Source organism: Haliotis cracherodii, unplaced genomic scaffold (assembly GCF_022045235.1).
Source record: "Haliotis cracherodii isolate W230 unplaced genomic scaffold, xgHalCrac1.p SCAF_9, whole genome shotgun sequence".
Lineage (NCBI taxonomy): Eukaryota > Metazoa > Mollusca > Gastropoda > Lepetellida > Haliotidae > Haliotis > Haliotis cracherodii.
Window position 1 is genome coordinate 3,498,020 of NW_027266343.1, and position 144,179 is coordinate 3,642,198.

Genomic DNA, 144,179 nt, shown 5'->3' on the forward strand with positions numbered 1-144,179 from the left:
AATTTAACGCAAAGAAATGTTAAATGTTAAATTTAAGTTTTGAAAAATATAAATACTATATAGTTTGTAACTACTTAAAGAAGGTGGTTCAAAACATATAATTAGATCATAAATGAATCATATCATGAACATATTGGGATTTAAAATAAATTCTTCCAGAAAACCTGGAAAACCCTATTTTGTCCTCAGACTGTTCTGGACATGCTGTATTTATTGAAGAAAAAATGTGTTGTGTTAAAAAAAATCGTCTCTTCCTCACACCGAATAGAATTACGTGTTTTGAAGCAGTGACGGAAAAAATAGTCCTGTCTCATGCACCCATGATTCCCCCTCTCTCACAATATTAAATGGTGATGGGTCCCCAATTACCAAAAACGTAATTGGAATAAGGCGATTAAGAAGTTTACCAAGCATCCATTCTGTCTATAATGCCTAAAGGTGTAATTACTACCCTATATATTTTCCAAGATATTGTATGCGTCAAAAACTATATCAACACCCATGTCTTACCATTGCACATGCCAGGATTACACATATACGCTAAGTCCGTAAATGCCTTATTTAGTGTTTCACTGATTGACACATCAATTTGCACTGCCAACGGTTGTCGACGTGTATACCGTATAATTACCATCTATCCTTGCGAGCATTTCATTTATCCAGTGTCAACTCGCCAGTATTTACCAGCCGCGAGACCCATGAATAAACCTGTTAGATCGGCAGTGGGAATTGCATAAGTAAAATTAACCACAGCTAATTTTCAATTTTCTCTGCCTCGCGAGGCATTGATGAGTTAACCATACGCATTGTTCACTACCTGCCACAACTATTGTACTCAGTGATTGGATCTCCGCCCCAACAAAAGATTACGGGATTTGGTCAGTTTCTTGCCCTGCGAAATTCTCTCCTGAATACTAATCGCCGGATATACGGTAGGCATCTTCTAGCCTCGAGATAGGAAAAATGATGAAGAGCTTGAATCGAGCAAATAAGGACCTCATTTGAATGTCATTTCCTGAGTGCGAACCTGACTGGCTTTATGAATCAATTGATTGAACAATGGAGCCAGGTAGTGCCACACCCACATTGGTTATCTCTTTACGTGTCATGTCAGCTGTGGTCAATTATGTTGGTCAGTGAGCTTTTAATTGCAGGTTCTTCGGACAATTACACAACTACCATAGCATGTTTAAAGTATGCTACCGTATTGGCAATTAAAGGTGCATTATAATTTTCAGGTTGTGCACACTTGATATGAAAAGGATAGGGGAAATTGGATCTCCCCGCAGTACCCCTAATGGCTCCTAATGAAAACTCCCATGTGTAACGGTAACCTAATTGTGCTTAGGAGCAGACCACATGGAACAAAGGCTCCTGGTAATTCTATTCCAGAAGATTTTTTTAATTAATATATTTTTTTACAGACGACTGATTAAGCATCACTGCTATGTGTTCATATGTCCCAACGTCCATTTATCGTTTGGAGTCATTTCAAGTAAAGTCATTTTACCACCGAGGTTGCATTTATTTTTTTCCTAACTTAAAACAACATTTAAATGTTAAGTCTTTGAAAGGCCTTTAGAAGTGATACACATAAGGAAGAGAATGTATGGATGTCAACTTCTTTATTGTGATGAACACAGCATTTCGGAGTATATACTTACTCCTTTATCATTTCACCTGATGAGGGAGTAAGCATATACTCCGAAACATTGTGTTCCCCATAATACAGAAGTTGACATCCATAAATTCTCTTCCTTATTTAAATGAGATTATGAAAAAAGAAATAGAACCATTTTCATATTAATAAGAAATCTCTGCTAAAAGCAGAGTCGATTGTACGATTCCGACTTGACATGTACAGGTGTTTATGAATCCCAATAAAATAGTGGTGATACCTGGGGTTCGCGGAAAGGTGTCCCATAGGCGGCACTCGTCACCACATGCAAAAGCAAGTCAATTGTTTACCTGAAGAAAACTGGGAAACATGTTAGAAGTCAAAATAAGGCATTGCATTGGACATAAAGTTTGTCACAGATGCGTTAAATTTGAAATTGTCCTCCAAATGTCAATCCTTAAACTTTTTGAAAGCTTTAAGCTCTTGAGTCCTTGAATCTTGTGACCGTGATCAAACAACTTTTGATTTTGAATAAGTTTATTCGTTTAGTTTGTCGTGTTTGATAGTAGTGGAAATATCAAATGTTTTGATAGAATTCTTTTGCAAAAATTCAGATAAATCCATTCAGCTTTTGAGAATCCACCTGGTATTTAATCCACTTGTCTCCAATACTTTCTGTGACTATTAAAGTACTTCATTGATTGTATTAAGGATTAGGGTTAATCTTTGACATAGGGAAAGTACAGTATTTTTCACACAAAACATAAGTTCTTGATATGTATTGTTTCTCTGTCACATGCAGCAAACCTCTCTATGAGTCATCGTGATTTTTTCGTTAAAAATAACACCGAGCCTCAATCAAACATGAAACATTGCAAAAAATATATATCCTGTCGGGCCTGAAATTTAAAATCAAAAGATCGATTGGCAGTTGATTTAGAACAGAAGCTTAATCTCACTTTTGATCCCTCGGATCCATTACTTGGGAAATGAATACACACGCGTTTATACTTGAGTTACTGATATCGACCTCTGTTGGTGAAGCGAAAGGTAGTTATTTCTGGCCATCTTGGTGTTGAAGACGTGAGGGACAGTTTCTCTAATTGAATCCCTGATAATGTCAGCGATTGTCAATTACACGGTGATATCATTATACGTCCCCGCTAATCGAGAAACAGAAGGCAGACTCATAAGATAGGAATTCCGCTTTAGATCGAAATGCGCCTTTTAGCGTAAGGTTTCCGGGAGACAGCCGAATGAAAACATTCGTCTCATTTCCCGCTTCCGAGAGGCCCCGGTGCATCCCGTTTGACCACGATTGACATTGCATTGTGAGGTTAATTAGAGTTATCGACATTATTAGGCTATCAATCAGGAAGTATTAGACGAAATATTGCTCGAATTAAAGTCCACGTGGCTCGCCATGCGTTCTCTTGGTCGCCTCAGTGCCCCTTTAGGTACAAGGGGATTTATCACGGGGCTGTGTGTTAGCTGGGGCAAAGGCGAACGAAATCGCTGGAATAGTAATCCCGGGAAGTCTCGTATAGTCTCATGACCTCATCGCCATGTTAGCGAATGTCTCGCGACGAGGCATTATGAGATTCGTTAATGAAGAGGCAATATAAAGCCAGTTGATGAATTTCCTTTGCTTCCATAACATGGTCAAAATGTTAATGGGCAGTGTCACCATTGCAGTTCGTGGACGTTCTAATATTATATTATAAGGTTCTTTAATGAAGGACGTGATTTAGGGTCAGTGGACGACATCTTAGTGTTTGTTGATCGTGGTTTAAATGTCAATATTTATTCGTTCTCTTTTGCGTAATTTGAAATCTGAGAAAAACAAATGTAGAATGTTTCGTATTAAACACTATAGTAGCTTAATACAATGTGCAGACTGCTGTTTTGATCAAACACTATTATAGCTTGATAAGAAGTATAGACTGATATCTGATCAAGAACTTGCGTAGGTGATGAATATAAGTGTGACAAAAAAATTCCTATTCATAAGAAATCTCAGCTGTGAGCAGAGGCCATTTTACGCCTCCGACTATACGAGGGCTGGACAAAAGGTTCTAAGCTTACAAACACAACCAACAAATGTAAAGGGTTTTTATATTTTATTTTTCAACATAATCTCGCTGCTTTTCAATACACTTCTCATATCGATAGTGAAGCTTTTCAAATCCAGTCAGGAAGAGATTTCTGAAGCCACCCTGAATAACCCATTCACGCAGCTTTGAGGTCATCGTTGTCGTCATAGCGCTTTTCAAGAAGATGTCCTTTCAGTTTATGAAACAAATAGAAATCACTCGGTGCCAGCTCTGGTGAGTATGGAGAGCGAGGGAGATCTTCGAACCCACATTGTCTCACAGAAGCCTTTGTAAGTCGAGAGGTGTGAGAAGAGGCATTGTCATGAAGTTGTAACTCCAGAAGTCAGCACCTCGGCGCTTTTCTTTGAAAGAATCTCTCAGGCGATGAAGCAAATCAACACATAAGGCACCGGTAATCGTCTTTTGACTTTCTAAGTAATCAACAAGGATCACACCCTTTGCATCCCAGAATACAGTGGCCATAATTTTCTTCACTGATCACGAAGACTTGAATTTCTTTGGTGCTGGATAATTGGAATGGCACCATTCCATGGATTGATTCGGGATCATAGTGGTAGACCCAAGTTTCATCACCCGTTACTAATCTCTTTTTGAATGTAACTAAAACCTCCCCAATTAGCTCTAAATCGTCTCTGGTAATACCAGTTATTTTTTTCCTTAAGATCAGAATTTAGAAACTTTGGCACCCAACGACCAGATATCTTATTCATCTTAAATATTTCAGTTGATCCATGGCTTAGACCTGTGTCTTCCTCAAGTTCAGCAATGTAATACGTCTATCTGACAGTATAAGTTGTTCTATCTCCTTGATTGAATCATCCTTGATGGAAGTTGAGGGACGTCCAGGCCTAGGGTCATCATCAAGGCTTGTTCTCCCAGCCTTAAACATAGCTGCCCAACGTGTAACAGTGGAGTAGCGAGGGCATTTATCCCCATACACTTGTGACATGCGGTCATGAATTTCTTGGGGAGTACTTTTCTCTAAAGCCATTTCTGTGTCCATTTTGGCCCCCATCACGTTCAACTGTCTGTCACTAATATACAAACGGCCTCAACAAACCAAATACACTTGCACTGAACTACACAAACAATGTACTACATTAACTAGATCACTTTGTTGTAAGGCCCATAATTGAAAGTTAGTCAGGCTTAGAACGTTTTAACCAGCCCTCGTATCATAAGCATGTGTTTTTGAATCACCGTCAAATGGTGATGACACAAGGTGTTCGCGAAAAGGTCACAAACACATGCACATGCAAGTCAATGCAAGGCGACAACGATACACTTTGCTGCGATTCGATATATGAACAAACCAAGGGATGGAGACAATGCGTCGGGTTATCCGTTGTTCCATCGAAGCTCAGCGTCTTTTCGAATACCAAAAAGCGACAAAACCCTTTGCATAATGGTATTATAGAAATACTGTACGATTCCGACTATGTCATAAGCATAATTGTTTATGAATCACATAAAAAAAGCGGTGGCACCCGTCACGCAGAGGTGAGTCATTTATTCACATGAAGACACGAGGACATATGGTACAAGTCAAAATAGGGAATAACATCGGACATAATTTTTGTTACTGATGCATCAAATTTCGAAAATGTCCTCATAATGTCTATCATAACTCGTTTTTAAAGCTTTTCTAAGGCATGAATGTTGTAACCTTGATCAACTTTTCATCAAAGTTGTATGAAGAAAGAGCATGCTCGATTGTACCTCAAAAGTTGTGAAATGTAGATGTAAAGGCTGGGGCTAGTGGACTATCGCTCCACATAAAGGGGAAATGTGTCATCACTGGTGGGGACAAACATGTACATTTTCAGCTTGAGTGGTCCAGTGGTTTCTGGGGGAAGATGTTTACAATGGATGGCTCACGGTTATTGTATTTTTGTATATCCAATATGGCCCCTGACTGCCATATTTGATTTCCGATCAAGATGCCTTGAACAAATGTGGTTCTACATAAGGTGACCGTCTAGCTCGCCAAGCCTCAGGACTCTAGCCCTTTAAAGTTTTGAGGTGTATATTTAAAAAATAATGATTTAAATCAGAAATTGCTACCGTGCAGCCATATTGACATTCCAATTTTCCTTGAACAAACTTGAACCCCTTTACAATACAATTGTGGCCACACAGAATGTCACGCCCCAAACTTTATTTCATTTCAAACTGTTGTACATCTCTGATCGGGCATTAAACTAGATATTCCGCCACAGAGTGTTAAAGTTCAGATAATAACATAACATGTATCAAGATGACTTTGTGCATTTAGGTTTAGAATTCAAAGTGGCAGATAAAAAAAATACATATTTCATAGAGGCTTTAGCTCGTTAAGTTAAGTTGTTGGAAATAGACTTTTTAATGAAAATACATTTGATCAAGTTAAAAATCTGCTAGGTATATTTGATTATTAAAAGCTTGACATCGAAATATATAATGGAATTCACCAGCTATTGACGGAGAGTTACACGGTGTACATGAACGTTGTTCTCTGGGTAGATTATTCCAATTGACTGTATCGACTGGTAAATTGTGGTTGTTGGTACGAAATGTTAAGAGCGAATAATAAACAGATTTAGGTAGATAGAGATAGCTTTCAAATAATGGTATTTCTTTAAGATAGTTACAATAGAAACCCTTTGAAATCGACAATATTGAACTTCTCCAGGACTGTAGAAAATGATCGGTCAGTATTCTTTCTACAGACGAGACTAGCCACTTCGTGTTGGCATACTATATACTTGGGTCAGGCCACGCGAATTTATCAAACATTCTAAATTATATTACCATGGGTGAGTATTGGAATTACGTTAGCATCCATATTAATGAATTGATATATAAGAGTCGAAAATTAATTGGAGGATATTGTATAATATGTCTATGCCAAAAGCCTATAATTCTCTTAGCTACTATGATATTAAGTGTGAGTGGGTGGGGGTCATGCCTAATTCTCCATAGACCATGAAGGAAGGTGTAGATAATTTTAAACCGGCAGCTTATTTAAGGATTTTAAATGAACTCTTTCAACCATATTCAAACATTCACATTCCCACACTTCGGTGCCATACAGTAGGATTGGTAACACCATAACGTCAAATGCTATATTGTACAATCCAGTGGGCGATTGATATTTCGGGATTTCTTCAGGAGACAATACATGCATTTTGTTAAGGTTATAATGGCAAGTCCAAATTTCCAAATTTTATTAAATTTTATAATAATCATAAAAGTCTACCGTTTCTAATTCTTTCTATTGTCGAAAATGAAAGGGGCGGGTTTCTCTTTGTAGTACGAATGCCGAAAACAACAAGTTTAGTTTTTAAATTATGTTAACCGTTAGTTTGCATTTTCGACAGTATAATAAGAGAGAGTTCAAAGACGTTCGTACAGAACCAGGATCGGTACCAATAGAACTATATCATCAGCGTACAGCAGTAACAGGAACTGTACACTGAGTGTAAATGTTCCATCGTTAGATTAACACTTTGACAACAGTTTTCTATCAACCAGGGCTCGAGGTCCTTAAGAAACATTAAAAAAGTAAATGAGCAAACTATCTCCTTGGCGAACTCCAGAGTAACTTTAAAAGAAACTAAAAGTGTATTTGTCTATTTGAGCACATGACTTAATGTCACTGTACATGTTTTGAACTAGTGTTAAAATCATACATGTATACCCTAAATTTCAAAATTTAACAATTTTGACCAGAGACCCACCCTCTAAACATTATCAAAAGTTTTTGAAAATTCAATGTATTCACAATATGATATATCTTTACTATTTTCTAGTAGTTTATTAGCACGTTCAAAACAAAAATGTTAGCAATTGTTGAAAATCCCATACGAAATCCAGTTTCGGCTGGTGATTGTATGTTATTCTCATTTAAGAACACTCGAAAACAAAGTCTTCTCAAGGTAGAATCTCAATTTGTTGAATTAATTTTGATTAAATTAATTATAAAAAAATAATGTTTTGAAAGATGGCCTTGACACGGGTACAGTCATGTATATATATACATTAAATTACTAACAGTAACGACCGCTTAAAGGACGAAGTAGCATAAGGGCCTGTTTATTCCCCTGGAAATGTCAAAATTGTCCGTTTTGGAAAACTTTGAAATACTGTTATGAATTTTTTTCACCTGGTTGCCAACCAACTATGTTTCTTTCTAATATGTGAAAGTTTGGGATTCTGGAATAATGAAATACATAATAACATCCAAAACAAATGCAAACAGTCTAGACCCGTGGAGATCCGGGTTGGAATAGGTCTTCAGCAACCCATGCTTGTCGTAAAAGGCGACTATGTTTGTCGTAAGAAGCGACTAAAGGGATCAGGCTCGCTGACTTGGTTGATGCATGTCGTCGTATACCAGTTGCGTGGATCGATGCTCGTGATGTCAATAACTGGATTGTCTGGTCCAGACTTGATTATTTAAAGACCGCCGTCATATAGCTGGAATATTGCTGAGTGCAGCGCTAAACGACCAACAAACAAACGGAGTAAACAGTCTAAGTATGAGTCATGTTTGTGATATTTTAAGACAATCCCCCTGACTTGAAAACTTGCTCATGTTCATATGTTGGAATAAAAAATCTTGAAAATCTCATCGTCCCATGTGTAATTCTCATTATGAATAGATGGGATATTTTATCATAATCTTACCATACCTTGTTCTTTTACAGGGAAGAGAGTAAACATTTTATTATTAGCTGAATATCGCATTCATAACCTACAACATAGAACCAGCTGTGATTCCATGATGAACATAATTGGATAAATATGTTCAAAACAAAACGGTCGTGAATTCGCTGTTGCAAGCCACAAACGCGAATTTGCAACAAATAACACAACACAAAGACGCTACATTGAATCAATAACACTCCAGCTCGTGTCACACATGCCATACATGTGACATACACCGTCCACAGGCCATATAGTACCCAAACAACTCGCCTTGCTATCATCGATTAAAATGAAAAGTAAACATTCAATGTTTGGCCTTGTGTGTGGCAAATTAATGGATTGGAAACGGTTCAATAAGGGAGATAACTGGGACACTCGAAGCCGGATTGTGTTATTTAAGCCGAGAAAAGGGATGAAATCATTCCGCGTTGTTGGACATACTGAACACCAATCATGTTGATAGTAAACGCCATGTTCAAGATAACGCTAAGATTTGTCGGTTGGGAGCGGCGAGAATAAACGTTGTATACGTTTTGTGTTATGTAATATAGTGTAAAGTTAAAGTGGGATAATGTAGGTATTAGTTCCATAATTGAGATCGTTTGCGGCTCCCTTAAACAAGCCATTCATCAAATGTTTATCTAGATAATTGTCCGTGCATCTCGATACACATGTAAATTACGCTGCCAACTTGGTTTAAATTGATTTTGTGATAACTGTAATTTTATATACTAGTATCTTGTTACGCTCAACACTCCGCCGCCGTGGGGAGTCGGGTTGGTTACGTACCCAGTGACCTGTGCTTGTCGTAAGAGGTGGCTCGTGGCTCGGTGATGTGGTTGCCTCGTGTCGCCGCAACCCGTAGGCCTTGGACGTTGCTCATAATATCAATCACAGGTTTTGTTCGGACTCGATTATTTTACAGATGTTATTCTCATTTAAGAACACTCGGAAACAAAGTCTTCTCAAGGTAGAATCTCAATTTGTTGAATTAATTTTGATTAAATTAATTTTTTTTAAATAATGTTTTGAAAGATGGCCTAACGTCAATTAAACACCGATAAAGGTGTTTTTAAAAGATGATTTGTGATTCTGATGAAAATTCACAATATTGTTGAGTGCGGCGACGAAGATAAGCTCAGGGTAGAATCGTTTGTCCTTCTGGTTAATATCTCACTCCATTATATATTTGTCGAATACAGAAGAACAAGATGTTGTTTGTATTTCTCTACATAATTATCTATGGCATATTGGATTCAATAACAAACTTTTCTCATATGACTCTCTATTCATAAAATCTATTTAGTTTTTCATTCATTCATTCGTTCATCCTTCCGTCCGTTGGCCGAAAATTGTTTTTGGTCTTCGCGTCTTGTTCGAATGACAATTTGGTTTGGAGATATCTTCTCTTGGCAAATGCAACACAAATGAAAATAAAATGAAACGTATTTTAAATTTTAGTTTGTTTTCTGTAGAGCTTTAGCAGAGGGTTATGGTGGTTCGAAATGAAATTTGGATACTCGTGTTCTGGCAAGATACATAAACAAGAATACTGTCGGACGGGCAAAAGAAAGAATACACTTGAAAATTGGATTTGACCAAATACTTACAAACGGTATCAAAACGTTACTAGTCTGAAAACAGACGCCGAAACTCTGCAAGCTTGAGGTCCAACCAATGAGTGTCAACCTCTTTTAGCACAATGCTGTGATATGGATCCTGGTTTTAATACTCTTAGCGAAGTTGAAAAAGTGTCTTTTGTTTTATCAAATATTGTTATGCGTAATCTAAGTGCCAAAACCTGCCAGGCAATTTTACAAAATCGTAAATCGGTCATTTATAACAAAGTGTGATATTTCTTTACTATTTTTATACATGTTTGCTGTACATAACTTTAACCGTTTTAGTCTCTCATAACTCTGTATTGAGTGGCATAAGTAATACTTTTATGTTGTTTTATATATGTTTGTAAATTTTATACTGTATGACTGGGTGAGACTTAAATAAACAATTGTCTGTCTGTCCAAAACACAACCATGATACCCGTATCAAAAACATCACCATTTCTCGTTTGTTTCATTATTATCAAACATGGGCGTATACTTTCTTTTGCCAGGCAGTTTATTGTAAATAGCATTCATGTTCATGATTTGAATTTTGTACCATAAAACATGGCAAAAGGGGTGTTGAGATACCGAAAAACAAACAAATTTGTTTATTGTTGCCTGCTGTATACTTGCTTGTTTGTTTGTTTGTTTTTCGAAGTCTCGCGTGTACCATTTTTATGTAAAAGCTGATTATGTTTCCCCTAAAGTACACGAATGACCAATAATATTATATCAAATTACAATGATGTATTATTTGTTCACAACAAAAAGAATTCTTTGACATCGTCGTCTGAGGGTATTGTTATTGATAGTTCGTAATCAGTACATGATACATTGACTTAATCGAGGAGACAACAAACAGTGGTCAGTGCCGCCTTGTTTTCTAATCAGTATCAGAGAGTCCCGCCGCCCGTCATGCTTTTATCACCCAATCTGTCCTACAAACATCCCAGTGTCCGAGGTGTGTCCGTGTGTCCGATCTGCTAATATTGGTCCACAGACGCCAGACTGTCTGGAGAGGTGGCGGACAGTCTACAGACACAGTCACGCCAAACGCGGGAAGTTTGAAGTCTAACAACGCCTGATTGCACTTGTGGAAGTTTAAGGGATGAACTGAACAGGATTACAGAAAGATGCAACTGGTGTCTTTAATACGGATTGATATAAGGTCAGTGTTGCTAGAGGATTAGTGAGGTGCATGGGTTTGGAGTGGGGAGGGTTCGCTAGAGATTAGCATATACATAGGATTAACTGGGCTCCGTCTAGTTAAAAATAAGGCACACATGTTAGCGTGACGCTTAGGTGTCTGATGGCAGCTGATTGCAGTTACAGGGTAAAACGTGTTGCTGTGGGATTATAGGAAGATGTACGGGTTTTCATACATGCAATCACCGCTGCAGATTATCGAAGTCTGGACGCTGATGATTGCACTTACAGATCAAAGATGGGAAATGGATTAAGATTGAGGACATGCACGTGTACAGGATTAGGCTTCTTCGGCTACAGATTATCTTGTAGAAACGTCGGATAATACGAGCAGGACAGTAGCACGCCAGAAGCGACATCTAAGTAATTAATCAAGGTGGCTACGTTTAGTAGATTCAGTACGTGCTGGCTTATACCGCGGATGGGTATCTATTTATGGTAATTTAACAAACGTGTCTTGAAACTTCATTTTCAAGTTTCAAAACAAAATTAATTTAAGATATAGACAAAAACCCATAAAAGTTAACTGTATGCTGAATACTTCATTTACATATGAAACTTACATTTTAAAATGTGCAGATTTTGTCTGTATTGAACAAATATTGTTTAATATAGTTCTTTTTTAGACAGCGGAACTCGGTGCCGTTTGAGCCAAATTGTGAACGTTTTAGTCGTTTTTACGCCTCATTTCTTCATTATATGTAACAACTGTTACCTAACTGAACGCAATATATGTTTTACTAATATGAGGAGTTAAACATTATTGTCTAATAAATCAAAATAAATATACTGTTCAGATATCACAAGACACGCCAGTTAAATTGGTTCCATTTTTTAATATTTTTTCATATTTTAAAAATGGTCCCGAAAGGGTATGATTGAATGGGAAAATGCTGCAATTGTTTTTTATTTCTACCCAGAAAACATGTTCGCTCCGAAAGTCCTGAGGGAGTGTAGTTTTACTCAATATTGCAGCAATATCACGGCGAGGGACACTAAATATAGGCTCCACACATTGTATCCATGTCGGGATTCGAACCCAGGATTTCGATGTGACGAGAAAACTTTACAACTCAAACGTTACCGTATGAGTTTTCACACGCATCGCATGCTGCAAATAAACGGACTGTTTTTACGGTTTAATTCTTATGAGATTTTAAGTATTAACGGTTTGATAGAGTATTATGTTGAACACTATCTTCAGAGAAATTTATGAGAACATGCATCTTTTTCAAAGGGCTTAACAATACCTTTAATATTTATTGCATAACGCCAGCGTTTTCTGCCTGAGATGCAATCAGTGTTAACAAGCTTAACTCTGCATCCCTCTACGGTCTTTGTGTCTCCCAATCTGTCCTACAAACGTCCCAGGGTCCGAGGTGTGTCCGTGTGTCCGATCTGCTAATATTGGTCCACAGACGCCAGACTGTCTGGAAAGGTGGCGGAAAGTCTACAGACACAGTCACGCCAAACGCGGGAAGTTTGAAGTCTAACAACGCCTGATTGCACTTGTGGAAGTTTAAGGGTTGAACTGAACAGGATTATGTCTAAAATATAGGTTTGATCCACGCAATTGGGATCGAGGACATGCATCAACCAAGTCAGCGAGCCTGACCACCCGATCCCGTTAGTTGCCTCTTACGACAAGCAAAGTCGCCTTTTACGGCAAGCATGGGTTGCTGAAGACCTATTCTACCTCGGATCTTCACGGGTCCTCAAGGATGATAAATAACACTGAAAGAGGTATCTTTCTTTTGTCACAAACCTACATAAACAAACTGTTGACGATGTAAATTATATTCTCATATTCCAAACTTGATGTAACCATGCATGTAGGTTCACTCAGTCGATTTGTCAGGAATCGCCCAACTCTACATAAAGTATATAAAGAGCATCTAAAGGCTAGTCCCCCAGAGGACTGGTGTAAACCCTATTTCACGCGTACCTAGAGTCAGCTGGCCCTGCTTGGACACGACAAACATGCTTACTATGTTTACAGTGAGTGAGTTGGGTTTTACGCCGGTTTTAACAGTATTCCAGTTATATCACGGCGTGTCAGCTTAATGTGGGAGGAAAACCCGAAGTGATGCAGGTCTCAGACGTTTACCACTTCGGTGAAACCCAGGAGCACGGGTATGGTGCTGACAAACCTAGAAACATAATCGGGGCGAACAGGGATTCGAACCCACAATCATAGGTTTCTGGCGTGCCCAAGGGACGCAACTATGCACAGCGAATCTTGGCGCCTTAGACTGGGCCACCCGTGCCCTCAGTCAACTACAACTGAAGCATTGAGAACTGGTTCAAATGTTACCAGTCAATGAGCATTAACATCATTGGAATTTAAGCTATTCTCAGCTCGAATTTCGAAGTCTGATATACAAGGTGAGTGAATGTTGTTTTAAGACAGTGAGCAAGATTCAAGTTGCATCACAATCTGTTGTTAATCAAGTCTGGAACAGGTCAACCAGTGATTGAGTAACGATCCACTCCGTCGTCAATGTATCCAACATGATAGTGTCAGGGTATATCCTACAGGACAATGCAGGTATATCCCCTGTGATAGTGACAGGGTATATCTCCCACGTGATAGGTCAGGGTATATCCTACAGGGACAATGCAGGTATATCCCACGTGATAGTGACAGGGTATATATCCCGCGTGATAGTGTCAGGGTATATCCTAAAGGGACAATGCAGGTATATCCCACGTGATAGTGACAGGGTATATATCCCGCGTGATAGTGTGAGGATATATCCTACAGGACAATGCAGGTATATCCCCTGTGATAGTGACAGGGTATATATCCCACGTGATAGGTCAGGGTATATCCTACAGGGACAATGCAGGTATATCCCACGTGATAGTGACAGGGTATATATCCCGCGTGATAGTGTCAGGGTATATCCTAAAGGGACAATGCAGGTATATCCCACGTGATAGTGACAGGGTATATATCCCGCGTGATAGTGTGAGGATATATCCTACAGGACAATGCAGGTATATCCCCTGTGATAGTGACAGGGTATATATCCCACGTGATAGGTCAGGGTATATCCTACAGGGACAATGCAGGTATATCCCCTGTGATAGTGACAGGGTATATATCCCGCGTGATAGTGTCAGGGTATATCCTAAAGGGACAATGCAGGTATATCCCACGTGATAGTGACAGGGTATATATCCCGCGTGATAGTGTGAGGATATATCCTACAGGACAATGCAGGTATATCCCCTGTGATAGTGACAGGGTATATATCCCACGTGATAGGTCAGGGTATATCCTACAGGGACAATGCAGGTATATCCCACGTGATAGTGACAGGGTATATATTCCACGTGATAGTGTCAGGGTATATCCTACACGGACAATGCAGGTATATCCCCTGTGATAGTGACAGGGTATATATCCCGCATGATAGTGTCAGGGTATATCCTACTGTGAATATGAAGGTATATCCCCTGTGATAGTGACAGGGTATATATCCCGCGTGATAGTGTCAGGGCATATCCTACTGTGAATATGAAGGTATATCCCACGTGATAGTTACAGGGTATATCCTATAGTGACAATGCAGGTATATCCCCTGTGATAGTTACAGGGTATACATCCCTCGTGATAGGTCAGGGTATATCCTACTGTGACAAGGTGTATCCCACATGACCCGTACAGCTCGGATATAGAAGGAAATTAGAAGAAATTAGAATAAAATAAGCAACGAAATATTTGGGCTTGATTTAGTCGTGTTAATTTCTACATAAATATACCCAAAGAGAATAGAGATAGTTTATAATGTTGATGTATGTGTATATTTCATATACCCGAGCACCATAAGAAAATAGACATGTATAAATGTTTAGTATGTTTTGTTCGTGCTACATCAGCATGGTCTTCTGGCCGCGTGATACAGACGCAGAGCATGCCTGCCCACCTCCTCCCAACGAACCGTGGAATCATCACACGTGTTTTGGAAGAGGAAAATCTTCAAGGTCAACAAGCGATCTTGTGAGAAGTTATCAGTCTGATTCTAAGACAATATTATTTTTGAGTCGCCAGACCGATTGGATCTGATAATATCCCAAGGACAAAGCCTTAAGGGTCGGAGAACACGCCTAAGATATATAAGCTTACATTTATATACTCGCCACACCCACTCACATGCATTGTTTAATGGGCAGGTCAGTCGGGTATTTAGGTATATAACGAAACATAGTTAGGTACAATGTACTACACAACTTTTGATAGGGATAATCACATAATGTAATTCTGTTTCAAAAAACACTTGACATATGTGAATCAGTTTTGCTTAGCATGGAGAGAAAAACAACATTCCCATATCCAAAGTGGGGTAGTATGTAATTCTACAGAGGAATTGTTGAAAGTTTGCGATACTAGTATTCTTACATGCTGTTTGTTTGTTTGTTGTTTAACGCCGCACTCAGCAATATTACAGCTAAATGACGGCGGTCTGTAAAATAATCGAGTCTGGACCAGACAATCCAGTGATCGACATCCACGCAATTAGGATCGATGACATGCATCAACCAAGTCAGCGAGCCTGACCACCCGATCCCGTTAGTCGCCTTTTACGACGAGCATAGTCGCCTTTTACGGCAAGCATGATATGCTACATTGTAAAGGTTATAGAGTGTCGGAATGTGAAAACATGTTACACAGTTTGTGGAATAAAGGGGTTCCAAACCGCTTACATTTTCCAAATCGGTATATTTTGTATATTTACCGTTTACATTTTCTAAATGTTGTTTTACGAACACTTCCAGTTCTATTGCTGTTGTATACACACACAATCAGACTGTTCTGAGGGTACCAATAACTCCGTTTAACCTAGTTACGTCGATAGAATATTATTATTCTCACGCAGCAAAACGTCGAGGATCATATACATTGAAGATGTTTGACATTGGGCATTCAGGAAAATAGGCATTATCCAAGCAAACACTGAATTTGGACCCGCAGTCATACCTTTGGCTTGTTATGCCAAATAGGCCCTGTTTACTTGATGGTCTGAGTAAGGCGTATAAAGTGTTTTGTTTTCCTGGCACAAGGCATGGTGCTAGTGTGGATGCCGTTCTGATATGAGGGTGGCCCTGTCGTCGGAGACGCCTCAGTACGCTGCTCAGAGTTGCGTCCCTTAGGAGAGCCCGACCTCTATTACAGCGGCTTTGTGAGTGAATATGGTAAGTTACGTCTATTGTAGCAATATCACGGCGGTTGACACAAGAAATGGGCTTCACACATTGGAACCATTAGGGTATTAGAACCCGGGTCCACGGCGTGACGAGCGAATGCTTTGTTTTAACCACAAGGCTAACATAAAATTTACGCCAAATAGGTCTGTTTATGGAGAACTACTTGAGAGTTCAGTATGTAAAGTATCGGCTCTCCTGGCACAAGACTCGACACTTGTGTGGGTGCCTCGCCTTCTTGTTTAGACGATTACACGAATGAAATTAATAGTTTTTTATAAGAAAGATTGTTTTTTAAAACTTGCAATCTCTGAGAGACGATACCCTGCACCGTTTGAACGTGGGTCAGAGGTACTGCTTTAGGTCGCTCTCTTCAACTACGTACGGTGATGCATCAAGCGTAATAGAGCCTTTACACAGGATGGCAACCTTTGTGCCTCTCGTGTGCGACCATAAAATTTGCCAGGTCGTTGTTGGAGGCTCTAACGGAGGCAGAAAGGCTGCCTAGGTAGTTCCAAGGTGGTACACAGGAGGTTCAGACATCGCCATGGACGCCATGGTCGCCGTTTATTTTTGAACATGTTCAAAACAGTCGCACAAAGGTGAAGGTGAACATGTCGCCGAGGAGGTTGGTTGCTCAAAGGAGGCAGAAGCATTGTCGTTGTTGCAGAATGCACAGTGGTCGCCCAATGGTCGCCAGGTAATAAATGCGTTCTGCTGAAATATTTTCCTGTCGATCTGGGCGATGCTTCTGCCTCCCTTGTGCGACCAACAGCGTGCATTGAACGATGACCGTGGCGACCGCCGTGCCTCCATTCAGCGACCACGGCTGAACAACTCGAGCAGTTACTGCTGAAAAACTGCTGGAGCAGTTACATAGAAACCCATTTCTGGATTTAGGCGACCATTGAGCATCCTGGCCAGTTTGATCGCACAAAGGTGGCACAAAGGTCGCAGGTCCTGTGTAAAGGCGCCTTAAGAGTTTAAATGCTAGTTCAGATCCAAGAGAAGCAATTTGGCACTGACAAACAAGGCATGTCTGAGATAGAGATATTTGAAATAACATAGTTTAATGTTAATTGTAAGTACAACGTGAAGACCTAGTTGGACTAGGTTCCGAGCAAGTTGTTCCTTGTAAGAGGCGACTAAATTGGATCGAGTTGTCAGGCTCGGAAACCAGACCAGATTGTACACAGGCCGCAACAACGTCTTATTACCGGTTCTCCTACATGCGAAACATCGTAAAAGTAAACATAAGAGAAAAATAGAGATTGGTTGAAAGGTGGTCGTCATCATGTATATTTGCATGTTAGTCTGAAGACAAACGTAAACAGCCCATTCGTACGAGTAGGTATAAATCGGAGATTTTACGAAAACTTCACAGACTCGGCATCCGTTGTTAATACGATTCTTTTTCAATTACTTCATTCATAATCCAACAATGATCTTTCCCTCAACGCCATGCGAAATACATATATAATTATGAAAATATTTATTAATACATTTCTAACTGTAAACCCTTTCACTTTGTTGGTCGGGCACAATGATCAAAGAGTGTCAAACTCTACGATACATATGTTTTTCCAAGAAGCCATGTACAATGGTATGTGTACATACGAAATGTACAAATTATTTATTTTGAATCATTCATAACTGTAAATTATTACACTAAACATGTTTGTGTAAGTCGGGCTCTATGACCAACGGGAGGCAAGCTTTGTCATTGGCGCAGGCGGTAAACGTTGACCCAGTTTCTATTTAGAGAGGTATGAGCACTTTTGTACAGCGTGAATCATTGACGTGCCAGGCTACAAGAGTAAACATACAGCACGCGAAGCATCTGGGAGGTAACTCTCATCGAGAAGTATGATTCATGGTAATAGAAAAACTACACACACAACGTTGTGGGTTTCAGTTGTAACAACTGATCTAGTTAAGTATAAAATAATATTACAACAACGTAACTATTACTTTGTAAAGATTAATTATGAAAAAATATTAATAACTTTTACACTGTAGATATACAGCAGATTTTTATGCCATTCCGTCGAGCCATAATTGTTCGTTCAATTCTAGACAATGCAACACGTTGCTAACATATGATGTGCCAACATCAGTTTTTATGCCATTCCATTCAGTTAAAATTTTAAACATTTATCATTTGCTACTATGAATATGTGAACTTAATACCTCTTGTTCCTTAATAACAATAAGAAACGTTTCAGAAGTCATTGTCCTGAAAACATATCACTATTTTTGATTTCATGATAAGTTTGTTTTCTATTTATATATTACGTAATTATTTAAACTCGAATGTGTCAATTGTTAGCATTCTTGATACAGAAGGTACCACATGCAAATTAAAATTTGTTTCTAGGTTACATATGTGCGATTTATGACAGTATAGATCTAGGTACTTGCAATGGGTATGTATGTTACAAAATTCTTCGGGCCCTGATGATCCTTTGGATCAAAGTTATCTGGTATGTCTACAGTAACACGTACATAAATCTCTTTGTACTCTCTGCAGTCAAAGACATCCTGCACCATCATGACAGACATTTGATCATGTTTGTTTTTTAAAAAGAATATTTTTATATAATACAGCGATAGAAACTTAACAGTTTCAGTCCGTTGGTCCTCATGATGATAACATATAGCAACCCCTTAAAAAGGACAAATTTCTACTAGTCCTGAGGATACCTTAACTATTGGGCAGTTTTGTAAGGACTATAGGACGAGTGACAATTTCTAAGGCTGAAAACTCTATGAAACCAGTTGGGCAAATCTAAATTAAAACATAACATTTTATTTCTTCTGATCGTGCATATTTTCCCTGTCGATCCAATCCCAATACAGAAACACTAAAAAGCTTTTGAAGCCTAATCAGCAAGCGAAAGGTGATTGTGAACTATATGCAGATAAATGCTTATCACTAAGATACATGATCAGGTCCTGGTCATATATTCGTCCTAATCATCAAGATTCGGAACTATGCTTATAACCTTGTCACCTAGATACTATGGGTCCTTGTCATTTGTTAGATAAAATGATGAAAACAAAACACAACCAAATACTGAAAACACAAACTTATATAACAACACAAAGATAACTGCCAAAATGGGGGTAAAATAAGACATTTTTATGTATTTCCCAAACATTTTCACAAGTGCCTCAAGAGTCCGAAAATGATTTATAAATGTTTTTGTGTAGACGTATAATTTCAGAGATCCTTCTTCTTTAACACACTCTTGATTCTTCTGAAGAAGTTGGCCACCCTGGACAGCAAGGCCTTCAGGAAGGAGTGGGGTGGCTGGGCAGGTTCCTCATCAGCAAGATCTACTTCAACAAAGTCAATGTCGTCCACGGTGAACTGACCGGCGATGATGAGGGACACAGAAGGGACAGTGCTGTAAGTCTTTACATAGTATGTTTTCTGCATAATTGAGAGTCTTCACTCAGCCAATCAAAACACTTCTTACAAATACAGTCTGTGTCTCCTAGGGTTGGAGTCACTGAGTGCAGAGAGCTCAAATCCAAGATGGCTGCCCTTCATATGGCAACATGAACAGACTGATGACAACTGACTCTGAAGGTATTCTTGAAGGGGGCAGGGATGGCCAGGGACTCTGAAGTGGGCCTCTATAGATAGGAGGAAGTTGAAAGGAAAGATCGTGAGGAAAGAAGAATGTCATGTTGGATCAATCACTTTATTAGATGTGTTTTTTAATGTTAGTGTTGCATAGAAAATAGCCTGGAGGTATACCAAGGTGAAGGTGATATGAAGTGAGAGGTACATGGGAGATTAAGATGCATGGAGTTGAGCATGTGTTAGGAACAAGAGAAAAAGAGAACTTGGCAAAAGACAGGATTTCTGAATGCTTCACTTTTAGGACATTTACTGACTGTTATAGAAGTTTTTGGTCATGAAACAGAAGAAAGTTCTATCAAAATTCGATAAAATCATGAAAATGGCCTAATGACATTTGTCTCTAACAAAATCACTGTTATTTTGAAAAGTATTATATTCTCATTTGAGAAAGAGAGATAATGACAAGGGAATTGTACAATAACAGAAGACAATAACAGAATTTCTTAGAAATACCAAGGATACAACATTGAAATGTCAGTCTAGAAAACTAGTTGGCACACAGTGGGTAGAATTAGCCCTTGAACGAATGCAGCGTCAACATTTGGATTAAGACCAGAAAAAAATTTAGGATTTGTGATATTTTAGTTTGGAAATATATCTTTATGGTTAACCGGATGATACATAATCAATCATTTAATCAATCAGTGAAAACTCATTGTGGAACCAATACAATTGCTACACCTACAGGACAAGGGGCAGGAAAAGTCAGGGGGGACACAGGCAGGGGGAACCAGATCATCCGATCAACTGTGGGAGGGAATGAAAGGATATGACACGAGTACATCAGGCAATGCATGAACAAATACCAAACACTTTTACTTTAATCCTTAAAGGTACTTGTCGATAGATATTTGTAATATTGGCGTGGTGACTGACTCTATGAAAAACACAGCGCCCGTCTGGATGTTGAATTGTGAACCGTTGTTGGTGTTTACTAATTTACCGCTTCTCCGTTGCCAGGTGCATGCTTCCTTTGAGCACATTAGCAAGCCTAGCTTATATGCGTTCATAGGACCTTTAAATAAAGGTAACTATAGGTGTATAGGCCTACCCCGGTATACCCCTGATAAATTTTACCCATCAATTCTTGCGATACATGAGCAAAAAGACCTTTGTGGTTCGTTTAGAAAGTTTCTACACGTGTGATGATATATAAATGTACAAATCTACTGCAGCGGATATCTATTACGTGAATATTTATGTATAAAGTCAATGATTTTTGTTGAACATTAGTACTCGGCAGTTGAGGTATTTGTATCAGTTCAAATGGACCTACAAGAAGCACAATAGGCTAGATTGGGCGGGATCAAGTACCAACTTATCATTATATATATCGTGAAGAAAAGAATTGAAAACTTAATCAGAATTGTACCTTGAACATAACTGCTTGCATTCATTGTGGCAGGATCAAGAAATACAAGAAGGATAGATAGATGAAGCTTTCAGAACAGCAAATTGCAGATGTAACAACAATGGCGTCGATGTTCACATCAAAGTGGCAACGGTCGTCAAGGACAACCCAAGTCTCGTAAAATAACAGTCACGCGATATTTAATACAAATATTAAAAAAACAATATCAAAACTGGTTCCCGAATTCCCTTGCGCTTGCAAACTTCGGGTTTTGTGTGAATGTATCTTTGTGACTTTATGCAATTTTATACAGTTTAATATTTAGAACCGGGGTCTTCTTGTTGGTTTCATGACATGTTTTATATGGATGGTATATTGCTAAAAGTGACGCCAAACTCACATATGAGCTATTTAGTCGTTCAGTCTTTATTATAATTAGGCTACGAATTTTACTTTTTGGTCCTAGGCAAGTCCATGTTGTTTCGTTTATTAATCTAAAAAACTTGATCTTCATGACGTTTCAGTGTGATCAACCTTTCAACCAACTCACTTGTTAGCAATAAGTCTTTTGTTACACAACCTACATCGGGAGCCTTCAAGTGGGATATATTTTACCTGTCGGCGTTACTTGTGGCAGCCATTTTTGTTTACTCTCTCGAAGGGACATCACTCTGTCTACCCAGTGAACAAGATATTCCACAGTCGTTCATTGCAAGTGGTATGAAGTTCGATTCCCGGTCGGTAGTTCTTTTCTTTGACACAACGATTTTTATTCAAACCAACAAAATAATGAATATGACGAGACTTTAGATCCATTTCACCATGACACGCTTGATATCAGAACTGACGATGTAAGAATGTCCACAGAGCATACTAAATGGTTCAGTAAATATGATTTAACTTCTGTAAAAATGTCCCTCTTATATTTCAATGCTTCAAAATATTAGGACTTGAATAGTCTATTTTTTAAAGTCGAAATATACGTCTACATTGTCACAATATCGTTATTATATATAATATTTCACTTGCCATCATTAACTACAAGGATACTTGGAATACTTCTTACATAAGATATTTCTATTCTCATTCCTGATAGATCACAGATCGATCATCTATTGTTTAAAATGAGTGATAAGTTTTGAAATTTTATATCAACCCCATCCATTTACATATTTTTTTTTCTTTAAACATTTATTCAACGTTATTTTCGCGGATGAAAAATCAATTATAAAACATGATATTGATATACATGTAACAAGGACAGCTGACAGCTTCCATCACTTGGAAATATGAGGGGCAGATGATGGCGTCCACGATCCGCTTCACCGGAATATTGCTAAAAGTGGCATAAACGATACTCTCATAAATAGCAAACTATGCCCTGGCTTACACCCAAGAGGTCAATAAAACCGATGTTATTTTTATGTATTATAAAACAGAAATAGTGATGTCATAAAATCAGAAAATAAAACAGCGAAAAGGCGCCATATATTTTCTCCTCACCACTTGTGTGATTAAACGTGACACACATAAAAAAATATGCAAGTGTCTAAAAGAACAAAAGCTAATGGTTGACTAATTGAACACGTCAGACAATTTTAATACCATTATTACAAAGTTTACCAATAGTTTGAAATTTGACATTTCCAGTTGACCTGAAAGGGCCCTAATCCTAACTACTTGTACAAACTGCAGACTGACAGGTAACTAGGATAAGTAGTAGCTGGTAACTCCAAGAATCATAAGACTCAACGCTAACTTACTTGGGGAAATTAGTACAAATCAGAATATAGCTCATAATTAATGTCATTCCAGTCTCATGATTTATAGGTTGGCGCAACTAAACTTTTAAAACTTTCAAAGTAGCCGAGCCCCGTCTCTTCAACCTAGATGTCAGGCGCAAAGAAAGCAGGTAACCAGTTGAAGTTGTAAAGTGGTCCCGGGCTCTTTATGCGCGTCGTCGACTTTTGCTATATGAAGAGACCAGGCCCAGTTACTGAACGTTTTTTTGTGTGTGAATATTATTTTACGAGACTTGGTGTCGTCCTTGACAACCGTTGCCACTTTGAACACCGACGCCATTTTGTCGTGTTTGTGGTTACTTCATATGCACTACGCTGTTTTGAAAGCTTTACAGCCATAGTTACCTATCTTTTCCTAATTTCTTGAACCTGCCAACATGAATGCGAGCAGTTACGTTCGAGGTAAATTCGCCTTAATTATTCCGTTGCTGTGTGATGCTATGAATATTAAACAGTATGGGCGATGTAGATATGACTATTGATTTGATCCCAAACCACTCAGGGACTTTATTGTGCTAACTTGTTCATGTAACTTCACATTTATCAATTTACTCTAGAGGAGGCTGGAACGTTTTTGTGCACAAAAAAAAAGAAGAAACGTTGCGAATACAGATCATATAGATCTACGGTATTATTCTCGCCACCCTATAGTATGATAAAAGCTAGATATATCTCAAGGAAATACTTTAGTAACGCTTAGCCATGGGATCCTGGAATGAAAACATATTCTATTGTGGCTCCTCTTGAAGCACCAAATTCTATATCTAACATAAATCCCAGTCTTCTACAGCAGTTATATCTGTCTGTGCCACGCAACATTACTTATATCAGCTATCACTAGCCTGGCCAGTAATCTACACCTTACGACAGTTGTAACTCTTTTACTTCAACATGTACTTAGTTTCACTTCATGGAACCAGGCACACAACTTGTATTTTAGCAAGTGGAAATTTGTACTGTGTAATGTACCTTGGTACATATTTCTACATAATGACAACTCAGTGAGCCACACTGATCTCTTCAGCAACCCCTACTTGTTGTAAGACGCGATTAACAGGATTTGTAGGTCAGGCTTGCTGACTTGGTTGATGCTTGTCATCGTATCCCAATTGTGTGGATCGATGCTCATGATATCAATCACTGGATTGTCTGGTCCAGACTCAATTATTTACGGACTGCCGTCCTATAACTGGAATATTGCTTAGTGTTGCTTTAAACAACAAACAAACATGTAATCATCATATAGCAATACAGACCAAATAATATATCATCTTTTGAACATTTAGAATACAGCAATGTCTTGTCCACAACAATTTTTTATCCTTCGATTCCCTCCCACAGTTGATCGGATGATCTGGTTCCCTCTGCCTGTGTCCCCACTGACTTTTCCTGCCCCTTGTCCTGTAGGTGTAGCAGGAGCCTGTCATTAATGTTTAGAAATGTCTTCTTAGTTTTTACTGGCTCCCATTTAACATAATCTTCCTGAGGCAAGGCCGTTAACTGACTATTAGGTCCAGTTTCAACAGACTGTTATTGTCAGTTTTAAAATCCCTCAACCTAAAGCCTAGCTGCAATACTTTCCGTAAGCCAACAAAAGGTATATTAAACTAAATTAATACAGTCCCAATTGGAATATTGAGACATAACTTTGGTTCAAGGGATAATTCTTTCAATTGGGACCAGCATGCTAGATTTGATAGTCTCAATGGTATTTCCAAGAACATCCATTATGTCATCTTCATATTATATTATTTACATTATCTATGTCTACTTTCCTCTAATGCATGTATATACTTCAATGTCTTCCGTTCTATTTTCTCTAGTTTCTAACACGTTATGCTCTGTATCTTAATCTCCAAGATCTTTCACTTCATACCAGCTTCCTCTTCTGTCTCTACTACCAAAATCTTTTCTATGCTTCAATAAAATTGAATATCAATAATAATGAACTGATTTCACCTACATATTCTTTCTTGACTTTCTTATCTTTCAACTTCCTCCTATCTATAGAAGCCCACTTCAGAGTCCTTGGCCATCCCTGCCCCCTTGTCTGACCTGCCCGTCCCCCAGACCCTTCGCCCCAGCACTGTCCCTTCTGTGTCCCTCACCATCGCGGGTCAGTTCACCGTGGACGACATTGACTTTGTTGAAGTAGATCTTGCTGATGAGGAACCTGCCCAGCCACCCCACTCCTTCCTGAAGGCCTTGCTGTCCAGGGTGGCCAACTTCTTCAGAAGAATCAAGAGTGTGTTAAAGAAGAAGGATCTCTGAAATTATACGTCTTCACAAAAACATTTATAAATCATTTTCGGACTCTTGAGACACTTGTGAAAATGTTTAGGAAATACATAAAAATGTCTTATTTTACCTCTATTTTGGGATGTTTTTTTTATGTTGTTAAATATGTCATGTGTTTTCAGTATTTTGTTGTTTTGTTTTCATCATTTTATCTAATATATGACAGGAACTTACCATTGTATCTAGGTGATAAGCATAGTTCCTGAATACAGTTCAAAAACACCTGAAGCTTGCTGATAAGGCATCAACAGCCCCGGAAAAACAACTTGTCGACATGCCTTAATGTTTCTGTATATGGGTTCGTCCAACAGGAAACAAAGGCACTATCAGAGGAAATATAATGTTTTGTGAATATATTTTTGATGGATTAGAAAAATAAAAAGATGCAACTATACAATTATTGTATGAAGTTTTTGTGTCATGGCATTGTGGCGAAGTGTTCCTGAAGCTCCAACTATCATGCACACACTAAACCAGGAACATTTGGGTACAGCAGCAATACGCTACATTTTGTGAGGACAAACTACATGTCAAACAGACCCGTGAAGATCCGGGGTAGAATAGGTCTTCAGCAACTCATACTTGCTGTAAAAGGTGACTTTGGTTGTTGTAACTGGCAACTAACAGGATTGGGTGGTCAGGCTCGCTGACTTGGTTGATGCATGTCATCGATCCCATATTGCTCGGATCGATGCTCATGATATTAATCACTGGATTGTCTGGTCCAGACTCGATTATTTACAGACCGCTGTCAAATAGCTGGAATATTGTTGAGTGTGGCATTACACAACAAACAAACAACAATTTCCAAATACATTTCTGCTGTGATATTGCTGATATAATACTAAAAGCAGTGTTAAACCAACTCACTCCAAATACATCTGGGAGGGCAAAGTTGGTCTGGTATGATGGTTATGCATCAGATGACTCTCACGGTGGTGTCGACTAAAAACAAGTCTTCTGTCATTGCCATCTTTATCCTAACATGCTTGGTGTAGAAAAATGAGTTTAAAAAGCCAGTTAAAAGAATTCTTTGTTCAAAAACAACAAGGGCTGGATTATTTTATTTATTTATTTATAGTTTTCAGTATGTGAGGTTAAAAAAAATGCCCGCATCATCTTTAAGTTCGCTGCATGTTTCGTTTTTATTTCCATTTTAAAAAACAAACACAAAAATCATTCATAATTCAAAGTCCAATGGTTGTCAAATACTGTATTCCAGTATTTTACTCATCAAGGAATATATTTATGTAGGGAGGCCCTTTCCCAGGTTGATTGTATACAACTGTTTATATGGTTACACAACTGTTTGTTTGGTTACTTATTAGTTTGAACAACCCCTTCCCCCCCAAAAAAACAACACAAAAACATTGCCCAAGAACCAATTCTTATATTTTTTTTAGCCTTAGCCTCTTATTGGAATTAATCATAGCATGAAATGAGTGCTTGACAATTTCATTTAACCCAGACTTGAACAACAAACAATCAGTAATAATTCTATAATCTTGTTTATTATTAAATCACTATGCTATCACACATATTAATACTCTCAACTGTCACAGACATGCATCTCACCCATTGTCTTTCTCCATACACTCAAAACAACAAATAGAAACCACTATATAGTTGGTGGTTTTTACTATCCTCAATCTGCATCTTTAATCCACTCCACCATATATAGGTATTCCTCAAGAAACAAAAAAGAAGGTGCCTGTTTATACTGAACCCAATTCAGTTCTGTAATAAGCAACCCTAATGTTCACGTGAATATGGAACTGAGAATGTAATGAGCAGATCTGAAACTATTTTCCTGTTTCCTAATATGAGTTGTTGCTGTTGTTTAATGCCACAGTCAGCAATTTTCCGACTAAACGATGGCGGCCTGTAAATAAACAAGCCTGGATCAGACAATCCAGGGATTGATATTATGAGCATTGATCCACAACATGGGGTACAAGGACACGCAATCAACCAAGTCACCAAACCATGTGGTCGCCTCTTACGACCAGCATCGATTCCCAATAAGAAAGTTCAGCCATAACATGTAACCCGATAAAACACGACAAGAGTGAATATATATATAAAAGTGAGACATTTTTTATGAGTCATCCATTGAAAAATGTTCATACTTAAAAATCATGTTTAAACATGTCAAAAGCAACAGTTGTTTGCTACAAATGATCTAACTGTCAGTGAGATTCATAAATGTACTTTCTTACAGATTGATTGAAAATGATGCACCAATGTTAATGGTTCTTTGAAGGAGAAGTTGAAAATGTCCACAAAACATGCAAATCTTTGGTGTTTGAACAGTCAAATCACAGCATTTGAGCTTATGTTGGGAAAAGCCAACATGACCACCCGAGTTGACATTTACCACTTGTGGGGTCACAGTACAGGCAGGAAACGAAGAAACACATCACTGTTTGTACAATATGCAAATTTTGATAAATTAATATTTACCATTATCATCTAGATAGATTCACCCAAAATGTAATAGACCATGTCTGTGCCAAAAGCCTGAGTCTACGAGCATCATTTTCAGAGGACTTGAGTGTTATAATATGGACTATTATTAGCTGACCTTTCATGACCAAACAATTTTACAAGACACAGGCTTTGGACTGGTGGAATAAGTCACAGACTGTACACCCATTGTACATAACACATATTATCATATTCCATGTCAGCATGGGGAACAGGCAGTTCAAAAGTTCAATGTTGGTTACAAATCCTAATTCCTCAATTTTGTGACATATCCCCACCTTCAAAAAGCATAGCTGCAGAGTTCGAAATTAAAGACCCCTTGACTTTCATGCTTTATTTTCAAACACCCTAATCATAAAATTGTGATCGCTACAGATGTTACTTGAACTGTATATCCCACGAAAAGTTCATTTTTTTTCGGTTGGAATTCTTGTAGACCTGTTAACGCCACCCCCCAACCCCAGGAAATAGGCTTTTATCAACTTTTTTTTTTAGAAAGGTCAAGATGGAAATGTTTGTATGAAAGGATGATGATCAAGTAGAACTGGTCACTGGCAGACATTAACGTAATACTAATCCTGACAACCAACTCGCAAACACAATGAGGTGAGACTGATGATCACATGAATAATTCTTACTGGCCTTAACCATGTTAACAGCTGCTTCTAATCACTGGTTTATCCATCTCAAATATTACTTTGTCCCCAATCACTGGTTAATCCACCTCAAATATTACCATTGATTACTTTGTCCCCCAAATGAAGTAAGAACTCTTTGAGGATTCACTGTGTATTTTTTTCGGATGTGCAAACTGTATGAATCCGTGTAGCTGATTCTTACAAACGCTTTCACATCGGCTTTTCGATTCATACCTCAAAAACCGAAAAAAATACACAGTCAATGCTTATAATTAAATTTGACAATGTAAAACATGTTTCATCTACAATAGTTTAACCAAAAACAGTTGTATGTATATGCTGTTTTTTCATGCTATCAACATTGGCAACATATAATAGTTAGGCACATAGTGTGAGTGAGTGAGGGATACATCTTCTGTTTGATGCCTAAATTTCCCAGTTGGTATTATAACGTTTCCCATTTCACATCAATAGTTCCAATAGCACTGGCGTCCATCTGGTTGAATCCTTTGAAAGACGTTCTGTTCTTGTTACAGAGACATGTTGGTTGTGAGAGGCTGAATAATGGATTGGGAGGTCAGACTTGGTGACTTCATTGCTGCATGTCATCGTACTCCAAGGGCGTGGATCATTGCTCACAATATCAATCACTGGCTTGTCTGGTCCAGAATTGATTATTTACAGATCACCATCTTATAGCTGGAATATTGCTAAGTGCATTGCTAAAGAACAAACAAACACAAAAGACACCTCACCATTCAATCAGACACTTGAACATAATTGTTAAAAACAAAATCCAACAACTTTGTCCTCTTTTCCCCGAAATCATTTTTTCTTCTTCCTAAAGTTCCTTTTCTTTGGGTATTTCTTATTGCCGTTAACATTTTCCTGAAATGCCTTGACTAGCTTGTGAGTCAACACTCCTTGCTTTGCCAGGTTGTACAACACTGCAGCATCCCCTTCCGTGACCACACTCGTGTCTTTGGATTTAATAATCCGTTTGAGATCCCCACTGAGGGGCGTGTCCCACTTGTGTGTGTATTCACTGGACAGTTTCGTACTAATGTCAAAGTCACTTCTCTCAGGATCGGTTTCCCGTCTCTCTGATGTCTGGATCTTTCTTTCAATTTCAAAATCGTCCGTGAAGTCCGACGTAACGGTGGACATGCTCTTGCTGACTTTAAGAAGTTGGGTGATGTGGGCCACGCCTTCGTGGATGAGGACGTCCAGTTCCTTCTGCATATCCCTCACAGGCTCCGTGTCAGGGAACATGTCAGGGAAACGGTAGCTGGGAGGGAGAAAATATGTGAGAGTAGAGCTTCAAGTTCATGTTTAAATTTCACCCACTAAAGATGTACATGGTTACATCCTAGGTTCTATGTATTTGACTCCATATACTCCAAAGGCCAAAATGCGAAATAAGAAGAGCAATACATGTTTGTTACATGAACAAATTTTACCTTCACCTAATGGAGCCAGACCACCCAAAGACATGACCCTGACCCTCAAAACCATAACAGCTGCATGAAAGATGTGGTCTTAATAAGATTGGGGGCACGGGTGGCCCAGTCGTCTAAGGCGCCGCGATTCGCTGTGCAGAGTTGCGTCCATTGGGCATGCCAGAAACCTATGATTGTGGGTTCGAATCTCAGTTCGCCCCGATTATGTCTCTAGGTTTGTCAGCACCATACCCGTGCTCGTGGGTTTTACCAAAGCAGTAAACGTCTGAGACCTGCATCACTTCGGGCTTTCCTCCCACATTAAGCTGACATGCAGTGATATAACTGGATTACTGTTAAAACCAGTGTAAAACCCAACTAACACACTCACTCTTAATGAGATTATCTTTCAGGCATTACTACAGTGCTCCAGTTAACCACCTGGCTTGACTTTGACTTGGTGATTGTGGTCTTTTCAGATGGTAACAGATATGACATCCTCATGTCTTCAAATGATTTGAGACAACACCATTACAATTATCATGCAGAGTTTAAAGCATTCTTTTTTCACGCCAAAGGCTTGGGTTCGATTCTCCTCATGGTTACAATGTGTGAAGCCCGTATCTGGTTCATGTTACCTGAGCCACAAGTAGAGGTCAAGGACATCGAACACTCCCTCCAGGTGGATCAGGTCATTGATGGTGGCTGGTTGGGCAAAAGGCCAGTTGATCTGGGTGCGCAGCTTTAACAACGTGAGAGGCTCACTCCGGCTGAACTGACGGGCAAACTGTAACACAATGTTAGCATTGATGGTTGAAACCTGTTGAAATTGTGACCTTACAACCATCTTCCGAGGCAGGCGTGTCCACTAGCCTATATTAAAGTCTAATTCCCACCTTTGACATTTCAAGCCTACTTTCTGTGCTGAAATATGAGTGGACTATCGCATATATCCATAGTCCAATCAGAGTATACTTCACCAAATCACCTTCCGTGTTCCGAAAACATGGTTGCTGTATGGCAACAGCCATATCTACGGTCATATATGGTAAGTCACCTTGTATGATTGCTGGGGCCCTATTTTAACTCATAATCACCATCATGCCCATGAGGGCACACCTACCTTGAGAAACATGGTACAGACACATGGACACACCTGCCTTAAGAAACATGGTACAGACACATGGACACACCTGCCTTGAGAAACATGGTACAGACAAATGGACACACCTGCCTTGAGAAACATGGTACAGACAAATGGACACACCTGCCTTGAGAAACATGGTACAGACACATGGACACACCTGCCTTGAGAAACATGGTACAGACAAATGGACACACCTGCCTTGAGAAACATGGTACAGACACATGGACACACCTACCTTGAGAAACATGGTACAGACAAATGGACACACCTGCCTTGAGAAACATGGTACAGACAAATGGACACACCTACCTTAAGAAACATGGCACAGACAAATGGACACACCTACCTTGAGAAACATGGTACAGACACATGGACACACCTGCCTTGAGAAACATGGTACAGACACATGGACACACCTGCCTTGAGAAACATGGTACAGACACATGGACACACCTACCTTGAGAAACATGGTACAGACACATGGACACACCTACCTTGATAAACATGGTACAGACACATGGACACACCTACTTTGAGAAACATGGTACAGACACATGGACACACCTACCTTGATAAACATGGTACAGACACATGGACACACCTACCTTGAGAAACATGGTACAGACACATGGACACACCTACCTTGAGAAACATGGTACAGACAAACTGGCTCACCTACCTTGAGAAACATGATACAGACACGGTGACACACCTACCTTGAGAAACATGGTACAGACAAACTGACACACCTACCTTGAGAAACATGGTACAGACAAACTGACACACCTACCTTGAGAAACATGGTACAGACAAATGGTTGTTTGGTGGGAATGGGAGAACAGCAGAAGACATATTTGGCTCGGAGTGGAAGGGGCACATGTTCGATCAGGTCGGCCAGAAACTTGAAGTCCTTCACATTACACAGGAAGTACTTGTCCCTGTCCAGCACAGACAGAGAGACGAAGATGTCCTGCAACATGGAAACACAGATGTGAGTGTGGTAAACTGAGCCACAATGCCACCTGGTTGATGGGTGAATGGAAATCTGAACACATATAATGTTGCCCCCTTGTTATATCACTATTGCCACAGTATGACTGCTTCCTTGTATTGTCTAATTACTGATGAGAGGGTTGCCCAAAGTGCAGTTTGAACTGTGCAAAGTTGGGTCACTTGGGCTTGCCAGAAACCTTTCATGTGGGTTCCAGTTCCCGTTCGCCCCAATTATGTTTCTGGGTTTGTCAGCACTATACCTGTGCTCGTAGGTTTCACTGCATCACTTTGAGCTTTCCTTCCACATTAATCTGACACACCATGATACAACTGGAATGCCGTTTAAAGCAGTTTTACACCAAATTCACTCGCTAATTACTAGGGCTGTTATGTTTCACTCGTGTATTCGCCATCATGATTCAGTATTTTGTTCCTTTTGAAACCCGAATCATGAACATCACAATGGCATTACTTAGGAAAGACAGTCACTACAGCGTGATCCCCTATTTGTAATGACAGCTTTGATAGTTCTATAACTTTCCTAAGTGAGGTGAGGTGAGGTGAGGTGAGGTGAGGTGGGGTGAAATGGGGTTTAACGTTGCTTCCAAGATTATTGCACTTACACAGCGACGTGTGTAAGTGGCTGCTTGTACTAGTCCGGACTGATGCCAATTTATAGTGCTAGCCCACTGAGATACCATGCTGCAGTTTAACATGAAATACCCCACTCAGACACAGTACACTGACTCCGATCCAACCAGTCCTTGTTTTAGCCCCTTAATGCCGGGCGCCAGACAGGGTAACAACAAGTACCATCTTTTAACGTCTTTTGGTATGACACGGCTGGGGATCGAACCCCCGACCTTCCGCTCTCCGGGCGGACGCTTTACCACTAGACCACGGAGGCAGTCCACTTTCCTAGGTCTACATGGAAGTAAAACAGATGCAGTGATCACTTTTTGCATTGTACTCACTTAGTGACTACCTAGTGGAAGCATCATCTAATCTGGCCACTGATGCTTTATGTTAAGATATTAGTTGAGAAGAAGGCAGTGCCGTAGCCAGTCGGGGGGAAAAGAAAACAGTTTTATTTGAATAAAGTTGGGGACAAGTGATACTTGTACAAATATTTGCCCCCTCTGTCAAAAAAAGTTAAATACGGCCTTGGTAGGACATGTTTTGTTCCTTTGTTTAACGCTGCACTCAGCAATATTCCAGCTATATGACGGCAGTCTAATAATAGAGTCTGAGCCAATTAATCCAGTGATTGACATCATGAGCATCCATCCACGCAATTGGAATATGATGACATGCATCAACCAAGCCTGACTACCCGATCCCATTAGCCGTCTCTTACGACAAGCATGGGTTACTGAAGACCAATCGTAATCCTGATCTTCACAGGGGACAAGCATGGGTTACTGAAGACCAATCGTAATCCTGATCTTCACAGGGGACAAGCATGTGTTGCTGAAGACCAGTTCTATCAGATGTGTCTTACTCGCAAGTGTACAAAATCACTTTTTTGTTGTTTAACGCCACACGCAGCAATATTCCAGCAATATGACGACAGTCTGTAAATAATCAAATCTGGACCAGACAATCCAGTGATTGACATCATGAGCATCAATCCATGCAATTGGGATACCACCCGGTCCTGTTAGTCGCCTTTTACGACAAGCAGGGGTTGCTGAAGACCTATTCTACCCCGGTTCTTCACGGGGATACGGATACATATTGACTCTACTTACAATCAGGTTGGAGAGTGTGGCTTTAGGCAGGTGGTAGGCAAACAATTCAATCTGTTCTGCTGTCGGGTGTAAACCAGCTTGCTGTAACACAGACACATCACAATCATGTTGCTTTGTCCACAACCTCCCTCAAACAGTTCACCAATGTAAAGTCAATCCGTAACACATACGCACTCCACTACACACATAACTTAACACACACGTAATGCTTCCACCCAAAGAAATCAACCTAAACATAATAGCTCCACACAAAGAAATCAACCTAACCGTAATGGCTCCACCCAAAGAAATCAACCTAAACGTAATGGCTCCACCCAAAGAAATCAACCTAAACGTAACAGCTACACAAAGAAATCAACCTATACATAATAACTCCATACAAAGAAATCAACCTAAACGTAATGGCTCCTCACGAAGAAATCAACCTAAACGTAGCAGCTCCACACAAAGAAATCAACCTACACCTAACAGCTCCACAAAGAAATCAACCTAAACATAAAGGCTCCACACAAAGAAATCAACTTAACTGTAACGGCTCCACACAAAGAAATCAACCTAAACGTAACGGCTCCACACAAAGAAATCAACCTAAACGTAATAGCTCCACACAAAAGAGCCAACCAAAATGAAATGGCTCCACACAAAGAAATCAACCTACAAGTAATGACTCCACAAAACAAATTAACCTACACGAAACAGCACAAGAAATCAACACACAAGAAATCAACCTTAGCACCATGGTAAAGGCTCCACACAACAAATCACCCTACTTGTAACGGCTCCACACAACAAATCAACCTACTTGTAACGGCTCCACACAACAAATCAACCTACTTGTAACGGCTTCACACAACAAATCAACCTACTTGTAACGGCTCCACACAACAAATCAACCTACTTGTAACAGCTCCACACAAAAAATCAACCTACTTGTAACGGCTCCACACAACAAATCAACCTACTTGTAACGGCTTCACACAACAAATCAACCTACTTGTAAGGGCTTCACACAACAAATCAACCTACTTGTAACGGCTCCACACAACAAATCAACCTACTTGTAACAGCTTCACACAACAAATCAACCTACTTGTAATGGCTCCACACAACAAATCAACCTACTTGTAACGGCTTCACACAACAAATACAGCTCCACACAACAAATCAACCTACTTGTAATGGCTTCACACAACAAATCAACCTAAACGTAACGGCTTCACACAACAAATCAACCTACTTGTAATGGCTCCACACAACAAATCAACCTACTTGTAACAGCTCCACACAACAAATCAACCTACTTGTAACAGCTTCACACAACAAATCAACCTACTTGTAACAGCTTCACACAACAAATCAACCTACTTGTAATGGCTTCACACAACAAATCAACCTACTTGTAACGGCTTCACACAACACATCAACCTACTTGTAACAGCTTCACACAACAAATCAACCTACTTGTAACAGCTTCACACAACAAATCAACCTACTTGTAAAGGCTCCACACAACAAATCAACCTACTTGTAACAGCTTCACACAACACATCAACCTACTTGTAACAGCTTCACACAACAAATCAACCTACTTGTAACAGCTTCACACAACAAATCAACCTACTTGTAAGGGCTTCACACAACAAATCAACCTACTTGTAAAGGCTCCACACAACAAATCAACCTACTTGTAACGGCTCCACACAACAAATCAACCTACTTGTAACGGCTCCACACAACAAATCAACCTACTTGTAACGGCTCCACATTCTTGCTGACTGAATCACCTAGGAGCTGCAGGTCGCCTTTCTTGAAGGTGGTTACCTCCCCTTCTTCATACGCCGTGTTGAACCTGCCCGCGCGCCCCGCTATCTGCAGCGTCTGGGAAGTGCTTATCACCTTCATCTCCATCTCGCCCTCCTCGTTCATGTGCGGCTTTATCATGGTGTAGAAGATGATGCGCTTGATGGCGCTGAAGGAAAAACAGATGATGATGGATACAATACTGTAAATCGTGAAATTAATGCGTCTCCAAAAGAATGCGACCGCTGGCCCCTAGTCAATAATGCGACTCAATATGAATGCAACACCCCCCTCCTCTCAAGCATCAGTGGATTTATATCTAAAGAAAATTTCCTCGCCCTCATCCAACCTTACATTAATCCAATCACACACCAAGTAGCACTGCTCATTAACACTGATTAGAATACTTCCGCTAAAACAATACATGTGCGCTGGCTCGTGTCCGCCTTTGACGCAGTCGCAAAGAACAAAGACACCGTATTGCGTGGGTGGACTTGCAGGTGTGATCAGTGATGACCTAAGTGTGTAGAACTCTTGTGTTGACCCCAGCAGTGACAATTCACAGGGTGTAATTAGTGTTTGAATGGCATTGTATATATACTTGTTACACGTGCTGTTCAATAAACAGTGATGTGGAATACATAGTTGTTTGTTTTCAGTGTATGTCTGAGTTGGTATTTCTGCTATCCAAAATGTCTTATTGTTGATATAAATGCGTTGTTTAATAATGCGAGCAAAGACCCCTCGCATTTTTCGCATTTAATTCACGCTCGCATTAATTTCAAGATTTACAGTAGTACATAGACAAAACCCACAAAGGTCCGGGATAGAATACATCTTCAGCAACCCATGTTTTCCGTAAAAGGTGACTATATGCTTGTCGTAGGAGGCGACTAACGGGATCGGGTGGTCAGGCTCGCTGACTTGATTGATGCATGTCATCGTATCCCAATTGCATATATCAATACTCATGATGCCAATCACTGGATTGTGTAGACTCGATTTTTTACAGGATGCTGTCATATAGCTGGAATATTACTGAGTGTGGTGTTAAACAACAAACAAACAACACAGACACACAGATGATAGATACATTGGTCCATACAGAGTGACGCAACCTTCAACTTCCATATGGAAACATATTCATCACAAAAATAGATAATAATACTTGTAAATACAAAATTACTGACACTTCATCTTATCTCTGCAACTATTATAAACAAAACAACGAGAATAAAAACACCAGATTTGTTTTTTGTCTTACATGTTGACAGATTTCAAATACTAGCTTACACCTACTACACTCGTTGATTAAAAGCCTCGAAATTTTTCCACTTTTATCAACTCGTGTTGATATATTTGATATCAAAAGACACTCGGGTGAGATTCTCTATCTATTATCCAAAACTGGTCTCCACAGGAGATCTCGCTTGTGTGAGATCAAATGATCTCGCTTCAATGATATTGCATCCCAATGCTTTGCAGACCACTGTGACGGCATTGGTTACCATGAATGTTGGTCTATCAGAGCTCCAGATAAGCTTTTGGTGTTGTGGGTATTTTACCCATACATTTTAAAATCATTGGGTATCAGTAATTCTACCTGCGTATTCAAATTTCTGTTACCCACTAGTTTTTACACATGTGGGTATTTAAGTTAAATATTTAAAAACACTATTCATCTAGTCCCTGCAAACTGGTGTCGTGTGGGTTCGAGAGCTTTATAGGACTCAAAAATACCACGATACTTCCACAAGAAAGTGTGATGGCAAACGATCATGATGTAACTGTCATTGAGTTTGGCAAGGTTGACGGAATGCCCCTTTATAATTTCAAATTAAGTTGCTGATTTGCTAATCGAATACGCAGGGTTACTTCACAATATTTTCATGATACGCACAAGTTTTATTTTTGTAGCGTATCTGTAATGTTCGTTGCGTATTTGATACGCTTGGATTATATTTTACTGTGTATTTCTGCATTTCTGATGCGTATTTCACGCAGATACGCAGCTTATCTGGAGCTCTGGTCTATGCATAGACTCATTTGTTCAGCCAAAATATAACTCCATAATTCCATCCTGGCAGTTTACAAACCGGATGTTGATTTTGTTATGCGATTTGAATTGGACTATGCATCGAATTGTTAGTCCAGCCAAAATAGAACTCCATAATTCCATCCTGGCAGTTTACGAACCGGATGTTGATTTTGTTATGCGATTTGATTTGGACTATGCATCGAATTGTTAGTCCAGCCAAAATATAACTCCATAATTCCATCCTGGCAGTTTACGAACCGGATGTTGATTTTGTTATGCGATTTGATTTGGACTATGCATCGAATTGTTAGTCCAGCCAAAATAGAACTCCATAATTCCATCCTGGCAGTTTACGAACCGGATGTTGATTTTGTTATGCGATTTGATTTGGACTATGGCTGGAAACAAGCCAGTTGTTGACAGTAGTGGTCTGACCGCTAGCACTATCTCACCTGGAGGAAGAGCTCTATAAATCACAGCACATTCCTTATTTCGCATTTCCATGATGACACAATCAAATGACATCACTAATCTCTGCTACTGAAGCTGGTTCGCAGTACTTTTTACACTTAATACACTGCTTGTTGATGTCTACAAACTGAAACAGTTTGAGGAGTGTTGTTGGATGACAAGAGTAACGTCCCTTTACCAAATTCCCAGAATGCAACTCACAGATTGAGGCCCATCCCTATGGCATCGGTGGCAACCATTATGTTACAGGGGTCATCAGGGTCATTGAACTTCTTGGACTGCGCCAGTTTGGTTCCTGATGGTATAAAACGGTCCACAGAGTCAGCTTGAGGTTATATTTTTATACACATCAGTTTACGGAAACGGAAAGTAGACAAAAATAAAATGACTTGTCAATATTTTTATAGCCAATTTGGTTTCACAATTACAGGGGTAGTGTTGTCCAAGGAATGTGTTAGCAATAAATTTTAGAGATTTTTTGGAAGATGAGACCAATTGGATGCCTGGACCAGACAAGCCCTGCTTCACAAGGCAAATAAAAATCTAGTTTCCACCCTTGCCGAACCAGGCCGGAATTTCTGGGTTCGATCAAAGTGCCACCAGTGGCTATTACGAATTATGCATTTGCTTCGAACAAAAAGGTGGCGCCCAGTGAAGACGATCTGATCTATAATCAGGATCTATATTGCAATGAAATGGGTCTAACTTCGCGAAGAGCATCAAGTTATGTGAGCACCTTGATTAAAAACATGAAAAAAGTTTGAAAATATATCTGTTGACGCTAAGTTGACGATACACATGCTTTGCAAAACCTGCAATCATCCAAAATCTGCATGACAGTTTATGAACCGGATGTGCGATTTGATTTGGACTATGCGTTGACTCATTAGTCTGGCCAAAATATAACTCCATAATTCCAGCCTAGTTTGGCAATGGTGGAAACAAGCCAGTCGTTGACAGTAGTGGTCTGACCGCTAGCACTATCTCACCTGGAGGGAGTCCTCCATAAATCACGGCACATTCCTTATTTCGCATCTCCAGCTGTCGACTGACGTGATAGATGTCGTTCTTCTTGAAACACACTATACAATCTCCTGGTAGGACATTGTCAAAAGATTCTGAAAAAAAGAATAAATGGGATGACACATGATATTACAAACCATGTATATGAGCCTATATTTGGGCTACAAGATGCACAATGTGAGTGAGTGAGTGAGTGAGTGAGTGAGTGAGTGAGTGAGTGAGTGAGTGAGTGTGAGTGAGTGAGTGAGTGAGTGAGTGAGTGAGTGAGTGAGAGTGAGTGAGTGAGTGAGTGACAGTGAGTGAGTGAGAGTGAGGAAAGCTGAAATGATGCAAATCACTCTGGGCTGCTAACCTATAATCACAGGATTCTGGCATCATGTGATGAAGCAGTAAGCAAATGATGAAGGAGTAAGTGCATATTCTGAAACGTTGTGTTCCTCATATTAAAGAAGTTGACATCCATAAACTTTCTTCCTTATGTGCATCACTCTAAAATGCCTTTCAAAGACTTGAATGATCACTAAGTCCTGAATCTAAATCAATATATCACACATTTACAAACAACATTAGCTTAGACTTAATTTGTTTACAGATTCTGCTGATCTTAAAATGAAAATTGGAACAAAATTCATAAGTATAACCTGAAAAGCACTACTAGTATTTAATGTTTTATTTGGCTGAATTAATACCACAATTGTTCATCCATGAGGTTAAACAGGGCCGACTAAACAAGCGTAACGAACACAGCTCACGTGGCAAAGATAACAAAATCTGAAATATCTGTAATAACATATTATGTTCACCTGGTACAGAGTAATATTTGCACAAAAAATTCCAGAATCAAGAAATAGAGTCTTGCCTTAACTTGACTGCATCGGCAGAATTCTGTCATAAAGATTTAAATATAACCTGAAAATGTTTTATTTTGCTGAATAAATACCACAAAAAGAATTGTGCATCCAAGAGGTTAAACAAGGCTGACTAGCCAAACTTAACTAACACTGCTCATGTGGTGAAGGAAAAGTCTGATAGGTCTTCAATAAACTATTTCTTTCTCCAGATACGTAACAGAGTTTGCACAAAAAGTTCAGAATCAAGAAATAAAAAACTGTCAGCCTAAATTGTAAACATACCAACAGGTTTATTGGTGTAGGTGAGGGTGGTCAACCTTTTGTACTGCTTCACCTGCAAACACAAAGACACTTCAGGTAAGGTGAGACGTGGTTTGGGGGAGGGAGAATGACAAAATGACTATTTTTTTTAAATAAAAAGGTTATGAATTTGAATGTTATTTTGGGGCTGGTAATTCATTATAGGGAGGGGGGGGGGGGGGGGGGGGGGAGGGGTGGTCCTGACAAAAATGTTACATGTATTTGGGAGCAGGGGGCATGAAATTTGTTTTAAATAAAATTGTGGTCGGTCACCCAAATGGGATACAGTCCTAAGACTAATCTCAACCCCCTATAATAAATTACCAGTCCCTTCATTGTGTTATTCAATGCAGCTCCTGGACAGGGGAGAAACAGATAAGCCAGCTTGGGTAGATGATCAAGAACTTTCTGATCAGAGACAAATGTGATTTTCTCCTTAGCTGTCCTGCAAACAAAGACAGTCAATGTTAGCACTCACCACTCTCATGCCTTGCTTCTACAGTCCCAAATCCAAGTGATTTTCCTGCAGTTAGCAAAAGCAAAGAAAGCTGCTTTGTGCAAGCAAGATTCAAAACACAATAATCTGAGTTTTATCAACAGAACTTTGTAATTGGTTGGAAATATTTCTGCTTGAAACCAAAGATATATATATATATCTATATATGTCTTTGTTGAAACATATCAACCAATCAGAAGCCTTCATCTCTGACCAGCCCGAGTCTTACATCTGACTTAGGTCAGTATTGGTGAGTCTTGACCAATCAGAAGACTTCATCTATCACCAGTCTGAGTTACATTTGACACAGGTCAGTGTTGGAAAGTCATCTTCACAACAATGTCCATCTTAACTGACAGTGCCTCAAGTGTGTTCCCTGCTGAAGTGGTGAGAAACATTAACAGACTGTCCGACTTCAACCTGATCTCCTGGACTATCGAGGAAGGCACTCAAGAGGCAACTATCTCCCTGACTTTCAACAAAGACTTGTCCAGCAGTACAACTCCAACCAATGTCTGGCATGAAGCTCCTGTAGATGTGGATGCACCTCCAACACACAGAGCAGCAGTGGACCTCAGCCCTGGCAAACCACTGAGGTTGACAGTCATGCAAATAAATGATCAACCAACTGGCCAGCCAGGAAAGCCTGTGAGTGACAGAGTGACGACTGTTGAAAGTAGAAAAGAATGTACATCTTCACTGAAAGAAAATATGGATGAAGGTCAGACTGAAAAGAAGCCTACCTCCGATCCTACTCCACAACTAATCCAGTCCAATTCGGAGCAGTCACAGGTGATTATAATCAAGGATGACCCTGTCACCCCAAGGTCTCTGAAAGTTGAAATCAATGAACCTGTTTCCGCTTCAACCTGTGAAACTAAAGCACTAAGCTGTACATCAGCTAATGTGCCATCAAACAGTTTTCATCCACCAGACTCTGTCTCAAAGAAGAGTAAAAGGTTGCAAGAGGTCAAGAACAAAATGGGAGATAACTCTAAAGACAACAAAGAAAATGTTGATCCAAATTGTCAGAGAGATAAAATGACCACTCCAGTCAACAGTTCAAAGAAAACTGTATGTAATACAGCACAAAAAGACAAACTGTCGAGAGCAGACGCCAACCAAATGGGTTTGCAGAAGCAACATGAAAAAAAGAACAGTAAATCAAAGAGAAGAGACAAGACACAATCAAAGAAGCAGGCTGATGAACACAATGGACACCCTGGCAAATCATCCACATCGGATCCCAGCACAAGTGAACCAAAACAGAAAAGGCCCAAATCCCCCAACGATGGATGGATGATGGGGACCAGAAGAGATTCATCCTCCGCAGGAACAGTCAGATACTATTTGGACATGGCATACTGGAACATTGACTCTGAACCAAAGAGGATTCTTAAATATGACTGCACGTATAGTATCAAAGATGACAAATATGATGCCAGCTTCTTCACTATCAGATATTCCTGGCCAGGAGTGGCAAGGGTGAGAGAGACACTTGGAGAGCTTGTTGATCTAGATTGGCTTCAGAGGAATGCTGCCTACATGCCACGTTATACATGTCGACAGGTCACATACAGGTTCATAAAGAGAACATTTTCATGCTGCAACAGGAACGAGGTAATTCCTGAAGAAATTGGAAGAAGCCTTGCTGAACTCCTTGCATGATCTCTTGAGAATATTGTGGCCTGATGTAATAAGACTTTCTAATGTATGTTCATACTGTCAATTAATAATAGACCTTTTTTGTTAGAAACATTTTATTCAATATCTTTTTATAGAATTTCATGGTCAAAATGAAAACAAGGGGCAAATTTAACATGAAGGTTAACATTAAAAGCATTTTGTTCAAGAATTATTTTTTTTTATGAGAAAACATTTTTTTTATAATTTTGGGATTGCTTGTTCAGGGTGCAAACACATCTTTTTTTTAATCATCATGTTAGCATACAAAAGTTTATGCATGTCATCGATCCCAACAGCTTGGATCAATGCCCATGATATCAATCACTAGATTGCCTGGTCCAGACTTGATTATATACAGACTGCTGCAATATTGCTGAGTGTGTCTTTAAACAATACACAAAACAAAACACCATACATATTGTACCATGACTACGTTAAGTCCAATGTAGTGCTAATAAACATGACTACAGCATTGTCTGCTTTTGTTCTTATTACGACTGAATTGGGTTTAGTATTTATGGCATCACAGCATGCAAGGATGCAGGCCTCGATTTAAAGTGCTTGACTTCAACTGGCCCCATGTGCATTAAAACCTAGTTGCAGCAGACAAAACCAGGTTGCACCCTGGTCCCATTCATCACCACTCACCCCCCTCCGTCACCTGCAAGAAGACTTGTCCCCCTATCGATGAATGTTATGTGTGAAAATACAGCAAACCAATCAGAATGCATGTATGATTTCAAAGTCTTCAGTCAAAGAATCTCCCAGAAACAATTTTCGATTTCTCATATGTCTTGCATTCTAAAATATACCCAAGACACAGTTAAATGTATTCAATCATACTGTATAATTCCACAAGTCCCGATGTGCTTTAAATTGCATCTGAAACATATATAATAATGGGGAAATATATGTGAACCATTACATAACGAGTTGACAATTGTTTTAGGTATGCCCTTTTGCGCGAGAACGGAACCCGGTCGCAAAAACGGCCATGAGAGGGGCACGAGTCGCTATTCGGCTTGTCCCGGAATAACACGAGTTGGTCACAAATGACCCTGGTCCCATAAATTTATTAAAGTTGAAATATATATGCATAAACTACAATCTCAGATCTGTGATGACTGTTTCATGATACAACATGTAATAGGAACGTGCACAGAAGTTTGTAGTACCCACATATTGATGATGTCAAGCCCAAGAAAGCATGACAAAGTACACATAACACAGTGATTACTGATGTAGTCATTCGTCACCACTCCCCCCTCCGTAACCTGCAAGAAGACTCGTCCCCCTATGGATGAATGTTATGTGCACAAATCCGACAAACCAATCAGAATGTGCGTCTGACTTCAGGAACTTTGGTCAAAGAATCCCTCAGGAATAATGTTTTGTTTATACATATGTCTTGCATTTAAATATATGCCCTAGATACGGTTAAATGTGTTTTCAATGGCATCTGGAATATATACCATATATGGGGGAATTAATGTAAATTATTAAGCAACGGTATGACAATTCCTTTAGCTATGCCTGTTTGTGCTTAGACATAACCCAGTGGCAAAAATGGCCACGGGAGGAGCACGAGCCGCTATTAGGCATCCCGGAATAACACGAGTTGGTCATGAATCTGATGTAGTATGGTTCAAAGAGCTTACAGTTATTGAGTGGACAAGAAACATTTAGTAAGACATTTGATGTTTTGACATGCACTTGGTGCATGATTACTAGGTTGCATTTTTCATGTTACACTGGTGCCTGTTTTTATAGCTGAATCAAGCCCTGCTTTGGTGAGGTGAGGTGAAATGGGGTTTAACATCGCATCCAAGATTATTGCACTAATATAGCGACGTTCATGCACGTGTGTGTGTGGCTGCTTGTGATGCCCACTGAGATACCATGCCGCAGTTTAACATGAATACCCCACTCAGACACAGTATACTGACTCCGAGCCAACAAGTCCTTGTTTTAGCCCCATAATGCCGAGCACCAGACAGGGTAACAACAAATACCACCTTTTAACGTCTTTGGTATGACACGGTCAGGGATCGAACCCTGGACCTTCTGCTCTCTGGGCGGACGCTCTACCACTGGACCACAGAGGCGGTCCAGCCCTGCTTTGGTGAAACCCACAAGCATGGGTTGTCATTGTAAAACCTTGAAACATCAGGGTGAGGTCAGATAATCTGGGACTTGAATCTACAATCATAAGTAGTATAGACAATGGGTGCACTGGCTCACCCCACCCTGGACCAGGTCTAGCCCCTGAAACCTGAAATGTCTCAATACAAGAGATTAAAATTTATAAAAGAAACAAAAATGAGTTTGTTTTTAAATTTTAAGGGGGAAATGGTTATGTTTTTTCAGCAAACTTTTGTCAATTTTACTGCAGAATTTTTATAATTTCAACACAGAAATGGCCAGTAAATGTTATCATGGCTATGTTTCCATTAAGTGTATCATTGTGAAATTCAATTCTGTTAAAACCAACTATGCTGAAAAAAACCATTCAAAAACTACAACCTGCTCTTGCAGCTAGAAAGCCTTAACAAAGCCTACACACAAATAGAGAGAGAGCTGTCAATCAACCTGTCAATCACATCAGCTGATGGGACAAGCTTGGACAAGTGGCAACGGCCTGGACCTTGCATAAGTCAAACAAAGGCAATACTTGACCACCTTCCAAGCTGACTGACTGTCAGTGCTACTGTCAAGATATCCTATACTGTGTCAAAATTCAGTTATAACACAAATAATTTCACAGGCCACCTTTTTAACAACCTATTTATCAAATATAAAAAGAATTCAACAGTTAGAAAATTCTTGAGTAATAACATGATATAAGATGCAACTTACACATGAAAGATGTTAGCCAATGCAAACTCTGCAATTTTATCCAATCATTTGCTATGTGAAAAATATCAGCCAATCAGAAACCTTCATTTCCAACACCAAGCCTTGAGTTTGACAAGTCAGCCAGATTTGTTTTGACATCACCACAGCAATGTCTATCCTTGTTGACAAGTCCTACAATGTTCTGCCCGATGACATTGTGTGGAATATCACCAGACTGTCAAAGTTTAACCTGGTTTCCTGGAAAATTAATGAGGGAGCCAAAGAGGCCAGCATCTTGATGTCTTTTGACAAAACTGTGCTAAATGCAAAATATTCTCAAACACTGAAGAGTAGATATAAAAGTTTCAAGTCTTCAATTACTGAAACAAGTTGTTTGAAGAAATTGGAGGAGGCACCGCTGCAATTTGACCCTTACAGTCCCCTAAAGTCCCCTGTTGTGCAAATGGAAGTCAAGGACAGAAGCAAGCAGAAAGATTCCATGTATGAAGAAGTGAAAAAGGAAGGCCCACATCTCCATGCAGATATGATAAACAAGATGGCCGACAGTCAGTCTCCAGCGTCTGATACTGACCCTAATGCTGGATCCGAGTCAATGACAAAGCAAACCTCAGGCACTGAAGAAATATCAAGTGAAGAGATTACTCTCAAGCAAGAGCCTGCATCGCCATCATCTCTCAAGATTCATATCAAGAAGGAATATGACCCCAAATCATTGGACTGTATGTTAGAAGGTCTCAAGGCTGAACCTTCCCCTTCACTGGAGCAGACGCATGATCAGAAGGATTATTGTTGTGATTCTGATAAAGAAAACAATAATGAAAAGTGGCCAAGAGAAAAGGTGTCTTTCCAATTCAAGCCCAACACGGCATGCACACTGGTGAAAGGCAAGACAAATAAAACAGATCCTGTAAGTAGCAAGGGGTCTACTAAGCTGTCTTATAAACAATCACAAATCAACATCCCAAAAGACATGGATAGTCAGAAAGATGAAGTGGAATCAGCCATTCCAAGTGTTACAAAGACCACAGAAGAGACCCTGATCAAACAGATGCCCTCGTCCACTGACAACTTGACCACATCCCTGGCCAAACTGACCATGAATCCCGCTGACCACTTGACCAAAAGGGTTGTAAAAGATACAAGAGATTCAGATAAAGACATGGTTTCTAAAAAGTCGGACTCGAAACGAGACAAGGCAGCAAGGCACAAAGAAACAGTGAAATACTTTCTTGACAAAATCGAGAGGAACATCGACTACCAGCCAAAGAGAATGGAGAAGTATGACATTACATACAGCATCAAGGACAGCGACGATCACACCACCTTCTACATCAAGTACACCAAGGAAAGGAAGAACAGGGAACCAACAATAATTGAACCGGTTTCATTAAACTGGCTGTACACCAATGCTAAAATAATACCCCTTTATACATGTAGACAAGCAACATACAGAGTTCTCAAGAGAGACTTTGCTGGCTGCGATCCCAGTGACATTGTCTCCCGAGAAAAGAGAAAAGTCATCAAAGAGCTACTTGACTGACAACTTGTCTTGCTGTATATAAATTATTTATAACATGTTTCGGCGAGTATCAGTTATCATGTGATATTTGTGTAACTGAGTAAAATTATGTTGGTCAAATTCAAATACATGTATTATTGATGATAGACACAGTTACCTTTGTTGCAGTGTGCCTTTTCTCTTTGTGAGAAACAAAAATATTTTGTTTTTAAACAAAACATCGCATTTGGTAATAAATTTTGCAATGATTCATTTGTTGTTTTTTTCAGGAGAGTGTGTGAGTGAGTTGGGTTTAACGCCGCTTTGACAGCATTCCATTTATATCACGGTGTGTGAGCTTAATGTGGGAGGAAAGCCTGAAGTGATGCAGGTCTCAGACGTTTACCACTTTGGTGAAACCGACGAGTACAGGCATCGTGGTGACTAACCTAGAAACATCATTGGAGGAACCAGGATTTGAATCCACGACCATGGGTGTCTAGCGTTCCCAAAGGATGCATCTCTGCACAGTAAATTGTGTAATTTGTGTCACCAGTGCGATCTTTTTCAGAAGTATCCAAATATCGAGTAACATTTAAAAAAAGTAAGTATTATGACCTTTAAAATTTGGTGTAAATCTGTCAGTGCACATATTAAATGTTGCCAGTCCACCATAGGGTACACGTACCTCCATCTCGTCTCCCGTGGCTAACGTCATCTCCCTCACCAGGTCGATGGCCGTCCCCTCACCGCACAGGTGGATCTCGTCTGCGTTCAGTCCCAGCAGGGCCCGCGTCCACGCCCAGCCTCGGACGGGGTCCCCCATCATCTGTATCTCATCAATAACTGCCACTTCGTCTGTAAGGAGATTAGGGATGTCATCGTATACGGCGATATCGAGCGAGTGAGTTTGGTTTAACGCCGCTTTTAACAGTATTTCAGTTTTATCACGGCGTGTCAGCTTAATGTGGGAGGAAAGCCCGAAGTGATGCAGGTCTCAGATGTTTACCACTTTGGTGAAACCCACGAGCACGGGTATGGTGCTGACAAACCTAGAAACTTAATCGGGGCGAACCTGGATTCAAACCCACAATCATAGGTTTCTGGCGTGCCTAAGGGACGCAACTCTGCACAGTGAATTGCGGCGCCTTAGACGACTGGGCCACCCGTGCCCCCTTTTATATTTATAAGATAACAATGATTTACATGGACAATGAAAACCCGCTAATTCAATCTTAAACATTTACAGGGTCAGCCTAGCGCATATGTAGCACTGTGTTATAATTCCAGATCTATATCGCTCCGTTTTTACCGATACACATACAGAATAATTAATTTTATTATTAATCAATATATTATGTCATTTTTTAGTCGAAATAACAGTACTTAAATATCCAATGAATAACCCTAAAGGAGATATGTCCTTACTGTCAGATATGTCATGTAGAGCAGGCGACCCTGAACGAATCAAACAGTCTAAATGTGTGTGGGAAAACAGTGAAGTGAGACAGTAGGATCAGAGTCAATGAGTGTGTTGATTGTATGTCATTATATCTGGTGGCTTGAGAAGATTCCAGGCAGGAAAAGGTCTTCTGCAACCCATGCTTGTAGAAAGAGGCGACTAATGGGATCGGGCTGTCAGGCTCGCTGACTTCGTTGATGGATTTAATCGTATCCTATCTGTGTAGCTTGATGCTCATGATGTCCATCACTGGATCGTCTGGATTTATAGACTGCCATCTTATAGTTGATATATTGCTGAGTGCGGAGTTAAACAGCAAATAAAACTCTGTTTTTATTCAATGCAAAGCACAGCATCTCTCATCCTTTGGCACCCACTCTTGAAGTCAGTATTTTCTTTTTCATCCAAAAAGACTTCAAACCATCTAGAAAGGTTACACTCGAGCTTGATGCTCATGATGTCCATCACTGGATTGTCTGGATTTATAGACTGCCATCTTATAGTTGATATATTGCTGAGTGCGGAGTTAAACAGCAAATAAAACTCTGTTTTTATTCAATGCAAAGCACAGCATCTCTCATCCATTGGCACCCACTCTTGAAGTCAGTATTTTCTTTTTCATCCAAAAAGACTTCAAACCATCTAGAAAGGTTACACTCGAGCTTGATGCTCAGGATGTCAATCACTGGATCATCTGGTCCGGACTTGATTATTTACAGGCCGCCATCGTATAGCTGGAATATTGCTGAGTGCAGCATCAAAACCACAAGCAAACAAACGCAGACAGTGTGGCTCATAATATCCACCATTGGTTTGTCTGGTCCGGATTACTTACAGACCATGAATAGTATTCGGAGTATTGGTGACTGCGGTGTAAAATAACAAACAAACACAAGTGTAGCAAGCCAATCATTCCCAACATGAATTTTTTTTCCCTGTTACCATGGTAATGTTTTGCCCATCAACGTTTAATACACAGCCACTATTGTAACCATCCAATCATCATTTCATATTCCTTGCTCCCATTATTTAATTGACAGATTATTTCATCAAGTACTATAGATTCTGTCTGAATGCCTGCATGACATCAAAAGCTTGTCTACATACAGGGTGTGGCTAGAAAGGCCATCTCCACGGTGCACGCCACATGATTGGCAGGGGTGTCCTCGCTGATGGCGTATCTCTTCTCCTCCCCTGTCACCATGTCACACGGCGTACCCTGAAACACAAAGTGACACAGGTGCATCACACGTACATCACACGTGCATCACACGTGCATCACACGTACATCACACGTACATCACACGTACATCACACGTGCATCACACGTACATCACGGTAGAGTCACACGTGCATCACACGTACATCACGCGTACATCACACGTACATCACACGTGCATCACTCGTACATCACTCGTACATCACACGTACATCATGGTAGAGTCACACGTATATCACACGTATATCACACGTACATCACACGTACATCACACGTACATCACTCGTACATCACACGTGCATCACACGTACATCACACGTACATCATGGTAGAGTCACACATACATCACACGTACATCACACGTACATCACTCGTACATCACACGTACATCACACGTGCATCACACGTACATCACACGTGCATCACACGTACATCACACGTACATCACACGTACATCACACCTACATCACACCTACATCACACGTACATCACACGTACATCACACGTACATCACACGTGCACCACACGTACATCATGGTAGATTCACACGTACATCACACGTGCATCACACGTACATCACACGTACTTCACGGTAGAGTCACACTAAACAGAAGTTTTAATCAAATTAATATTGTACTGTCAACGAGTTGTGGTGAATAATTGTTGAGGTGAGTGAAGACTTGGAGGAGGTGTTCGATGTCAGGCTTGGGGTCTGTTGTCATCTCATAACCTACTCGCGTTAATCTCTCTGACCTATGCAATTGTAGCTACTGTTAATCCTCCACCTACTATATATATTCTGTACCATGTTCATTATTCAGCCTTGCTTGACAACGGTATAAGGATCTATACTGAAATGTCACCTTTACAGTTAAAAACGAAGTTGTTACCCATAAATTATCTCTACTTTGACTCCTTGACAGGACTGATAAACTTCATCGCAACATTAAACCCAAATCACTCACTCACTCACTCACTCACTCTATTCATGTTATTTCAAGACAACATCAAAACATGATGACTATGACTCACAGCTTCATTGCTCTTGTGGAACACCTCGGACACCAGCAGTTTGAGAGGTCCGCAGTAAATGCCGGACTTGGCCGTCAGGTACCTCTGCAGGGCGTGGTAGGTCTTCCCGCTGTTGGTTGGACCCTCGTGGTAGATGATCTTACGTTGTTTTGTCCGGGCTTCGGGGTACCTGGCAGTGTTAGAGATCAAACAACAGACTATCATGTGACCTCTTTAATGTGAGACGAGTGAATATATGTCAAGTCACTAATGGTGTAACGGTGTAACAATACGATGGGTGCAATACGATTTATATCCTGAGACAGTACTATTATTTCATTAGCTGATATTCTTTCTTCGAAGGTGAATCACTACCCTGAATCATTTGTTTTTAAATTTCAGAGATCTAAGATGGAAATTGTACGGCAGAAACATCTAGGCTAGAGGGCACTCTAGTCGAACAGGAAATACTAGAGAATCTGTTGAACAGTTTCTGTTATTATTTACTTATTTTTTTATACCAATATAACTTGTATGTATCACAATACAGGAGTTGCAAATTGATGTATTGCATTGTTGGCCACATATCACAATAAAATACTGTCTCCCCATCAACTCATCAGGTCCTCAGTCTGACCTGACAAATTGGCTCACCAGTTTGCCGGTTGGCGCAGGTCGCTGATTTTCTTCAGATCCTCCATGCAGTCAAGGTGGGGGAAGACGATCCGCGCGTGATCCAAGAAATACGGAAATAAATCATCAACATGGCCTGAAAATAAACCCGATCTGTCAAAAGTCTGCCCACAAGGTATAGATCTTGACAAAACCAGAAAAAGTTGATACTAATATAAAATTATCATGTCATTTCAAATCTAAAATAAAAACAACTTTAGTTTATTTGATTTTCAAAACACCGTTAACTTGTGAATAATATATCATATGCATTGAAAACACCATACAACATGTACAAAGAGAACAAAACATTCCTCTAAACTCGTTTATCCAGTGTATAGTATTCCATTCCATTTTCATAAACACCACAGCTTCATTAGTCTGGTTCATCACGATGCTAACATCAGATGGCCAATCAAATTACCACGGTTCTGTCATGATGGAAACAAACGGCCATGTCAAAATTAGATTTGTGCCAAACTCTCAGAAGAGTCAATGTGATTGGTTGTTGATTTCAAGTTCATGTGCAAGAGAAATCCCATGACAAAGTCAGTTACAAGATAGTTGGAGTTTTGTGGAGTCTAATCCGAAATGCAGCTTTGGTGGTGAAATTGTTCGAATGAGTATTTATCATAATTGATTGGGAACATAACACACTGCATAAATGAGGATGAACTTTCTAAACAGCCAATCAGTATCAAGGCTTCTAAATTTGTAAAGCATTCATACAAGTGTATCTGATTTCTGTTTCATGAAAACGAACAATCAGGGCAGTTCTGAATGCAAAGTAATAAATGCGCTATAAAATAGTTATGGAAATATTTTATGTATCCTGCCGTTTCAAAGCACTTTAGTGTATAAAACAAAAAACAAATGAAAAATATATTGAGCTACATAAATTCATATTTATTTCCTCATACCCTCATATACACAGTTTGCAGAAAAATCTGTAAACATACAATAAAGTGACAGAGTGTCAATCCATGCATTCAGCACACATTCATAACGAGCAGCCATTGTGACCACACAATCTCCATTTTAGTTGCCACTTACCATGCTTACATCAAGCAAGGGGTACATGAGATCTATTCTGCCCTCTAAAGTCATAGGGTCAGGATTAGGTGAAAATATGTCTATGTAAAAAACACAGTGTGCTCTCACTACTGTGAGAAATGAACGTGTTTGTGATTTATCCTACCAGCATCCTGTGAAATATCACTGAAGACGATGTGCAGATCGACGGGCAGTGTCTCCGACTCCACGCAGAAGCTTCGGAAACTGACGTAGGATGTGTGAAACAACCGGTCTGCAAGAAAGAACAGAGAGCGGTTTCAGAGTTCGCTAAACACAGGGTCGGAAAACAATTTGTGTATTCATGCATTTGAACCTTTTTTTTCATTTGTAACTAGATGACCAGAAAAAGAGAACAGTAATTCCATACATGTAAAACAAAAGGCCATTTCTTAAACAAAAATAAATAAGAAAGCAAAATGTCAATCACTGAATCAGTTTATAGAACAAGTTATATGTAGATGGTAGAGGGAATAAGTATTAATAGAAAAACAATTCTATCGTGCCTTGAAGCCGTGAGAATGGCAGTATGTTGTTTGATCATTTACAGATGAATATGGTCAAGTATGAATCAACTTGAATACTCTTCCCTAAACTAGTGACAACTGAATGCTGTTCGGACATATTAGGAGAATGGTCCTTACTGTCAAGCCCGTTTTCTTGAGCAAGTTTGCGGATTTCTTGCCGACGGTAAAAATCACTTAATGCCTTCAGAATATCCTCTGAAACAAAACAAATATTTCAATGATTACAAACATAAGACAATAAAATCATTCCCAGAATCCCCTTCTGCAGATTGAAGAAGTACATTTTAGACTAATCTTAATTACGGCGAATCTTGGATTTGACCCCATGACCCCATGACCCCATGATCAACAATTCCTAAACAGCTTAGGGTGAACCTAAGCTTCTATGGTGGACATAAAATTAGATCACAAAAACAAAAGGAAACTTGAGAGACTCCATTGTCGGATCATCAATGCAAATTCTGTTATATCAAATTCTTAAAGATTGCCATATTTGGTGATGTCAAGCAATAAACAGTCACGAGTGTGTGACAGTGGGCAGTCATCAGGCCACAGAGTGTGCCAAAAGGTTTCGAACTTGACTATAAGCATAATTTTCTCTAGATTTTGATGTTATTAGATTATTACTCATTGAGCTTACTAGACCCAACACAATTTTACTAGACTTGGGCTTCTGACAAGAGCTAAAGTAGCCATCTTCCCAAGCAAGAGAGTTGACTGACTATAAAAGTCCAGTTTCCACCCTTGCCGAACTAGACTGGGATTATGGAGTTACATTTTGGCTGGGCTAACGAGTCTATGGATAGTCCAATCAAACTCGCCCACCGAAATTGAAATCAGGTTCGTAAACTGTCATGCAGAGTTCGGTCGATTGCAAGATTTGCAAAGCATGTGCATCGCCAACTCATTGTCAACAGATATTTTCCAAATCTTTTCATGTTTCATGTGATTTGATGTACTTCGTGAAGTAATAATCGTTTTATCACAAAATAGATCTTGATGGTCAATCAGATCGTCTTGACTGGGCGCCACCATTTTGTTTGAAGCAAATGCATGTGATACGAGAGGTGGAATCTGATTGGTCCATATGGGAGAGGCATAGTATGGACATAACTCGTAATAGCCAGTGGTGGCGCTACAATCGAGCCCAGGAATTCCAGCCTAGTTCGGCAAGGGTGGAAACTGGACTTGTAAAGTCAGTTAACGCTCTTGCCTCGGGAAGATGAAAGTAGCAGACTGAGGCCATCACAATAATTCAGCTTTTCCTCATCCATTTGCGGTGAAAATAACTTTTAATGACAGATTGTAGTATTAAACTACCAAAACAAGTAATAACAGACAGATGCATTCGGTATCAATTTCTCCAAATAAATCCTCTACCTCCAAACAATCTTAAATCCATTGGATCAAAAGCAGCTAAACATGCTAAACACATACACGACAATGTATTACTTAATTTCTTTTTTTTTTCACCATGTGCTGGAAGCTAATTGACAATGGTAGGGGGATCAGAGGCGGCCATGGTCTCACATACAACAATTGTAATCTATATCCCTTCGCATGCCAGGATCCTCTGACCCTTTTTATGGCCCTTGGTTTGTCAGGCCCCAAAATATTCTTAGTTTAAGCCATTAATACTTAGGTATTATCCACTACTGCAGCTGTATTATTTTCCTCCACTTTGAACCATTGTTTACCTCCAGATGATTATTGCCTATGAACATGATGAATGAGCAATGATGGGCGTGTAACATCATTAACAAACAAAAAACAGTTATTCTTATATTTCAAACTGCATGGACTAGTGATAGTGAACCTTTTATCGTAAACAGCTGTGAAAATAAGCATAAATGAAAATATAATGAAAGGCAACAATGCAGTTTACCGGGCACAGCCCGAGCTCTACCATCTAGTCAATTACCGCGCTATAGTGCTACCGCTGTCTCGCTATACCGTTACCATGCCTCATGCTCCGGTGACTCTCGCCACCCGTTTTCGGTCTTAGGGAAACTTACACATCTTTACGATCCAACACCCCTTTTCGGTCTGAGGGAAACTTACACGTCTTTACGATCCAACACCCCTTTTCGGTCTGAGGGAAACTTACACGTCTTTACGATCCAACACCCCTTTTCGGTCTGAGGGAAACTTACACGTCTTTACGATCCAACACCCCTTTTCGGTCTGAGGGAAACTTACACGTCTTTACGATCCAACACCCCTTTTTCGGTCTTAGGGAAACTTACACGTCTTTACGATCCAACACCCCTTTTCGGTCTGAGGGAAACTTACACGTCTTTACGATCCAACACTCCTTTTGTCGGTCTTAGGGAAACTTACACGTCTTTACGATCCAACACCCCTTAGTTTGCTTTTGGCAAGGGTTAGCCATAATTTATTACCTTTACTAGCGTTAATCCAGTAAATCCGATTGGTGGATCATGTTGACATAAACAATAGTGGGTGTGGCTTCAAGAAAAAATTCATTGTTTTCTGAATTACGCATGCTTGTTAATGGGGTGCTAATGACCTTTTAAACGAGCACTGATTACATGTAATAGCGCTTGTGGTCCAGTGGTAGCCGTCGGCTAATTAATGCATTAATTAGCCAAGCCGGTGAGCAGGCGAAGAGCGTACAAGCCCCCACAGCGCTAATTGGATCTGAAAAAGTGCACCCGGTAAAGTGCACTACTCCCTGATGAAATAATCCTAATTTATCCACAACAAACCTTTCTTCAAGACCCCAGCAAGTTCAGCCCCAACATTTATGTCATCACTCCTGTCTGACGGATTTAACTTTATTGGTTGAAAGAGTGAACTGAGATCCTTACGCTTGCCATTTGATCTGTGTCTTTTGCAAAATACTAAAATTGATGGCGATGATGACAAAACCTTTGGCGAAATAAGCGAAAAATGTTTATGTTTCAGGTATTTAAGAAATAATCTTGGACTACAACGAGTAGTAAATGCCATTTTGGTGGTTGTCACGCTAACTCCATTCGTGAATATCACAAAACAAACTACATAAACATCTATCAGACGTCGCCGTCAACTCTTGTCATGCTGTCATTTATTTCTTATGGAGGCTGACATATTGACTGTTGAATTATGGGTAAAAGTTTTAAGTTTATTGTTTTAGCGTGGAACCTAATTAGCAGATAATTTTGACAAAAATGAAAAGTTTATTCTTCTAAGGACATTTATCTATTTGATTTTGATAATATTTCTTTCCTGTAAATAACCGGAAGTAACCGATACCATTTCGAAAGCAGTCGCGGCAAGTCTAACACAACAATGACAGCTGCACTGTAAACAACGCATTTATTTCATGGCACAATGGCCTCTCAGGTAAATCGACAGTTTGAAGAGATATCATTTTCTGATAACATTTGACTCACTGGTTTGTATATGGGTTGCTACACGGCTAACAGATTAAATGGACCCGCAGCCAGGTTCGGTCAGTCGACTCGAACTGCACAAGTTTAGACGTGTTTTAGGAAGACCGCAAGCAGCATTTGCCTGCATGTACGCGCATGCCTTTTGAGGAAACATCGATGTTTTCGATCTCCATAGTGCACTGATTACCCAATTAACTAGATCAGTGCACTTGTATTTTTTTAACAGGAGTTAACCTGATGAATCGTTCACCTCATGGACTGCTAAAATGCATTAGACGGGAACGAGGTGGCCCCGTACCAGTTACATAGGCTACATTTGGTAAATTATTCCCAAACGCTCTGTTCAACTGAAATTGGAGTTTCGAAAAATGACAGTGATTTCTTAAATCTTTTGATGGACAATAATTGATGCACATTATTTTTTTTCAGGTTGATACAAGCAAGTGGTTTGAATTAACAGAAGATTCAGACTCGGACGATGACCATCAACCAAAACATCATGCATATCGTTCTGCTGATCGGGGCTGTACTCAAACAACAAATCTCCATATGACTGATCCGACACTCAGCCAGCACACACTGGAGCAAAGTCAGCTGTGTGACTCTTTTGGTGACAAGTCCAAACATTCAAAAGTTTGGGACCCAACTCTTAGTCAGTATAGCTTAGGGAAGAGTCAGTTGTCAATATCTTCATCAAATCAAGACAAAATGGATATCACAGATGCTAAAAAGGTGGATATTGAAGGCTTGAACTTGCAGGTAACATATTTTCTTTGTAACCAATCAGTCCCAACTGTATTCCGTGATTCCATAGTCATGGAATATTTTGCAGAAATGTACATATCTTGCAGAAAATCACATTTTGTGCCAAATTCATGCAAAATTTGGCTTTTATTGGTCACAGAATTTGTCAGATACACTGCAGAATGTTAACATGTGAGTCGAAAGCTGGTTGTAAACAGTAAACAGACATTTAATTTGTTTTGAAGTGAAGTTGACTTTTGTTATCATGGTAATACTAATAGTGCTTACCAAAAGTGCTTGTGTGTTTATGCTAGTAATCTCTAGATTCACTTCAATCTTGTAAATAAGCTATTCTAGTCGTGGATAAGTTTATCATAAAAAAATGCCTGCCACAAGTCAAACAGTTAATAAATAGTTTGTTGGATATAGCTTGGGGAAAAATAGCTTGTTCTCAAAAACATTCTGCCCCCATACAAAATGAAGTGGATGCTCCCTTGAGCATTTTGAGAATTCTAAGCATGTTGAGACTTCTGCGTGTGTGATGATATGTCAGTGATATGACATGAGTACAATTCCTGGAAATCAAGTAGAGCCTGACTCACGTTGCCAGCCTGCCCTCCACCTCATGTTCACGACTTGGACCCTCAAAATGTATTATTACTGAAACTCCCCCAGATTCAAAAATAGACAGGCCCATATACTCAGTAGAAAAGTCCTGAACCTGCTGAAGTACTTGGTAAAATAAGGGAAAGAAGTGTGAAACATTGAAGTCCATGTCTTACGGCTTCAGAGGCTGTGCATGTGCAATGTGACTTCATGGTCAGTGGAATGCCTCGAAATCAAGTGAAGCCTGCCACAGTTGTCATATGTTGTTCACATGGTTCAAACCTTATATGTTACTGTGAGTCCACTGGACTCGAAATACAATAGACCCGGTAGATCCCTGCATAGGTTACAATGGTTGCATTTTCATTTGCTGTTGTTGATCCTAGCCAGGCTAATTCACAATGAAGATGATGATGATTGTATCAAAATATCAAGTTGCCATTTTAGCTGTGAATGATGAATTTATGAGCAGGTGAGCTACAGCACTTTGGCAGTATTTTCTTTTCGTGATATTCCTGTTGATAATATACATGCTATAACAAACTACAGTTATGATCATGATGATGTTCATTAGACATGTTATATGTTGATGATGGTCATGCTGATGGGTGTTGTGTTTTCAGTTTCAGACCCTGCTGGCTGACGACAGTCAGGATGAAGATTCCACTCAGCTGTCATCTGCTTCCGACCAGCAGCTGGGTTCGTCCATGGATGATCCCTGGAAGTCAACAACGGAGGCATCGGAAGGTACAGCACCATGGACTGTTACTGGTGTTAACAATGGTTGCCAACATGTTTGTGAGGTGTTTTACGCTGCAGCCATCAGTGTTACATTGATCATCAGCTACATAATGAGGATAGTTTGTTTCTTTGTTTTTTAACGCCATGCTCAGCAATATTCCTGCTACATGATGGCAGTCGGTAAATAATCAAGTCTGGACCAGACAATCCAGTGATTGACATTTGTGAGCATCGATCTACGTAACTGGGATATGATGATATGATGATAATCAACCACGTCAGTGAACCTGACCACCCAATCCAATTAGTCGACTCTTATGACAAGCATAGTCGCCTTTCATGACAAGCATGAGTTGCTGAAGACCTGTTGTACCGCGGATCTTTACGGGACATAAGAATAGTCATCAGACAGAGAGATGAGGTATCATCATGATCATCATTGGTCGGTGTACTTTCATTTGGATAGTTTTACCGATCTTTGTTACCTCTGAAAGTCTCAATGGACGCAGTGGTAGAAACTAACATTTTTTGTCCACTGGTCCTTATAATGATAACATTTAGCAAAACACTTTAAAATGGAATCTTTCCATTAGTCTTTATGATACCTTGACTATTGGGCAGTTTGGCAAGGACTACAGGACTAGTGCCAATTTCTAATGCTTGAACGGACACAATGAGATGGTAATATGGCGACATAACATGACTAGGCCACATGTAACATGGTTCCAGTGTAGAGCAACATGCATAATTTCTTTTGGCGAAAACGGTTAGTCCATTTGACGTGAAAGGTCGAAAAGAAACTGATCGACAAAATTTAGCATGTCTGATATTTTTGTGTTCTCTTAGTCCATATCACTGGCATATATACTACTCAAAAGTAGTTAAAGAACACCCACAATTGGAAGACTGTTTTGCAGTACCCCCAGCCATGATAGACTAGATATAGCCATAAGAAATAATCGTATTGTCTTTAACCATTTTAACTTCTTTTGAGAAGTGTATAAAGCCTAGAAGAAACACTTTATATTTAGTTATAGTGAGTGAGTGAGTTGGGTTTAAAGCCGCTTTTGCACAATATTCCAGTTTTATCACGGCGTGTCAGCTTAATGTGGGAGGAAAGCCCGAAGTGATGCAGATCTCAGACGTTTACCACTTCGGTGAAACCCACGAGCATGGGTATGGTGCTGACAAACCTAGAAACATAATCGGGGTGAACCGGGATTCGAACCCACAATCATAGGTTTTTGGCGTGCCCAAGGGACGCAACTCTTCACAGCGAATCGCGGCGCCTCAGACGACTGGGCCACCCGTGCCCCCATAAATAGTAATATATTTTTGTAATTGTTGTTGTCAGGTGCCAGCCTGAGTGAGTACCCGCTGGAGAGCCTGAAGCTGTGTCTGGATGACATGGGACAAACTGCCACGGAGGAAAGCAGTGGGTGTGAGGAGGTGGTCAACACGGCCATATCGGAAGTGTCCAAGAACTTCATCACGGGCAATCTCACGTCCTTCCCGCTCCACTGTGGAGATAGTGACTTATCCTCTGATGATCAGAAGGGTCACCAGAAATCTATGGAGGGGAAATACCCTGAGACAGCCGTGGGCATGTCTGATAGTGACTGGGTGACGGAGTCGGACACTAATGTCAGTCCGAGGATGGAGAAAAGCAAGACAACAGAGAGCACCTTCACCTCCATGTCCTCGTTCTCCCCTCCCCTCTCCAGCACAGTTTTAACAAACATGAGCGTAGCATCGGCTGGACCGAATCATGGGCTGTCTGTCATACAGGAAGCCTCTGTTGACAACACTGCAAGCTTTAAGGAAATGCCTAAAGACGTGTCATCTGTGTCGACATCAAGAGGTAGTTTTTTAGGCAGGGATCATGAAACCAAATATCTTGACTCCATAAGCACAAAGCAGAGTTTATCAGCGCCATCTTTTGATAGTGTTAGATACATACAGGATCTGACTGACCGTAAGAATGAAATCCTTAAAGATGGAGGTACTAGAAGTGGGAATGCTGTTGGGGCCAGATATGCAGCTGAGTTTCTTTCCAAGTCCCCTGACAGAGAAGGGAGGTTTGGTGATAAGAGTCTTTCTTCCTCATCAGTTTCGGCCAAGTTCGTGTCTTCGAATGTAGTACCCAGAACCGAAGAGACGTTGTCATCTGTGGATGATGGCAGGTCTCGGAACGACTTGTCACACCTTGAGGCACAGAGGATGGGGTTGTCCAAGGATAGGCTTAGATACAGTCTGGATAATCTGCCAAGCACTGTAGACCTAGCTAGGAAGTCGGAGATAATATTAGACAAGACTCTTTCCAAGCTGAATCTTGCTGGATCGGGAGAGGGAAGACATTCATTCCCTCTGTCTGGCCCGAGTAGTGTGGCTGGGGATGACTACAAGCGACATTCCCTGGGACGGCTTGAAAGTGCACCCAGATCTCATTCAAGACAGGAAGAGCTAGTGAAGACTTTGTCTGGGTCGACACAGTCGTACCAGAGTGATGACCTCACACGCTCCATCAAGTCTCTGAGCTCTGAGAGCTCCAACTCGGCCACCAGTGATGAAGTTGCCAGGCTGATGGCCAGAGGGGGTAGCTCTGCTGAGACGACAATGTCAAGAGGAGACGAGTCAGAAGCAAAGGATGGCGGTCCAGAGTCAACAAAGAGTCTTCTGGTTCATGAAGGGAGGCGATCCATGGAATCTTCTCAAGGGGATCAGAATATTGAATCTAGAGTAAGCAAAGTCTTGGCTGAAACGGCTTATGTTAGTAGCTACCCTTCTGCTGCTTATGAAAACAGGAGTTCTAATAATGACACTAATTCCTTGCCTCTCCCTAGAGAAAATATCCAGACAACATCAACTGACAATTATTCCCTCCCCCCACCCCCACCGGTTGATCCGCAGTTGGTCAGCTCAGATCAGCCTCTCCCTCCTCCCCCTCCTCCTCCCCCGACAGAAGAGGAACTGTCTGCGAGTCTGGACTACAGGAGGTTGCATCGGGACCTTCAGGAGATTCAGAACAGTCTGCAGAACAATCTGGACTTTGCTGACTCTGGCAATGAGTCTGTTCAGTCTACTGATGTGGATAGGGCAAGGGAAGCTCGGACACCCGTCGGATCGGAAACTGGCAGTGAGATTGTTCCGAGCACGACCACCACCCCCGAGCAGAGTCGTCGTCTGCTTTGGGATTATGGAGCAGATATTGCTTGTGCGGGAAATCTAAGTGGTCGGTTCACATCTAGAGAGACCGATGGCACAGAAACTGACAACTCTGAAGATCGTCCAAGGTCGTATGTAGATCGAGACCAGGTTGCCCATAATGCTGCTAAGAGACAGAGCTATAATTCTGAGGGTGAGGAGACTCATACGTCAGCCAGCAGCAACACAAAGGCTGAGGAGGCTGTCCAAGCTCAAGGCACAGACGATGAACAGACCAGTGAGACGGGAACCCCAACCAATCGCAGCATTGATAACATACTAAACTCCTTCCGTGCCCAGCGGTCTCTGATAGAGGCCCAGTACTTGACTGGCATGGCTGGCCAGGTGTCCCAAATCCTGGAGGGCCAGGATCCCCACAAACAGGCACATGGCATTCTTGACCAAGTCAACACCCAGGAACAAGAGCTTCTGACCAGACTTGCTAATCGGCCTCCACTTGATTCTAGCTTCACAGACACATCTGTCAATGTCTCTAACAGAAGCATAGTCCTCACCGACAGTGATGTGAGGAAGAGGCTGGAAATGTCGGGGCTCAGCTCACCTGATAGGAGCAGAACCTTTGGCCATGCATCTTTTATGGAATTTTCGACTCCCAAAAAGATCAACAATCCGTTCTCGGCATTTAGCAATGCCAAGAGTTTTCTGTCCAATCAGCTGCAAGAAATGTCCAATAAAACGTTTGACCACAGCATAGAGCTGAGAACACCGCTGCGTCGAGTGATTGAGTGCTACCCACTGTATGAGTTCAGTAAGGATAAGGAGGACAAGTCGGCAGACTCAGCCTCGTCCAACTCCAGGACTGAGACAAGACAGGCTTCGTCTGCTGAGTCTGTGCCCAGCACGGGGGGCAGGTATGTTCTTCAACTCTTCTCTTAACTCCATGCTTCAGTTATTACTTATAAGCCATCAAGGTGTTTCCCTAGGTAGGGCTATATCACCATGATAACAGACCTCGGTAATCTGTGTCACTCCCCCTGCTCCAGTTAGTGCTTTTTCAATAATGTTTACCTTCGCATACTTGACTTGAATCAGATAGAGCATGTATACTATTACTTCTAAAAGATGTTAAGTATTATTGTTTAAGTCATGAAACATTGACATGATTGAAGTCCTTAGGATCACCCAAAGTTTATTGTTAGATTATGATATCTATAGTTTCAGACATGGAAGGATCGATATTATGGGATAGTCATAAGAATTCTGTAGGGACCAGGGTGTTAAGACCTTTTAGGGTTCGAAATTGAGGGGGTCCTGGGGTCCTTGAGGTTTGCTCCTATAGTATTTGAATCTAGGGACCCTGAAATCTTTAACTTTTTATTTGAGCTTTGACAAGGACTGAATATTGAATGATAGATTGTTAGCATATTCAACATATGCTGTACTTATCAGGCTTCAAGAAGTTTCCTAGGGCGGGCCGATGTCACAATGATAATTGACCTGTATGTTCTGTTGCCCAACATGCCATACCGTATATGACCGCGTATAAGCCGAATTTTGAGGACCAGAAAAAAGATTCTGTAGAAAGGGGTCGGCTTATCCACGGGATACACTTTCATGATAGTATTTTTCAGATCGTGATCTGTCAGAAACATCGCCTGAATGACGGTCTGATAGATCACAACTTCCCGAAAGTTTGGAAGTTGCCACAACTAGAGCCATTATTGTTATAAATTATCAATAAAGTTATTATTATACACCAATGTTGTCATTATTAAAAAAATGTTATGCATGTGACTACTTCCGATAATAAGTTTTCAATTGAATGTTCAAAGTTTATCGTTCTTCGTAAACTTCACAATCTTTACATGTAACAATATATGTAATTCACAGCTAAAATATATAATCCCCAGATGAAATCGCCAATAGCTATTACGTACGTTTTGCAAAGTTCATAAATTGATAGTGAACAAGTGTCTACCTTTATTGAAAGAGGCAAATAAACAACTGTATCGGCGAGTTATTCCGTTCGCCATTTGCAAAAACATGTGATCAGCTGTTTCCTGTGACGTCACAAACGGTGACCACTGTGATTGCTTCCTGTTGTTTAAAAAGCAACACGGTACACAAGGAAATGAGCATTGATAATAACGGGCTGATTGATCTTGTCATGTAAATGTATTGGTAACCATGGTAACTGCATTTGGATTTTTTGTTATTACAAAGTTGTTTTGACAATGAATTTGACTGTTTTGAGAGTTTATTGAATTATTTTAATGAAATGTCAAGTGTATGTTTTCATGTTTGAATGATATGGTATCTGTTATCCATGTTTAGGGGCAGACCAGAAGGCGTGTCACCAGAGGAGTTCCCATCCGGCCCCGACCTGACCTCCAATACGACCTCCTCTCACTCACTCACAGAGAGGAGGCTTGCATCATCTATAGAGAGGTGGGCCGAGAAAATCAAATCAGGGATGAGAGTGGATATTTTCCTCTTCAGCTGAAACTCCTTTTCAATTGAGCATGGTCCATAATTTGGGGGTGTTTATGAGAGGCCATCAGATTTTAACAAATTTGTGGTCACTTTAATTCGTGGAAATTCACGGATCTGCGGGAAGATTCTCACCCCTGTCAAATACGATCAGCTCTTTCAAACATGTGAAACCCAAGAGTTATTACTACTGTTAAGGCTTGTCACTGTTGATGCAGTTGACATTGTTCAGATTATCCCAACAAAAGGTTTTTCTCATTTCCAGATTACTTTTAACTCAAATAGTTTTCTTATGCATAGTATTATGTAGATGGGATTTTTTTGGAAATTTCAAATAGTTGTTTTGTGCCTTTGAAATCTGTTTGTGATGTTTGACAGAAATGTGTCTGAGAGGGATATGACTGATGATCGGCTGATTCGGCCCAGAGATGAGTTCGGTCAGACCCCCGCCAGTGTCCAGCGAGATAGCCCTGTGTCGTCCCCAGTGGACTCGGACCTCAGTGGTGGACAGCGCAAGGACAAGCTCCGGCCGTATAGGTCAGTGAGGGGGCAGTGGGGTAGCTTAGTGTTTAAACTGTTCACTCGTCACGCCAAAGACCTGGGTTCTATTCCCTTCATGAGTACAATGTGTGAAGCCCATTTCTGATGTCCCCTGCCGTGATATTGCGGGAATATTGCAAAAGCGGTGTAAAACCATACTCTCACAGGTCGGTCGGGAAGGGGGGAAATCCTGTGATTGTGTTGTTATGATTATAAATGTACAGATCAAGGCTTGAAACATTACTCGCCCGGTGGGCCGAGCGTTTGTTCACCTCTTTGTCACCCTGCCCATACTGCGACTTGTCAGTATAAGCGGACAAGTGTTTTTTTCTAGCCCTGCTCCCATGTGAGAAGAAAAAACATGAGTTTGATCTTGGAAAGTACTGAGCATGCTGAAATCATTCAAGTTGTGATAGACTAGCATGATAGATGGTATGATACAGTGTATAAAATACCTGGCAGCTAGGGCTGTGTATTGGCAAAAAAACAAAAATGTTTTGCAGTATATTGTGGTACAAGTATCTATATTTCGATATGTACTGTGATATATCGGTGCTAAAGTGGTTGACAGTGATTGACGTTGATTGTGCATACAGCTCCTATTTTCTACATACTCAAGTAAATATTATTTAGCATGGTCAGTTGCCGCCATTGTGTTGTCATGGATACAGGGGAGATAACAATATGAGAGAAAAATGTCCACTGTTTTGTTAATCAGTTTGAAGGGATACCTCATTTGTGAATGTGTAGATTTCAAATAAAGCAATACAAATAATTACAAATCTTATTATTATTTTTAACTTAATACAAAATATTGCAATATGTATCCGTTGAAACTTGTGTTTTTTATTGGTAGTGCTGTGATCATGGTAATTGGGACCAAATATTTATCTGTTTTGAGTCCCACATTAAAGTGTTCGTGCCATTCTGTCATTTAGACCCAACTCATGTAGTATGTGTTTGTTTCAGACCTGCTGGTAGTCGGGACCTGTATTACACGGAGAGTGACACAGGGTCACTGGCCGACAGCGTCACAACTATGGAGAGCACTCACACAGGTAACATGCTTCAGAAATTTACCTGCTTTTTTAGCATGTTTGCTGTACACTGATTGGTTGAAAAATATTGTTGTTTAACGCTGCACTCAGCAATATTCCAGTTATATGATGCGGTCTGTAAATATTCAAGCCTGGACCAGACAGAGCTCCAGATAATTTTTTGAGCAATTGAGTTTTTAATCAAGGGTTTCTATTTTAAATGGGTTATTACATTTTTCATTGGGTAACCAATAATTTTTCATTCATCTATTTCTATTTCCCCAAAAGAGTGAACATTTTAAGATTATAAAAAAATGAAATGTTTTAGATGTACATGACCATGATAACTGTTCTAAATATATAGGCTTCACTCGGAAAGAGAAATTAGCTCCTTTGTACGCATGCTGAAAAAGCTTCATTGGGTATTTATTAGTGGTGTTTTTATACATTTGAGTTTTTCATTTAATGCATGCATTCATGTACGCAAATTAATTGAAAGTAATTGGGTGTTTAATAATTTTTTTATTGTACGCAAATACACTGCTTATCTGAAGCTCTGACTAGACAATCCAGTGATGACATCATGAGCATCTATCCATGCAATGGGGATATGATTATATGCATATACCAAATCACCCAACCTGACCACCCGATCCTATTGGATGCCTCTTACGACAAGCATTGTCGACACTTCTTGCAAGCATGGGTTGCTGAAGACCTGTTCTAGCAGAGATCTTCACGGGTTTAAAAATATTTTAAAAACCCTTGGGTTTTGGTCTTTTAACTGCACATGAATACTTTCCATTTTTAGTCCCAACTTTAGAAAAAATCACATGCTACAGATTTCCAGATTAACCCCTTGTATACTGTGATCATCTGGTATGCAGGGTTTCCAGATTAACCCCTTGTATACTGTGATCATCTGGTATGCAGGGTTTCATGATTAACCCCTGGTCTACTGTGTTCATCTAGAATGCAGGGTTTCCAGATTAACCACTGGTGTGCTGTGTTAATCTAGAATGCAGGGTTTCCAGATTAACCCCTTGTATACTGTGATCATCTTGTATGCAGGGTTTCCAGATTAACCCCTGGTCTGTTGTGTTCATCTAGAATGCAGGGTTTCCAGATTAACCCCTTGTATACTGTGATCATCTTTGTATGCAGGGTTTCCAGATTAACCCCTTGTATACTGTGATCATCTAGAATGCAGGGTTTCCAGATTAACCCCTGGTATACTGTGATCATCTTGTATGCAGGGTTCCAGATTAACCCCTGGTCTTCTGAGTACATCTAGGATGCAGGGTTTCCAGATTATCCCCAGGTTTACTGTGTTCATCAAGAACGCAGGCTTGTCTACTGTGTTTATCAAGAAATGCTGAACTACTGTGTTTATCTAGAATGCAATGTTTGGTGATTAACCCTTTGCCTGCTGTGTTCTCTCTGATGCGTTCCGTTCCTTGCAGGATCTGATGATGCCACCGCGCCCTTCTTCCCTCCCCAAGTGCTGGGTACCCGGGGGGATGCGGCCTCCCAGCCTCCCACATCACGGAAGTATCAGCAACCAGGCGTCCACAGGGAACTCTCTCTTTCAACAATAGAGGAAAAATCAGTTTCGGTATGATGCTTGTACATGAAATGTTTATGGCAGTATGACATCAATGTTTCCGTAAACTATGTGTATGAGTGAGTGAGTGAGTGAGTATGGTTTTATGCCGTTTTTGCAATATTCCAGCAATATCACGGTGGGGGACACCAGAAATGGGCTTCACACATTGTACCCATGTTGGGAATCGAACTTGGTTCTTCGGCGTGACAAGTGAATGCTTTAACCACTAGGCTACCCGACTGACCACCCCACTGTGTGTATGAAGAGACTGCACTAGTCCTTTAGTCCTTGCCAAAATGCCCTATAGTTATGGTATCGTGAATGAGTGAGTGAGTGAGTGAGTGAGTATGGATTTATGCCGCTTTTAGCAATATTCCAGCAATATCACAGCGGGGATCACCGGAAATGGACTTCACACATTGTACCCATGTCGGGAATGGAAGCCGGGTCTTTGGCGTGACGAGCGAATGCTTTAACCACTAGGCTACCCGACCGCCCTATGATATCATGAAGACTAGTCGAAATTTGCCATTTTTAAGGGACTAAAACTGCTAGTTTCTATCGCTGGCCTGGGTGGTGCCCCAGAGACTTATGAAGGTGATATGAAGAGGATAGTCAATTTAAGTTTAAGGTGTGGAAAAAAACCAGACATTTTTTTTTTAAATTATGCACCTTAAAAGGCTTACACCATATAAGAAATAAGGTGAGAAAATATTGTTTCCTAAGATATGGGCTTGATTTATTTATCCCATAACATCATAATTAATAGTACTGAACTTTTTTAACTACATATAGATAAAATATTCATCTATAAACCATACTAATGTTGGTGTGCAATTTTTTTATTGAATAGTTAAAAAACATGCGAATTTACATATTGTCCTCAATTTCTAACGTGTAGCAACATTATGATTATGATGTCATACAGTGCGAGGACGTCATGAAATGAGGTTAAAAGTGCAGTGACATCATTGTTCAAAGGACGTTGCAGCACTATTCTCATACACTTTCGCCATAAGTCATACACGACCTGTCATAAAATGGAAAATAATTCATGTTTAGTTTGATATATAACTCGTTATTGACAAGGTGACTGATTCTCGCCATGATCACTTGTTTTGTGGATAGATTGATTTAACATGTCTTGAATGTCTATACATGACAGTTTGATTTGCGCAGGGAACACAGACTCATCCAGACACCCTTAAGTGAATTCCTGTTGATTTGTCTTTGCTTTCAGGATGAAAGAGACAGGATGCCTGTGGAGAGTAGTCGTACTGTTGTGGAGAAGGTGGAAAGCCATGAGAGCCAAAGAGGCGGAGATGTGAGGTCAGAAAGATCGTCAGATAGAATGCGATCTCACAGTCCTAGAGACACTTTCAGTAAGACGAGTTCTCGTACTGAGCTGGAGGTCGACTCAGGAATAGGGACAAGGAGTAACTTCACCACCACGACTGTGACGGATACTTTGCAGATGAGAGAGAGAGGAAATCAGATGGAAGTGATGGAGGACAGTAGAAGAAGGAATGTGGACAGTGTTGGCTATGGTTCTCTTTCAGACCAGCCGGATAATGATGTGACACATCGAGCTACCCTGAAGCTGCTGGATACGCGTGATGGACAAGAGTCAGGGTTGGTTAGGAGAATAGAAAGTAGGTCGAAAGGTCAGTTTGATGAAGAGAGGTCAAGGTCAGGTGAAAATTTGCCAAGGACATCTTCTGGTATCCAGATGGATGACAGACAATCTGTGTTACATCCTGAGAATCCCCCCAGTCATATTACAGAAAGTAGGTCACAAGGTCAGGCTGAGGACAGGCGGTCAGGGTCGGGTAATAATTTTGGAGGGACATCTTCTGGTAGTCAAATGGATGACAGACATTCAGCATTGTACTCGGAGAGCCGATCCAGTCAAGATTTGGAAAGTAGGTCACGGCAAAGTGGAGTACGTGGTACAGGACAGTATGGAAGTGGTAATAATGTTTATGATAGCCGATCTGGGCACACAGAAGCCACCAGATCTAGTGATACTGTTCAAAGTAATGGTAGTCGGGGTTCTGAGCAATATCCAGAATACAGATCAACTGCCAGAGATGTACCTGACCATGACTTTCATGAGGGTAGGTTAAGGTCAAGGTCAGATGGTGACCTCATTCACAGGCAGCCAGGGTCAGCATCTGTTGTCCGAGATGGCCAGCTTCCTGAGCCACCAGCCTCACCGATCCACCCACATTCTACGATTCTACGAGACTCACAGATGAGAACGGATCCAAGACATTCCACAGCCATTGATTCTAGCATTGACCAGAGAATTGGCAGTGGCAGATTTGAAGTTGACAACATTCAGATGGAAGAGTAAGAGATAGTTTTGGGGAATAATCTTTGAATCTTTGATAAGCAGTACTACTTTGAAACTAAACATACTTAACATGATCAAAATTGATGAACATTAAATTTCAAAATGTAGTTTTTTAATTTTTACTCCAAAAGTGAACAGCCTCACTTTTAAAGGTTACGCAAGGTGAATACAAGAAAGATTGTGTCAGTTCAGACACATTTTAGGTGTGTCGGTGTTAACCCACAAAGACTGTTGTGCAGCTTTCCTAAACTTTATGCAATGGTGCTAAAGTTTCTCTTCTGTGTTCACCTTCACATGTTATGGATTTGTTTATTTGCAGAGATCAAGGTCAGAGTTCACAAGGATCATCCCTGAGGAATGGGAAAGACGGGCGTCTGAGGTCATCAGATCGGAAGGATACCAGACAGAGGATGGAGCAGAATCGAATTTCAAGGTTGGATAAAACAGATTATGAAGCAGACTTAAGTGTCATTTAGATAGTTTTAGTTCAAGTCAGAGAATTAACGCACGATTGTACGATGTTTCAGAGCCACTTCTTGCTTCTTCATGAGGTGAATGAAGGAGCAGGAAGTTGCTCTGAAATGTTGCACAAAGAATAAAAAGAAGTTGCTATCCATAAAAAGTGTCATGTATTCAAGTATTTTCAAATCCGTAAGAATTTATTTTAATTTCTTGATCATACTTGTCATGTTTTGATAATGAACAATATTTGTTTATATTTCAGTTGCTTGTACTATTGTGATGCCTGTGAAGCTATGTCTGATGTTAGAAATGTTTCTTCCATGTTACAGACGGGGGCAGGTGGATATAAGTTCCTCAGAAGATGACGGCCTCCGAGCCATTGACAGAGCCCCTGTGAGTCGCCCAGCCCAGCTACTGAGAGAGACCCTGGAACGGGAGGTGGATCCAGCTGTCCCTGTAGACATCAATATCTTGTGGCAGCGGTTCCAGGAGCTCAACCAGACAGACAGTGACACATCCCTCAACACAGCACGCATGGAAACACTTGCCCAGCTCCTGAGGAACCCAGCAAGGCATCTAGTGACCTCCTACTTTGAGGATCAGGAGAAGCAGAGGAAGACCCGAGAGGAGAAGTCGGCCGAGGAGAGGGAGAAGAGGAGGAGTCAGAGGAGGAGTCAGAGGAACATCAGCGAGTCGGAGGTAAATGGGAGCTACACCGAGGTGATGGAGAAGGGGAGTCCTAAGAAGAAGGCAAAGACCAGTTCAGTGAAGAAGATGAATAAGAAGAACGCTGGCGAACGAACACAGGAAGGGGTGGAGAGTCTGTATTCAATCCCCGAGGATATTAGCTTCGATCAGAGACGGTACAAGAAGCTAGACGGTCTCATCGATCCTAACATGGAGAAGTTGAGGGAGAAGATTCAGCGACAGAAGGAGAAGATTGAGCGGGAGCAGCGGAAGGAGCTGAAGCGGATGGAGAAGCTGGTGAAGCTGGAGCAGCTGTTGTCGGCGAAGAAGAAGGGGAGGATAAGTGAGTCGACGTTGTTGGATCAGCTGGAGTACATCTCAACCACATCAGCTCCCACGGATACCACGGAGGAGATCACGGAATCAACACTGACCATGTCCGGAACCAATAGCGAGATTCTCACTGATGACAGCACCACTGCTAAGGACAGTAGTATTGAGATGCAGATGATGAAGTTCGCTCGGAACCAGCCTGCTTCAGAAAGATATGATGCAAGTTTTGGAGAATTTCAGCCGACTGTCCAGATGGACATTGATGAGAATGGGAGGAGCAAAAAGGCAGAGAAGGTTCGGACGAATGAGAAGCTGAAGGAACAGTCCAAAAACAGAGGCGATAAAAATAAGCGGAGGTCTAAGGAGAGGTCTGTTAATGAGACTGAATCTCTTTATGATTACCGGGAGGTTGATATTCAGATCCAGGAACGACCAAGACGTGTTGACTTCTCACCAGATAGTAACAGAAGGGCAAGGTCGACGTCTAGAGGACGAACGCGGGATGCTGCTACAAACTATCCATCACCTTTGCCTCGTAGTCCTGTGAGTCCTCACAGACACAAGCTGAGGAGGACAAAGTCGGAGGGCATCCAGACCACACCCAATCTTCATCGGTATGCATCCAAGTCCAGGTCACCATCGCCAGGCCGTAGAGTGAAGCAGACAGAGATGAGTGTGCCCTTTGCGATGAGAGAGAAGACAAGTCGGAGTCGATCACCGCCATACTCCCGCTGCTTCACGCCTGAGTCCATGGGAAGCCAACACTCCCGGCAGAAGAAGAAGAAACTACCAGTCAGTCCGAGTAAGTGCTTCATAGAGCCAGCCAGTACTTCATAGTGCCAGTCAGCACTTCATAGTGCCAGTCAGTGCTTCATAGTGCCAGTCAGCACTTAATAGTGCCAGTCAGTGCTTTATAGTGCCAGTCAGCATTTTATAGTGCCAGTCAGTGCTTCATAGTGCCAGTCAGCACTTCATAGTGCCAGTCAGCACTTCATAGTGCCAGTCAGTGCTTCATAGTGCCAGTCAGCACTTCATAGTGCCAGTCAGTGCTTCATAGTGCCAGTCAGCACTTCATAGTGCCAGTCAGTGCTTCATAGTGCCAGTCAGCACTTCATAGTGCCAGTCAGTACTTCATAGTGCCAGTCAGCACTTCATAGTGCCAGTCAGCACTTCATAGTGCCAGTCAGTGCTTCATAGTGCCAGTCAGCACTTCATAGTGCCAGTCAGTGCTTCATAGTGCCAGTCAGCACTTCATAGTGCCAGTCAGTGCTTTATAGTGCCAGTCAGCATTTTATAGTGCCAGTCAGTGCTTCATAGCGCCAGTCAGTGCTTCATAGTGCCAGTCAGCACTTCATAGTGCCAGTCAGCACTTCATAGTGCCAGTCAGTGCTTCATAGTGCCAGTCAGCACTTCATAGTGCCAGTCAGCACTTCATAGTGCCAGTCAGTGCTTCATAGTGCCAGTCAGTGCTTCATAGTGCCAGTCAGCACTTCATAGTGCCAGTCAGCACTTCATAGTGCCAGTCAGTGCTTCATAGTGCCAGTCAGCACTTCATAGTGCCAGTCAGCACTTCATAGTGCCAGTCAGCACTTCATAGTGCCAGTCAGTGCTTCATAGTGCCAGTCAGCATTTTATAGTGCAAGTCAGTATGTCTTGAAAGAATTCTGTGATTTTATTGAAACCTTCCTTAAAGCTGCAGGTTATAACCAGTAAGAATATTAACATATTAAAATAACTGGAATGTTATGTGCCAGTGTAACAATGTATAGCTAGCAAGTTCACAACAAACCAGTTTATTCCTTGAAATGTGTTGTATTTCAGAAGGCATTGCTTGGTATGTGGAGGTGAAAGACCCCCGCCCTTGGCGGCAGCCCCTGCGGGAGCGGCAGGAGTACACGGTGAAGCAGGCGTGGGTGGCCCCGGGGACCAAGTCCCAGTGGCAGACGGCTCAGCCCCAGGACATCCTGGACGAGGAGGAGGAGGAGAACCGGGGCTACCTGGACAACCTGGTGGACAGGATACAGCAGGAGGATGCTGCGTCCAAGCTGATTGAGGAGGAGTACACTTTCAAAAAGTCACAGTCTTTGCAGGTTTGTCATTGTACAAGTAGTTTTGTAACATTAGAGCAGTGCTGCACTCCAGTTTGTCTGACTTGTTTATGAAGTTTGGAGAACAGGGGAAGTCCGCTACACTGACTCACACGAACACTCGATTCAATATCCGGAAGTAACAGAATGGGAGTGTTCTTCTGCAGAAGTTGGTTCATCAGTGCTTATTGTATGGATTATGTAAATTCAAGTGTCTATACAGGCACCCACCCACACAGATACCCACACATGCCCATAGACCATAGACACACTCAGAGATACACAGTGACCCACACTTGCACACTGTGACCACCATCCCCTCTTATCCCCCCCACCTTTTCTCTCTCCCCCCCCCCCCCCCCACACACACACACACACACACACACACACATACACACTCATGCACATAGATACACAGATTACAGAGTGATGTACAACTCTGTCTTGTCTTGCAGGATGCCTTCGGTCAGAAGATGCAGCACTTCATATCTCAGTCTCGGGAGCGGCAGAAGCGCATGGCCTTGTCAGCAGATCACCGCCGCATGCAGGAAGAGCTTAGGCTGGAGAGGGAGAAGATCTTCCCCGTTCAGAGGAAGCACGGGGCCGACACGGGTGCTCATCCATATAGTGGTAAGTCAGTGAGAGGGAGAAGATCTTCCCCGTCCAGAGGAAGCACGGGGCCAACCCTGATGCATATCTATATAGTGGTAAGTCAGTGAGAGCGAGAAGATCTTCCCCATTCAGAGGAAGCACAGGGCCAACCCTGATGCATATCCATATAGTGGTAAGTCAGTGAGAGCGAGAAGATCTTCCCCATTCAGAGGAAGGACGGGGCCAGCCCTGATGCTCATCCATATAGTGGTAAGTCAGTGAGAGCGAGAAGATCTTCCCCGTCCAGAGGAAGCACGGGGTCAACCCTGATGCTCATCCATATAGTGGTAAGTCAGTGTGAGCGAGGAGATCTTCCCTGTCCAGATGAAGTATGATTCTAGATATCATGAATTTAATCTCTTGTATTCAATCACAGTATTTTTTTCATAATCTTTTGCTATTTCTTGCTTGCATTCAGGAATTAGAATAAAAATTGACGTCATTGACAGTCACTGGATAATTTTATGAATCTTATTTTTATTCCCAGAACATTTATATCAGCCCAAACGACGTGTATTCACCAGACAGGAACAAAAGGATAACACTCAAAGGTGAGAAACAGTAGCTCAGTCTTCATCATAGAATTTCATTATCTCCCCCGACTGGACCAATGAAGCTGAAACTTGGCAGGCTTGATCCGACCTTTGAATTTGTTCAAGACGTTCAAAACTGTTCAGACCGCCTCTGTGGTCTAGTGGTAGAGCGTCCACCCGGAGAGCAGAAGGTCCGGGGTTCAAATCCCCAGCCTCGTCTTACCAAAAGGTGTTAAAAGGTGGTACTTGTTGTAACCCTATCTGGTGCTCAGCATCAAGGGGCTAAATAAGGGACTTGTCGGTTCGGAATCAGTATACTGTGTCTGAGTGGGGTATTCATGTTAACTGCGACATGGTACCTCAGTGGGCAAGCACTATAAATCGGCATCAGTCAATACTAGTACAAGCAGTCATACACACACACATGCATGCACATCACTATATTAGTGCAATAATCTTGGATGCGATGTTAAACCCCAAGTCACCTCAAATCTGATTTTCAATATGGCCACCACGAAAGCCATAACTGGAATAAAGATAGACTTTCATTCTTCATAGTTCTTTAAAACGAATGTCACATTTGATAGTCAGGCAAGAATACTCAATATTTAGTGGTCAAAAGTCCTCTGGCAGTGTGAATCTGTGAGCATGCTTTAATGGTTATAGAGCGTGTGTCCTCACTGATTATCTTCTATTGTCTTGTAGATGCTGCTGCTTCCTCAATGATTATCTTCTATTGTCTTGTAGATGCTGCTGCTTCCTCAATGATTATCTTCTATTGTCTTGTAGATGCTGCTGCTTCCTCACTGATGTGTGACATATTTTGTTGTAGATGCTGCTGCTTCCTCAATGATTATCTTCTATTGTCTTGTAGATGCTGCTGCTTCCTCAATGTATCTTCTATCGTCTTGTAGATGATACTGCTTCCTCAATGATTATCTTCTATTGTCTTGTAGATGTTACTGCTTCCTCAATGATTATCTTCTATTGTCTTGTAGATGCTGCTGCTTCCTCAATGATTATCTTCTATTGTCTTGTAGATGCTGCTGCTTCCTCACTGATGTGTGACATATTTTGTTGTAGATGCTGCTGCTTCCTCAATGATTATCTTCTATTGTCTTGTAGATGCTGCTGCTTCCTCAATGTATCTTCTATTGTCTTGTAGATGCTGCTGCTTCCTCAATGATTATCTTCTATTGTCTTGAAGATGATACTGCTTCCTCAATGATTATCTTCTATTGTCTTGTAGATGCTGCTGCTTCCTCAATGTATCTTCTATTGTCTTGTAGATGCTGCTGCTTCCTCAATGATTATCTTCTATTGTCTTGTAGATGATACTGCTTCCTCAATGATTATCTTCTATTGTCTTGTAGATGCTGCTGCTTCCTCAATGTATCTTCTATTGTCTTGTAGATGCTGCTGCTTCCTCAATGATTATCTCCTATTGTCTTGTAGATACTGCTTCCTCAATGATTATCTTCTATTGTCTTGTAGATGCTGCTGCTTCCTCAATGATTATCTTCTATTGTCTTGTAGATGCTATTGTCTTGTAGATGCTGCTGCTTCCTCAATGATTATCTTCTATTGTCTTGTAGATGCTGCTGCTTCCTCAATGTATCTTCTATTGTCTTGTAGATGCTGCTGCTTCCTCACTGATTATCTTCTATTGTCTTGTAGATGCTGCTGCTTCCTCAATGATTATCTTCTATTGTCTTGTAGATGATACTGCTTCCTCTATGATTATCTTCTATTGTCTTGTAGATGCTGCTGCTTCCTCAAAGATTATCTTCTATTGTCTTGTAGATGCTGCTGCTTCCTCACTGATGTGTGTGACATATTTTGTTGTAGATGCCGCTGCTTCCTCAATGATTATCTTCTATTGTCTTGTAGATGTTACTGCTTCCTCAATGATTATCTTCTATTGTCTTGTAGATGCTGCTGCTTCCTCACTGATGTGTGTGACATATTTTGTTGTAGAATATACAAGCGACTGCCAGAAGTACTAAAGAGACAAGAAGCCGAGAAGCGAGAGAACCAGTACCGACTGAACAGGCTCAAGTCAAAGGTGTTCACCAAGGTGAGGCAGACAATGCTGGAACTGTAAACTACTGCTGTAGTAGTGAATTGTGTTTAATGGAGTGTCTTGTCTCTGTATGTAGATGTTGATCATGCCCGTTTAGATCCGGGTTAGGATAGGTCTTCAACAACCCATGCTTGTCCCCCGTCAAGATCTGGGTTAGGATAGGACTTCAACAACCCATGCTTATCGTGAAAAAGGCACTATGCATGTCGTAAAAGGCCACTAACAGGATCGGGGGGTCAGGCATGCATGTCATCTTATCCCAAATGTATGGATCGATGCTCATGATGTCAATCACTGGATTGTCTGGTCCAGGCTCAATTATTTACAGACCGCTGTCATATAACCTTAAATATTGGTGAGTGTGGCATTAAACAACAAACAAAACAAAAAAGATGTTGATCAATGATAGTGAAGCCTGTTATGTAATAGATGGAGAACTTGAGATACATTGTCTGGATAAAACGGTATGGTTGTGTGAACAAAGGGAGAGGTGAAACCGAGACATGTTGAAAAAGACTGAAATGTGTACTTATTCCAATTTTTGAAAATTTCAGTCTGCAAACCTTTCAGCAAAGCAAAACAGATCGCAGAAATAGGATCGTAGGCTATTATATCATTATAACATTATATCATGTACATACATACCTTCTTTGTTTGTGTTTCAGAGAGTGCAGAGACACGTTCTGATGAGGGCTGGGGCGTACTAAAGCCTGTTACCCAGACAGCGCCACTGTGATATTGATATTTATTGTTCAGGAACAGTTTTCTGTTGGTATATTAATCATGTACTGGAAAATAGCTCAATGATGAATATAACATGACTGACTCACCTGATTATTAGTACCTCATCACTCAGACCATTGATCAACCTCGTGTATAGGGACAATGAAACTGTCAATAGTTCTCTTTCTGAGATGTGTATTTATTACCCTAAATGGTAGGATATAGGTTATAGGAACAAAGCTTGATCACACATGAAATTATTGTCAGCGTTTCTTAGTGTATCTACGAATTGTATATAGATCATATTCATATATTGATTGATCATCAAGTGGTTAGATAAACTTGAGTGCTATGTTTATGTTTTCCAGCATTTGTGACTACAGTGAAACCTTGTTAGTCTGGAAACCCTGCATTCTGGACGATTCTGTGGGAATATCGGCATGAATAAAAGGGAATTTACTATCTAGGAATGATTTGTTAATCTGGATATTTGTTATTCTGGACAAATACTGTGGGAGCGGTTCTGTTCATATTAACAGGGTTTCACTGTATATCATGGTATAAAGAACACCTGATTTGTTCATTGACTAAAGTTAATCTGTCATGGCTGGTTGGAATTGCAGCGCACAGGCTTCCAATTGTGGGTGTTCCTTAACTTGTTCTGAGTGGTATAGGTAATGACAAATGTCATTCAGTGTTCTTCCGTCCATTCCGTATTGACTTACAAAAGTAGTGTTTTGAGAATATTACTACTATGCATTTTCAGTCATGTAGTTTGGAATCTAAGTGTACAATACAACACAGGTCTTATTCAAGTTGGCTTTGTTTTCTTTAATGTATTTAGGCTGGGTCCCACATAAAGCTGACATGCAGAGGTAACTGAAATACTGACTGTTCATAGCTGCATTCAACCAGACTCACGATTAAGTGACAGCCTGTGTAGTTGATTACAGAGTGAGTGAGGGGATTTATCACCGCCTTGAATAGTATATCAGTTATATTACAACAGGTAAACTTACTGTGGGAGGAAGTCCTGACGTGATGCACTTCTTCAACATCTACCACTTTCGTGAAACCAGAAAGTATGATCCCGACAAACTTAGAAACATGATTTGGGCGAACCAGAATTCAAACCCATGATCACTGATTTCTGGACGCTTAAGGGACGCAACTCTGAACAATGACTTGCGGCGGTGTAGACAACTGTGATGTGTTTCGTTGACACTAAGACAAGGGTTCGTTTGAGTGCGATTTATTGACCGGAGTTACATGGGCAGCCAGCATGGCGTCCACTCGAGTTCCAGCACAAATCATGACGTCACCTCCTGACGTAATATGCAAACATAAGGGAGCTAACTCGAACTAACCTAGACTGGGTTTTTACCCTGAACAGCAATAACACTACAAACTGGGTCACTGGTGCCCCAATGAAGTTGATAACTGATTCAGGAAATGACCACAACTCCACGTATACTCTCAGCGTCTATTTATTTCCCACCTCTGGGGACAGCACTTTCATGCTACAAACAAAACAATCTTGTTGTACAGTGCATGCTTCACAGTTGTGCTCAGTCCATGTCAGTATTTACACAAACTTACTTCACCTACCTAACTCTTCTGTGTCGACATCAACACACGTTGACAGCTTTCCAAATATCATAACAATCAGATATACATACAGGTTATTATTGAGCATTCACAAACATTTTTGACAACTTTAATCACATTTCCTGGGATATTTCCTAGCTGAGGTGGTTCAAATTCCATCAAATATTAATCATGATGATACTAGTTAGAAATGCAGTCAGTTTAGGGAAATGAAAGTTTTTATCTTCTGCATGGAGTACTATAAAACCTAACTTCTGATTGGCTACTCTACACAAGAAACCTGATTGGTTAGTTCAGGATCTCAGTGGTGTGCCATGGCAGTTTCCCCAAGTGGAAATATAGATTCCATGGCTGCCAGGGTAACAAAACAAAAAGTTTATTGTACTTAATTGTAATCAGTTCCTCGGCCAAGAAATGTTCTTTCTAGTGGTTCTCAGTTGACTCGATCTGATTTCATACTGAGAATATACAAACAGTTTCATTTGCAACATGTTATTTACATACTTCAAGGTGCATTTACCATCAGGGATGCCATGATTATATAGATGGAACAAACAGGTCTACACACAAAGACAACGGTCCTACATTGAAACAAAAAAATATAAATGAACAACAAATTAGCATAAAGGTGAGTTTCATGCATCTTCCTGACACAAGCGTGTCCACTAGCCCATATCAAAGCCTAGTTTCTACCCTTGCCACATCAAGGCCACTTTTCTTGTGTCGACCCTGGTGCCACCTCTCGTAGATCACGAGTTGTGCCCCTTCCAATGAAAACACGATATCCAATACAGCCATCTGGTACAGCTTCACAAAGATGGCGACTAATATAGGCGACGACCTAGTTGATCAGATAATGAAAACATTCGCGATTTCATCCCTGACACAAAAACGGGCAATCGTTTGGGGGGTTTAAAAGTTGAAAAAGACATATTTGTGTCAAAGACAGCGGTTAATCACTTTCATACTGAGGTGTACCAGTTGTGGATGTTGATTTTGTGAAATGTTCTCTGATTGAACAATCGAAATTTGTGACAGTCCAATCATATTTTGACAGGTAAGTGGGCTTGATGTGGCAAGGGTGGAAACAGGACTTGGATGATATGGCTATTGGATGCTCTTGGCTCAGGAAGATGGCCACTTTGAAATGTGTTATGTTTTATCATGGTATGCGTCTCTAACCTCTTTCAGTGGACATTTAAAATTTTGGGCAGCTTAATTATATTTTATTTCTACTTAATAAAGGAAAAAACATTCACAATATATATTGGGACTACTTTCGCTTGTTTAGATGCTTTTACACATAATGAATAATAGTCTGACAATAATTTAGACAATAAAAGAGATGGATGGAATTCAAACAGACTTCTTTTTTCAAAGAAAACCAAATCTCTAGGTTGGAAACATTGATTTATCTCCGTGAATCAAGAAGTCCCCACCTTGTAAACCACCAACGGGCCTACCATTGAAACTGCTAAGATCACTCCAAACAGAAATGTTGATGTTGTTTGTTGATTTGCACACCAAAAGACAGCTGGCCGATTTATACATTACTCTACTTGCTGTAGGAGTTTCATGTGTCTATAGTACCTGCGAAGATCCGGGGTAGAATTGGTCTTCAGCAACCCATGCTTCCCGTAGAAGGCGACCAACGGGATCAGGTGGTCAGGCTTGCTGACTTGGTTGAAGCATGTCATCGATCCCTGTTGCGTGGATCAATGCTCATGATATCAATCACTGTCCAGCATTTGATTGTCTGGCCTGACTCGATTATTTACAGACCGCCGTCATATAGCTGGAATATTGCTGAGCGCAGTGTTAAACAGCAAACCAAACCAGAACGTGTCAATAGATTGGTAAATAAGTTTTTAACGATCTGAATGGGCTTTCGGCCACGATACTGAAGGTAGCGGTATAAACAATCAGCGTATATCGTCCCTTATACCCCACTATGGACACATGGAACTAATTCGTCATGAGCTCTAAATCTGTAAAGTTGGCCAAAGTTCACGACATACAATCCTGTCGACATTTTTTGAGTGCATGGTTATGTCACGAGGGACACAGCAAATTGTTTTGTGTGCATACATGGCATATTTCAGCAAACTGAAATTTTGTTGTGCAAGTTAAGAATTTGAAATGGTAGAGCCCCTTCCATTGGGACATCCTGGCTCCACCGCTTGGTAGTAAAAGGCTTATGTTGAAGGAAAACAAACGAACTGGGTCAGTTTGTGGAGATTCATCTTAGTTCAGGGTCATATCAATTATCAATAGAAAAAGCAGGTCACATGACTGTCAGGTAGAGATTCGCGTCGTGTAAATGGAATGTTCTACATGGAAACGGTTTATTCCGGAATGACTACAATGTCAACTTCAGTGTGGAAGTCTATCCTGGTTTCAGCTTTATAAAGCGTAAAGTAAGAGCCTTCATTGATGTTGCAACAGTTCTAATGCTTAGAGGAAGACCAGAAACCACTATTATTTAAAATTTATATTTTCAGATTTATCTAATCAACACTGGGCCTTATGAGAATGATCAATTATGGAAAGATTGTTTGTGTACTTAAAAATTAGCAGATGCATGAGTGAGTTTGGTTTTACGCCGCTTTTAGCAATATTCAAGCATTATCACGGCGGGGGACACCAGAAACGGGATTCACACGTTGTACCAATGTCGGGAATCGAACCCGGGTCCTCGGCATGACGAGCGAACGCTTTAACCACTAGAAGCATGTACATATTTAATATCATAATCAGATGTTTGAATGTGGCTTGTACACGTCTTGGTATGTTTGTTGCCTTTAACCATGCAGTACTGTTTGATAATTATTTGTTACACATCTTGCAGAAAAGTATGGTGAAATATATATAAAATTTACAGATAGTAAGCACAATCATTCTTTTAGGAAAATATTCAAATACTGATTGTTGATGTTTAGATGAAGATGCACCTGATTTGTATTATGGAATTGTTAAGACAGACCTGAACACTGCACACGTACATTTATAAGTGTAACGATAGTGAAAATGTATATTACAATATATCAACCTTAGTCAATGGATAAGTTCATCCCTGAAAATACAAGCAGGAATTTTTTCATAGTAGTTCACACAACACAATTCCTTCAGTACAAGTCACTTATTACAAAAAAGATTTAAAAATTACATACTGAAAAAATTGAAGAAAAACCTCTCTTAAAGTGAAAAAAACCACATCACACAGGATATTATAGTTAATATTGAAAGTATAGTTGAACCAAACATCATATCAACCCTGACACGTCAGATCTTTATTAATCATCTGCTCATTGACAAATTTGCTAGGAACATCAACAATACATCAACAAAATCAAAATATGGCTCAGGATCAAGAAATATGTAACAGTTCTGACCAGTTTTTGTCGCAGATACCAGCTGGTTTTCCTCGATCAGAAAATGGAACAGAAAACAAAAATAATATATTCCATACAAATATGGCAAGCAAAATGATACTGATATTCATTCTCCTATGGGATTAGATCTGTGGAACAGTAAAACGTTTTTGAATGACAAAATCTTTTTGCTCGAATGAGCAGACATTCGTTTTTCGGTGGATATTTTTTTTTAAATGTAGGAAGAGCGTAAATCATAAAACAATCTTAACAATTCAATCATTGAAAACAAATGTATTACCAAATGATAGTAGTCATACGGAAAATAGTTTCCCTTTCAACATATCAGTTTGGTTCAACATAGCACAACAGTACACAACAGTTATTTTATGGTTTGTCAGATCAATGCTGGAGCAAAACATAATTTTGGTGCTGTCGAACAAGAAATATAACTGAGGGTATTCTCATGATAAGCAGATCCCAGCATGCAACATGCACATCCACAAAATTTGAGAAGTGTTACGGAAAAAAAATCTGTTACGGACATATCACCTACTTCTCAAAGTGGTAAAATAAAAAAACTTCTTACATAAATTTCAGCAATTGGGAGAGGTGTTATGGAAAATAGCATCTTTATCATACATCTCACAAATGACATGAATTATCTGAAATATAGTATTGTTCCTGACGTGTATTAACAGAAAGTTCCTACAGCCTCAAAGCTATGGTTGCCATGGTATTAGGTATCCTTTACAATATCTTTTATCAACAAATGAAAATTCATAAGGGAGTACTCACCACAAATCCCAGACCTCACCCAAACCAAAGTCATTCACAGCAAATTTATAGTGATATCACAGGTAGACACATAACTAATTGACCAAAACTTGCCTCATCAGGAATTGTATATCATTCTGTACAAAAGTCTTGTCTGCCATCATATAGCCGGAATATTGCTGAGTGCGTAGTTAAACAACAAACAAACAAAAGTCTTGTATTTTGCATTTTGTTATTTAAGAAAAGAAATTCCAACCAACACTTGAAGCAAAATCCCCACACTGAAACAACAACAAAAACAGTCCAGCTTTCCTGAGAACTAATTGTTTCTTTTTTCGTTGTCATTTTCAGACCCTTCTTTCTAACGATCTATCTACGGTACTGGTATAAAAAATGCAATTCAGGTTGAAATGAACAGAGCTCTAGATGACCACTGCATCTGTGTAAAATATACCAAAAAAAAGGACAATTTTGCAAATATATTTTGAACTGTTTGTTAAAATAAAATTTAAAAAGTCAGTACCAGCCTTTTCAGCATGTGCACCTGTAGTGTACCGGAGCTAAAGATCTGACCAGAACAAATATGTAGACTATTTGAGGGGAGGTTAATAAAAGGTTTGTGAGTGAGTTGGGTTTACCATTGCTGTGAACAGTATTTCAGTTATATCATGGTGTGTCAGCTTGATGTCATCTTCCTGAGGCAAGAGTGTTAACTGACCTTAGATGGCCGAACTAGGCTGAAATTTCCGGGCTCGATCGTAGCGCCACCAGTTGCTATTACAAGTTATGTCCCTTCTATGCCTCTCCTATGGACCAATCAGATTCCACCTCTCGAATCACTTGCATTTGTTTCAAACAAAATGGTGGCGCCCAGTCAAGATGATCTGATTGATAATCAAGATCTATATTGTGATAAAACGGGTCTTACATTGCAAAGTGCATCAAATCACGTGAGCACCTTAATTAAAAACATGATAAGATTTGAAAAATATGCGTTAACAACAAGTTGGTGGTGCACATGCTTTGCAAATCCTGCAATTGACTGAAATCTGCATGACAGTTTTTGAACAGAATTTCGATTTCGTTGTGCAATTTTGATTGGACTTTGCAAACACTCGTTAGTCCAGCCAAAATGTAACTCCATAATACCAGCGTGCGTGCGTCCCTTCCTATTGAAAACTGAATGTAATATGTTGTAGGCAGTAAACTTGAATTTAAAAATGCTGGATCCACCCTTGTTAGTGAAACCCACCAGAACGAGAATGGAGAGCCCAAACCATGGATCATAATCAAGGAATGTCAGTGATTTGAAACATCAGTCATAGGACCCTGTCACAGCTAGGGGACACAACTCTGCACAGCAGGGTGCGGCACCCAAACAATTTGTGAAACAAAATGCATATCTGATCATCAATGATCACTGACATTAATATTTTGGTACAATGGTGCATCAATTTTTCTTTCAGCCTATGTTGTAATATCTTGTCAAGGATAGGAGTTTAAACATGATTATGTCAAAGACATCAAGTATTTATTTACATTATAACAAGCATATTTTTATTGAAGATTGAGGATCAGAAGGACACAAAATTAAATTCCAGATCTTTGTTGTTTTTTTGTTTTGTTTTTTTTCATTATTTATTTTTGAGAAAATAGCGACTTGACTTTTTTATTCATAATTTTCAAGAGTCCAAATTTTATGTTTGTTACATTTTGTGACTTAGTTAATGTATGTTTTCCCAGTTTTTAATATTTGACAACTTTGAAAATAAGAGGAATTAAATTCAATTTGTTCAAAACAATTCGTCAACAGATTTTTACAACATTATTAAAAAAGTCATCCGAGACTGTCAGATCCAACTCATTACAAACACCACATTCTTCCATTCAATGTCTCCTAACTTACAGCTTGCTCATAGTTATCAAAATAAACGTTTACACAATTTGTTTAGTAATATAAGCGTATGGTTGACACCATGTTGTACAAAGATATGCATCATATCTGCTTCAGGAATATATTTTTCTACACAAATACAATTTCATCATTTTTTATTTATACTCATATAAAAATACCTTCAAATAATTCTAGAATTCTTCCTTGTTTGATAGTACTACACAAGAAAAGAACACCTGATTCTTTCATGTCATGACAGATTAGTGATGGTAAGTATATATATATATATATATAGTTTGGAAACCTTTATGATAATCATCATAATCATTCCAACAAAAAAAGTTCAAAACGTGATAATTTCTGTGTAATAAATGCCATGCTTTGCTATAATGCCACACAACTTAACGCTGGAATGGATGTCTCTACTGAATGCTATCAAATTACATTAACTCTTCATAATGCCACAATAAAAAGACTGATCCCCACCCAATGTCATCAAAATCAGATCTTAGTTCTCGCCACCGCTTAACAAAGATCAGACCGACCTTGCGCGAACTTTGTCTGACCAATGGAATGAGTGACAAGAAGTCGACATTAGCCTATCAGAAGGCAGCTTTCTTGTGCTTTATGGCACTAACTTCAAATTGGCGACTACACCCTGAAACATTTTGACAAATTCTCGATTAAAAACTTGAAACATGAACAAAAGAACATTCTGGAATGGCTAAGGCTAATATGGTCAAGATTGTATAGATTTAGTCGTTAATGTTAATGTTTTCGCGGTTGCATGATCAGGAATCACATTCTAACAGTCACTTAAATGATCTGGTAAGCAACGCTCTTATTGGTCGTTCTGACGTGACCCCGAATGGGATGTCCTCAGATCTTTGTTAAGCTGTAGCAAGAACTAAGATACAATCTCATTAAAATCAGATCTTAGTTCTCGCTACCGCTAAACAAAGATCTGATTGTATCCCCACCTCCTCAGTACCAAATACCATGTGTACCAGTAGACGAAGATAACCCCTTTACTTGATGAAGTTACCCTTCGATATGATCCCCAGATTCACATCCATCAACAGCTAATGTACACAGTTGCTTTTTAAAACATACTTTTAACATAAAAAAAGAAGGGCAACTGTCTGACATATTTTAACAATTTGGATGAAAATATGATGATTACCGTATTCAACGTAATAAGCGCCCCGTTCTAATAAGCGCCCACGGCGATATTTGCTGATATATTGGCTAGTGAACAAGCCCAATTTGCATCCCTTCCGATTGATCAATGTACACAAGACTTATTTATTCGGTATAATACGCACACGTGTGTTATATGCACCCTTATTTATGGGCAATTAAAATCTGGAAAAATATATCTGTCGTACATAAACATTTGAAGCGGTCAGCATTTTTTCACCAAAATAATATTCTAATAAGAGCCCCCTATTTCTAATTTTGAGAGCGCCCCTGGCGCTTATTACGTCGAATACGGTATTTATTTTGGCCTAATGGCAAATGTTGCTATCCTACCACTCCAATGTAAGGCTAATTATTGCCATCATAATGAGGGGTCAATGTGTATCTAGTGTTGTTATGATAATGTGTATCTAGTGTTGTTATGATAATGTGTATCTAGTGTTGTTATGATAATGTGTATCTAGTGTTGTTATGATAATGTGTATCTAGTGTTGTTATGATAATGTGTATTTAGTGTTGTTATGATAATGTGAACATAACTGCATTAATTGTAAGGTAATGTCTGCCAAATGTACATGCATCTGTCTACAGACATTTATAAAACATCTGGCAAATAGCAAATAACACCAATCACAAAATAATGCAATCCAATTGTCACTGCATAAATTCTTTTTTATCACTGCTCTGATCATAAAATGAGTGAGTATGGTTTTATGCAATATTTTAGCAATATTCCAGCAATATCACAGCAGGGGACACCATACATGGCCATTGTGCCCATGTCAGGAACTGAACCCAGGTTTTCGGGGTGACGAGAGAACAGTTTAACCACTAGGGTACTCCATGGCGCCTCTATTACATAATGATATCAAAAATTGAGATACACCCATGAAGAGGTCAGCTCATTTATAAAATCAGACTCATGTACAGCAGAACCTTGCTAATCTGGATGGTACTGTTCCCCTATGAAATAGTCTGGATAAACAAATGTTCAGACAAACACATTGTGATAACGGAGTAATGTCCCTTTGTACACATGAACATGTTTCCAGCAGTAATCATTTGGAAGGTAGGGTTTCTGGATTAAGGGGGTCCAGACTAACCAGGTTTCACAGTACACTGTAAGGCCAGACCATTTTTTTCCTGTTTTTTTTTTTTAAATGCTGTTTCATTGAAAATATGCAATTTTGAAACATAATTTTTGTATTTGTCAATTTCTTCAATACGAATAATGGTGTTTGATTAAATATATGCTTTTGTTATAAAGGTTTTTGTTTGTATTTATGTTCAAACTTTTATGAAAAATTATCAACCTCAGTTAAGAGCCCTTTTTTAATATTTCTATTTTGTCTAAAGGATATTAATGAAGAAAATCTGTTAAAACCAAAAAAATGGTCTGGCCCAAGATAGAAAACAATAATCTTGGTTCTCACACCTCAAAACACCAAAACCAGACAGGTTATTATCAAAATACAGATCATGAAACCAGTGTTCAAAAGCAATTGTTGAATAAACACAGTTTACATTTTCTGCCTAATAAATGTCCCCGTGCTTCTCTCCTGTGATTGATGGTAGTTGTACTTAGTAGTATGTGGTAGTACTAAAATGTTGACGTGAGTTCCGTTTCCAGATCTGTGTAGCATATCATCAATACATCACAAGTTTCCATACACTACATTCCGCCATCACCCTCAATACATACTGCCGATTTGCTGTGTTGTCGCTATGTTTAACAAACAAGACAAACGGTTTCTCTGTGGGGAACCCAGCAGGTAGTCAGACCATGAAGTGCTCAGATCACATCAGCAATATTTCTCAGGCACCATGCAGAGTTCAAAATAACCAGTTGCACGTAGGCCCGTGGCAAGTAGATCTCGTGTCGGGCCTGTAGTTTCTAACTTGTACGTGTCCTTCAGGCATGCAGTGAATTTATGTGTTGATATTATTTGTCACAAAAAACTTTAGTTTTATAAATTGGTTGGAAGCTGTTCCTCCTTGCAATCCTAGCACTATGACTGTCGTAAGTCTTTGTTAAAGTATGGGAGTTACGATCGTCTTAGCGTTGAGATCGGTTAGTGGAACGGCGCCCTGAAGAGTTTAGTCAGGGCCTGCAGATTCCAAAGTCTGTGGGTCCTGAGGGCAGTCTGGCAATTTATTTAATTTCCAACACTGGCACCATGCCCTACAGCCGTGACCCCGCTTACTTTAAACATTGCCTCAATGTCAGGAAATCTTAGGGTTCACACAAAGGTCACGGATGGAGGAAGGCTAATTTTACTTCCATGAAGTATACACTGGCTCACGTCATTTCCTGACTCAAGAACGCCTTTTGTCCAGTGGATAGAGCGTCTGCTCGGAGAGTGGAAGGTCACATTCCCGGACACGTCATTCCAAAAGACGTTTAAAGATGGCACTTGTTGTTACCCTGCCTGATGTTTTGCATTAAGAGGATTAAACAAGGACTGGTCGGCTTGAAGTCAGTACCCTGTGTCTGAGTGGGGTATTCATGTTAAACTGTGGCATGGTATCTCAGTGGACTACACTATGAAACTAGCATCATTCCGGACACACAGATACACAGACAGACAGACAGACAGATACACACACATGAATGCACATCCCTATATAAGTGGAATAATCGTAATATGATATTAAACCCCATTTGACCTCACCAGGGGCGGTTGGGTAGCCTAGTGGTTAAATTGTTTGTCGTCACGCCAAGGACACGGTTTTGATTCCTGACATAGGTACAATGTGTGAAGCCGTGATAACGCTGGAATATTGCTTAAAGTGGCGTAAAACATATTCACTCACCTCACCAGACTAAAAATAGACATATGTCACTATTACACCACAGAGCCGACTGTATTAACGGGTAACGGAGGAACATAGTGGGTACCAAGCCGTGAAGTGTTGACGAGATGTGTAGCACTGCACGATGTCCACATACTGCCATGTTTACAAGCCCTTGTTGAAGAAGACCCTAGCTGGTGGCGAGGGTAGAGCCAACAGTTTGTCACGGATTTCTGGTTCTAGACTGCTCACTGCCATGGAACTAAAAATAAAAATAGACGAGAATTATTTCTTTTCTGTTTGATTGTTTTTTTGTTGTTTAAAACTGCACTCAGCAATATTCAAGCTATATGACGGCGGTCTGTAAATAATCAAGTCTGGACCAGACAATCCAGTGATTATGATCATGAGTATCGATCCACGCAACTGGGATATGATAACATGCATCAACCATATCAGCGAGTCTGACCACCCAACCCTTTAGTCGCCACTTACGACAAGCATAGTCGCCTTTTACAGCAAGCATGGGACCTATTCTACACGGAATCTTCTATTTCTTTTCTGAAAGGATAAGGGTTGGAAAGGGACCCTATTTGGCCCATTGTTTATGAATAATTTAACATTTACTTAAGAAATAAAAGACAAGTGGGAGTTGTTTATGTACAATAAAACACTGCAGGGAGAATAAACCATGAGGGCTTTATTCTCTCTGCAGCGTGTTTATTGTACCATAAACAGTGACCCTCGCCACCTTGTTTTATGAAATGACAAGTAGAATAAACAATGACCCTCGCCACCATGTTTTATGAAATGACAAGTAGAATAAACAATGACCCTCGCCACCTTGTTTTATGAAATGACAAGTAGAATAAACAATGACCCTCGCCACCATGTTTTATGAAATGACAAGTAGAATAAACAATGACCCTCGCCACCATGTTTTATGAAATGACAAGTAGAATAAACAATGACCCTCGCCACCATGTTTTATGAAATGACAAGTAGAATAAACAATGACCCTCGCCACCATGTTTTATGAAATGACAAGTAGAATAAACAATGACCCTCGCCACCTTGTTTTATGAAATGACAAGTAGAATAAACAATGACCCTCGCCACCATGTTTTATGAAATGACAAGTAGAATAAACAATGACCCTCGCCACCTTGTTTTATGAAATGACAAGTAGAATAAACAATGACCCTCGCCACCTTGTTTTATGAAATGACAAGTAGAATAAACAATGACCCTCGCCACCTTGTTTTATGAAATGACAAGTAGAATAAACAATGACCCTCGCCACCTTGTTTTATGAAATGACAAGTAGAATAAACAATGACCCTCGCCACCATGTTTTATGAAATGACAAGTAGAATAAACAATGACCCTCGCCACCTTGTTTTATGAAATGACAAGTAGAATAAACAATGACCCTCGCCACCATGTTTTATGAAATGACAAGTAGAATAAACAATGACCCTCGCCACCTTGTTTTATGAAATGACAAGTAGAATAAACAATGACCCTCGCCACCTTGTTTTATGAAATGACAAGTAGAATAAACAATGACCCTCGCCACCATGTTTTATGAAATGACAAGTAGAATAAACAATGACCCTCGCCACCTTGTTTTATGAAATGACAAGTAGAATAAACAATGACCCTCGCCACCTTGTTTTATGAAATGACAAGTAGAATAAACAATGACCCTCGCCACCTTGTTTTATGAAATGACAAGAAGAATACATGATGAAAGGGTCCTGGATATATCGGTAAAGGCCGGTAAAAAGGTGATAAAACATCATGGTAGAATGTCAAACGTGTGTATGAATAACACTCACCTTTTCTGAGGAAACAGTGCACAACATAGAGGTGTGGCAAATACAAGGCTGAAAAGAGAGAGAATAACTTGACAGTCAACTCATGTAACAGTTATTTGTGCATACCTCATCATAAACATCAGCAAAACTTCACAAACATTTCCATTTGAACCAGACCGAAGAAAATATTCAAAATCTATTCAGATCTTGTTCAGTGTATAAGGTAATATTTGATTTACATATATTTTTTATACTTACAAAAATCCTATAAGCATCACTTGTATGGGTGCATTCAACCATGGCATTCTCTGGAAACAAAATGGCAGATTTGTTTAGGCAAACAAGAACAAAAGCTGCAGTGTTTGTGTCGTCAACTTGAAACACTTCAGCTGAAGGGCTTGCATAACAAAACAGATCAAAAGAACTTGCTATTCTACTAAATATTTAAAATGCAGTTAGTTAATAATTAACATTGAACATAATATGAAAAGTATCTTGAGAAATTTAATCTACTCACCCTGAGAAATTCTTTCTTATCTAGATGATTCATAATAAATGGCGGAATCACTGAAACACAAAACAACAACATTCATGTGTTCAAGTCCTGCTGTTTTTAGCCAAAACTGAAAGAACAGAGCCACCTACATTTATAGATATTTTATCGGATGTAATTTTATGAGAATGACTAGTTTTGATGTAGCCATACATATGTATTCTGGTCCTAACGACAGTATCAGGGACCGACAGTGTCTGAAATTCCCAGTCCAAGTTTTATTTTACTGGTAAAAAAACAACAACAATTACCTGTCATCAAAAACAGTGTGAGGTGTTCACCCTTTACAGTATGAGCCCCACCCCAGGATACATTGTGACCAACCAATACACAGCTGTCAGACTACTCACTCATTCCTGGCGTGGCCATCACCTTGGACCAACCAATACACAGCTGTCAGACTACTCACTCATTCCTGGCGTGGCCATCACCCTGGACCAACCAATACACAGCTGTCGGACTACTCACTCATTCCTGGCGTGGCCATCACCCTGGACCAACCAATACACAGCTGTCGGACTACTCACTCATTCCTGGCGTGGCCATCACCCTGGACCAACCAATACACAGCTGTCGGACTACTCACTCATTCCTGGCGTGGCCATCACCTTGGACCAACCAATACACAGCTGTCAGACTACTCACTCATTCCTGGCGTGGCCATCATTACCCTGGACCAACGAATACACAGCTGTCAGACTACTCACTCATTCCTGGTATGGCCATCACCCTGGACCAACCAATACACAGCTGTAGGACTACTCACTCATTCCTGGCGTGGCCATCACCCTGGACCAACCAATACACAGCTGTCTGACTACTCACTCATTCCTGGCGTGGCCATCACCCTGGACCAACCAATACACAGCTGTCGGACTACTCACACATTCCTGGCGTGGCCATCACCCTGGACCAACCAATACACAGCTGTCGGACTACTCACACATTCCTGGCGTGGCCATCATCCTGGACCAACCAATACACAGCTGTAGGGCTACTCACACATTCCTGGCGTGGCCATCACCCTGGACCAACCAATACACAGCTGTAGGGCTACTCACACATTCCTGGCGTGGCCATCACCCTGGACCAACCAATACACAGCTGTCTGACTACTCACACATTCCTGGCGTGGCCATCACCCTGGACCAACCAATACACAGCTGTCGGACTACTCACTCATTCCTGGCGTGGCCATCACCCTGGACCAACCAATACACAGCTGTCGGGCTACTCACACATTCCTGGCGTCGCCATCATCACCCTGGACACGACCACCTGGGATATAGCAGACGTTGCAGCTCGAGTGGACGTCCCCACACGGTTGCCGTTCTCATCTAATATAGGGATTCCATTCATTAGCTCCCTGAAACAACACAGTATCTCTAAAGTAGGCATCGAGCAGTTCCTCGTGTTGCTTAATCCTTAAACGAGGCTCACATTATCATTCTGTTTGCATCACTGTGTCTTTCTACACCAAGTCCTTATTGGTAGTTTTAAACAATGGACAAAATGTAGTAAAGGGGACCCATTATGACATATTTTGGTCATGTGTTACTTTAGATCTTCTAGCCTTTGGGTTGTGCTTGATGGCTTCCTCAAAGTTGTGAGTGTGGAATATGATTCAAGAAACTGTGTAGTAATATATATTGTGGCTGGCTTTTTAAACAGATGATTATCTGAGAATTGACCAGTGTTCCCCGATTTTTATGTTTATAACTCAATTAACAATAAATAAATATAAAATAATAACATCACAAACTGCTTATTTAATCGTGAACAGAAAAAAACGCAAGACAACAATACGAAACCAGTGACATCATTCAGTGCAATAAGGCAACACAAGCCTGTCCTTTCTATCATCAGCCAATCAGAAAAGAGTACAAATGTTGATATTCTCAAATATTTGAGCAACATTCTGCAAAACATAAAATGAAAGAATAATGTTCCAGCCAAACGGCCGACTACAAGCGCGGAATGGTCTCTGCTGACCGCTACGTACTTGCTCCTCATGCAGGGGATATTGATGCAGTTGGCCGAGGCAACAGCAGCAAAGGGCACAAACCGTCCAATCAGAGGAGGGAATTTCTGGAAGAAAAGATGAACGTCAACTTCGGGAATGCCAGATTTTGGTGTTGAGTGAGTTGTGATTTCGGACACTTTGAACAGTATTACAGCTATATCACAAAGTGAAGTAGTTCATGAAACATGAAACCCAAGAGCACAGGCATCGTGCTGACAAACAGAAATTGCGATATTGCACAAAACCGAAAGCCCGGTAACAATATCCAAAAAAGAATTTCGTTTTGGTTATTTACAAAACACAATCCTTTTCACTGTATCATTATTTTGTCAAAATGAATCATTTTCAACTTTAGAAATAATGACTATCTTGAAAACGAACATAAACAGGCAGTTCCGAATGTAAAACAACAAAAGCTATCAATTATAATGTCATGGATATTTCGAACACCCTGTCCATTCTGAGCGCCATGGCAAGGTGGAGTACTATCTCGGCCAGGGGTATGTTTGTGTTCTGTGTCGGTCCATCTTCCCGAGGCAAGGGAGTTAACTGACTGTAAAAGTCCAGTTTCCACCCATGCTGAACTCTAATATCATTTGCATTTTGCTTCAAACAAAATGGTGGCACCGAGTCAAGACAATCTGATCGATAATCAAGATCGATGTTGTGATATAAAGGCTCTTACTTCGTGAAGTGCATCCAGTCAGGTGAGCACCTTGATTACGAACATGAAAAGATTTGGAAAATATCTGTCGACGCCAAGATCGTGGTACACATGTTTTGCAAAAACTGCAATCGACCGAAATCTGCATGGCAGATGCCGATTTTGTTAAACGATTTTGATTGGACTATGTACAGACACTCGTTAGTCCAGCCAAAATATAACTCCATAATTCCAGCCTAGTTTGGTAAGGGTGGAAACCGGACTTAGATAGTCAATTAACTCCCTTGCCTTGGGAAGATGGTGTCGGTCTTCTCATGTTAAGATTATCAAAATTCAAGATTATCAAGAACCTAAACATCTATAGATAGAGCAATCAATGTTCACTCAGGATCCCCTGATAGGACATCTCAGGGTTTGTCAGATCTCCATACAGAGAGGCATTGTAAAGGATTGGTTGGTTTGTTGTTTTACGCTGCACTCAGCAATATTCAAGCTATATGACGGCGGTCTGTAAATAATCGAGTCTGGACCAGACAATCCATTTATTAACATCATGAGCATTGATCCACGAATTGGGATCAATGACATGCATCAACCAAGTCAGCGAGCCTGACCACCCAATCCCATTAGTCGCCTTTTACGACAAGCATAGTCACCTTTTACAGCAAGCATGGGTTGCTGAGGACCTATTCTACCCCGGATCTTCACGGGTCTATTGTAAAGGTACAATGTTCTGATTGTAATGAGCTGGCCAAGTGATGACCGGAGTCTCTAGGTAAAGATGCAGCCCCCAGTCTGCTGTCACAATGGGAGATGTTCTGACCTTACCTTCACCATGCTGTTGAGCGTCAGTGCTGTCGTGACCGCTCCGCCCGTGGCCAGCATATACGAGATGCCCAGATGCCTGAAAGTGCCACAGGGTTCAAACTTTGTACCGGGTAAGGTGAAGAAAATGACAGCTTTTACTGTCACAAATTGCATCTAAATAAGGCATGACTTTTTTTCATTATTCTGCTTGAAGATTCGACCCAAATGATTGATAAGAAACACAAAGAAGATGCAAACACAAAATTGAAATAACTACTGATATTTCCTTTTGTAATCACTTAAGATGAAACACTTCGTATGTAGTCACTGGTCACTGCAAAATCAGGGGGACATCGGTTAATGTACACTCTTGTTAGTTTATGTTCTAAATAGTTTGTTTGTTTGTTGTTTAATGCCGCACTCAGCTATATGACGGCGGTCTGTAAATAATCGAGTCTTGACCTGGCAATCTAGTGATTGACATCATGAGCATCGATCCACGCAATTGATAGTCGCATGTTTTAAACAGACTAACACAGACATAACAGAAGGTGGCTATGCTGCTGTGACGTGTTAATATGTGGGTACGAAACTTTCCCTCAAATACGAAACTGCTCTCTAAGCTTTGGGAATGACTTTATGGCAGCCATCTTGTTTTGCCTCAGGATTAGGGCTTCAACGAGTACTCGGGGCCGTGTCGGTTTTAGTGGGACTCAAGTCCGTTATCAAGGACTCGAGTACTCGATAAGGGGAGATCACTCTGTTTTCAATTGTTCATCAATGTATTGATTAAAGCTTCAAAAAATATTGTTTGAATAATGTATTCTTTGTAGAAAGTAGATGTACATTAGAACAATTGAGAATGTCACATAAAATAGATGTAATTATTGTTTTTCCTTCCCGACTTTAAGAAATTGAATGTATCAAGGCGATTATTGCTTCTTTGCTCCGACTCAAATGCCAAGTGTATTCCCTTACACAAATTAAAAACTGATTAGCTGGTATATATGTGCTATTTCAGTGCTTACAAATCAAGTGACAGGTCGACAGTTTGGTACAGTTTGAAAACGTGACCAACTCATGAATGAATGAAATTATAGTACTACATTTCCATATTTAGCGGCCTCAGTCTTGCAGCCCAGCAGCTGTGTATACGTGTATGTCACGTGTATGTCACGTGATGCACATTATCGATTTTCTTCCTGTGAATTATTGTTCCTGCTTGTTGGCAGGTGTCGAATGAAACGCTGAATGATGGTTTGTGTTCAGTATGTATTGTAGTTTTTTTACACGTTACTGACGTAATGTTTTTGAAGGTTGTGATTAAAATTAGTGCAGTTACAAGCAAATATTAACATTGAACACTTCCATACACTTTGACAGATAAAGAAGTTCCATGGACGCTTTCTATTTACATTTCAGTGAAGTTCAATAATAATTATAACATGTCTTAATACTATTAGATGGCAATTTTGATCTAATGAACCAATATTCTTAAAGGACGTCCTACTTTCGGGTACTCAAGTTCGAGTCGAGTTTCACCCCTCGGCTTCTCGAGTCCAAAAATTTGGACTCGTGGAAGCCCTACTCAGGATGGCAGTGATTGACAACACCTGTGGGTGTAGGAAGCGTTTTGGGTTGACTGAAGAATACAAGTGTGTATGAAGAACGTTTGTGTGGCTATTTTAACAACGGGTACCCGGGCATTAAATTTGGAGTCGTCTCATCCCTAATGGAGAAGCAATGGTGTTGAATGGGTCCAAACATATCATCATTATTTAATAACCACATGGATGTATAATACGCTGACTAACAGAGGATGCAAAGAACGCTACTGCCTTCAAGTGTACTGACTTGGGCGATATCGGAGAGTCGCCGCTCCTGTTGGTGTAGTTGACGATGGCGTTGAACGACTGGTTGAACCATTGCCAAAACAACACAGCTGGAGTCGTTCTGAAAACACAAATATTGTAACACATGACTCATTGAAAAGACATCTTTTGTTCCTGCCATTCAATATTTCAACATCTTTAGACCTTTAGGTGTGAAAAGATTTGAGATTTACATCCTGATCACTTCTGATAAATGAGTTGAAACGTGACAGATGAAACAAGTTTTGGACCTACAGCAGTGAACTAACATGCCATTGCTGTAAGACCACTGTCATGGCCATCTTGCAGTCTTTGAACATTGTTCAACATGTTTAGGGGATTATGTATATCATGTCCAAACACCGATTTTGACCTTTCGTCATGGTGGGAGCATGGGTTGCCTAATTGTCTAAGACCAATATTTATTTTCAGTTCTTCATTCACCCGAGTCTCTGAACACAAGTACGCCTGAGTACCAGTTTACATGTCACATGCTACTACACCTTTATGAAAAACTAGAATTCACAAACGGGGCCAAAAGGCTCTTTAGCTCTCCCGACCTATGAACAAATTTATGACACATCAACCTCATTTTGGTACAAACATTTATATCAATGTGACGGCCATATTTAAAATTAGGTTGAAATTTTGTAAGCAGATGTTTGAGTGAGTGAGTGAGTGAGTGAGTGAGTGAGTGAGTGAGTGAGTGAGTGAGTGAGCGAGCGAGCGAGTTTGGTTTTACGCTGCTTTTAGCAATATTGTTAGAGACACCATAGCTGGGATCAGTGATATAAAAGATTAGCCTCCATTGGTCTTGTAGCTTCGGGATATGTTGAAAATTAATGGATGACAGATGATAGACTATGTGCCACTACATAAGCTCACTTGACTTTCAGTCAGGTGAGCTAAACAATCACTGATCACACATTCTGATTCCACATACAAAATTTGAAAGTCCAATGACAATTGTGAAATGCTGATTGTGAAAACACGTCTCACAAAGCAAGATTACTTTGTGATCATTATTCATATCGACCATTACTGCTTGACCACAGTTTACCGAATCATGAAACGCAAATATCAGATGTGGATGTTTATTAAGCAAAAGTTCAATATGAACTCATTGTTTACGTGCTGCCAGTAAATGTTGGTACAATGTCTTGTTGAGCTGAGGAATGTGCGTCCACATGAATCATTAAAAATAATCCAATTGAGTTTGAGATAAAAATACAAATTATATAGTATTTAAGGAAATAGGGAATCATTTCTAATTTCGAGTTATTGTGTGAATGTGAATCTCAAAATTTGACATACATGTTACGTACAAATATAATGCTATATCAAACATTAGGGAACTGAAGGTTTGGTGGAGATAGGCAGACATTTGAGATTGAGGAGTTTAAGATTGAAGGACCATACCGTAACTCTATCAGTCTATGTTGTCTTTTTTCATAAATGATCATTCTGATTCTACCATGAATTTGGAATTAACTCGATTGTGATTGGTCAATCAGAGGCTATTAAATCACAATAAACCCCCTCTGATTGAAACAGCTGGTTTGACGGTTGCATCACTGCGGAAGCTAATATTCATAGAATAGCACTTTTTTCAGTCATTGTCGGTAGGCATATTTAAATAATTATAGCTACAATTACAGGTTACAAAATGCTCAGATGCGGTTACAACAATATTCAAAGGATGTGTGGCAATACATTTCATGCAGAAAACACGATAGAAATCTACAAAGGGAATGTATTTACGTTTTGGAGACAACAGAGAGCTTGGAATTTGGCGCTTTTCTATATACGACTGTGACGTCATATCTTTTGCGTCATAATGAGCGATATGACGTCATAATGGTGACATGCGATGTAGAGCGAAAGCCTTGCAAAGCTTGCTTTGTTTTCTTTAGGGATGCCCACCTCATGTTAGCTTACCGAGTTGCCATACTTATATGCTTTCAATTCCTGTCATATGTTCGAGTGAAGTATTACGGTGTAAACAAAACTGCTTGAGTATATACAGCGCCATATTTTGTTCGGTGATTCCGTGATTCAGATCGATAACCCACTCAAAACACTGAACTCAACCCATGCCGCTTCACTCAGTATATTTGCTAACACCAAAGAGTTCGCATTTTATTTAGTCATGGTAGAATGGAGATAAACATACTGTGTTTTCACAAACTGCGTGTTCGGTTCCAAATTCAATTTAGCACTGTTTAATCTACAGGTAATCTAGCTCTACAGTATGTTTATCTCCTAATTAAATGCAATGTTTTATGCTTATCTGATGCTACACAGTGCTTTAGCTTCCCTACCTTATACAAACAGACAGTACTGGAACGAAGAGACAGTTGAAACAGACTACAGCCCATGCCTCGACATCCACCAGTTATCCCCCTTGGCCTCTACTCCGTCATATTCTTCATTGTATGACGCAGGCACAGCGTGGACAGTGGCGCCTAACGGTAAGGCGGAGGAGGCGGATGCTGTCTGGGTGGGCCTTTAGTCTGTTTGTATAAGGTAGGGAAACTAAAGCACGGTGTAGCGTCAGGTAAAGTAGCTTCCAGTGTTAGTCAGCAACAAGGGATGACAGTCCGCCTCTCACAGCACCATGAGCAAGGGGAGCAACTCTTACTTGTAGAACGTCATCATGCAGCCTGTTATTGTCATGTTCATCGGGACCTGAGCTGACATACATCCGAGGATAAACATCTTCTCCCCTGTGTCGGGATGGAAGGCGGAGTCGTACAACTGTTTTGCTTTCCATATCTCATCATCACTCAAGTTCGACAAAGGATCTCCTCGTCTGAAACAAAAACATTTTTATTAGAGGTTTTCCCTTTAGATATTTCCTCCATGCTTCACCATTGAAGTCTGTGGCCTTGTACAGTCAGGGCTTTCAGTTTGTCACGATTCTGTGTTATGTGAAAGAACGAGATAGGACAGGTGTGATTTTCACCCACTGGAAATGTCGAGGTTTAAACTTGTGGAAAATTGAAATATTTGCAAAAACATTTTCAGCCGTTTTGCTTTATTGCACATTTTGACTACTGATGTATCAAATTCAAGAATAAGGCAAAGAAGATTAAAACATCCAGGGGAAATCTAAGCATGAGAATGTCCATGACCCAAGATGATTGAGTGTGAGTATTCTTTTACGCCGCTTTCAGCAATATTCCCGCAATATCACGGCGGGGGACACCAGACATGGGCTTCACACATTGTACCCATGTCGGGATTCGAACCCGGGTCTTCGGCGTGACAAGCGAACGCTTTAACCACTAGGCTACCCGACTGCCCTGACCCAAGATGAATGTAGTACCATGTGTACAGACGTATGTGATGTCTCTGTCTACATCGCCGAAGTAAATCAGCTTGGGTCAACGACTTCCTCACTTTCAAATATTCTATTATTTCTAAGAAATAAATAATTTATGTTTATTCTGTTTTTTTTGTTTAAAAAAACCCATTTTTATTGTTCCCATAGTTGTAGATTAATACAGTATTCCGTCAAAAACATATTTCAAATATTAGAAAAATGCTTCTTGAGGACCTCTAAAACCCATCTTTTCGACATTTTTACATATTCACTTGGTACTTTAATATGTATGAAATATGCAAATATTGAAATGGACAAATTCTTATTCTCTTCCTTATGAACACATCTGATAACTTTCTAACTTTCTAAGGGTGTTGCTAATATCTGTAATAATACGGCTCCTTCACAGGGTCCTGAGCAGTCCAACTTGTGTGTAGAAATGACCTAAACACCAATATGATACTTGTTATTATGGTTGCGTGCATGGTATGAGGTAGTTTCTGAAACAACAATTACATTAAAATTGAAAAAAGGAGCCCCCGTAAGATGGGAGATTCAGAACCTGAACCTTTGGAAAATCTAGACTTGCTTCACTTAGGGCTACAGCATTACAGTAAGAGCTGGCTGGAAGGGAAAATAACATGGTTCAGGGTCTGTGAGACAAACTAGGTTTGAGGTAATATAGATTAAGATACACAGGAAGTAAGGTATTAGGATTCTAAATTTTGCAGAAAGAGTACATCTCCAATCTTGGCCTTGTGTGCACTACTCCGGGCTTATACAACCTCTGTATAAATCTGTAGCTAATTTATACAATATCAGGCTAATCCTATTATTACCATTTGTAAGGCAAAAACATGAGACTAGAAACATATTTTTTATCTACACATAAACACTGACATACAAGTGGAAAATTGTTATACAAATATTCATTGACATACAATGACCATGATAAATGAGTAATTATTAAACACATATACTATGATATAGGCCTACATTAATGCACAATAAGTGTTAGCTGTTCCACAATATACAACTTGTGTTTCTTTATCCATTCAATAAACACAACAGCTGTTAACCATGTTAGAATAGCAATGTTGCAGAAAGACAACAGACCTTGCTGATGGATTTACAAATTATCATTCACATATTCTGTATAAATTTGATGAGTGCTATGGGTTAAATTAAGCTGAGGACTGAAGGATTACTTATAGTCTTATTAATATATAGACATTGAGTGCCAGTACTTTATTAGGATGTAAGGGACTAATAATTTGATACTCTGGCGAGACAGGGGTGTGGGGTGGGGTGGGGTTGGGTGTGGGTGTGGGTGTGGGAGTGGGAGAGGGAGTGGGAGTGGGAGTGGGTGTGGGTGTGGGTGTGGGTGTGGGTGTGGGTGTGGTGGGTTGCCTAGAAGTTTAATATAAACGAAATTATTTTTAAAAAAAGAAGAAACAAGCCTACCACAAAAATCATATTGTTGACGTTCTTTAATTCTGTTTTTCTTAAAAAATAATTCAGGCTCATTGTTTTAAATAAAATATCTGGCTTTGTAGCTGTAACTAAAAAAGTAATGAATCTCGAAACAAAATCCGAGCAAACAACCCCCACCCCCCTACCCAGAACATCACATGGTCAGTCCCTAAATATACTGTTGCCTCGCCCTTTATTCTCTGCCTATGTTTATGTCCTGATAAAGAACTGGTACAAATTCTCCATCTAGCTCAGAGCACAGGAAAATACTCGAATTTCACGAACTTTCCACTGCAGATCTCACTCCATTCATATTTGACGCACATTGCTCAAGCAAACAAGTAATCTGTATGGTTTGTGCAGTCAAGCTTTTAAGGCGTCATGATAAAATATACAAGTTTTATGAAGCACTTTATTTTATTTTTTTAATTTAAATCTTTATTCACATTTTAAATTAAATACAATGTGATGAAGTACTTTAAACTACACCATTTTTACTTTATCACATATAAATGTACTCCACCAGACCAAAATAGTGGCCACCCATTGAACGAAAGTATTTTCGGTGCTCTAACCATGCTAACTGACAGATGACTGCCCACATCAAGTGTTTGGAATTATTAGCTGAATTAGTTAGTTGACCAATGATGATGTGCTGGGAGATGCTCGCAAACGAAGATATGCACGTAACATGTTGTTGTTTTTTTGTTTCTTGTTAAACGCAGCACTCAGCAATAATCCAGCTACGGTCAAGTCCCGTTAATCTGGCATTGTTGGTTGCATATGATTATGTCGGAGTATGTCGGATAAACAAAATTAAGTAGTATCAACGTTAGTGATCGAAAATCGGACAACTACAAGATAGATAACGGTTCCAACACATTGTAATAAAAAAAGAGGAAAAAGGCAATATTCATAGTTATGTTACATTGTTAGCAGAATATGTTTTCTAATCATGCAACCTCTAAAGTTTAACACAATGTATGACTGATTCAAAATACTTTTTAAAGCATAGTCTGGAATGGAAGTCACCAATTTGAAACTAGTGTCGCAATGCTAAAGAAAGCTGCTTTCTTAGTGGCTAATGTTGACTTCCTGTTAGTACTGACATGACCTGTAATGGAATGTCCTCAGCGGTAGCAAGTTTATCTCTGTGGCAGTTGAAATATGCAGCGACGCTATGACTGTTTCGCATCAAAACACGGGGCTGTGTACTTGCGGGCAGATGACCACAGAGGACGCTGATCACTGTGTCGGATTAACGAGACTGATTAATGAGTGATTTTGGTAATTAGTTGCAAATTAGGTGTGTCGGAGTCAGAGTGCGAGACTGTCGGATTAACGGGTCTAAATAGCACTGATTTAATCGGTTCCCATCATTAGTGTCAGATAAAGCCAATCGTCGGATTAACGTGTGTCGAAGTATCGAGACTTGACTGTATATGACAGCAGTCTGTAAGTAATCAAATCTGGACCAGACAATCTAGTGATTGACATCATGAGCATCAATCAACGCAATTGGGATACAATGACATCCACCAACCAAGTCAGTGAGTCTGACCACCTGATCCTATTAGTTGCTTCTTACAACAAACATTGGTTGCTTAAGACCCATTCTAACCCAGAATCTTCACGGGATCTAAATAACATGTAAACAATAAACATGATAAAGAGAGACTACCACATTGTATATTTTATAATTAATATTTATTATTATTAACATGTTTTCCATGAGTCTGCAATGTATATTTCATTATCATAATCATACTGTATCAGCAGCTTTTCCATTTTGCTATATGGTGTTTGCTGAGAACTTGGAGTGAGTGAGTGAGTGAGTGAGTGAGTGAGTGAGTGAGTGAGTGAGTTGGGTTTGATGTTGCTTTGAACAGTATTCCAGTTATATCACGGCCTGTCAGCTTAATGTGGGAGGAAAGCCCGAAGTGATGCAGGTGTTAGATGTTTACCACTTCGGTGAAACCCACGAGCATGGGTATGGTGCTGACAAACCTAGAAACACAAACCAGGATTTGAACCCCCAATCATAGGTTTCTGGCTGGTCTATGGGACCTACTCTGCACAGAATATTGTGGCGCCTTTGATGACTAGGCCACCTGTGTCCCCACTAAGAACATGAAGAATAAATATGATAAATATATGTTGATATAAATCATCTATTTCTTAAAACCATTCCACCCTATCACCCAAATACAATAATCACAATATTCTTGCATAAGACAAGACCGTTTCACAGACATTTCGGTCAATATGCAAAGGTGCTGAAGGGAAAATGAACATAATGAATGAAACTTTTCACATTAAAAATAATTAAAAAATTAAAGTTAAAATATTCAAACAATTAGTATTTTAAAATAAGCACATTTTCTATCAATTTTACCATGTTTATATGTTTAACTACTGTTTAAGTATTTATTTAATTTTTCACTTTTGAAATATGTATCACATTTTATCCATAAAAATAGAAAAAAAGGTCTATCTGAAGAATGAAACTAAAAATAAGAACCTGTGTTTTATACCCCAGCAAGCCCTTCCCCAACACATTCACATCAGCAGTTAATAATAGCTGGTGAACTTCAATTTCTCATTGCAAAGCCAAGAAGAAATTGATCTTATGTTCTGTGGAAGACAGTTTAACCTAGAGCCTCCAATATTGCCTCATGGTCAATTTTATCTGAATTTTCACTGACAGATGAGGGCAGCGTGGGAATGTAGCTCATTAGATCGATTCGATCAATCGCGAACACATGGCCAAGACAGCCCAAGAATGGCTCATCATGGCTTCAACGACTTCATCAAGGCTGTGTCAGTATCAGTGCTATTGGCACGACTGGTATCAGCTCATTAAAACTTTAAAATGGATATGGAATGCAAAAGATGATGTAAAACATTTTTTTATACCAAATTTGTGTTTTGAATGTGTAAAATAGCCTTGACCTTGCTTGGGAACATTGAGCATGTAAAGCCACGTTTTATTTTTAATTTTAATTTATTTTATTGTTCATGAAATACAATCCAGTTTTATTGTAGGCAACATGTTTGTGATTTTATTATTTACAATTGTTTACTACCCAAATAGCCATTAGCATGATTAGTGGGAGACAGTCAAAATAATGTATATGTAAGCTCAACTTGTTAAAAAGAGTTTTTATGAATTTCTTCAAAATAAACGCTTCTGCCTTATGTGCAGGATGTTTAGAACAACTTTAGTAACCATGGTAACATGTAGAATTTTTACTTCTCTTGATATAGAGACATGCAGTCACACAATACATTTGATCAGTTATCACCATGATCACTGGAAAGGTTAATAGTTACCTACATTTTGTATGATTTTTGTATTAGTTTATGTTTGTTTTTCTTATCCATCAGAGTGAGAGATGGTTTAATGCCGCTTTGAACAGTATTCCAGTTATATTGCAGTGTGCCAGCTTAATTTGGGAGGAAAGCCCGAAGTGATGCAGGTCTCAAACGTTTTTTTTTGTGAAACCCACGAGCACAGGTATGGTGCTGACAAACCTAGAAACATAATTAGGGTGGACAAAGATTCGAACACATGATCATAGGACTCTGGTGGACCCAAAGGATGATGATCTGCACAGCGAATTGCAGCCCCTTTGACGACAGGGCCACTCATGCCCCCTAATCCATCACATATTGAGTGGTCGGTCGAATATAAATATGAACGTCAAAATATAGTAAAATCATCATTACTTTGCCATGTGTTCCTAGTTCCTTATCTGAATAAAGATATGAAAAATCATAAAGTGAGTGAGTGAGTGTGTGAGTGAGTGAGTGAGCGAGCGTGCATGCGTGGGTATTTCCGTTATATCAGGGCGTGTCTGCTCAATCAGGAGGAAAGCCCAAGGATGCAGGCCTTCGATGTTTACAATTATGGGAACACCCACAAGCAGGGGTGATGATGCTGGCAAACTGAGAATCGTACAATATGAGGAGAAATTGAAATTGAAGAACATGATTCTAAGATTCAGGCTGCAGGATACCTATTTTGCTTGGCTCGTACAACCAGCATAGCTTGCTGGGGACTAGGGATTGGACGAGTCTAAATTTACTACCCGGGCACCCATCACCCAATGACCCGACCCTACCCGGATACCTGCTGTAGATATCTGGAGATAGGTACAAACTGTCCAATTTGGAAAAGTTTGACCGTAGCCCTGTGTGTATTTAGATACACGTGTAAAGCGATATGGTCATGCATAGACTAAAGTTTACTGCATGAAATTGTATCTTAATTCAAATATATAAAAGTCAGAAGGAATGGGTGCATAGTCAGAAAGAAATGGGAACATTAGTGACTTGTAGTGTAACCATAGAGTTTTAGATATTTTGTCATTGAACAATATACTGTAAATCGTGAAACTAATGCGTCTCCAAAAGAATGCGACCACTGGCCCATAGTCAATAATGCAACTCAATATGAATGCGACACCCACCTCCTCTCAAGCATCAGTGGATTTATGTATAAAGAAAATGTCCTCTGTCAGGTTTACAGAAGAATCCACACCGTAATCCATCCTTACATTAATCCAATCACACACCAAACAGCACCGCTTATTAGCGCTGAGTAAAGTACTTCCGCTAAAACAATACATGCGCGCTGGATCGTGTCGTCTTTTGATGCAGTCGCAAAGAACAAAGACACCGTGTTGCGTGGCTGGCGTCTGTAGGGACTTGCAGGTGCGATCAGTGATGACATAAGTGAGTAGAACGCTTGTCTTGACCCCAGCAGTGACAATTCACAGGATGTAATTAGTGTTTGAATGACAATGTTTATATACTTACTTCAAGTGCTGCTAAAGAAATCAGTGTTGTGGAATACATAGTTGTATGTTTTCAGCATATGTCTAAGTTGGTATTTCTCCTATCCAAAATGTCTTATTGTTGTTATAAATGCGATGTTTAATAATGCGAACAAAGACCACTCGCATTTTTCGCATTTACTTCACACTCGCGTTAATTTCAAGATTTACAGTATCACATGACTAACCACGGGTCCTGGTAGTCCTGTGGGTACCCGGGTCCTACTCAGGACCCACTCGACCCGAGTACCCGAGTTACCTGTCCCAGCCCTAGTGGGGACCAACCCAGAATCAGTAGGACAGACAACATCAGTAATGACTCACTTGCATCTGTCCACGACCTCCTTGGCATCGTCGAGCTGCCTCCCAGACACGAACAGGTTCAGGGGGTTGGTGGTGATGAAGAAGTGTTTGGCCCTGCCACTGTATGAGCCCTGGTCATAACGAGGCTCGTCCAGGTTGATTCTCCTCTTGACGACTTCCATGTTGAAATTAACCCTGGAACAGCAAAGTATACAGTCAATTGTACCCGGAAATAGGAGTGAGTGAGTATGGTTTTACGCCACTTTTAACAATATTTCAGCATTATCACAGCAATATCACAGCGGGGGACACCAGAAATGGGCTTCACACATTGTACCTATGTCGATAATCAAACTTGGGTCTTCGGCGAGACGAGCGAACGCTTTAACCACTAGGCTACCCGACCACCCCATGGAAATAGGACTTGAGCACCCATGTCTTAAAACCTGACCCAGCTTCCAATGGTAATATGCTAGACAATCAAAATAATGTCTTCTTTTCTAAGCATCATCTAAGTCAAAATTCTAAGTCAAAAGTCTTCTATGTCTGCAACATGGGTGTTCGTGAAGTGAAGATGGGAGTTACCTCCCCTGGTTGGTATTTCAGTAGCCTTGTTTAATGGGTGTACTGAATGATAAGTTCATGGATGTATAGTAATTAAATCCTTATATAAAATGCTAATAGGCAAGTCTAGGGAAGTGGACAGTACACTAAGGATGACAGTTTTTCATATGGACAACTTGCCCTTATTATTTCTATAATCTAGATATTATGACAAACTAATGATTATTGACTTAGAGATTTGTGCAAGTCTAGGATTTGAGTCCAAGCACCTTATTTGCCGTACTAAGGGCCCTGTTCCAACAAACGCCCCCTACTAAGACCAGAATTTACACAACAGTCCATATTACTTGTGTATATTACAGGCTTGGTACAGTACACACAAGCGTAGAAGGACTACATAATTGCCTTGTATCTATTATCAAAAAGGTTTTAGTTTAATCGAAGTTGGAAGCAAGTTTGTTCCCTACTGCTCGATTTCTGACAACTTTCACTTGTTTATGGTTTAAGTAAACACCCCATGTATGTCAATTTTCTATGCACTATGCAGGGCTGCTTATTACTGCGACTACAGTAATCATGACTGCTTGAACATGGAATACCCTAATGCATGGGAAGCTGTAGAACGAAGTACTGTAAGAAACTGAACATTTGATATTCTGTGGGGGAGGGGTGTCCTTGGATTTTATTTGAAAAATATAAATCGTCTCTGATTTATTTTTAAAAAAAAGAAGAGATTTTTGCTTTAAATGTTAGAAAGAAAAAAAATGTCTGCCACTAAAAAGTTACATTGTTTCAGGGTGTTTTTTTTGTAAAAAAAGGGTAGCCAATAGTTTTAATTAAAACAATATCTGGTCTTGCATCTGTAGCTGAAAACATATCTTATCTCCATAAAAAATCCCGGGCCTCCCTCTGAATAGGAAATTGTCGGTCCCTTAACCTGGAAAGTTATTTGCTATGACTGGTGAACAACAGCTGTAGCTGCGTCTGGAAAGTTTTGTGTTATGACATTATTGGGACTGGCTAACAATAGATGTACATGTTGCTGTGTCTGGAAAGTTTTGTGCAATGACATTATTGGGACTGGCTAACAACAGCTGTAGCTGCGTCTGGAAAGTTTTGTGCTATGAAATTATTGGGACTGGCTAACAACAGCTGTAGCTGCGTCTAGAAAGTTATGTGCTATGAAATTATTGGGACTGGCTAACAACAGCTGTAGCTGCGTCTAGAAAGTTATGTGCTATGACATTACCAGTATTGGGACTGGCTAACAACAGCTGTAGCTGCGTCTGCGAACCTTGTTGATGAGATTACCAACAGTTCAACGCTTCTTTTGTGCATGTTTTTTTTGGTTATAAGTGGGCAGGGTTGTGATGAAATGGTAACTCTATGTAGTCAGTGATCTCAACTTTAGAAACATGTCGTTGTATTTGACAAAGAAGGTTGGAGTAGCGTGTGTATCTAACAGTATACATGGTTTAGGCTGGCTGACATGTCTGGACTGCTCAGTGGTACTCTACTGACTCTGGAGTGTAAATGTGTGGACACAGTGTGTGAGGGATTATTCAAACAATCATGTACTGGCTGGTTTGACGACATGTGGAAGTGAATTAAATAAATATGCATTATTATATTACTTGTTCGTTGTTGGTCTGCAAAACTAACTGCGTCATGAAGTTATTGGGGCGTGAGTCACTTGCAGTTTTCACAGTTCTTCCTGCTTACAAAAGATTTACATGATTCAGTTTAAACCAGTTACCTGTTCAACCTGCATGACTTTCCCACTTCGCCAGTCGGCTGAATGTTGTTTTAGTCATGGACTAGTGGTTGGCTTACCAAAGTCTGTTTCAACTAAACACCACTCACTCACTCAGCCAGTAAGTCATATTTTAATTATTACTGAACTGAATTAAATCAATTTGATATCAAAGACAGACCAATTCCTAACCCCAATGATATATAATGGTATCACTGACAACACTGATCATTAGCAGTCAGGGTGGCCTCTTTGGGATGTGGATTTTCGTTTCCCACTGCGGGACCCGGTTTTTCGCGTGCGTGGGCAAAGTCACTGAAGTGCGTGTAAAAGGACTTTGAATATCCTGTGTATTGGTGTCACTTCACCGTTAGTGCTTGGTTGATTCCCGGTTTTCATTACCACCAGGAGGCTCGTTTAGCTGTCCGCCGCCTATGCGTTTAGCGGCTGAATGTGGATACATGGGAAGACGTGTGTGTACTTGAATGCGTGTGATTTAAAATTGATGTGTTGCACTATCAGGATTGTTTGAAAATTATTACGTGAACTTAAAAGGGTTTAGTGGTTTATCTATTCATCATAGCACACAATGAATGGTCTACGATTCAATATAAGATTCAGCAGATGTTGAGAGTTCACATAATGTGTGTGGGCATTTCCTATATCAGTCACCCGTATTACCTGATTAGAAAATGGCAAACTCACAGGTTAACTAAGACCCACTCCAATACTCGTGGTGGTAGGCATGTGATGTATTCTGGCTTGAAGGAAAGAGTTAAGACTACGAAAGGTTCCAGAGCTCACTGGAAGTGTTGCCCAGCAACAGTAAACACAGTCAATGACATTATTAGTACATGTAGTTCTAGAAATGATTATAAACATCTTGGAGATTGTTCCAAGTTATCTGGTGAAGAGTTCCTTGCCAACCTAGGACGACAACCCGAAATGATACTAGACCATCCTTTTGGTGCACCAGTGAAAAATATGTCTGTAAACATGGTATATGCTATGCAGATTTGAATAATAAATGAATTTTGTGATATACCGGGGGGAACATATTGATTACCAGGCTATAGTATTTGTGAATAATATATGAATACCAGTTGATATGAGAGTCAGTGTTTAATAAAATATAAAATAATTGCACAAATTCATAATAAAATTTAAATACATCACTAGAATTATGGGATGTGAATAAAAACCAATCACATGGATACTTACTATTACTTTTTATTTTTGGCTGGCTATAGACAGTAGGCTATAGACCGAAACTGACTATAACCTAATATCAGTGAGTGTGAGTGTGTTAATGCTTTACGTCACATCGGCAATATTTTAGCCATATCGTGACGATAACCTAATATCATGGCTGATAGTCCAGTCAATATAGTGTCAAATCCTACCAAACCCACTACAAATTGCAACAGAAATGATTTCTCCTGTTTCATGAACAGAAGGCATCCTCTTACAACATAGTAAAAATCTAGGAAAATCTAAATTGGGGAAAATTGTTTAGTTTGGTAATGATCTTAAGGGGGGAAATCAATATGAAATACAAAAAAACCCAAAAACATTTAATGTTTCATTTTTCGTTTAACCATATCATGTTAGAAGTTATGAGTGCTTTCTATATCTGAACAATAGCGACTGGCAAACTGGGAAACCCCTATACAATTAATATCATTATCAATATCTTAATATCAAAGAACATTATGTTTATGAGCATGATGAGAGTGAAATAAAAAAATATATTATTATTGTTATTTGGAAAAATAAATTATCAGTATTATCATAAACATCCTGTTTATCATCATGAGTGAGTGAGTATTGTTTAACACCACAAAATCCTCATCATAGGGGACATCAGGAATTGTATACATATAGGGGCCCTAGATCTTCAGTGAGATGCATGGCGCTTCCCTCCCTCCACCCATCTGCACAAGGACGTGCAATAAATACTTTTATAACTACCGTATTCGACGTAATAAGCGCCCAGGGCGCTCTCAAACTTAGAAATAGTGGGCTCTTATTAGAATATTATTTTGGTGAAAAAAACAGAGTTTAAAGATAAATTTCGTGGTTTATACCGACAGCCTGAAATGTTTATGTACAACAGATATATGTTTCCAGAATTTAATTGCCAATAATATAGGGTGCATATAACACACGAGTGCGTATTATACGTGAACAGGGGAAGGAAGCGGTGTGTATTATATGCAAATAGGGGTCAGAAGGGGTGCTAACTGGGATTGTTCACTAGCCAATATATCAGCAAATCTCGCCGTGGGCGCATATTACGTCGAAAACGGTAAATGTAATTTCCACCTACCAAAGTTAATGAATAAGAACACATTTGTTTAAATGTTGTTTCAATAAATGTAGCTGGTAGCCATTATGGAACTTCTATTTTCGAGTAATTTTTTTATGTTGTTGTTTATGAATTACTTTGATATTCAATTTCGTACTTCACTCATATTAAACCAAACAAATGCATGAAGTGTCATTTTATCGGCTTGTTAGCTTTATCCCACTATTTTTCAAATGGCCACCTGTCATGTTAGATTGTTTATTAGATTGGTTGGTTGGTTTGCAGTTTATGCCGCACTCAGCAATATTCCAGCTAAATGACGGCGGTCTGTAAATAATCAAACCTGGAGTAGACAATCCAGTGATTGACATCATGAACATCGATCCATGCAATTGGGATCGATGACATGCTTCAACCAAGTCAGCAAGCCTGACCACCTGATCCTGTTAGTCGCCAAGCATAGTCGCCCTTTTCAGCAAGCATGGGTTGCTGAAGACCTATTCTACCCCGGATCTTCACGGGACCCACTTTATTAGAAGGCTCAAACAAAACTAGTTGACAGTTATCTAGTATAAGCAAGTGTACCAGTAATTCTCAACATCACACAGTCCCTGTGTGTTTGTCAATGACAAATACACGAGTTCATAACACATACTTTTATTGGGATGCATTCATCTTGTTCATAGTCCACATACTCAATTATTATATCTTACTGTTCATAATGACATTACAAATAGGGGAGACTGTTCAGGGATTGTATTTTAATGGTCTACTTCGGCATTTCTTTCAGATGGTCATATAGTGTTACACTACAAATCAATGCTGTTTTGTATTGCAAGGGGTCTGACCAGGTGTGGAATACTGTCCCGATAGATGATTGATATCAAGGGTAATAAACAACAAACCGAAAAGAAGTGTGTGTATAAAAATACAAGATTTGCCCTTGAATGGTAGGTTACAACCTGTTTCGGAGCCAGAGGTGTCACCTTTTTATTTACAATCTTGTCAATATATAGGTCACTCACAATAATCCGCGTATCGCTTTCCAGTTCGGCGATCACGTACTCTAAAACACTAAATGAACGTTCATAAGCATTTTAGTAACAACACATTCGTTTAAAATAACGTATGAATAGGTCAGATCTGTGTAAAATATTTAAACATTACGAACCAGTTGACATTGTTTTAGGCGCATCGCTGGGCACTGTTTAGCCTACTATGCCACCATTGCAATGTCGCGCCTCGGATTAAAATGATACATTTCAGAACTTGTCAGTTAATACATGGGAAATTTACCTGTTTAAAGAGTAACGATGCTGCTTCAAAATAGTCACTGTTTTCTCGTTACATGGACTGTGTCATACACTTCTCTGGTCGGATTAATCAATTTCAGACCAACATGTTGATTTCACAGCGGAAGTTCACTTCAAGGTGAAGGTCTGGAGGTGTGTCTGTGTCCCGTAATTTGATTGGCTAAAGCTTGGGGATGGAGTTCAGAGGTCAAAGTTGCCACGTTAGTTGCATCATCTGGTGTCGTGGTCGGGTTTCGGACGTACTTTGATACGTTATTATCACGACGAGAAAAAAAATTGTTTATGCAGCAGAAATTTAAAGGGAATGGATTAAACATTGAATGTAAACTTGACACAGTATAACTCATTTCAGGAATATATTTGTCTAAAATTATTCACTTGTCAACAGTTGTCTCTACTTTTTACACTGAGTTGGGTTTGACGCCGCTTTTAACAGTATTGCAGTTATATCACGGCGTGTCAGCTTAATGTGGGAGGAAAGCCCGAAGTGATGCATGTCTCAGACGTTTACCACTTTGGTGAAACCCACGAGCGCGGGTATGGTGATGACAAACCTAGAAAACCTAATCGAGGCGAACCGGGATTCGAACCCACAATCATAGGTTTCTGCCGTGTCCAAGGGACACAACTCTGCACAGCAAATCGGTAGGCCAAATTTGTGTCTTGCTGTTATTTTCACTTATGTGTTTTAACTTATGATCACAAAACACCTAGAGTCCGAATCCTAGATACGGTCTGATTGTGACTCTTGGTTTGTCAGCATATCTGTACTCATTTAAACGTCAACATACCTGTTGACATTTAAACATCAGCATACCTGTTTACATTTAAACATCAACATTCCTGTTCTCATTTAAACGTCAGCATACCTGTTCTCATTTAAACGGCAGCATACCTGTTCTCATTTAAACGTCAGCATATCTGTTCTCATTTAGACGTCAGCATACCTGATCTCATTTATACGTCAACATACCTGTTCTCATTTAAATGTCAGCATACCTGTTCTCATTTAAACGTCAGCATACCTGATCTCATTTATACGTCAACATACCTGTTCTCATTTAAATGTCAGCATACCTGTTCTCATTTAAACGGCAGAGACCTTCATCAATTTTGGCTTTGCTCCTACATTAAGCCGATCAGCTGTGATATAACTACAGTAAACTACGGTTATAAAGAACTCAAGGGGATAACTAATTGTAGTTCGTTATAACCGTAGTTCGTTATAAGCGTAGTTTACGGTATATGTTGCATGTTACAGTAGGACACAAGTAAATACATGTTTCAAAAATATTACTGATACAGTTTCGAATCCAATCGATAGTAAGTATAACGTACTCTCTCATAAATGAGGTAAATGCGACATTAGACTTTGAACTCTCCTCCCGAATAAGGCCGACACACCGTGATGTTACTGAGAATAAACAATATTCAAAGCAGTATTAAACCCAGCTTACTCCCTAAATCAGATTTCTTGGGTTCTTATAGAGTCCCCAATTTACCAAATTGACAGGATATCAAAACAGTGTTTACTGTTTCTTGAACAGCATTGTTAAATATATTTCTACTCACAATATCGAGCAGGTCCTTAAACGATCTGAGAACTACGATAGACGTTGCAAGTCAATGTTAGTGTATATTAGTGAGTTAGGCGTTAAACAACAAACAACCAATGCTAGTGTATGAGAGCTGCGGTAGTCGAGTGATAAATCAAGATTGCTTCTTTAAAGCGAGGATCAGACAAGCCAAGAATATTCAGAGCTTGAATAACGCTGGTCTCACCAAATCCACCTGTTCAATAAACAACGTTTTTTTCTAGTTAAGGGGAAATAACTCTTGGGGGACTAAACTGGAGAAGTGTTCCATGAGCCCGTAAAATATCTGCATTTATGATATTGAAGATGTCGTTGTTGACGAGTTGTTGCTGTAAGAGGGATGCTGTCAAACTCTTACAAAGCTGATAAAGGCTTTGTAAGAGACATAGGAGGTTGCTTCCATCACTAGGAATAGGAGGCGACATGACTGAGGATCAACTGTGGGTGTTCAATACTTACCTACAATCAGTCCTTCATACATGCAAAATATCAACTTCTCATTGACAAAGGATTCAATTTTCAGGGAACGTTACCTCTTGGTACTGCTTTAAGTGACGGATTGTTTTTGTTTCGAATACTCTTTCTGACTAATAAGTTGTTATGATGACGATGATGATGATGATGAGATTACGACTAAACTCAACGACCAAAATGTCATTAATAACAGATAGAATTAAACTTTGGGAAGAAACGTTTACCCTGAATCTGTTAACATGCTGTTACTGATCTTACTTTCATGTGATCACAATAAAAGAATATGTTTTTTGTTTGAATATTGTTTTTTATTTCATTTCGACCACCGACATTCCGCCTTTGAAACATAAATTCCGTTAGCTAAATAATACAAAAACGTGTCTGACGTTTCCGTTTGTGGCTTGTATGTTACTATATAGATTTTCCCCATTTCCGTGGTTCGCCTTTACCAGAGGCGACACGGTATTTTCTATCGGACCCTTAAGTCACAAAGGATCTTTGTTTTTATATTGGTGTTATTCTATGTATGGATCACCTCCATGGTCTGGTGGATAGAGTGTCTGCCCGGTGAGCGGAAGGTCGGGAGTTCGACTCCTGGCATACAAAAATATGGCACCCTGACTGCATTAAGGTGAAAAAACAAAGCCTGTAGGTTCGGAGTCAGTATACTGTGTCTGAGTGGGGTATTCGTGTTAAACTGCGGCATGGTATGCTGCACGTGTGTGTGTGTGTGTGTGTGTGTGTGTGTGTGTGTGTGTGTGTGTGTGTGTGTTTGTGTGTGTGTGTGTGTGATTTTATAGTCCTAGCCGAATGAGATACCATGCCACAGTTTAACATGAATACCCCGCTCAGAAACAGTATACTGACTTCGAGCCAACCAGTCATTGTTTTATACCCTTATGGCCGAGCGGGTAACAACAAGTACAGGGTAACAACAAGTACAATCTTTTAACGTCTTTTGGTAGTTTTCCGCTCTCCTGACAGTCGGTCTACCACTAGACCACGGAGGCGGTCTGCTTACACTAGTGAGCAGCACATATGATGTGTATTGGGGCTGACATTATTCATGGATGCATCGACGTATCGCGAATTTAGACGATAAGATACCATGTTTCTATTCATGTTTTAATTGTGTATCGATTTTTAAAAGTAATATGTACGATTTTTTTCAACGACTCGGACTCTACCTTCTCACCTTTCACGAAACCTTACGTTAATTCCGAGTGCAAAATATCATTAAAAGCAGCTTCAATAAATAATCGTGCGACTTCAGCAACAACAACGAGCCCTTGTCAGAAGGGCCACGCAGAACACGGTGAAATTCATCAAATAGCGCCAAACTTAAGAACAGTCAAGTCCCGTTGTTCTGACACAGTTAGTTGCCAATAATTATGTCGCATTATCAAGTATATATATGTCGCATATACAAAATTAAGTGGTATCAACGTTGTGATCGAAAATCGGACAACTCCACAATAGATAACAACGATACATGTAGCTTGTAATAAAATCATTTAAAACGAAATATTCAAATTGTTTTGTTGTTTATTCCTTCTTTTATTGACAATGTTGTTATACATGTAATTTTCCACATTTTAACGAAACAATTGAGCCACATTTCACTGTACTGTGTATAAAGATACGTATCGTATCGTGACTATTGTCTCGCGATACATACGCATGTCCTGCGGTAGGCGTATCATGACAACCCTAAGTTGTTAATTAGCGTTTCAGAACATAATTTTTTTTATTTTAAATGATCTTCATGAATGAGAAGAATCGGTCTTCTCATTCTCAGTCCATCTTTTTCTGCTACAATTTTCGTATTTGTAAAAAACTCGCAACCATAACAGACGCAATATAATACGACGACTCGTTCATTCTGAAACTTAAAACGTTGATGTGGAATCCCCCCTTGAATCGACTGAACAGAAATTTGTCATACTGGGAGGTATTTGTTTTGTGCATTGGAACACGCTTCGCTCGACTTCATTAAAATAACGTGCAAATCTTGCACGAGTCGTAAGCGGTGTTTTTGTTTGTTTGTTGTTTAACGCAACACTCAGCAATATTCCATCTATATGACGGAGGTCTGTAAATAATCGAGTCTGAACCAGACAATCCAGTGATTGATATCACGAGGATCGATCTACTCAATTGAGACACGATGACATGCATCAACCAAGTCAGCGAGCCTGACCACCTGATCCCGTTAGTCGCCTCTTACGACGAGCATGGGTTACTTAAGATCAATTCTAACCCGGATCTCCAGGGGGAAGTGGTTGTCAAACATACAGTTCCCGAAATAAAGTAACATGTAGGTATATATATAATCATCTGGGAACCCTGGAGTATTAAGAGACCCTCAAGTATACTAATGTCAGGCCAAGAGATGAGAATAGGACCAGTATGAACCAATAATATTTGCTAAACAGACTTGGACAACATTTGGCGGATGCTGCACTGTTCAGGGTCTAACAGTATCGAGTTTTATATTACAATTATTCATTTACCGTTAATTTTCGCACATTAACATCATAACATCAAACAACTTTTACCGGGCTCACGAGTTCATAATTAAATTAAAGCTAGCAACACCAAATTCTACAAACGACTTCTATATTCGTGCTTAGAGGCGTCACAGTCAATAGATTAATATTGATAATACATTATCGGAATATCTTAGATTATTTCATGTGAAACACAGTTGTATTACAGTGAAGCGGTCGTACAATCACTTCCCACGGTCCACTGTTGCACATTACACACTGAAGCATAATCTTTTTTACTTGCAAATATATTCGCGATTTTTAGATATGTATGTAGTGTGGTGGTTTCGTCGTTTTGTTAGGTATTCTTCCAATAAGAATAACGTTTTGTCATGTGTAACTTAATTTTAAAAAACAACAAGGCCAACAACAACATAACAACAAAAGTGTGAATTATGGAAAATAAATAAGTATTAGGATTTACGTTTTGTATGAATTCCACATAAATTTTGTATAAGGTATAAATTTGATTTGTATGCGCATCATTTTTTATAACTTATTAAATTTTCTTACACTCGGAAGTTTGATAGGTGTGATACCGTATACTAGAAGTGAACGTCTTATAGCAACACTAGGACTAACATACTTAGTGATATATTTCCAAGAGAATTACACGATTATTAAGCGAGAATGGTCAAAACCCAAAAGTCAAACCCCTTTTTAAAAAAAAGAAGCTTTATCCGCGCTGGAGAACTAGATACATCCTCGATATTCGGTGTGTGCGTGTGTGACTGTCTGTCTGTGCGTGCGTGCGTGTGTGTTAAGGGGTGGAGCGCTGGGATTGTTGTTGGAGACAGGATATTTCTACTTCTAAGCATGCGTTTTTTTGTGAAAGAAATAATGTAATTCTTGAGCATTTGAATCGCTTATATTTTGATTCATCTGTATGTTTTAGTTCAAGGCGTGCGAACATTTCATGTCACTTTCCTAACCCATCAAGGGTGACCACCACGTGCAAGACCATCCTAGAGCCACCTGTGCTGAACACCTGGTTTCACAAGCCCATAAATGCTTTCGTTAGAAAACCCTTGTGTTAAATCGATATTTTATATTTCCTAAAGTGATTACTTTGAACCCCGTTGGGATCCGGGCTAGAAATGGTCCCCAGAACCATACGCTGGTCGTAAAAGGCGACCAAATGAATCACGTGGTCCGGCTACGTGACTTGGCTGTATGCGTGACATCGTACCCCGACGGCATGGATTGGTGCTCACAATATCGATCACTGGATTGCCTGGTCCAGACTCGATTATTTACAGGCGTCCGTTCTATAGTTGGAATACTGTGAATGCGGCGTACAAACAAACAAAACAACAAGATTATTTAGGAATTCAATATCTATATTGATGACGTATCAAAGACCATTTCAAGAATGTCGATTTACTCAAAGCAAGATGGGAGAATGATTTAGATATTTTTGAATGTGTAATATCATGAAACTAAACTATTGAATGGAAGTTTATTAATTGACCTAGAAGGGTCGTTCTTGATTTCAAGTTTTATTTACGTTTGGGATAGATATAGGATTCAATATTTTAAATTTTTAATTTGGAAAAATACCTTTCGCTCAAATGACGTATCAAACATTTCTTAAGAAAAAATCAACTCTTGCACGATATCCTGGCACCTAAAAGCGTTCTGTTTGACTTTTCAAACTAAAAACCAATTTGGCACCGTACCAATCGAAATACACGGGCTGTAATTCCCAGGAAAAAAACTCCTCAAGGCCAGCTCAGATGGGAAATAGCTTGGCTTTCATCTAGTGAATGAATCGGGTTCTTCGCGGATCGATAGTCACGTGACATGCTCGTTAGACGGATGAGTCATCGCGCCTCCTACCGTCAGACCGATTCACGACTACCGCTAAGAGGGCGAATTAAACCTTCAAACTGCACGTACTGTCTGGGACCAACTGTGGAAGAGATGGTTTTGGTTCCTCACTCCACTTCGTCGTCTGTCATTTTGCAATAAAAACCTACCGTTAACTCTTATCAGGAACCACGTTCCTGGTTTTGTGTTCAGATGTATGTCTTGGGTTCTGCTGTTGATTCTCTACTCGTCAGATATTTATCTATTTTTTAAACATTTACATTTAAAGAATCGCTCCATCATTTAAATTAAGCTAACGTTGGCCCGATCCTTAGAGGGTTGTGAAAGTGTTGCAAGATTTGGCGCTACACTGGTCAATATGGAAGACCTCTCTGTTTGGCTATTAACCGACTAATTCCCTCTATTCCCAAAGCGCCGTTTGTAAAGTCCTCGATGGTTATGCGAACACTTGTTTACATTTCTTTCCCCCATTGCCTTCAATCGTATACAGAAGTCGGTTAATGGAAACGCATAAAAACAACTGACATGGCGCACGCGTGATGTCATACTAGAGCCAGTATTGTGCCGCGTTCCTGACAATGTATACTGAGTGATTTGAAACCTGAGATCGCGGTTATCGCGTACAGTATGGAGAAGAGAATGTGATTGTCAATAAATGCCACGTTTAATCAATCAAACATTAACATTATAATTGCCGCTAAGAGCCAAACTGCCGATCTTACTTTTATAAGAGCACAACGTATCTATGGCTGTGTTTGTATACTATGAGTAATAGCGTTTATGTTTGTGTGTATGTATTCTGATCGTAGATATATACGTTACATCGGGAAACGGTTGAGCGGTATTCAGTAAAACCAATGGTAGATGGACAGATGGCGGAAGCACGACTACGTACATACACCCGAAACACAAGTGTCAAAACCTTTGATGTCACCCTGGGCAAGTGACTGAGTTCAAATGTGCCCTGCGGAATATCAAATGTATAACATAATGTTTATTAATAATAGTTAAGTTACATTGGACAATAATTGAGCGGTTTTCAGTAAAACAGTGTTAGATATATAGTAAGTTGCGTTTGTAACGCCGATTTGAACATTATTCCAGTTACATCACGGCGTGTCAGCTTAATGTGGTTGGAAAGCCCGAAGTGATGCAGGTCTCAGATGTTTACCACTTTGGTAAAACCCCCGAGCACAGCTTTGGTGCTGACAAACCTAGAAACATAATCGGGGCGAACCGGGATTCGAACCCACAATCATAAGTGTCCGTAGGACGCGCGGCGCCTTAGACGACTGGGCCACCCGTGCCCCCGTGAAGGGAAATTGTTCAATATATTACTATCATCATAACTTTCCCCAAGCATGAGTTGCTGAGGACCAATTATAAGCCGTACCTTCACAGATTGTATGCTATCTAACTATATAGGGTGAGATATAACTGGACATATTACTCCAAACACTGTTTATAGTGAACTCTTTAATGCACACGTTAATCTGGAACCCTGCTAATTCGCAACTTTTTTAAGTTGGCAATTTCGCATTTTGGTGAATCAAATAAGAAAACAAGGATCTTAAATCGTCGACAATAAAACAGGAACCTCCTTAATCCGAACAGAAGAACGAAAATCATCCCTATTTACATGCACCAAAAACGCATAGTTCAGCCGTAAACGCATATTCCAGTTTATGGCTCAGTGGGGCACTGGTCTACCCTCTAATAGATGTTTCAAATCTAATTATTAACAAATAACCGGCAATAAACTGGGGTCATAAGAGAAGCTTCAAAGCCAAGGCAGGAAATGAATCTTTCACACATGATCAATATAGTTTTTCCCAACCCTTTTCATTAACGCAGAGTTGTAAAGACAGAAAGATAGTAATAATCTGCATTCATTAAGCAAGGACGATGGAATAATTAGTTTAACTACCGCTACTCAAACAAGAAAATAGTTTCCGTATTAAACTTCTATGACAGAAAAACAATCTTTTATGACACACAATAATCTATGCACAACATGTCGGCGTTCACGACAACGAAATAACAAAACGTTTTCATTTTCCTTAGTGTTTCCTTGTAACGAATCGACTTCTGGTCGAGGACATGCTTACTTTGATAATCGCGGGAAGAGAAACCTTCCTGTTTCCATGACAACCGCAATGTTTAGAGGTAATTAGTCGATTTAAGTGTGGGCGCGGTGATGTTATACGCCTCGACAGTCCCAGTATTCCTGCGGTAGACTTGTACAGAGACTTAAGATCGCCGCAAGCCAAAGCTCACCTGGACTATAAAGTCGTTGTCACGAATCGCTACTGCACATTATATGATTAATTTCGATTATTTAATACTTTGTGTACCTGATGAAATGTTGTTCATTGTATACATTTACGACGTTGTTTTGCATCGTAACACAAAACAGTTTGCTGATAAAATTCCCCAACCTTTTAAATCATCGGTTTTCAATGGAAGCTTCACATTGGATGGATAATGCCATTTCCTAAGGGATATTAATATTTCATTCTGTGTGACATCCAAAAGGGTCCAAAGACTTTGGCCTCACAATTTTACATTTCCACACTGGGAAATCATTGGGATACAATAAACTACGTTTATAACGAACACGTTTATAACGAACTGGCGGATATAACGAGCTATTCTTTTGGTCCCGGCCATTTGCTGTATATATGCTTATAACGAACTACGGTTATAACGAACTAAAATTTGAGTTCGTTATAACCGTAGTTTACTGTATTTAAATTGTTCGGCTGACACCCGGTGATTCTTAAAAAGGGGGAAGTTCGTCATGTTTCGCTCGTCTCGTGTTAGGCAGTTTGATCACGGTAGAGGAAATATATATGAGAATAACAAACAAACAAACAAACACAAAATATTCAGACTGACACAAAACTTTACAAGACTGTATGACAAGAGGGATGACTGTAACTTTCCAATAGTCAGCTTTCCAGCAATATTTCAGCAGTTCGAGCCTTTAGTGCCCACATTTCTCAACTTTTGAGGTACAATCGATTTCAAGCAGCGTCATATGAAAGACTCTTGCTTGAACGTTGTTTTACCAGGGCTACAACATTCAAGGCCTTGGTATAGATTTCAAATAGTTATGGTAAACAATGTGGAGGACATTTCAAAATCATCGCATAAGTGACAAAAATGATGTCCGATGCAATTCCCTATTTTGACTTGTACCATATGTTACACAGTTGTTTTGTGACGGGTCCCACTGGTGGGACAGGACACGCCCACCTTTTCGCGAACACCTGGTGTCATCACTATTTGATATTGATTCATAAAAATATGATACAGTCGGAATCGTTCAATGGACTCTGCTTTTCTTATGATAATAAACTAGATTTTGTCCTTTTATTTGCATTTGATATTCCATACAATTAATAATAAACATAAAACATAGGCTTAAGTCATATAGGATAACAATTGCAGCCATGCCTTATTGAAGTGAGTGAGTATGGTTTTACGCCGCTTTTAGCAATATTCCATCAATATCACGGCGGGGGACACCAGAAATGGGCTTCACACATAGTACCCATGTCGGGAATCGAACCGGGGTTTTCGGAGTGACGAGCGAACGCGTTAACCACCAGGCTACCCGACCGTCCCGCCTTATTGAAACAACGACATAGTTTAGTTGGTAGTGCGTTCTTTCGTCCGGCTGAAGACCCGTGCTCGATTACCCACATATACATATATATTATCTGCGAAAAAAACACCCCAGTCACTCAGTGTGTGTAGTACGGACAGAACTGTTGCTATGACAAAACACATATTAAAAATTTTCATTCCATCATGAGAATGTATTCGTACCTTTGAACCTGCTGTATAGCAAAAGCGTGAATATAATTACAATACTTTTGTGCTGGAAACGTTTTAATCGAGCATTAGTTTGAATTTCAACATTTTGGACCGACGAAACATTGGAGAAACAGCTATACCAGAAATAAAAGAATTTGAATATATGTCGTTGGTGTAAGATGTGTCGCTGGTGTACGATGTGACGCTGGTGTACGATGTGTCCCTGGTGTACGATGTGACGCTTGTGTACGATGTGACGCTGGTGTACGATGTGTCGGTGGTGTACGATGTGACGCTAGTTTACGATGTGACGCTGATGTACGATGTGACGCTGGTGTACGATGTGACGCTGGTTTACGATGTGACGCTGGTCTACGATGTGTCGGTGGTGTACGATGTGACACTGGTTTACGATGTGTCGGTGGTGTACGATGTGACACTGGTTTACGATGTGTCGGTGATGTACGATGTGACGCTGGTGTACGATCTGTCGCAGGTGTACGATGTGACGCTGGTTTACGATGTGTCGGTGGTGTACGATGTGACGCTGGTGTACGATGTGTCGGTGGTGTACGATGTGACACAGGTTTACGATGTGTCGCTGTGTACGATGTGTCGTTGCTGTACGATGACACACGTTCACACGCTGTTACCTCCCAACCCCAAATGTAGTCTCATCTTACGAACAGCATGAAAAAATCCCACTCCAGAAATTCAAAATTCCAGATAGGTGAGCTACATAACCAAGATTGAGCATCGATTTCGCTTTTGCAACAAAAGAAACAACACACGTGAAAGATTCTATTGTGAGTCTATGAAATCAGCATACAATATAACAGCTTGCCTGGGCGATTGTTGATATACATAGTGTCTTCCTACCGCCTACACAATAGTTTACATGACCAACATTTGTTGGTGGAGTCCAATCCAAAGACTCGGGAGGTAGTTGGGGCTGTTGGAGTGAGTGAGTGAGTGAGGGAGGGAGGGAGGGAGGGAGGATGGGAGTGAGTGAGTGAGTGAGTGAGTATGGCTCTACGCCGCTATTAACAATATTCCAGCAATATCAAGGCGGGCGACACCAGAAATGGGCTTCACACATTATAACCATGTCAGGAATCGAACCCGGGTATTCAGCGTGACGAGCGAACGCTTTAACCACTAGGCTACCCGACCGCCCCTGGGGGTGTTGGATGTTTTAAAAAGAGTACAGTTACACTTCGAGCATCCTCGACCACCTGGTGTCACTCAGGGTTGGAGTGACATGTTAACTTATGATCAACAAATACAGCGAAGCGACTCATTGCGACTGCATGACATCTTACTGTAACTAATGCAAGCATTTAGAAAAATCACGAAGCTTTGGCGTTTACTCCCAGCAGTGATCAACATTGCTCGTGGACGCGTGGTTTATATTTGTTTGTTTTGTTGTTGTTTAAAGCTGCACTCAGTATTATTCCAGCTGTATGACCGAGGTTTGTAAATAATCAAGTCTGGACCAGACAATCCAGTGATTGAGCATCGATCCACAAAAATGGGATACAATGACATGCATCAACCAAGTCAGCGAGCCTAACTACTTGATCCCGTTAGTCGCCTCTTACGACAAGCATAGTCGCCTCTTACGGCAAGCATGGGTTGCTGAAGACCTATTTCACACAGGATCTTCGCGAGTCACGTGGTAAATAACGCGAGGCCGCCAAAATGGTGTGTTAATCTTAAACCATGTAACTGACTGTGATTTTATTATCATTTGCACAGGGTTGGTCTGTTCAATTTACAAATTCTGGACTGTCAATTCTATGAGTGAGTGAGTGAGTGAGTGAGTTGTGTTTAACGCCGCTTTTAACAGTATTCCAGTTATATCACAGCGTGTCAGCTTTATGTTTGAGGAAAGCCCGACGTGATGCAGGTCTCAGACGTTTACCACTTCGGTGAAACCAACGAGCACGGGTATTGTGCTGACAAACCTAGTAACATAATCGTGGCGAACCGGGATTCGGACCCACAATCATAGGTTTCTGGCGTGCCCAAGGGACGCAACTCTGCAAAGCGAATCCAATTCTATGACTGGGCAGGCAACTTTTGTGAGTTGTCAGTCCGGTTGTCTGGATAGATTCTGTGATTATTCGACAACGCGGCAGTGTATAACATCACATTCTATTACAATAAATACCCTGGACCCAATCTCTGCCATAGCTTCATTCAGGAAGTGACGTCACCATTTCCTTGTCTCCTATCACCAGCCTCGCACAAAATTTCTGTCGCACATGGGTGTAGCTTGAGGGGACGGCTATTTTTAGCTTCGCCTTTCGAACCAGGCTCCAAAACGAAGCTAAGGTAGCGAATGGATTCAGGGTATTTATCTCTTCACAGATAATCCCTGATTAATCGAGGATGTGTTTTGGTATTTATTTATTATCTATATGTTGGTGCCTGTGCCTTGTTGAATATGTATTTGGTTTAATCACATTGGTTTAATTCTTTGACCCGATGTCCATAGATGGCCGAGCTGGACACAGACTCGGGGTTCTGAATGACGACCTTCTTCGTTTCTGGTCAAAGGGCGGATCCGGGGATATTTAGAAGAGGCGGTGATTTACATTCAAATTGTGTTTTACCTTCATTGTGTCTGTTTGTGCTAGTTTATGTTAGCGTGTTAGTGTGTGTGTTCGTGCGTCACGCGCTCAGGCGTAACCGTGTGTGTGCATGGATTCCCATGGAGATTCAATGGAATTTCCAACCGCGTGTTTATCACTTCACTCACTCATTCGGTTGCTTTTCATAGATGATGTTTTTCTTTATCGGTTTTAACCCCCAACTTTCCACTCTTTCTTTTGATAACACATTATAGCTGGCGGACATTCCACCTTGTACATTCCAGGAATAAGCTGCCACAACAGTATGTGATACCAGAGTATGCAAGCGGAACCTTGATGTGATGAATATAAGTATTAAGCATATAGAGCTACAGAATGTATTATAATAATACTATGTTGATGTTGCGAACTTGCGATGTTGTCGGAACAGTCAACAGAATATCAGTGAGTGAGTGAGTGAGTATGGTTTTACGCCGCTTTTAGCAATATTCCAGCAATATCACGGCGGGGGACACCAGAAATGGGCTTCACACATTGTTCCCATGACGGGAATCGAACCCGGGTCTTCGGCGTGACGAGCGAACGCTTTAACCACTAGGCTACCCGACCGCTCTTACAGAATATCAGCGATTTTCGCAACATATACTTTTTACATATGGCGTAACCACCCCGTCATTAGTTTTCAATCAACGACAGCCTATACAATGTCTTCCTACACACAGACATAGTTTGTATTGCCGTGCGACTCCATTTGGCAACGAAGGATCCATAGACACATCCTCAGGCCCTGTTCCAGTTTTATACAAATCCATGCGCATATGCGAACATACGGAATCAGAAAAAAACGAAAACGGCAACCGACATTAGTTCAAAATTTTGCTGGCGGCGCTCTATACGTCTTTCAGGGCCATCGTGACGCTGTAATTGGCACAAAGACGTCGCTCACATCCGAAATGAGAAAAACCTGGAAAAAATGATGATACACTGAGGATCGGCTCTAACGTAACAGAAGGAAAATCGGCAAATGATTGTCATCGTTCTAGGATTGTCAACGCTTCTTCCGTGCCCTCTTCATACCTGCTCTACCCGATGCGGCCATCTCGTCAGTGTGGCCGTGGGGTGCTAACCTAGACCGCACCCAATTACTCGCTCGTTGGGCGGCTGATTAACCCTGATTCAGCCGTATGTGGGCACGAGGCCATCATTAGCGTTTAATGGTATGCCATTAGTTCAAGAAATACTTCTAATGGCCGCCCTAAGCTCGCTAAAGTCTCTCCAGAAAACGCGTTTCTGCATCGCTACCCTGAAGTGATTGCTTTGATGCTCGGTTCGGTTGCGTTTCGGCGATTGCGATTAGTTGCTTGTTTCAAAGACGCATTGGAACGAAGGGAGAAACGTGTAAGGGAGTTATGTGCTCATTGGCATGTTGTGATTTGTTTTAAGCCAATAAGTCAAAATAGTATTCTACAAAAAAATTAAGGTATTGTTGATACCTGCTGACCTCATAAGCTTTCTAGAGGTTTTAGTATTTTAAAGTTTATTGTAAAATATTCAAAATTTATAATTCAATTTCATGTGTATGGATGTTGTCATGCCCAGTTATTATAGATCTTGTCAAAGGCAGAAACATGTTTGCGGTGGGGCAGGATATGTTCACCGTTTCGCAAACACCTGGTGTCACATCACTGGTTTATAACGATTCATGAACACAAGCACATGATAGAGTCGAAATCGGACACTGGACTCTGCCTTTAGTGGATATATTTTATGATTATGGAAAGGGCTTCCGGCTTTTAATCACTTAAAAAATATGACATGTCAACCAGAGTGTATCACATCAGTACTCCTTTCAAAATAATTGAGACCCGTGAAGGTCCAGACTCGATTATTTACAGACCGCTCTCATATAGCTGGAATATTGCGGAGTGCGGCGTTAAGCAAAATAAGCAAAAAAAACCCCCAAAACCCCAAAACAAACCACACAAACAAAACCTTTTAACTCGATGAGGATCATACAACAATATGTTTCTGGATCCATTAATGGAGAATGGTTAAGAGAAACTCCTTTGAACCCAAGTACACTGTTATATATTAAATAACATTTTGTACACATATTGAGTGCCTGAAACCAAAGCATATGACATCATAACCTTGGTCAGCACCGCTGAACACTCATGTTGCATTTTGCCATTTTGGCACCATGGGAGGAATAGAATAAATGCCTGTGGTTGCCATAAATAACTTTGGGCGATTGCTTCCAAAAAAACGCGATTAAATAGATGAGAACCACGTGGTTCTAAAAAAGAGTAAAAACCAGTAAGCACTTGTAGTCCCTACCATATGCAAGACCATCCTACAAGACCATCCTAGAGCCACCTGTGCTGAACACCTGGTTTCACAAGCCCACAAATGCTTTCGTCAGAAAACCCTTGTGTTAAATCGATACTTTATAATTCCCTAATGTGATTACGTAGGGATTCCAGGTTAGAAATGGTCCCCAGAAACAAACGCTGGTCGTGTGAGGCGACCAAATGAATAAAGTGGTAAGGCTCGGTGACTTGGTTGATTGAGTGTCATCGTACACGACGACGTGGATTGTTTCTCACAATATCGATCACTGGATTGTCTGTTCAAGACTTGATTAATCACAAGCTGTCATATAACTGAAATATTGCTGAGTGCTACGTTAAATAAAGGACAAATTTGATTTTAGAAAGCGAGACTGCCAACACAGGTGGTCCTTGTGAAGATGGTTAATTCGTTTTCAGTGTTGAATGCATCAGTGGTCCGGTGCTGTAAACACTGCAATTCACTTTGGTTGCGTCCCTTCGCCGTGCCAGGATTACCTACCTGTCGGCTCGAATCCAAGATTTATCTTAATTATAATTCTTAGAATTTTAGGACCATACCCATATTCTCAGGTTAATCAATGTGGAAAACGTCTGATACACTGTCAACGGGGCCTCTGCATACAGTTCGCTGACACACCGTCATATAACTGAAAAAAGAAGTATAAAATTGAAAATTGGATTTGACCATAAAATTACAAACGTTATCAAAACGATACGAGGCTGACATGCTGTGAGATACATATAGCTATGATGCATGTAACACCGCCTATGATACCCCTATCACATACATAACCATCGAATAACCATTGTTTCTTTCATTTTTAACCACCATCAAGTATAGTTATTTCTTTCTTTTTCCAAGAACTCACCAAACTGCTAATTCAGTAGCTTTTCCGACACGTCTTTTAAACTATCGTTTAAGTCACACACGCCAACCTTATAACAAGTGAGTTCTAATTGGATACTTGTCCATACAATGGTGACCGACTTTTTAAATAAATTAAAATCGATAGGAGGAAATATTTGGAACGTTGTGCGCGTGTTTCCAGGAGGAACTTTGAACTCTGTTTTGGGATCTCAATATTGAATAGAGCGCTAAAACACAACCGTAACATTCAAGGCTTCGTTTTCACCCCCACGTGATTAAGAATAGAATCTGACAATGTTTTTCTTTCATCTTACTTATATATGTCTGGACTAAGCATTAATCGGGTTCTTTCCTTGAGTTGAGTTGGCCATTTGGGAAGGGCGTCATTGCACTAGAAATGAGTGTGGAACCGGGGCACATTGAAAACCGTATTTCTTTGAAGCCTAAACACACTTAAATACAGACAATTCTAAAGGGCACGAACAACTATTCGCCTTTTGATGGCAACATACCCCGACGGATGTCACTCTTTCACCAACACCCGGTATCATCACGATTTGATAGTCGTGATTATGATATAGTCGGAATCGTATAACAGACACAAGAGATTTCTTATGCTCATGAAAAGGTTTTCGTCGCTTTTGTTTATTTTCCCGATTGTTTACAGGCGGCCGTCATATACATGTACGTGAAATGTTCCCAGGTGTGTCTTTAAACAAAAAACAAACAAACAAATAGCAACGTGAGTGTTTCAGTCATGTAAATGACCCATGGTGACAGATACTCTGACCTTACATGTCAATGTTCACACGACCAAGCTGCACCCGTGAAGATCCGGGTTATAGAATAGGTCTTCAACAACCCATGCTTGCCGTAAAAGGCGACTACGCTTGTTGTAAGATACGACTATCGGGATCGGTTGATGCATGTCATTGCATCCCGATAGCGTAGATCGATGCTCATGATGTCAGTCACTTGATTGTTTAGTAAAGACTCGATTATTTACAGACCGCCGTGATATAGCTGCACAATTGCATTAAACAACAAACAAAAGACCGGGCAAGGCTGATTGCTGCGTTAAACAACAAACAAACGACCAGGCAAGGCTGATTGCTGCGTTAAACAACAAACAAAAGACCGGGCAAGGCTGATTGCTGCGTTAAACAACAAACAAAAGACCGGGCAAGGCTGATTGCTGCGTTAAACAACAAACAAAACCGGGCAAGGCTGATTGCTGCGTTAAACAACGAACAAACGACCAGGCAAGGCTGATTGCTGCGTTAAACAACAAACAAACGACCAGGCAAGGCTGATTGCTGCGTTAAACAACAAACAAACGACCAGGCAAGGCTGAATGCTGCGTTAAACAACAAACACACGACCAGGCAAGGCTGATTGCTGCGTTAAACAACAAACAAAAGACCGGGCAAGGCTGATTGCTGCGTTAAACAACAAACAAAAGACCGGGCAAGGCTGATTGCTGCGTTAAACAACAAACAAAACCGGGCAAGGCTGATTGCTGCGTTAAACAACGAACAAACGACCAGGCAAGGCTGATTGCTGCGTTAAACAACAAACAAACGACCAGGCAAGGCTGATTGCTGCGTTAAACAACAAACAAACGACCAGGCAAGGCTGATTGCTGCGTTAAACAACAAACGCACGACCAGGCAAGGCTGATTGCTGCGTTAAACAACAAACACACGACCAGGCAAGGCTTCAAACATTGGATGTTAACGTTAAGGCGAACATCTTCCTACGCGACGTGTGACCCCCTCAAGCTTGACCTTGCCTGCCACAAGAAGGTAAGCACTTGAGACTCGGCTCTCCCCAATATAATGCACCACTCGGGGGCAGCTTCGGGGGGTATTCCACAACATACCGACAACAAGACCGCCGTGTCTAATAAATATGTAAGTAGATACTACCTACTCGGTAAACAGACAGGGTTATTTTAGGGCAGCCAGTGAACAATACAATGTTTTGAATTAGACTTGAGGACAATTTGTTCCAATCTTTACTGTCCAAATTACCCGCACCCCCTCCAACAATATCAAATTAGTCAGCGTACGTCCTCGTTTTTGTACTCTTTCGATAAACCTATCTTGTGTATTAATCGAGTTTTAATGGATTATTTTCGATAACCTTTAAGTGAGAGAGTGAGTTGTATTTGTCGCCGCTTTGAAAACTGTTTCTGTTTTATCACTCAGTGTGGACGGAAAGCCCAAATTTGGTTGTTGTTAGTCACTGATATTTGTTTCGATCACTGCTTCTGTTGCGTTTGAAACAATGTGTTAACCCAGAAATCTCTGTACGTAAAAGAACCTAGTGTGAATCAACAACCAACCAACAAACAAAAGTGTATTACAAATATTTACTAGGTTTACAAACCAATGCAAATTACTGCACAGCAATTACGATGGCAGTACACAATAGAGTTGTAGTACAGTATTCAATGGCAATAAATAATATGATGGTAGTGGTCAGTATCAAATACAAAATATAGTGGTGATGGTAAAAGTCAGTGATAATAATATAGATTCACCCAGTGGTGACAGTGGCCAAGCCTCCGAGATGGGCTAGGCAGGGAATCAGGGATGATGAGCAATCCTCTGCGTAAACACGCTATTGTTCCCTTATATACAACCTAACAAGCTACAGGAAATGTCTATACCGTGCACTCACCACATAGGACATTACATAAATTTCGGTAACATACTGTCACCGTCCGCGGTTCTCCAACCGGAAGTTTACACACCACACTAGCATCTAAATATAGTAACTTCCTGACGAGTGATCACTGTCCAAAAACAATGAAATGTGCGTCTACCGAATCTCGATAGAAACAATACAACGCAGCTACAATCACTGTCACACAATACATTACACTGCCATATAATACGCTCCCACTTCGGAGAAAGAAAGTTTGAACATAGTGAGATAAAGTGCTGATAAAAGCACCAAAATCGATACATTTTGTGGAAGCCATCCAGTGATTAGTTTATTGTTTTTGGTATTTTCTGGAGCGTGTTATTGAATTAAAAAAAAAAATCAGTTTGGCAATCGAACCCATTTTATTGACGTGACGAGCGAACGTGTTTAACCACTAAGGTACACTCCCAAATACCGAATGGTGCATTCGTAGCTGTTAACTACTAGTAGAACGCGCAAGAACTGGGATTCGAACCTGCAGCCAGCGGATCCTGGCAGCTAGGGGACGTAACTCTACACAGCGAGTTGTACGGCTTGGACAATTCGACCACCCGTGTCTATGGGTTTATAATAGACAATGACCAGTGGACCACTGGTTGATAGGAATGACTTCTTCGCGCAAGCTTCTCTTCAAGAGCTCAGTTTGACATCCGTCCACAAAGAAAACACGTCTCACCGAGAACAGCGGATCCTGGCAGCAAAGGGACATAACTCTACACAGCGAGTTGTACGCCTTGGACAATTCGACCACCCGTGTCTAAGGGGTTATAATAGACAATGACCAGTGGACCACTGGTTGATAGGGCTGACTTCTTCGCGCAAGCTTCTCTTCAAGAGCTCAGTCTGACATCCGCCCACAAAAACGTCTCACCGAGGAGGACATTAGCACAGATATTGGCATGTCTCAAACAGTGAAGTAGTATCACAGACATCGATTTGTGGTCATAGCTTTCTGGAGTGCCTGTTGTGGCGTTGAGAAATGCAAAACAACCGATGTAAGTGTTTCAAGGCTAAGCTTAAAAGCAATGGCCGCAGCCACATTAGCCGATCTGCAGCGGTAAGTGGAGTGACTCCCTCGTTTCAAGGTGTATCATCAGTTTGTTCATGTTTTATACTGTCTAGCGTTATACTCTGAAAGTAACTTATCCCAAAAAATGTTGGTGTCGTGGTGAGTGAGTGAGTGAGTGAGTTTACCCAGTTTTAACAGTATTTTAGTTCTATCAGGGAATTTTAGTTTAGTTTGTGAGGAGAGCCCATTATGACTCAGTCTTTAGACTGCTGTCTTTTAGTGGGCAGCGGGGTATCGCCGAGAAACTAAAGGTCATAATAAGTACAAGTCTGTGATTCGAACCCAAGATTAGCGGATCCTGGAACCACTAAGGGAGACAACTGTTCATGTCGAATTCCGAGAAGAAATATGATCAGGGGGCATTAATGAATGTTCGGGAAATGTTATCATATCAGTTATTTACATTAAATTACAATTTGGTCTCCTCGTGAAATGTCGATTTCAAATATAATTTCGGGCATCGAATGCTCAATAACCCCTAAAATTCTGGAAACGCAAAATATTTATCTCGTTATTGGTGCTTCAGTATTAAGTGTAATGCAAGGAAACGAACTCTTAGAAATATTGGAACGTGATCACTTAACTGCTAATTGCGGTGGCTTGTGCAAATGGTAAAGCGCTCGCTCGCGTCAAACGCCTGTTTCAATTCTCTCCATTGGTACAAAGTGTTATTAGGTGTCTTCCAGTCGTGATCTTGTTAGGGTAGAACTCAAATCCTGCATACTCCTCCACTCACTTATAGTTCTTAAGAAAGAGAGAGCACGGGTGGTCTTGTCGTCTAAGACGCCGTAATTCGCTGTGCAGACACCTACGATCTTGGGTTCGAATCCCGGTTTGCCCCGATTATGTTTCTAGGTTTGTCAGCACCATACCCTGCATGTGGGTTTCACCGAAGTGGTAAACGTCTGAGACCTGCATTACATCGGACATTCCATCAATATTAAGCTGACACGCCGTGATATAACTGGAATACAGTAAAGTACGGTTATAACGAACTCAAAGGGACTATTAATTTTAGTTCGTTATAGCCGTAGTTCGTTGTAAGCATATATACAGCATAACTACAGCAAATAGTCGGGACGAAAGAAGTAAGTTCGTTATATCCGTAAGTTCGTTATAAGCGTGTTCGTTATAACCGTAGTTTACTGTTATGTTCAAAACGACAGTAAACCCATCTCACTCACTCACTCACTCACTCCTAAGGAAGAACAACAACCCGGAGACCATAATTTACAAAGAATACTGAAGCGAGCCCGAGATATTTCTTGATATTGCCCCCAAAAGGCGTAAAAATGATCACCAACTCACTTCAGAAGCAAGTCCTTTGTACAACGTTTTTTTATCCATTCCGGATGCCATACAGGGATGTTGTCAACAATGTCCTTCACCTTTGTTTTAACGGTATTTGGGCGGACGAGCAGTCTGATCTGCACCACGGCAAGGTTTCACGTGACATGCAGGAGACAATGAGTCATGTTCTTGTGGGTAGATGTACTTTGTTGGCACTCCCTCCGGTTCTATATGCAGATAGTCAAAGCGTCAAAAACAAACTGAGGCTACATGATATTTTTAGACATTATGAAGGACAACAACCAAACTGCATTATAGGTTCGCCTTATCTGTACTGGTAAAACCATTAGGGGTCTGATACGATGAATGAATTACGATGTCGTGTTTATTCCCATCAGGCTTATATTCACAGACAGAGAGTATAGTATTTGGACGTAAACACTCTGTGTAGGACTTTTGTGATTTGGAACTAGATTAAAACAGGATTTTGAAAATAATGCATTTAACATATATGACGACATCGAGTTACTTGATGTTCGAGACGAGGGGTGAGGGTTTATTTGTTTGTTTGTTTGTTGTTTAACGCCGCACTCAGCAATATTCCAGCTATATGACGGTGGTATGTAAATAATCGAGTCTGGACCAGACAATCCAGTGATTGACATCATGAACATCGACGACATGCATCATCTCAAGTCAGTGAGCCTGACCACCCGGTCCCGTTAGTCGCCTCTTACGACAAGCATAGTCGCCTGTTACGGCAGGTGTTAGACCATACGGGTTGTCTCGACACCGTATAGTAACATCGACATATGCGATCTGTCGTGATAATTGAGTTCGGCTTAACGAATATATTTGAGTCTCGCTAGGCGTACATCTAATTCCAGATTGAATAATAAAATAAAACATGACTGAATCGATAGGAGTGGCTGAATGTCAAGATGATCTTGAACCTAAAGTACATCGTAGGTGGAAGAAATCTCTTTGTGTCGAGATGTTTTGCACATTCATTGTTACGACGCAATTAAATATGTTTATACCGATGCGCCGACAAAGATAACCAATGTGTATGTGCCACGAACCTGCTCCATTCTATTTGTTTTATAATTCTTTAAAAATTATTGATTTACCCCTTTTATTAAGTGCACCCATAGGAACGTACTACTTCCGGCGTACAGCGCATATTGTCACGCTGACCAGTCTTCTGGGCTTTCATCTACCGACGTATTTATTAAGATATTTTTTCAGGCCACGGTTCCATGGGATATAATAGATACCACTGTTAGACCCCACGTGATTACCACCCACCATATGCATTTCATAGAACAAGCCATGAGTGCGAAAGGGGGAATGGGCCTTCAGGTTGGAAGGAACACCGTGTTAATCCGGTGAATGCAGGAATTAATGTGTTCATATCTCCCTGCGGTCATCCGCCCACGCCTCCTCTCTGTGTTTATTCTACAGATGGTCAATTAAATGTACACAACTGGACCTTGTTGGAAACTATTTACGACCTAACGCATTACATGGCACATGCTTTTGATCGAAAGTACATCTCACAACATTTATAGAGAACATGTCGGACAAATAAAGAGACATCAGAACATATCTCCTTCAGAACATATTTATAGAAAATGTCGGTCAAGAGAAATATTTAAAGCTCTGACACACAGAGACACATGCACTTCGTCTCTCTCTCTCTCTCTGTGTCTCCCTCTCTCTCTCTCTCTCTCTCTCTCTGTCTCTGCGTATCTATGTTTTCCTGTATGTTTCGCCTTTCTCTGGTTATGCCTATCTATCGCTCTCGCTGTTTGTTTTCACTCCCTCATACTATGCGGTGCATTTCGGGCGACATACCCAGCTTTACGACAGTGTTTCTAAATGTCCCCCCCCTCCCCCCCCCTCCCCCCCCCCTCCCCCCCCCCCCCCCCACACACACACCTCCCCCTCCCCTCTCCCCCCGCCCCAAGTCCGCCTCAGGTCGTCGGCTCCTGCAGCGTGTCCTCCCTCGCAGTTGAATATATCAACACGATTATTGATTGAGTCAACACACTCTTGTCGGTACCCATCTCATTGCTCCCTGTCAACGACACCAGCTGCAGGGGAATACTAATCGATAACATTTGCCGGAAACATCGGCGTGTCCCTAGTTCCCCTCCCTAGTGCAAGACATTGGACACACTGCCCCTGCCGTAGTGTGCAAAGACGCAGCAAGAGCGACCACTTGTTCCCTGCTGGGAGTTGTAGCTATGTCTCCTATGTACCAGCCTTGAATCAAGCTGGAGACGTCATTCCGTTTCATATTTTGTTGCTTTTGTTGTTCGTTATCTTTTCGGTGCTTTCTCCCTATTTGAAATTTAAAAGTTTAGGAGGGTTTCTGAACATATTGGGCAATGAGTGAGTGGAGGTCGGGGATCGGGGATCGGGGGTCGGGGGTCGGGGGTCGGGGATCGGTTATTTGGTCGAGTGTGTGGTTGGTTGGTTGGTTTGTTGTTTAACGCCGCACTCAGCAATATTGAGTGAGTGCGCGAGTGAGACCGCGTCATACCAATAGACGTTAAAAGACGGAACCGCAATAATCATGAACGAGACGTTAAACCCCATTTCACCTCACCTCAACAGCTCACGATTAATATCACAAACAACATGTCAAGGAACAGTCAGTACCAAAATGCCTTGCCTAAAGAGCCGACTAAAAAGAGAATCCAGTTTGTGCAATATGTACCTTGAGCGTGTAACACTGTACCCTGAATCAAGGTTTGAAACGGGTCAAACCGGCTTATTCCGTTACCTACGTAAAACCTCTGAAAGATATCACTGTATTCCGTGAAACAACAATATTAATATGCATTGAGTTTATGTGCAGTTTGTTGAGAAGATCAGCAACACTGCAGAGTCTTTCGCTTTGGATGAAGTCGGCTTGCTTAGGACAAGTCACTTCCAACTCGAAACCGTCAATGTGTGATCTTGTATCAAAATTTAAATATGAAATGTAGATTATGTTATGAATTTAATGAGACTGTCAAACACATTGTCAGCGGATGCCCAGCTTTGGCACAAACACAGTATCTTAAGCGATATGATGGCATGGCACGATCCTTTTTGTTCGTCTTCGCTATGCTTGTGGTTTTGACACAGAGCTCCATCCATGGTACGACCCGGAATATGTAGAGTGCGTCATGGAAAATAATAAATTCAAAATTCATAGGAATAGGCCCGTAAACAGCCTCAGGCCTATCCAGGCCAACAAACCTGATCTTGTCCTTTTTGATAAATCCAATCACATCATTTATATCATTGAATTTTCTGTCCCCTTTGACACTAATGTGATGGACAGGATTCAGGAAAAACATGGCAAATATGCAGACCTCGCTTTCGAAATGTCACGCTTGCATACCAAGTACCAAGTTGTCCGACTCATTGTTCTTGTTGCCTTAGGTTTGGTACCTCCCAATCTGTTGACAAACATTGGGAGAGTACCCGGGTCTGCTACAAGGAATACAGCCCTTCTGACAATCTGGGTAATGCAGAAGGCTGCAGTGTTGGGGAGTCTTCACATTCGCCGAAAAGTTTTGGATGGGTTCGACTTGGCAGCACTTCATGGGAAAAGTCCCATTCGTTGTATTGGCAATCTCATTAATATCAGATCTAAGTTCTCGCTGTCGCTAAACAGCGATCTGAGGACATCCCATTACGGGTCACGTCAGAACGATCATTCATCCGACCAGTCAGGTTATATACTGCAAGACCACTGAGACACCAACTTCAGTTTAACATGGATACCCCACTCAGTTACATTATACAGACTCCGAGCCGACCAGTCCTTGTTTTATCCCCTAAATGCCGAGCGCCAAGCAAGGATGGAGCAAGAACCATCTTTTGCAACGTCTTTTGTATTGACAGAACCCCGACCGTCCACTCTCCAGGGAGACGCTCTATCCGCTGGGCTACGGCCTCAGTGACCTTCTGAGGCATGGCCTTCACGAATACCAGCTTGTTTTGTTCTTGTTGATGGGACAACAGTACTGAGCCAAACTCGTTTAAATCTGTTGCTCCGATTCTATACTGTTCTGCGTGTTGAACTGGGCACACGTCTTATGGAGGTGAACTATCCAATAAACCAATCAGCATCGAGGCTCTTAAATAAAAATTCGGAGCAGCACGTATTTCTAGAACAGAAACGGGCTTCACACATTGTACCCATGTGGGGAATCGAACCATTCGGCGTGACCAGCGAACGCTTTAACCACTTGGCTATCGCACCGGCTCCTTCAGAGATGAGTGAGTGAGCGAGTTGGGTTTAACGCCGCTTTTAACATTATTCCAGTTATATCACTGCGTGTCAGCTTAATGTGGTTGGAAAGCCCGAAGTGATGCAGGTCTCAGACGTTTACCACTTCGGTGAAACCCACGAGCACAGGTATGGTGCTGACAAACCTAGAAACGGGATTCGAACCCACAATCATAGGTTTCGCGGCGCCTTAGACGACTGGGCCACCCTTCAGAGATGAAGGAGGAAGCAGACAGGTGTTGCAAGTACATATTATGGTCTTTATCCCGCGCTCTCCATCGATGACGGAGCAGTCCCTTCACTTGTCCCTCTGGAACCCATGAAGATCCGGATTAGAATAAGTCTTCAGCAACCCATGCATGTAGTAAGAGGCGACTAACGGGATCGGGTGGTCTGGCTCTGTGACGTTGTTGATGCATGTCACCGTGTCCCAATTGCGTAGATCGATGCTCATGATGTCAATCACTGGATTGTCTGACCAGACTCGATAATTTACACACCACCGTCATATAGCCGGAATAGTGCAGCGTTAAACAACAAACAAACAAACAAATTGTCTCACTGGAATCCGCCTTCAATCCCATATATGCATAAACCCTTTTGCTGCCCCTGACAATGAAAACGGTGATAACATCCTGATCAACATCCTGATCAACATCCTGATCAACATCCTTGGGGGATGATTAACGAGATTTCTATACCATATCAAGTTTAAATCACGCTTGGTAACAGATTTTACCTTTCAGGATACATGGAATTTAGTGCAGAATAGCTCTATTTCACCACAAGCATTTATCGAGAATCTAACCTCTTTTACCTCGTAGAGCCAACCAAGGGTAACGTGTTCTTTTAAATGCGAAAAGGTGAAGTTGTTTATCCCGACTGGCGTTCCATATTTGGAAATAAAAGTCCTTGACCGCATTGTGAGCCACAGGTACTGGTGACCTGATTCATATGTACTGGAATAAAGGTCACAACGTGATGATGTCATGTGAAATGATATCTCATCGTGTAAATAAATAAGCAGTCTTTCAATGCATTGATCGGTCGCCCCCGTTTGCTATCATAAGTTGGAATTAGTTGTAGCTGCCGCATGATTAACGATCCTTGGTTTCCAGTGGTTGTCGTGATGCTTGCTGCAAGATTGTCTCCGTTTGGGTGTTTTATGAAGGTTAAATAGCTTATAACGACCTAGTTCTTTCTTCAGTAGAAATCTAACGTTACGTTTGACGTGTGTATTCGGAGAATAATGCCATGGCATGGGGGGTGGGGGTGGGGGGGGGGAGGTGCTTAATAGAAGTAACGGCTTTGTCAGGTCACGAAATAAGATGACATTGTTGTTGGACAAGCTTTGTCAAATGGTGTATTTATTACATATTTTCTCATTGTTCTTTGTGATAAATCCATGGTGTTATTGAGACAGGTTGGTTGGTTGGTTGGTTTGTTGTTTAACGCCGCACTCAGCAATATTCCAGCTATATGACGGCGGTCTGTAAATAATCGAGTCTGGACCAGACAATCCAGTGATTGATATCATGAGCATCGATCCACGCAATTGGGATCAATGACATGCATCAACCAAGTCAGCGAGCCTGACCACCCGATCCCGTTAGTCGCCTTTTACGACAAGCATAGTCGCCTTTTACGACAAGCATGGGTTACTGAAGACCTATTCTAACCCGGAATCTTCACGGGGATATTGAGACAGGACTCAAAGTAGTTGCGGTATAAGCGTTAATTCACATTGCGAGTGAAACTCGATAGAAATATTCCGGTTTTATTAATGAATATAGTTTTTGACAAGTACATAATAAAGCATCATTCTGGCACTGCTTGTTTGTTTGGGGTTTAATGCTGCACCCGGGTGTATGAGTGTACATAATCAAATCTGGACCAGACAATACAGTGATCGATATTGTGAGCAACGATCTATGCCGTCGGGGTACGGTGATACACCATCAACTCAAGTCACCGAGCCAGACCACTTGATTCATTTAGTCGCCTCTTACGACCAGCATAGGTTGGGGACAATCCTAACCCGCAGTCCCCTGGTGTTCCTGCCAGAGTTGTCTGTAGCATGCTTAAACATTATATGGTAACAGAAGTAGATGTGTGTTTCGATAATGGGAGACTATTGCAGTCATTTTACCATTGCAAAGGCTGGTTGTTGTTTAACGCCGCACTCAGCAATATTCCAGCTATATGACGACGGTCTGTAAATAATCGAGTCTGACCCAGACAATCCAGTGGCTGATATCATAAGCATCGATCTGCGCAACTGGGATACGATGACACGCATCAACCAAGTCACGGAACCTAACTACTCGATCCCGTTAGTCGCCTCTTACGACAAGCATATTCGCCACTAACGGCAAGAATGGTTTGCTGGGTACTGTTCACTGTCGGGATCTTCACGGGTCGCAGTGGGGGGCACGGGTGGCCCAGTCGTCTAACGCGGTACGATTCGCTGTACAGAGTTGCGTCCCTTGCACACGCCAGGAACCATATGATTGTGGGTTCGAATCCCGGTTCGCCCCGATTATATTTCTAGGTTTGTCAGCACCATACACGTGTTCGTGGGTTTCACCGAAGTGGTAAACGTCAGAGACCTGCACCACTTCGGGCTTTCCTCCAACATTAGGCTGACACGCCGCGATATAACTGGAATACGTTAAAAGTGGCGTTAAACCCAACTCACTCACTCACTCACCGGTCGCAGTGGCTGTGTGGCTTATCGGTGAGGGTATGATAAATGACGTCATCTTCTCACAATGTACATATCCTGGATATATTCAACATAAAGTCCTATATTGCCTTGGATCAGTAGTGAAAGAGCAATTCGCCAGTTCAACGCCATTTTGTATTTACCTTATTACACTTATCTTACGACTGGCCTAACCACTAACGCTCTGAGGTCATCGCCACTTTAAGGGGGCACAGATGTCCTAGTCGTCTAAGGCGCCGCGATTCGCTGTACAGTTGCGTCCCTTGGGCACGCCAGAAACCTATGTTTGTGGGTTCGAATTCAGGTTCGCCCGATTGTGTTTCTAGGTTTGTCAGCACCATACCCGTGCTCGTGGGTTTCACCGAAGTGAGACCTGCATCACTTCGGGCTTTCCTCCCACATTAAGCTGACACGCCGTGATATAACTGGAAAATGTTAAAAGCGGCGTAAACCCCAACTCACTCACTCACTCACCACTTTAATAGAACCACAAAATATCGGGATTATTAATTAACGATGATAGCCGCATATGTTCTAATACTTACACAATGAAAATAAGTTATTCCCCCGAGAAGGAATATTACTTAGAGTAATGATAAAAATTGCAAAGTGCGCTTTTCAAAGAAGTCATCTTGAATTTTGATCACGTGGTAACAATTCGGCAATCAGGTGACAGCGAGGGGTTATATTTAGCAGTAGACTTGCTCAATAGCGCTTTAAATTCTACATCTGCTCGTGGTTTTCTTTCAGTTCGTGCTGGCAGTGGACTTACGGGTACGCTGCACGCGCTACTAAAGATAGCAACTGACAGATTTGACCAACAACGATAATTAGACGCACACTTCCATAACCTCTTTTATGCGTGACATCCGGGTTAGAATAGGTCATCAGGAACCCATCCTTGTCGTAAGGCGGTAACAGGATCGGGTGGTCAGGTTTGGTGACGTGGTTGATGCATGTCAACGTATCCTAGTTGCGTAGATCGAAGCTCATGATATCAATCACTGGATTGTCTGGTCCAGACTCAATTATTTACGGACCTTCGTCATATAGCTGAGCGCGGCGTTAAACAACAAACAAACAACGTGATGACACCTGTGCCTGCACTGGCAGGACTCCATATTGGAATTGTTTTCGTGCACGTGACTATCACGTGACATAATAAAAGTGCCGGAAGTCGTGAATTTTGAAAAAAACGTTCACAATCTTTCCGGGGTTTTTTCTCTTCCAATATTGAATCTATCTAATAACCATTCTCGTCCACAAAAGAACATCAAATATGAATTATATGCGGCGGGATCTTGTGTTACACGGTTTTCAGTAAATTCATGCCATATCACTTATCCAATGCTGCCCGATGTCTGTTGCCGAATATGCCGAGTGGAGTCGAGTGATTTGCGTCAGAGGCAACCTACGCGGAACCGAGGTGTCGGAAAGAAGCGTCATGCTGGACCTCAAGAGTACGCGAATGTCATCTAGCTGAAATCTTCAGCCAATAACTGATGCTACTTTTGCCTACATCTCTTCATCCCGGTATTGTATCACATCCTTGTATTGTCACCGCCTGTAACATGCTATAACCAACAACCCACTCGGTACCGTGGCGAACTTGATGGCGTGGTATCACCACGTGACAACATGTTTTTAATAGGCTTGTTTTGATAGATATGAAGGGGGTTTAACGTCGTGTTGAAGAGTCGTATGTGCAGCACGTATGTGTGTGGCTGCTTATACTAGTCCGGACTGATGCCGATTTTATAATGCTACCCCACTGAAATACCATGCCGCATTTTAACATGGACAGCCAGCCGACCAGTCCATGTCTTATCCCCTTAAGGGGCGGTAAGGTAGCCTAATGGTTAAAGCGTTCGCCCAAGGCCCGGGTGTGAAGCCAATTTCTGGTGTCCCCCTCCATGATATTGCTGGAATATTGCTAACAGAGGCGTAAAACAATACTCACTCACTTATCCCCCTAGTGTCGAGCGTCAGGCAGTCTAACAACAAGTACCATCATTTAATGTCTTTTGGAATGACGCGGACGGGCCTTGCTCGAACCACCGACCTTTCTCCTGATCGGGGGCGGACGGGTTGCCTAGTGGTTAAAGCGTTCGCTCGTCACGCCGAAGACCCGACATTGGTACAATGTGTGAAGCCGACAATCATCATAATTAAGTAAAATCCTTTGTTTATACGAGATGTTATTGAAATCATTCGTTCGAACAGTAGGGCGTCTCATATGAAGTAAGTGAGTGATTGAGTATGGTTTTACGCCGCTTTTAACAATATTCCAGCAATATCACGGCGGGTCGACTTGAAATGAGTATGTTGTACATCTCAGAGAGAGAGAGAGAGAGAGAGAGAGAGAGAGAGAGAGAGAGAGAGAGAGAGAGAGAGAGAGAGAGAGAGAGAGAGAGAGAGAGAGAGAGAGAGAGAGAGAGAGAGAGAGAGAGAGAGAGAGAGAGAGAGAGAGAGAGAGATTAATTGCAGACCTCCGTCATTAGGCTGGACTATTCCCGAGTGCGGCGTTAAACAACAAACAAAACACACACAAAACGCACAAAAAAAACGTATGTCACCGCTGACATTGGGCTTGATGCGTCTAGCTTGACTAAATCAGATTATGTACATATAACAAGGTGGCCATGCGAGCTTTTTCACTTTTGAAAAAAACGATCCTACTGAATTGCGGATGAACGTGTCAGTTATCTTGTAATCATGGACTTCGGTTTTATACGAGACGTTATGCAACGTGAGTTGAACATTGACGGTTGATGTTGATGTCGAGTGCATGCTGAAGGACATGAGGAGATACATGTGATACTAGAACTTGGTATTAGTTTACGGCAGGTCACGTTTTGTCATAAAACACCATTCTTCAATGCCATGTTCTCTTTAAATTCCAAATACAGCTTCTACTCACGTGATCACGTTATGTATCGTCCTTAATTTATGGTTGATAATATTGCTCCCTTGTGAAACATCAATTTACTGGTTGACTAATCATTTCAGTGCCTGGTACATCTTTAGACACTTTCTTTTTACGTTCACACTGTTTGGATAAACAACGACAAAAAATGTTAGTTTCTAGGGGTTTCAAATCTAGCTATGACGCTTTTCCAGATTAACAAGCGGCACTGTTACTATCAGTCTCAACCACTGTATCATTAACAACAGATGCAGTGTGTGTATGTGTGTGTGTGTGTGTGCGTGTGTGTGTGTGTGCGTACGCGTGCGTGAGCATGAATGCATGTGTGCGTGTCTCTCTCTGTGTATGTGCGTGTATATGTGTTTGTGTGTATATTTGTGTGTGCGTGAACAATAAATGGAACATTCCAGAAAATATCTTTTAAATAATTATTCACTGGATAATCTGAAAGAATGTGAAATCATTTTGCCTTCGTATCCTGTGTTTGTGTATAATGCTTGTGTCCTATGTATGTCTTCGTGTCCTGTGTTTGTGTTCGTGTCCTGTGTTTGTCTTCGTGTCCTATGTTTGTCTTCGTGTCCTGTGTTTGTGTTCGTGTC

At 40.5% G+C, this 144,179-nt stretch overlaps 6 protein-coding genes across 7 annotated transcripts; 3 read left to right on the forward strand and 3 right to left on the reverse strand.

Moving 5' to 3' along the window:
* Positions 1-19,665: 19,665 nt before the first annotated feature.
* On the reverse strand, positions 19,666-21,491 carry LOC139453022 (uncharacterized). Its single transcript, XM_071234648.1, has 4 exons — positions 21,467-21,491; positions 20,780-20,841; positions 20,031-20,084; positions 19,666-19,860 (listed from the first exon to the last, which is right to left on the reverse strand). Exons 1-4 carry the CDS (start codon positions 21,489-21,491, stop codon positions 19,666-19,668), a joined length of 336 nt encoding a protein of 111 aa, XP_071090749.1.
* Positions 21,492-23,624: 2,133 nt separating this feature from the next.
* LOC139453023 (uncharacterized) lies at positions 23,625-25,518 on the forward strand. Its single transcript, XM_071234649.1, has 3 exons — positions 23,625-23,649; positions 24,589-24,650; positions 25,258-25,518. The coding sequence occupies exons 1-3, from the start codon at positions 23,625-23,627 to the stop codon at positions 25,516-25,518; spliced, it is 348 nt and encodes a 115-aa protein (XP_071090750.1).
* A 1,519-nt stretch (positions 25,519-27,037) lies between these two features.
* On the reverse strand, positions 27,038-56,050 carry LOC139452661 (ATP-dependent RNA helicase SUV3 homolog, mitochondrial-like). Its single transcript, XM_071234200.1, has 15 exons — positions 55,711-56,050; positions 53,099-53,176; positions 52,582-52,689; positions 51,366-51,480; positions 50,733-50,901; positions 49,589-49,700; positions 47,708-47,877; positions 40,466-40,517; positions 39,299-39,427; positions 38,511-38,604; positions 35,750-35,969; positions 34,001-34,081; positions 32,047-32,226; positions 30,748-30,896; positions 27,038-29,958 (listed from the first exon to the last, which is right to left on the reverse strand). The coding sequence occupies exons 1-15, from the start codon at positions 55,952-55,954 to the stop codon at positions 29,496-29,498; spliced, it is 2,364 nt and encodes a 787-aa protein (XP_071090301.1). The 5' UTR covers positions 55,955-56,050; the 3' UTR covers positions 27,038-29,495.
* A 206-nt stretch (positions 56,051-56,256) lies between these two features.
* LOC139453418 (serine-rich adhesin for platelets-like) lies at positions 56,257-78,017 on the forward strand. The gene is made up of 16 exons (XM_071235113.1): positions 56,257-56,329; positions 56,809-57,138; positions 58,353-58,476; positions 59,825-62,546; positions 63,970-64,083; positions 64,504-64,662; positions 65,635-65,723; positions 67,166-67,317; positions 68,549-69,660; positions 69,984-70,097; positions 70,456-71,948; positions 72,968-73,236; positions 73,689-73,863; positions 74,372-74,435; positions 76,395-76,494; positions 77,166-78,017. Exons 1-16 carry the CDS (start codon positions 56,318-56,320, stop codon positions 77,205-77,207), a joined length of 7,071 nt encoding a protein of 2,356 aa, XP_071091214.1. The 5' UTR covers positions 56,257-56,317; the 3' UTR covers positions 77,208-78,017.
* Positions 67,190-112,574, reverse strand: LOC139453417 (sideroflexin-1-like). Of its 2 annotated transcripts, XR_011652416.1 has the most exons (12): positions 112,465-112,574; positions 106,565-106,738; positions 99,246-99,416; positions 96,588-96,686; positions 94,755-94,830; positions 93,242-93,327; positions 92,478-92,605; positions 91,204-91,253; positions 90,945-90,994; positions 90,708-90,755; positions 88,973-89,128; positions 67,190-67,287 (listed from the first exon to the last, which is right to left on the reverse strand). XR_011652416.1 is itself a non-coding variant. In XM_071235112.1 (11 exons), the coding sequence occupies exons 2-11, from the start codon at positions 106,723-106,725 to the stop codon at positions 89,032-89,034; spliced, it is 966 nt and encodes a 321-aa protein (XP_071091213.1). In that variant the 5' UTR covers positions 106,726-106,738; positions 112,465-112,574; the 3' UTR covers positions 88,886-89,031. The 2 variants fall into 2 exon arrangements, 1 of the variants encoding a protein (XP_071091213.1); XM_071235112.1 differs by lacking the exon at positions 67,190-67,287 and having other exon boundaries at positions 88,886-89,128.
* An 8,511-nt stretch (positions 112,575-121,085) lies between these two features.
* LOC139453026 (uncharacterized) lies at positions 121,086-123,445 on the forward strand. Its single transcript, XM_071234652.1, has 2 exons — positions 121,086-121,095; positions 122,931-123,445. Exons 1-2 carry the CDS (start codon positions 121,086-121,088, stop codon positions 123,443-123,445), a joined length of 525 nt encoding a protein of 174 aa, XP_071090753.1.
* Positions 123,446-144,179: the final 20,734 nt, after the last annotated feature.

Coding starts and splice junctions, on each gene's coding strand:
- LOC139453022 (XM_071234648.1), bottom strand. CDS start 21,491: ATGAATGCAAGCAGTTATGTTCAAG. Junction 20,085..20,779: donor CTTTTCCTGCCCCTTGTCCT/GTAGGTGTAGCA, acceptor TCCTATCTATAG/AGGCCCACTTCAGAGTCCCT. Junction 19,861..20,030: donor CCTTCAAGAATACCTTCAGA/GTCAGTTGTCAT, acceptor TACTATGTAAAG/ACTTACAGCACTGTCCCTTC.
- LOC139453023 (XM_071234649.1), top strand. CDS start 23,625: ATGAATGCGAGCAGTTACGTTCGAG. Junction 23,650..24,588: donor TGCGAGCAGTTACGTTCGAG/GTAAATTCGCCT, acceptor TCCCTCCCACAG/TTGATCGGATGATCTGGTTC. Junction 24,651..25,257: donor CTTTTCCTGCCCCTTGTCCT/GTAGGTGTAGCA, acceptor TCCTATCTATAG/AAGCCCACTTCAGAGTCCTT.
- LOC139452661 (XM_071234200.1), bottom strand. CDS start 55,954: ATGGCATTTACTACTCGTTGTAGTCCAAGATTATTTCTTAAATACCTG. Junction 52,690..53,098: donor TCAAGAAAACGGGCTTGACA/GTAAGGACCATT, acceptor TCTTTCTTGCAG/ACCGGTTGTTTCACACATCC. Junction 32,227..34,000: donor CCACACTCTCCAACCTGATT/GTAAGTAGAGTC, acceptor TCCATGTTGCAG/GACATCTTCGTCTCTCTGTC.
- LOC139453418 (XM_071235113.1), top strand. Junction 65,724..67,165: donor TATGGAGAGCACTCACACAG/GTAACATGCTTC, acceptor CGTTCCTTGCAG/GATCTGATGATGCCACCGCG. Junction 73,864..74,371: donor GGGTGCTCATCCATATAGTG/GTAAGTCAGTGA, acceptor TTTTATTCCCAG/AACATTTATATCAGCCCAAA.
- LOC139453417 (XM_071235112.1), bottom strand. CDS start 106,725: ATGGAAGTCGTCAAGAGGAGAATCAACCTGGACGAGCCTCGTTATGAC. Junction 99,417..106,564: donor GAGGTCGTGGACAGATGCAA/GTGAGTCATTAC, acceptor TTTTTGTTTCAG/ACGAGGAGATCCTTTGTCGA. Junction 90,756..90,944: donor GTGATGCTTATAGGATTTTT/GTAAGTATAAAA, acceptor CTCTCTTTTCAG/CCTTGTATTTGCCACACCTC.